Here is a 137636-nt window from a genome sequence, read left to right on the forward strand (position 1 = left end):
ACTAGGAACCATGAGGTTGCGGGTTCAATCCCTGGCCTTGCTCAGTGGGTTAAGGATCCAGCGCTGGCGTGAGCTGTGGTGTAGGTCACAGATTCGGCTTGGTTCCCGTGTTGCTGTGGCTCTAGAGTAGGCTGGCGGCTACAACTCCCATTCGACCCCTAGCCCGGGAACCTTCATATGCTGCGGGAGTGGCCCTAGAAGTGGCAAAAAGACAAAAAAATACATAAACAAAGAAAAAATAAAAAAATAAACTCAAAATGGCTTTAAGACTTGAATAGAAGATATGACACCATAAAACTTCTAGAAGAGATCACAGGCAAAACGTTCTCTGACGTAAGCTGTACCAATGTTTTCTTAGGTCAGTCTCCTAAGGCAATAAAAATAAGAGCAAAAATAAATAAATGGGACCGAATCAAACTTATAAACTTTTGTACAGCAAAGGAAACTATAAGCAAAATGAAAAGACAACCTACAGACTGGGAGAAAATATTTGCAAATGACTTGACAGACAAGGACTTAATTTCCAAAATGTACAAATAGCTTGGCATTCCTGTTGTGGCTCAGGAAGTTGTGAACCTGACATAGTGAGGATGTAGGTTTGACCCCTGGCCTCACCCAGTGGGTTAAGGATCTGGCATTGCTGCAAGCTGTGGCATAGTTCGCAGATGTGGCTAGGATCCACCGCTGCTGTGGCTGTGGCACAGGCCGGCAGCTGCAGCTCTGATTCAACCCCTAACCCAAGAACTTCCATATGCCAGGTGCAGCCAAAAAAGAAAAAACAAAAAAAACAAACAGCTGATGTGGCGTAGGCCAGCTGCTATAGCTCTGATTCAAGCCCTGGCCTGAGAACTTCCATATGCCGCACATGTGGTCCTAAAAAGCAAAACAAGCAAACAAACAAACAAACTAAATAGCTTATACAGCTCAAAACAACAACAAAAACCCAACAAAACAAAACAACCCAATCAAAAAATAGACAGAAGACCTGAATAGACTTTTCTCCAAAGAAGACATACAGATGGCCAAAAGGCATATGAAAAGGTGCTCAATATCACTAAATACCAGAGAACTACAAATCAAAACTATAATGAAGTACCACCTTATACCAGTCAGAATGGCTATCATTAAAAAGTCTACAAATAACAAATGATGGATGAAGAGAATTGTTACCACCGTGATTCTAACTGAGGCACACAGAATGGTGGTTTAGAGCACACAGAGGCTGCACCCAAGTTTATATGAAACTGTTTCTTACCAGACTCTAAAGCATGAGCTTAACACTATCCATGGGCAATGAGGTGCTAGTCAGAATTAGCTAAAAGTTGAAGGGGTGGACTTGAGTCTTTGACATGTCCAGGCCAACTTTTTTGGGGGGGGATCTGGTATATATGTTTTTATCTGTGGATGCAGATTTTGGGGACCCTTTATATAAAGGTGTGAAGAGAGGAGCTGGCTATAAGGCATGGGACAAGTTTTAAGGAAAAGCAGATGTTCTGTTATCCTGAAGATTTCAAGGACATTTATGAGCAGTAGTCATGCAGCACACTAGTTGGCAGGCAGCTGTATGGATGGTCATGGGATAGAGAGAAGAGTAAACAGCTTTGAATTTATTTTATTTTTTTAAAAATTTTGCTTTTTAGGGCCACACCAACAGCATATGGAGGTTCCCAGGCTAGGGGTTGAATCAGAGCTGTAGCTAGCTGCCCGCCTACACCACAGCCACTGCAACATGGGCTCCGAGCCGCATCTGGGACCTATTCCACAGCTCATAGCAATACTGGATCCAAGACCCACTGAGCGAGGCCAGGGATGGAACCCATATCCTCATGGATACCAGTCGGATTTGTTTCCCCTGCACCACAAATAGGAACTCCCACAGCTGTGAATTTTAACAAATATTTGTTTATAAACAACAACAAAATTCTGGAGAGGGTGTGGAGAAAAGAGAACCTTTCTCCACTGATGGTGGGAATGTAAATTGGTGTGGTGCAGCTACTATGGAAAATAGTATGGAGGTTCTCCAAAAAACTAAAAATAGAGTTGCCATATGATCCAGCAATCCCATACCTGGGCACACATCCAGACAAAATGATAATTCCCAAAAGATACACGCACTTCAGTGTTCATTGTAGTACTTCTCACAAGAGCCAAGACATGGAAACAACCTAAATGTCCATAGTCAGATGAATAGATTAGGATGATGTGGTATATATAAACCATGGAATACTACTCAGCCATAAAAACGAATGAAACAATACCATTTGCAGCAACATGGATGAACCTAGAGATTATCTTACTTAGTAAAGTAAGTCAGGAAGAGAAAGGCAAATATCATATGATATCACCTATATTTGGAATCTAAAATATGACATAAATAAACGTATCTACAAAACAGACTCATAGACATAGAGAACAGACTCGTGGTTGCTAATGGGGGTGGGGTGGGGGAGGGATGGATTGGGAGTCTGGGAGTAGCAGAAGCAAACTAATATATATAGAACGGACAGACAATAAGATGCTACTCTATAGCACAGGGAACTATATTCAATATCTTGTGATAAACCGTAATGGGAAAAGAATATATATATACACACACACACATATGCGTGTGTGTGTAACTGAATCATTTTGCCATACAGTAGAGGTTAACATAACATTGTAACTCAACTATACTTAGATAAAATAAATTAAAACAACACAAAACACAAAAATGTAACCTGAGTTTCCCTGGGTCTCAGTAGGCTAAGAGGATATGCAAATGGGGCCATCTTAAGGTATTAACCTAAATTTCAGCATCTCTTCCCAACCCCTGCAAAGTCCCCCTCTCTGCCTAAGTATTTCTGGGGATCTGAGGGAAGCCTCACATGCGCTCATAAAATCAGTCATCCAAGTAGACTGTTAACTCTCTCTCCATCTCTTGCTGAGCGTCACTCCCATTGAATTGGAGCCCTTAAGACGCCAGATCTGCAGGAGGCGTTTGACTATGCCCAGTGGGGAGAGGCCTTTCCTCTCTTTTGTGATCCACCTCCTTAGAGGGACATCCAAGCAATACCTGTGGCCTCAAGGTCTTGCAGAGCTTGTAAGACCACAGCTTCTGGGTTGACATTCAAGCTTCTTTTTGCCTGGGATGGAAAAGGAATGGTGACAAACAACATCCACTTACTCTTTTAGTCAACAAACATTTCCTGAACTCCTCTTCCACGCTAGTCACATGGTGAACAAGACAAATGTGGTCGCTGCAACCAAGGAGTTTACAGCCTGATGCAAGACCAAAACCCAAACCCAAACATACACACACCAAAAAAAGCACTTAAAATGTAATGTTCAGGACTTTGTTGTTATTGGTTCAAGTTCATTGCCCTTGGCTGCTGCTTCTGCTTGGGTGAGTTTTGTGCATGAAGCCTGTCAACTCTCAAGCAAATAGACGCTGACAGCCTGCCTCACCTAGTGCAGCACCACCCCTCCTCATCCCACAGCTACATTAATCTCCTGGGGCCCAGGGCAGGAGGTTAGCCCTTGGCGTGCTACAAGTGTCTGATTTTTTTTACACTCAGTGACAACAAAAGTAAAACACGAATGGTATCTCTCCAAGAGTTTTCTTCCTCCCCTATCCCACATCATGGTTCCAAACTCTCCATTCCCTGTAGCAAAACTGGACGGTTAAGGGACGGCCAGGCCACTGTGATAATTTCAAAATATAAGAGAAGACCAGCAATTTGCTAATCCTGGAGGAAGAGGGGTCAGTCCAGCACAGATGTGAGGAGGTGAGAAACACAGAGAAGGTGAAGGAAGGGAGATTGGGGGTGGGGGGGCGCAGGTTGAAGAAGGAGGTATGGGAGCTCCTGTCATGGCTCAGTGGAAACGAATCTGACTAGCATCCATGAGGATGCAGGTTCGATCCCTGGCCTTGCTCAGTGGGTTAAGGAGCCGGTGTTGTCCTGAGCTATGGTATAGGTTGTAGACTCGACTTGGATCTGGCCTTGCTGTGGCTGTGGCATAGGCCAGCAGCTACAGCTTTGATTCGACCCCTAGCCTGGGAACCTCTATATGCCATGGGTACAGCACTAAAGACAAAAAAAAAAAAAAAAAAAAAAAAGAAGGAGGTATGGGAGGAATCAAGGGCATCCTGGAAGCCCATTCTCTGCTGGTCTAGGGAACCAGAGAATGGAGAGAGAAAACCTAGGAATGAACTTGGAAACTAAAATTCTAAAATACACAAAAGCTAACACTGAGAAAGGCAGCCAGCAACACCAACACTCCAGAGACAGATTCATGCCAGATGAAATGAAAAGAATAGAACAAATGGAAGGAGACTTCAGCATCCTCAAAGAAATGATTGAACAAATGATGTTCATTTAAAAAAATAGCAATTAGGAAATAAAAACCAGCAGAATGGTATAATCACTAAACAATGGAAGAAAAACATAATTCAATAAATGATTTGGGAGAAATGGTCATTTAGGAAAGTTCATACATACAAAAAACATTTAATATACCACAAATCCAAATATTTTCTATTCTCTGAAAAGGAGACGATGTTCAAGACTGGCCAAAAGAAAAAGCTGGCCAACAAAAGAAAGGAGCACACTGATAAATTTAACCACAAAATTAAAAAAAATTATAGTTAATAGAAATAAATCAAACAGATATATCAGGAAAATATTAGTCATTTTGTAGCTAAGGGCACAAGCTCTGAATCCAGACTTTCTGGGTAGGACCTTGGACAAGTTAATTGACTTCTCTATGCTTCTGTTCCTTCCATAAAATAATAATGCACCTGCTTCCTGATGGATCAGGATTCACCAAGTTACTGAATTATTACATGTAAAGCTCTTATCGCATGCTAGAATAGTAACTAGCACATAGAAAGCACTTTATAGCATTTTCTAATTTACACTGTACCAGCTAAGAAATTCAGACACAAACAGTTCACAACAGAGGAACCAAACCTAACAATTTAGGGAAAAGTTCAGCCTCACTAATAATGAAAGAAACTTCAAAAGAATTTAATGTTGACCTTTCTAGCTGGTAAAGACTTTAAGATGACAATGGAGCATTCCTTCTCTAACCATTGAGGTTATTGTGTTGCTAAAAATCTCCTTGGATAAAAACGTTGTGCTTAGGGAACTTAGGGCTTTCTGCAAAGTTAGGGGTAGGAGAGATCAAAATCTCTAGGAAACCTATGTCCTTTTAGGTTTTATGCCACCTCACCAGTAGGATGGCTACTATCAAAACAGAAAACAGCAAGGGTTGGTGAGGATACGAAGCAACTAGAACCCTTGCACCCTGTTGGTGGGAATGGAAAACAGTGGAGCCACTACGGAAAACAGTGCAGTGGTTCCTTAGGAAAGTAAAAATAGGGGAGGTCTCTTTTGGCGCAGTGGGTTAAGGATCTGGTGGTGTCGCTGCAGCAGCTTAGGTTGCTGCTGTGGTGCAGGTTTTGATCCCTGGCCTTCTACATGCCGTGGGCTCGGCCAAAAAATAAAAATAAATGAAATACAAAATAGAATTACCATATGATCCAGCCATTCCGCTTCTGGGGATAGGCCCAAAATAATTGAAAGCAGAGTCTCAAAGAGCTGTTTGTACACCGATGTTCATAACAGCACTGGTCACAACAGCCAGAAGATGAAAGCACCCCAAGTGCCCACCAGTGACTGAATGAACAATCGGAACGTGGTCCATACATACAATGGAATATCACCAGCCTTAAAAGGAAAGGAAATTCTTTTTTTTTTTTTTGTCTTTTTGCTATTTCTTGGGTCGCTCCCACAGCGTATGGAGGTTCCCAGGCTAGGGGTTGAATTGGAGCTGTAGCCACTGGCCTACGCCAGAGCCACAGCAACACGGGATCCGAGCCGCGTATGCAACCTACACCACAGCTCACAGCAACGCCGGATCTTTAACCCACTGAGCAAGGGCAGGGACCGAACCCGCAACCTCATGGTTCCCAGTCGGATTCGTTAACCATTGCGCCACGAAGGGAACTCCAGGAAAGGAAATTCTAACACGTGCTACAACACGGATGAACCTTAAGGATATTATGCTACGTGAAATAAGACAGCCACCAAAGGGCAACTACTGTAAGATTCCCGACACACAACGTAGTCAAGTTCATGGAGAAAGGAGGACAGAGGTTGCCAGGGGCTGGGGGAAGTTGCTACTTCACGGGTACAGAGCCTCGGTCATGCAAGATGTACGATGGATGATGGAGACGGTTGGTGGTGATGACTGCACAGCAGCGTGACTGTACTTCACACAACTGGACTGTACAGTTAAAAATGGCAAAGATGATACATTTCATGTTATCTGTATTTTACCACTTTTTAAAAAAGATTTTAAGAGTTTTTGTTATTGTTGTTCTTTGGCCCTTGTTTCTTTGTTGTTGAGGTATAGTTGATTCATAATATCATGTTAGTTTCGGGTGTACAGCACAGGGTTCAGTTACTCGTTTTCAGCTTCTTTTCCTTTATGTGTTATTACAAATCATTGAGCATAGTTCCTTGTGCTGTATAGTAGGTCCTTGTTGGTAAGATTTTGTTTTACTTATTACTACTTAACAGCATTCCTTTATTTAAACATTATAAGGGCATTATGAGGGTCTTAAATATAAAAGAGAAATGTAAGAGGAATTATACACCTTGGACAAATCGAAAAAGTCCTCCTAGAAGAGATGGCAGTGTTCCATTGTGGAAAGAGTATATAGTCTTTGAAACGGTAATGTGTCTCAGGGAGATTTCGTTTTTTATCTTTTAAAATATTATTATTATTATTGTTATTATTTTTTGCTTTTTAAGAGCCACGGCTGCAGCATATGAAAGTTCCCAGGCTAGGGGTCAAATTGGAGCCACAGCTGCCAGCCGCAGCACTGCAGGATCCTTAACCCACTGAGCGAGGCCAGGGATCAAACCCACAACCTCATGGTTACTAGTCGGATTCATTTCCGCTCTAGCACAACGGGAGCTCCCTAAAATAGTCTTCATTTTTACTGAAGTAAACTCATGAAGGGATGATCAGTTGGACCAGAGTAACTGCCTCCTGAACAATGACTGTCCATTCACCCTCCCTTATTGGAGAGCAGCCTCCAAAGGCCTCCCTCTCCTGCAGCGGCAATGAGATGTTTGTAGATTAGTTCTAGTTTATCACCGCTACTGAGCCTATGAAGAAGGATTTTATTTGCATGGAGTTCTCCATCCAGACACTCAGCACCTTTCCAGTTATCAGTAGGAGTATGCAATGCGCTGCGATTCTGAAATGCGCTTATGAATCAGAGAAAAAGAAAGTGTGACACAGGCAGAACGTGCTCTCAAGGTCAAGGCAGGAGGAGCGGCTTGTGCACTGCCCTGGAACAGCCCAGGGTCCCAGCCCTGGGATTCTGACTCTCTGGAGGGGGTGTGGCCCAGGCCCCGGGGCGTGGGCAGGGCCAGGTGGGCTCTAAGGGGTTCCTGTGGAAGGGGTGGGATCAGGGAAGGGAGACTTGGCTTCTTCTTGGGCGCCTCCCACAAGCACCAGTTGGGCCATGGATGAGGGTTTCCATTTCCTGGCTTGGAAGGTCCTCCTTTCGCTGTGAAGTGGAAGAAGTAGACTGAACTGAAGTGGGATCCTCATTCCACGTCAAGGCAAGAACACGGCCCTTAAGTGTTCTCTCCAGAGTCATCTTCCTCTCCCCCTCCCCTCCCACTGGTCCTTCCAGCCTGGAGGTCTGTCTCCCCTCTGTCCCCACCTGCCCCTTGGCAGCTGTCTTCATTCAAGTGTTCATCACTGCTCCCGAAGACATGTCAACAGCCTCCCAACTGTTTTTCCAGACTCCAATCCTGATCCTCTCCAACCCACCCCGGCACTGCCTCTGTAGCATCTTGCACTGTGGATGAAGTGCCTGGCTTCATCGCAAGGGGGGGTTTGCTCTGCCTTATACACCATTTTATCAGATCACCAAGATCTGGCAACCACCAGCCAGCAACTGACATCTCTGCAGCGTGGTTCCCATTACCCTGCTTTCTCCTTTCTTCATCAAACCCTCAGTGTTTGCCTGTGTATAAGAGTGAGCCGGGATGTTATCCTGCAGCTTCTCCATTTTGACGTATTCCCCACAGTCAAGAGGGCTTTAGAGGGATCCTGCTTTGCGGGGACCTGGGGAGCCGTGGCTCTCTCCATACACTGGGGCATGGGGTGTTCCCTGGGGCCTCAGGCAAAGTGCCTCTCCTGGCATTTCCACCTTGTCCCTGTGGGGCTCACAACCAAACTTAGAAAGCTCCTCCAAGGCTGGAACTCTGCAGCGTTTACTGTTTACTCCCAACCCCTACACAGTATCTGGGATATTTATGGGATGAATGACTCCATCCATCCAAGATAAAGATTCGAAAAAGTCCTGTAAAATTCCCCAGGGTCGAAAGTGTACAGAAGCACAAAACAAGCACTGAATGTTTTCACTTTCCTCAGTTCCCTCTTGTCATAACCACTCTCACGCCACCTCCTCCCACCTCCTCAGCCTCAAAGACCCATAGCAGACTCTTGGGCACCCCGACCTCAGACTCCAAAGCCCACAAGAGCCAAGTCCTATCCAGATGTAACCAAAAGGGACAGACCCAGGAATCAATTGTGCTTGTCCTCAGCCTCACACAGGACACTCAGCACTTCTCTTCACAAATGGAACACATATTTTAGTCCAAAGATGTAATGTTAGCACGAATTCCTCATCGATCTCTTCATCCACTCAGAAATTCAGTGGCTCCATAGTGAGGAGTTTATAGCCAAGGGAAGTACATATTAGATGTACCCGCTTCTAGTTCCGACTCCCAGGGAGCTTTCTATACACCCACGGGAGGGGAAGAAAAATCCAGGAGGCCTATCTCAGGAATTTTAAGGTTAAAAAAGGGATTAGTCAAATTAGGAGGACGGGATTAATATATATACACTATTATATATAAAATAGATAACTAAAAAGGACCTACTGGAAACACAGGGAAATATACTTAATATTCTGAAATAACCCATATGGGAAAAAAGAATGGCTGTATGCAGATGTACAACTGATTCACTGCTCTGCACCTGAAACTAATACACCATTGCAAGTCAACTCCAAGAAAATTTTTTTAAAAAGAAGGAAAGGGATTTGTCTGTATCTTGATGGTGAGAAAACCATACCAAAATATTATCTGTCACTTAGAATAGACATAGCCCCAGGGCCTGGGCAGTGCATGTGTGGCAGGGTATGAGTGGTGCATCCCCGGAGACTCTGCACTGTTTGGATTTGGGTCTTGAAAACCTTCAGAACCAACCTTCTTCAGGGTTTTATGTGAAGCAGGAGAGTCTCCTCAGCCCCCCAAAATAAGCTAAAGAAGACGTGTTCTTGCCTCACTTGCTACAGGTGAGGAAAGGATCTTGTAAAGAAAACCCCAGTGAGACTCAGCCCCTTGCCTGCCTCTCACCCTGTCCGGAGCCCTCCCACTGCACACCTCTCCACTGTGCAGGCCAGAGACACCCAGCTGAAGCTCCTGCTCTGTTTGACAGTCATGCAGAATTTAATACCAGCCTGCAATTTCAGTTTCCTCTCCAGGAAAACCAGGTACATAAATTGTTGTTGTTGTTGTTATTATTATTACTATTATTATGGTTTTTTTAGGGCCACACCTGCGGCATATGGAGGTTCCCAGGCTAGGGGTTGAATCAGAGCTGTAGCTGCTGGCCTACACCACAGCCACAGCAACGCAGGATCTGGGCCATATCTTCGACCTACACCACAGCTCACGGCAACACCAGATCCTTAACCCACTGAGGGAGGCCAAGGATTGAACCAGCATCCTCATGGATACTAGCTGGGTTCATTACCACTAAGCCACAGTGGGAACTCCATTATTATTGTTTTCAACTGTTAGAATCTCAGATTTCCATTTTTCATTTGCTACTTTCTGATTGTTCTGTTTCTTGGAATACAGGAACTTGGTCTCTCTCTCTCTCTCTGTTAAGTGTCTACTGATGTGAAAACACTCTATGAAAAGGTTAAGAGAAGATGCTGTTTAATGGGATCATGTGATTCTTTATCAAGTGAGAAATTCTTCCACAAATTTGAAAAATCTCACTCTGTTTGCAAGTACAGTGTTCTGGAACTGATATTATAAAATCAGTTCTGTAACTTTAAAGGCTGGAGTTCCCACTGTAACACAGTGGGTTAAGGATCCAGCATGGCTGCAGCTACAGTATAGGTCACAGCTGTGGCTCGGATTCCATCCCTGGCCTGGGGAACTTCCATATGCTTTGGGTGGGACTGAAAAAGAAAGAATAAGAAGTAACTTAAAAGGCTGATTCCATGATGGGTAGGACAGATCTCTGCAGAAAAGTTTTTTTCCTCCACCTCCCAGTTCCAATTCCTTCTACTTAGCCCAGGGTTTTCATGGAGCACAGGCCTCCCTCCAGGTTGCAACCAGGCTGAGGCTGGAAGAAAGCCTCCAGAAGGTGACTAATACATTGCATCTGGCCCCTGGTTGTGGGACAGGTGAAGTCCCAATGCTATTTTCCAGAGACACGATGTGACCGTCAAGCCTCAGCTGATGGTCACCTGGTTATGAGGTGGTGGTGGACTATTTCTTGGATGATTGGAGAAACTCAGGCAGGGCAGAGGATGACATGGGTCACTTTGTTGGTATCACTATTGCTCTCGGGTTGGGGGCAGGTCATTATGAAGCCCTCGCCAGTGGGTTCCCTGGAGTCTAAGTGAGAGACACATGAGACGTCCCTTGGGCATTGCCCCTGCACCCCCACCATGAATGTGTCATGGATGGGAGTATATTTTCCATCATGACACTTAAGATTAGGCAATGAGGAGACTCAGGTTGTCACTCTTGGCATCCTCACTGGGTCTTGGTGGTCTATTTGGGAAGCACAATTGCAGAATTTAGCACTTGTGTGAGCCTCCTTTGAGTAAAACATTATCAGTCTTCTCCTACCTTGACCTCTGATAAACCCCCCCTGCCCCCAATGTGGTTCTGGATCCTAGTCAGGCATTAAGTGCCTGCTGTTTGTACTCAGGTTAGCTCTACCTATGGATGGAGAGCTGTGAAGTTCAAGGTGGAAGATCTGTAAGAGGAGCAGTTTTTGCTGCCCCTGTGATCCAGCAGGCAAGATAAGTTATCCATCCATCCATCCATCTCCTAGTTCTGGTTTCCTGGTAGGGGTATGATTTAGAATTAAAAGCACATAAAAAATAGCCTTATTACTGGCACCTCTGCTTCTAATTCCACTTTGCTTTCATTTCATTCTTTACAGAATTATGCAAATCTGATCATGTCCAGACTCAATTTTTTAAAAAGTATTTCCAGAACCTGCTGGATAAGATCTGAACCCCTTGACATGGCAGGCAAGTCCCTTCAAGAAAGTTTGTCCAGGAGTTCCCACCGTGGCTCAGCGGTAACGAACCAGACTAGGATCCATGAGAAAGCAGGTTTGATCCCTGGCCTCACTCAGTGGGTTAAGGATACGGTGTCGATGTGAGCTGTGGTGTAGGTCACAGATGTGGCTTGGATCCCATGTTGCTGTGGCTGTGGTGCAGGTCTGCAGCTATATCTCCAATTCGACCCCTAGCCTAGGAACTTCCATATGTCTCGGGTGCAGCCCTAAAAAAAAAAAAAGAAAGAAAGAAAGAAAGCCTGTCCCATAATTCCCTTGTGGCACAGTGTGTTAAGGATCTGGCGTTGTCACCGCTATGGCTCTGGTCGATGCTGTGGCACGAGTTTGATCCCTAGCCTGGGAACTTCTGCAAGTTTCGGGTGTAGCCAGAAAAAAAAAAAAAAAAAAAAAAAGCCTGTCCAATCTCAAGAAAGCCTTTTGTAGAGGACAGTATTGGTGCTAACAAATCAGCCATCCCTCCTTCCTTACTCTCAGCCTTTACAAATTTTATTTCTTTACTGTTTCAGTGCTGCCCTCCCATGTATTTAGAGAAGAGGTCCCTTCACAGTCCAAGGAGATATATTACTATGATTGTTCTAAGCCAGCCACACGACTTCCATACCTCTTGCCATGACGGATTTAGGATTAGGGCTCTGGGCTCAATGAGACATGGGGGTGGCATGGGAGGGAGTCAGCTGGGGCACTTCTGGGAAAAGCTTTCTGCCTCCTGACATGGTTGTTGAGAATGTGGTGTCTGTGGCTGAGGTGGCCAACTGAAGTCTAAGGGAATGAATGCCGACACACTGAGGATGGGAGAGCTGAAAGAGGGAAAGAAGCTGGTCCTGGATGACAACATAAAGCCACCAAATCAACTGGAAACCTTTCTTTCCGGGGAACTTTTTAACCCAGAACAGTTTTTGGTTTTGTTTGTTTAAGCCTTCTCTTTTTTTCTTTTTCTTTTTTTTTGGGGGGGGGTCTTTTGTCTTTTTAGGCCTGCACCCAAGGCACATGGAGGTTCCCAGGCTAGGGTTCGAATCGGAGCTTCACCACAGCCACAGCAACTTGGGATTTGAGCCGTGTCTGTGACATACACCACAGCTCACGGCAAAAATGCCGGATCCTTAACCCACTGAGCGAGGCCAGTGATGGAACCCGAATCCTCATGGATACTAGTCGGGTTCGTTAACCACTGAGCCATGATGGAACTGCTGATTAAGCCTCTTTTGATACTTGCAGCCACAAGCAGTCTCACTGATAAACCCACCCAACATGATTTACAATTCAAATTTTCTTTCTTTCTACCTAAAGCCTGTAGTGGTCTCTCTCACATCTCCAAGTTTTATACATCCTTACCTCAATTCTCAGTTCCATCACGTAAATTCTTTTTGGAGTTTTCCCCAGGTGCTGCCCTATGACCTCTTCACTTCATGACCCTTCTTCCCCTCCCTCAGTGTCAGTAGCCCAGAGGTCCTGGGCTCTCTCTTCCTTCCTTGCCCTGGATCTTGGGGGTGGGGGAGGCAGATTTTTGGACTTTAACAGGGATTTTTTTTTTTTTTTCTTTTTAAGGCTGCTCACGAGGCATATAGAAGTTCCCAGGCTAGGGGTTGAATTGGAGCTATAGCTGCCGGGCTATGCCACAGCCATAGCAATGCAGGATCCAAGCCGAGTCTGAGACCTACACCAAGCTCACAGCAAAATTGGATCCTTAACCCACTGAGCAAGGTCAGGGATGGAACCTGCATCCTCATGGATACTAGTCAGGCTTGTTACCACTGAGCCACAACAGGAACTTCCAAGGGCTAGAATTTAAGTAATGTATGGATCCTTTTGGAAGAAATACAATTCTTACAAACTTGACAAATTATTTTTATAACTTGTGTACAAACCATGTGTGCAAATACAGCTAATCATGAACTCCTTGTGCTTCAGTTCTTAAGCAGTCATAAGCCCAAAACAAAATAGCAACAAATACAAACAAAATAGAAAGACAGGAGTTCCTTTTCTGGCTCAGTGGAAACAAATCTGACTCGTATCCATGAGGATGCAGGTTTGATCCCTAGCCTTGCTCAGTGGGTTAAGGATCTGGCGTTTCTGTGGCTGTGGTGTAGACCAGTGGCTACAGCTCCAATTCAACCCCTAGCCTGGGAACCTCCATATTCTGAGAGTGCAGCCCTAATAAGACAATATATAAATAAAATTAATTTAAAAAATAGACAATTTAAACTAAAAGTATTTTGATATGATGAATAGGGTTTTTCTGAAGTGAAGTTGCTGCTGGCAACATGTATACATACTGCCTAACAGGTTCTTTGGAAATTGACACAATATTCCACTGTGTGCCTGGGATGACTCAGTTATCCCCCTACTTGTGTCTATTCAAATAACTAAGAAATTTTGTTAGCACATGTCCCCCCTGGACCTCACTTGGTACAAATGCAACCCACAATTAAAGAAGGGCTAACTTGACCATAAGTAGGTAAACATACAATACCAAGGCTCTAGATTAGTTACGTACTATCCAGAACATGCTTAAAATACTTTCCAAAAAATTACCAGTGAATGGAAAACATGGAATTTTTTTTTTTGTCTTTTGTCGTTTAAGGGCTGCACCTGTGGCATATGGAGGTTCCCAGGCTAGGGGTCGATTCAGAACTAGCTGTAGCTGCCAGCCTATACCACAGCCCCAGCAACACCAGATCCGAGCCGTGTCTGCGACCTACACCACAGCTCAAGGCAACGCCAGATCTTTAACCCACTGAGCAAGGCCAGGGATTGAACCTGGAACCTCATGGATCCTAGTCGGATTCGTTTCCACTGTGCCACAATAGGAACTCCTGAAAAAATGGAATTTAATAATTTCCACAGAGTATTCATGGGTCTGGATCCATGTTTGAGAAACATTAACCTAGCACTGACCTTGACTTCAGCGTAACCTTGAGCAAATTGTTTGCTACTGTTGGATCTCGGCACATTGTTCGTGCACAAACAAGAATAATTTAGGACATTAGTATTCTTGGGAGATGAAGGAAGTTAAACGAGTTAAGGACAACGTCCCCAAATCTTCAAGGACTATAAAGGAAAGGGTGAGGATTTATGACAGATTCCTAGAGTTGGAGAAACAATGATAGCTAAGACCCTCCAGTCCATCTTTGACTTTGGGGTCAAAAGAACTCGGGTTTGAATTTGTGATCTGCCAGTTGCTGTGTGTGTCTGTTACTTGACTTCTCTGGCCCTCAGTTTCTGCCCCTGTAAAAGTGGGTATATCTCAAAATGCCACATCACAGAGCTGTGGTAAGGGCCACATGAGGTGCTGAGGACAGAGCTTGGCACTTAGCAAGGCTCAGTAATCAGCAGCTCTTATCAGGAAGAGGCCAAGGATTGCTGAGAATGCCACAGGCTTTGCCAAAGGATGACAGAAAACAGAAAGTGAAGATTCCAAGATTCTGTCTATAAATAACAAGGTTTCTGCTAAGTGACTATCAGAATATTTCACTCTAATGAGTCCCGCAGCTACCCCAAGCTTCGCCAAGCTTCCACTCAGCCTTTCTCTTTTCTTCCTGCCTCTTTGCCCCTCCAGCACCCTTCTCCCAGCCTCCACACCCAGCCTCCAATCTCCTTCCCTCCAGGCTTTCACTTTCCCCAGTGATTACCGCAGCGTTGGTCACCTGTGCAGCCAGCGCCCCCCAGTGGCCCTCCTGTTCATTTCGGGGAATATGGCTGACAAAAGACTGATGAAAGGTGGGGTTTCCAAGGAGGGCAGGACTCAAGAGGCTCAAGCCTTTGCCTAGTCCAGACCCTAAGGGAGAGTTTCTGGAGCTCCCTCTCAGCCCCTTCACCTCGAAGAGTGAAGCAGAATCTTGAAGTCCTAAGTGGGAAGCAGCAACTTGTCAAAGATCTAAGGCAAGTTACAACCTCTCTGGGCCTGATTCCCTTTTTATGAAGAGCCCTGCCCCAGCTACCTCAGAGGCCCTGAGGAAACAACCAAATGATAGGCAAAAACCTGGGAGAATATCTAGCATGTCCACTGCTTTTCTGAAGGATCCCACCATTTCCTCAGGGTATTCCTGGCTGGGGGGCTGCAGGGGGAGTGGGGACCCCAGGTAGATATGGACAAGTTAAAGGTGGAATTAACTCCTCCCTCCCCCTCAGCCATGGCTGTGCACTGTGCATCCAACATGCTGCTGCCAGAAACCACTTTTAAATTAATACACATCTAATCATGCCATTTCCCAGCTCAAAAGTCCAAGGCCCTTCCTCTTCCCTTTCAGAGTAAACCAAACTATTAATGAGATCACCCCACCTCACTGTGCCTTTCTGGGGTTATTCTCCTGGACAGACTCTGTCCTCCAGTCATAGCTGCATTTCACATAATTGTGTTTACGTCTCCCTGCTATCATTCCCTCAGCTTCTTCAGCCAGGAATGGCCTTGCCTCAATTCTGCAAATCTTTGTTTGACTTATGGCTCAGTTCAAGCTCCAACTCTTTCATGATGCTATCCTTGCCCTTGCCTCCCCTCCGCCTCAGGAGGACCTGGCCTGCCTCTCTCTTAGGTTCCCAAGGCCCCTTCCAGCTCTGACTATAGCAGAGATCATGCTATCTTCTGTGATTTTATACATACATATACAGATATATAAACACATACAATACACATATGCATATTAATACCTACACACACACATGCAATGTATACATCTTGGCTCTCCCTCTAGACTGTAAATACTCAGAGGATGAGGATTGGATTGTGTTCCTCAGTGTATCCTTTATAGCTCTTACCATCAGAACCCTGTTCTGCACAAATCCTTCATAACCATGGAAAGAATTGGGAAGTGGAACTCGGGGACTTAAGTGACACATGAGAAAGCCACAGATGGAGATCATGCTAGTGGAGTTTGGATGGTCGCTTCCATCAATGGGGCCTGCATATCATCTCACATTATTATCCCAACAGACACCCAGGGCAGGTACTCTTATCTTCATCTTACTGATGAGGGGCCTGGACGCCACAGGGATGGTGATTGGCAGTTTCAATCCTAGCTTCTCAGAGGCAAAGCCTTGCTCTCTCTCCTCCCCTTTTAGTACTTTGCTTCCTCTCAGGTGAGGCCTTGTTACTGCTCCCTCCTGGCCCTACCCCTCTCCAAGCCTAATCAGCCTCCTTTGGCTTTGGGGAGAATATTTTCCAAATCAAGAACTGGATTACATTGTTCGATGATGGCATTGTACTTCAGAGATAACAGGTAAGAATATGTTTGAAATTGGGATTACTATTGAAAACTGAGGGTGCCTTTTGGCCTTGGGTACCAGCTATGCTTTGGTATGGCTGGGGGAGGGGTGGCATTAACCGCATAATACTCTGAGGGCAGCCAAGTGGGACGCTGGAATTCTAGTCCTCCCAGAGGGCAAACCCTGAAGGAGGAAGTAAATTGCTGGGGATTCAGGAAGGGGGCCTCCAAAGGACCACTGTTAACTTCCTCTCCCACCTTGTGTCTGTCTCTCCTGCCTGAATCTTCCCCTCAACAGGACCAAATGCCTGCTGCCTCAGCTCTCAGCCACCGCCGGCCGCTGCCGCTTTCTCCCTCGCTCCCTCCCTTCATCTCCCTTTGTCTGGGGTCTTTGTCTGTGGTCTACCCTTGGTTCAGTCCTCCGCCTTCCCTCCCTTTCTCCCCGGCCTGGCTGCTCCCTCCCTCTCTGCGGGGGCCGGGAGGCTCGGCCTGGGGAGCTGGCTGGGTTGCCATGGTCACGTCGTGGAAGCCAGCCGCAGCTGGCCCAGGCAGCTGCTCCGGGGCCCTCGATGGGCGGACAAAGCCAGGCAGCCTTGGCGGCCCCAGAGCTGGAACCCCAAAGGCCTGAGACTGGGGTGACTGGGACCCAGGAGAACCCTAAGCTGGAGGTGAGAGGGAGGAAGTCGGAGCTGAATGGGGAGGGCAGGAGTTAGGACTGGAGTTGGGTCCTCCCTTCACGGGGAGGGACCAGGTGGTCCAGGCTGGAGGTGTGGTGGGAGGAGAGGAGCGTGGATGGGCTGCCGCCGCGGAGAGGAAAGGAAGGATGGGGAGTAGAGAAGGCACTGAGGTGTGGCAGAGGAGGTGCAGGCTAGGATGTTCCCAAGGGGAGGTCTGGGGCCTCTGTGTCCTGCCATCCAGAAGCAGGTCTGCTTCAATCTTTGGAAATGGGGCCTCTGTCCCCCCACCCACCCGTCTGTCCCTCAGTTGCCCCTTCCCTTCTCTTCTCCCCAGGCCCTTCATTTCAATCCCTGTGCCCCTGTCTTCCTCTGGGTTTCATTCTAACCCCTTCTCTCCTTTGTCCCCTTGGCATGTGTCCCCCCCACCCTTTTCCTGTCTCCACTGCAGCTCACTCACTCCCCCAGCCCTTCTCCCCACACTGCAGGGCACCAACCTTTTGCTGTGCGCCCCTCTGTCGCCATCCTCCCTTTCCTCTCTGGTCCCCAGTTCCCCTCCGCTTCAGCTGCAGTTTTTGTCCCACCTGAGTTCCACGACCACAGGCCTATCTCCCTCCAGCCCCAGGCTGCCCACAGCTGAGCTCACTCTCACCTTTCTCCCTGTGCTGCACCATCTCTTACTCCTCCTCCCACTCCTGGGCCTCAGTTTTCCACGTGGACTTGGTGGCATCAGGCCTGACTCCTACCCACCGCCTTGTCCACCCTTTACCCCCCCCAAGTGGATTCCCACTCTCCCCAGCTGCTGACCCAGCCTGCTTGCCCCAGAGGCAGCTGTATCTCACAGGAAGGGGAGTGCAGCTTGTGTGGGGGCCCTTCTGGCTCATTGTCTCTCACTGGTCCCACTGGGCTTCCCCGTAGTGGCCAAGTGGTCGCAGGCCTGATACTGCTCTCCTCAATGTGCCTCTCCTCACATTTTTTCATCTGTTCCTCCTCCTCTCCTTCCTGGGCAGCAGGAAGCCATTGGCTTGAAGGGGAGGGAAGCCCAGAATGGGAAGACATGGACGGTGGGAAAGGTAGAGGGTCCTTTGGGGGCTCAGGAGGACGGGGAGGCTTCTGGAGTTGTGAGGGATTCAGGAGATGTGGGATGGGCTCTGGGGGCCATGGATGGGTGGGTTGATGGATACACTCCATCTTTGGTGCTACTCTGGGGGACTCTGGACGGCTGGTATTTCCCTCTCTGGCCCCTGAGAGTCTCGGCTCAGAGCCTCGCATTCCAGCCGGCTCCAGCCCCTTTCTGCTGTCACTTGATTCCGTTGGGCCCCAGCCCTGCATCCCTCACACTCCTCCAGCTCTAGGCTTGGAAGAGGTGGGCATCACCGACTAGGAATTTCTCCTGGGGGAGAAAAGGGAGCAAAGGTTTCAGGATTCTATGGTTTCTTCTATTCTCCACAGTGGACCCCTCTGTCTGGCACCGCCATGCCACCTGGACGGGGTCAGCGTGGGCCCGGGGTGTGGTATGTCCCACTGGGGTGTGAGGGGCTGCGGCTACTGCCGCTTCCCTGAGGGGTCAGGCTGCAGCTCAGCCAGGCCGCCTGCCCGGAGCTCCCCCGGAGGACAGCCCCTAGAAGGAGGGGCGGAGAGTCCGCCCAGGTGAGGTTACTTGGGAAACCCTGGCCCCACCCCCATCCTGGCTCCGCCCCGGGCCCTGCCTCTTCGGGCCCAGATTCCCAGCGATTGTCTCCGGAGGGGTAGGTGCAGCGGGGAACCCTGGGGGTTTGGTAGGAGGGAACGATGGGAAGAGGCAATTCTCAGAATGGCCCCGGGGCTGTTAGTGAGCCCCTTAGCAGTTATGGGGCCCTAGGGTTTGTGTGTTGACCCGCGGGTTGGAGTTCGTGCCCATACGTGCCTTGGCCTCTCCCAAGGGCCAGCCTCTTCCTGGTAGTGCTTTTGTGTACTAGTCTGGGACTAAGTGTTTTTTCTTGGGACTGTTGTCTGGGACTGCACGTAGGGTGAGTTTTTATCTATCTGCTGTGAGGTGCAAGGGGGCAGAGATCTGCAGTGGGGTGAGACCTTACCCTGTAGGTGACTGGCAGGTGTGAGGTGTGGAGAGAGGTGGTGGGGCCCAGGAAGGGCTGAGTGGGGTGGAATACCTCCTACCACAGCTCTTCTGTCCTGCTCACCTCACCCAGCAGCTCCCAGCTTGACTTGCAATCTCCCACTGGATTTCATTACTCAGTCTCTCCATCCATCTTCTCTGGGTCTCTGGTATGGTTCCTTTTTGGCTGTGTGTGATTTTCTCTTTGCCTCTCTATCCTCCTCCTCCCCACCACTCACCTTGTCCAAGCCTATCCTTGCCAGCAGTCGACCCTTCGACCCCACCAGGGCCAAGCTGGGCCCAGGGGAGGCCTGCCATGAGGAGGACTCCTGGGCTTCCAGCAGGGAGCCCAACAGAACCCCGGGGCCGAGAGTCTGGACCCCAGGGTCCTTGAGAGGGCTGGGGAGGGCTTTGTGGAGTTATGAGGAGCAACTGGAGGGTGCAAGTGGAGAGGAAGAGGCTGGGAGAAAGGGGGCTGGCCCTTAGGCTGGGTTGGAGTGTAGGGGACCAGAGACTCAGAGGGTGCCCCAGAGAAGCAAATTTTGCTTGGTAGTCGGTGTATAAAGAGTGGGTCTAGGAGGCCTGCTTGGACAGGTGAGGCCTGCTCCCTTCCCCCATTCAAACTCCTGCTGCTGGACCGGGCACCAGGCCTGTGGGAACCTGCTGCTTCCCTGTGCCCTGGGGCTGCTCCCCTTCACCTCCCTCTCCAGGAACTGAGCCCAGAAAAAAAACGGGAGTAGGGAGGGGGGCCATCCCCTCATGGGGCCAGGGAGTGTGGGAGGCCGGGAGCGGTCTGGGTCCGCAGCTTGTCCCTGGGGCCCCAGCTTCTCCAGTTCTTCTTTGTGGGTATCCTGGGAGTGGGCTGCGGGTGAGTGGAGGGGGATGGGCACGTAGCGCGGTTACCTGGGGGAGTCCCGGGCGCGCGGGGGAATGCGGGGTGGGCGGGGCGGGGCGGAGAGGAGCGCAGGGCCCCGGAGGGCGGTGCTGGGCGTGGGAGCAGCGGGGACATCTCGGCCCGGGAGGGGGAAGGGAGGGCAGAGGCTCGGGCGCGCGGCGAGCAGGCGGAGGGGGGAGCGGGGAAGGGGAGGCGGCGCCTGGGCCTGAGCCGCCCCAGCCCTGGCTCCTCTCCCCGGAACAGGCCCCCGACAGCTGCTCTCGGGAGCCGCCTCCCGACACCCGAGCCCCGCCGGCGCCTCCCGCTCCCGGCTCTTGGCTCCCTCCGCCTCCCCCTCCCCGCGCCCCGTCGCCGCCACCGAGGAGGCCCCACTCGGGGTCCAACGCTGGGGTCTGCCGCGAAGAGCGATGAGAGGTAGGGAGAGCGGCCGGAGGACCCCTGCGGGGCGGAGGGGCGAGGGCAGCAGCCTCAGGCTCGGGGACGCTAGGTGGCCGAAAAACGAGGGCCTGGCAGGGAGGCAGGATGTTCCCCGGGCTGGACTTGGTTGTCCAGCGCTCGGTATGTGTCTATTCACTTCCCCAAGGCTCTGGCTCACTGTCTGAAAATGAGGGGAACCCCTTGACCTCTGAGAAAGCGTATTCTAGCCTTGAGGAAGGACCCCCTTTACCCGGTATGGAGGAAATGAACCCTAGAAGACAGGTGCTCATATGTGTTCCCAATGAATCATCTCCTGACCTCCTGGAGAAGCGGGTCTGCCCTCCCACCTGGCCAGTCCCTGCAGGCATCTGCTAACTGTTACGTTTCCACCGGGGCAGCCTGGCCTCAGCCCAGCAGAAAGAGGACATGACGCCCTGATTTGCCATTGACAGCTGCTTACCCACGCTGGATGGTCAGTTGGTTCCAGCAGGAGTTACTGTCATTGCCCAGTGAGCGCCATCGTCAGTGTCCCTCCTCCACCACCTCCTCTCCAGTCTTCACTCACAGGTCCCCTGCTGGCTGGACATTTCAGCACCTCCATCCCAGCCAGAGTCTGGTGCTCAGACTCACTGTGGCCGAGGGCACACAGGTGTGTCCAGAATTGAGTGGTACAGTGGAGACAGGTGACAGCTGAGCATTTGGGAAAATAGAGAGATGGCTCTTCTTATTGTCACTCTAGGCCACCCAAGTTTCCTTCCTCTCCCTACTCTTTTGTCTTCCCTTTGGCTTGGTCACCTTGATTAATAGGGGATGGGCTCCGGTTCTCTCAGGATCCTGTGCCTGAGGACCTGAGTGTCTGTGTCTCACACTGTCCTCTGATCATAGGAGCATGTCTGTCATTTCATGTTCACAGGTGTCTGAAAATAGCTATTCACTAAGTGATGGGATTGAACTTGAAAGAATGCTGAGGTATGGATGGCGCTGATGTGTGTGTGAGTGCCTGTTTGCCCTGGCTGGGGGTCTGTCTATGTGTAATGGATTTAAGAGCATGTCACATGTAAATGTCTGTCTCTGAAAGCCTGTGAGGCAGGGTTGTGTGTATTTGCACGTGCACACAAACGTGTGTGTGTGTATGCCCAAATGCTACATCTAGCCCCAGTGTTTACAACTGGCTCTGGAAGTTCTTGTGTCTGACCATGAGTGCTGAGTGTGTGTGTGGGGGAGTGGGGTGTAGAGTGTGGGGATGTGTACAGAGCTGTGTGGGTGTCATCTGGGTTGGGGAGTGGGGGCAGGAGAAGCCCTTAAGAGCTTGTGGCAGAGTGTTCCAGCCCCTGGCTTGTAATTGGTTGCAGTGGAGCAGAGTTAGAGTAGGTCTTCTGGGCCTGTCGTTGGTGTTTCTGACCCAGTGGAGAGAAATGGGGTAACTTGGTGTCAGAAAACAGATTGCCCCAGACGTCTCTCTGTGCATTTCTCTGCTTGGCTCTGTGCCCTGTGCTTAGAAGCCTGCTCTGTTTACCTCTTGCTTTGTGTTTCTTGCCCTGTCTCCCCCTGCCTTCTATCCTCTGCCTGTCTTTGTATCTCTGCCCCGGGCTCCTCTTGCTCTGTCTGGCTCTGATGACTCATCTGGGATAGGCATGAAGGTTACTCAGGGGAACAAGGGCCCTGCTGTTCCCGGGAGAGGTGGGGGTGGAGAGCAGCACCCAGGAATCCCAGGCTGGCTGCCTGGGGCTCTGGCAGCCTGCTCCCCTGTGCCTGCTCGTGGACTTCCAAGGGACCAGACATGATGCTTCTGATTCCAGCTCTCCTTTGATACCCAGGTCCCCCCACAACTCAGTCAACCCCCTCAGCTGCTGCTTTGGAGCTGTGGGGTCTCAGCTGCCTCTTACATTCCTGCCCTGGAGCATTATGGGAGCAGCTGGAGGACAAAAGGATGGGGGAGTATCCCCCATACTCCTCCTACCTCCTGGGGTGACCTGGCTTCCCTGTCTTTAGGCCCGCCCTCATCTCCAAGGCAACTCAGCCTTTTCCTCAGCCTTGGGCTCTTTCTTCAGAAATTGGGAACTGGGGATAGCAGGGTCTTAGGAAGGGAAGGCATAGCAGGGAGAGGGGATGGGATGCTTTGGACCTGATGACAGAAGGGGTAAGGGAGTGAAGGGCGGCCCTAGGGGTCCCCAAGGATTCCAGGGCCTGGAGGACTCAGTGAAGACCTCTGTTGGGAAGAGGACTGGTCAGGATTGCTTTTCCTGAGGCTGGGGAGGGTAGATACCTAGGTTCATAAGAACTAGTCGTTGGGAGTTCCCGCCGTGGTGCAGTGGTTAACGAATCTGACTAGGAACCATGAGGTTGCGGGTTCGATCACTGACCTTGCTCAGTGGGTTAACGATCTGGCGTTGCCGTGAGCTGTGGTATAGGTTGCAGACGCAGCTCGGATCCCGAGTTGCTGTGGCTCTGGCGTAGGCCGGTGGCTACAGCTCCGATTAGACCCCTAGCCTGGGAACCTCCATATGCCGCGGGAGCGGCCCAAAGAAGTAGCAAAAAAAGAAAAAAAAAACAAAAAAAACTAGCCGTTGGAATGGTTTTGCGGGGAGGTGGGGCAGGGAGGGGCGGCAAGCTGCCTGGGCACCAGTGAAGATTCTCAAGCTTTAATAGGCACAGATAACCTGGAGATTGTGTTAAAATGCAGATTCTGATTCAGCAGGTCCAGGGTGGGACCTGAGATTCTGCATTTCTCCCAAGTGCCCAGGTGTTACTGAGGCTACTGGGTCATGAACCAGAAGGGCTATAGAGAACATTGAGATTGGAAGGTGCTGGGTTCCCCCACTTCTCTTAGAATTAAGTTCCTAGGTGGGGAGGGGACCAGAGTTCAGCTCAGTCTTTGGCACATGGGAAACAGTCTAAAAATATAGCTGATACTGTTATCAGTTGTCATTTCACTGCAATTATCCCGAAGCAGCCCATTCTATTTGTCTCTTGTTGGCTGTGACTCAGTTTCCCTGACTGCCCTTTAACTTACCCCCCCCAATACCCGTTATGTTCCCTGCAGAGATGCTGCCCCCACCCCCTTAGGCCCGAGGGAATAGGAGCTATGGGGCCAAGGGCCCTCTCATCTCTACTGCTACTGCTGCTGCTCTTGGTGGCAACGGGAGATGCTGACATGAAGGGACATTTTGACCCTGGTGAGGAGACTGGCTCTTGGGTCCCTGAGGGATGGGGCCTGGGAGACTGAGTCGGGAGCCATGACCCTCTGTATGCCTGTGTTCACCCAGCCAAGTGCCGCTATGCCTTGGGCATGCAGGACCGGACCATCCCGGATGGTGACATCTCTGCCTCCAGCTCCTGGTCAGACTCCACTGCGGCTCGCCACAGCAGGTATCTGGCATACCTGGGGCTGCCCCAGAGGGAGCACCTGGGGCCTCCACTCACCCTTCCAACTCTCTGCCCAAGCCAAGAGGCTTATGAGAGGGCCAATGCCAATAAAACCCCCACAGTACTGGGCGGGGGCAAGGGACTTTAAATACTGGAGACTGAGGCAGACCTCAGGCCAGATGTTCCCTGTGACCTCCTGCCTCCTCCCAGGCTGGAAAGCAGTGACGGAGATGGAGCATGGTGCCCTGCAGGGCCGGTGTTTCCCAAGGAGGAGGAATACCTGCAGGTGGACTTGCGGCGGCTGCACCTGGTGGCGCTGGTGGGCACCCAGGGGAGGCACGCGGGGGGCCTGGGCAAGGAATTCTCCCCCAGCTACCGGCTGCGTTATTCCCGAGACGGCCTCCGCTGGATGGACTGGAGGGACCGCTGGGGCCAGGAGGTAAGGCTGGCAGGGGCAGCGCCCAGGGAAGGCTGGCTCTGCTCTCCCCTCCAGCTGTACTGCCTATGCACTGATGACTCGTAATGTCTCCCCTCTCCAGCCCAGGCACCCCCCTGAGCTCCAGCTAGTGTTGCAGACCTGACCACTCTCCACCTAGATGTCTAATGGGCATCTCAAACTTCCATAAACTTCTCAAGCTGAACTTGAGTCCCATTCCCACCCTAAACCTGCTCCTCCCCCAGCATTCCCCAGCAAGTGGTACTGCCGTATGTCCAGTTGCTTAGGCCAAAGCTAAGATGATATCCTTGATTCCTTTTTTTCCTCTTACCTTCTACTTCCAAAGCATTATTTAGCGTAATTTAGCAAGGCCAGGCTGTTCTAGCTCCATGATGTTTCCTGAATCCAACCACTTCTTACCACTTCCACCTCTATGGCCCTAGGCTGGGTCCCCACCAGCTTAGATCAGTGCAACAGTCACCAAACTGTTCTCCCAGTTTCTTTCTTTCTTTCCTTTTTTTTTTTTTTTTTTTGGTCTTTTTAGGGCCAAACCCACAGCATATGGAACTTCCCAGGCTAGGGGATGAATTGGAGCTGTAGCTGCTAGCCTACACCATAGCCACAGCAACACGAGATCCAAGCCATATCTGCGACCTACACCACAGCTCACGGCAACGCTGGATTCTTAACCCGCTGAGCGAGGCCAAGGATTGAACCTGCATCTTCATGGATCCTAGTCGGGTTCGTTACCACTGAGCCACAATGGGAACTCCCTAGCTTCTTTCTCTCCTGAAGTTAAATCTCCACCTGGAGGCTATATCCAGGGTACTGGAGAAAATGCAAATCTGATGCCTCACACCTGGCTCACAGCCCTCTGCTGGCTTTCCTTGCTGCCAGAACAAAAGCTGAGCTCCTTCCTCAGTACAGAGGCTTAGCTTGTGTTGGCTCCTGTCCACTTCCCTTACTCCTCTCACTCTAACCGGAGCCATGCTGCTTTTCTCACTGTTCCTGGAATAAGCTAGGGCTCCAGACACTTTCACTTGCTGTTCTTGGTGCCTGGAAAGCTCCTCCCCTAGCTGTCCACAGGCGCTTCCTCTCTCCATTCAATTCTCCCCCAAGATGTCACCTCCTCAGGAAACCTTTTCTGACTCCCCACTTCCCGCTGCTCTGGCCCCACATGCTGCCTCTTGTTTCTCCTACCGGACTCTCAGTCCCACTGGAGGGACTAATGCTCACCACCGAAAATGTGCCTGCCTGGGCAGAGTGGGTGCTCAGCCAGCATCTGCTGAGTGAACAGAGGGATCAGGGTGAAGGAAGAGGGGAACCCAGAGCAGAGGTGCAGAGCCTAGAGGGACTGGGCAGAATCGAATCTGGGAACAGGGGAATGAATAGCTTAGAGACAAGTGGGTGGAGCCAGGCAAGGGGTAGGAGAGCTAATGCTGGAGGTCAGGACAGACCATCAGGCTGAGAGAGGAGTCAGAGGGCTTTGCTGCAGCCCTTTGGCATACAAATGCCTGCCTGTACCGCACAGCCCTGGGTACTCAGTGCCACCTTTCCTGCATCTCTTTGTGGCCTAGGGAGCAGCTAGGGGCTGGGAAGTTAGATCCTATTCGGAGCCCCCTCCACCCATCCACTTCCTGCATCCTGCTCCACAGGTGATCTTAGGTAATGAGGATCCTGGGGGAGTGGTGCTGAAGGACCTTGGACCCCCCATGGTGGCCCGAATGGTTCGCTTCTATCCCCGGGCGGACCGAGTCATGAGTGTCTGTCTGCGCGTGGAGCTCTATGGCTGCCTCTGGAAGGGTGAGTTGTTCAGACCCCTGAGGATCCCTTCCTGTCCTGGGGACTGGGAAGTGGGGACAGCAGGGAGGGGCGTTCAGGATCCTCCTTCTCCTGTTGGGAAGCTATCACTCTGAGTAACAAGGGGACTTGCCTCCTCTGTGCCAGCAGCCTACGGAGGGATATGAGAAAGGGGCCTGAAAGCCATTCAGGCCCAATGTAGGGGTGGGGGATGGAGGCTCCGTGCCCCTAACACCCCTCCTTCCCCTGCCCCAGATGGACTCCTGTCTTACACGGCCCCTGTGGGGCAGACGATGTACTTATCTGAGGCCGTGCACCTCAACGACTCCACCTATGATGGACACACCACGCACACCGTTGGCGGGTGAAAGAAGGGGCCCCACAGGACACGGAGCCTGGGATGGGAGGGTGGACGGAGTCGGGGGTGTTGGTTAGTAATCTGTGCAGTGAGAGGGAAGAACTGTGGAGAGGGATGGCTTAGGTGGGGCCTCAAAGGACAGGACCAGGATTGAGGGGCAGCAAGGCGACTGCTATCTCATATGACACTTGGTGCAAATTAGAAAAAGGCCTGCCTCTGCTAAGACACTTTTATCTGTTGGAAATTGTCACGATAAACACACACGCCATAGGTTGAGTGGTGCCCCTTGGAGGCAGTGCCTTTGCGCAGCATGTGACTGCAAGGTGCCCTGGACGGTCCTGGGTGGGGGAAACGGAGCTGCGTGAGGTTGGGCTGGGAGTGGGGTTGCCAGCCAGGCCACTGGCGCAGGGTTGTAGAGCACCCAGATGGGTGACACTTGCTTCTCTTCCAACCTCCTCTTCCTCTACTCCCTCCTCTCCAGGCTGCAGTATGGAGGTCTAGGCCAGCTGGCAGATGGTGTGGTGGGGCTAGATGACTTTAGGAAGAGCCAGGAGCTGCGGGTCTGGCCAGGCTATGACTACGTGGGATGGAGCAATCACAGCTTCCCCAGCGGCTATGTGGAGATGGAGTTTGAGTTTGACCGACTGAGGGCCTTCCAGGCCATGCAGGTTAGTTCGTCCAGCTCCCAGGGAGGGCTCTGAGACCCGGGTGGGTGCCCTGGGCTGCTGCCTGGACTCTCCTGGCCTTGACCTCGTGTCCCTCCTCCTTCCCCTCCAGGTCCACTGTAACAACATGCACACCTTGGGAGCTCGCCTGCCTGGTGGGGTTGAGTGTCGCTTCAAGCGGGGCCCTGCCATGGCCTGGGAGGGGGAACCTGTGCGCCACGCCCTAGGGGGCAGCCTGGGGGACCCCAGAGCCCGGGCTGTGTCGGTGCCCCTGGGCGGCCGTGTGGGCCGCTTTCTTCAGTGCCGCTTCCTCTTTGCTGGGCCGTGGTTACTCTTCAGTGAAATCTCCTTCATCTCTGGTAAGCCCCTGGTCTCTGGCCTGTTCCCAGCCTCTGGGACTACCAACCCGTAGTGCCCCCAAATATCCACTCCTGTCCGTCACTCAGGAGACTTTCCAAGCAGGGGTGCCCCAGATAACCTGAACCCTTCCCTCTTGCCCACCCATCTCGGTCTTTCCTTTATGAGCCTGTCACTCGTGACTGACATTGAGCAGAATGACAGTGAGGTTGTTAAAATACTGAAATATTTCATGCTGGTTGAGAAACAGTCTCTTCTCTAAGCCTCCTGAAACCCAGAGTCCCCACCCTGGGCTCTCCCCAGGGGTCCTGCCTCTCCCTATGATCCAGCAACTAAAAGGTAAACATCCACCATAGCCACAACCCACCAGGACCTTCCAGGATCCTGTTTCCACCACCCATTCTGGCTGGTTGGGACATATACTGAGTATCAGCCCTGCTCCTAGAATTCTCCTCACCGAGAATAATAGAATTCCCTCGGTCCCGTGTATGTGTATCCCTTTGGTTGTCTCTTCCTATGTGACTCCCTCTTCTCTTTTTTCTTCCTTCTCCTCAGATGTTGTGAATGACTCCTCCCTGGCTCTGGGGGGCACCTACCCACCAGCCCCCTGGTGGCCACCTGGCCCACCTCCCACCAACTTCAGCAGCTTGGGTGAGGCGCCCGAGGGCCCCCTCTGGCTGGGTGGGTCCTGCACCCCCAGTCTTCCCTGGCCCCCCATGGCTACGTAGGAAGCCTCCTGTGGTCCTGACCCTTTTGCCTCTGCCAGAGCTTGAGCCCAGGGGCCAGCAGCCCGTGGCCAAGGCTGAGGGAAGCCCAACTGCCATCCTCATCGGCTGCCTCGTGGCCATCATCCTGCTGCTGTTGCTCATCATCGCCCTCATGCTGTGGCGGCTGCACTGGCGCAGGCTCCTCAGCAAGGTGCGTGGTGTGGGGTGGGCACCCTGGGGCTGCTGGGGATGGGGCAGCTTGGGGAGGGCTGGGAAGGATGTGGGTATGGAGAGCGAGGCCCACCTGTGTGGGGACTCCTGCGTTAGTTAGGGTCCATAAGGGGCCACAGAGCACAGTCCGATGGGAATAATTAAAGGGGGGCTCAGTAAAGAGACCGTGTACAAAGGTGTGGGCAGGGTGTATGGAAATCATGAGGAGTGCGCTTCTACAGCCCTGGTCACCACAGAGCTGCTACCATCCCTGGCCTGCATGGTGAGAGGCAGGTACCGGAACCCAGGAGGAGCTAGGTATGTGAAGAGGGCCTGGGAGGGGCAGTGGACTCTGGTTCAGGGATGCAGCTCACCTGAGTCCATCCATCCCTCAGGGTGGGGCTGTGAGAATAAATACCTTGACCTCACTTCCTGCCTGCCCTCCCAACTCCTGCTGGGGGTCCTGTCTGGCCAACCCAGAGCCAGCCCATGAGGCAGTCCACGTCAGTCAAACTTTTGGGGCCAAAGCCAGGTGGGAAAAAGTAACAAGTGGAGCTAGAGGAGCAAGCGGGAGAAGTCCGGCAGAGCCCAAGCCCACATCTTTCAGGCAGGAGTCCAGTGGTGGTGGACTACTGCCTTCAGGTTGATAGTTATATAGACTGGTAGGATCTGGGTTGGAATCCCCTTGTGAGACATCAGGGAACTCACTTCAATGCTCTAGAGCCTGTGTTCCTTTACCTCTGAGATAGAGTTAAAAGTAGATGCAACTCTAGGACAGTTATGAGGACTGAAGGAGGGGACACAGGTACAGAAGTTAACGAAGAGCTGGGAGGTGTGTGCTAAGCAGTAGCTTACATCGCGTTTCCCATTCTCCACAACAAGGCCGAGCGTCGGGTATTGGAAGAGGAGCTGACGGTTCATCTCTCTGTCCCTGGGGACACCATCCTCATCAACAACCGCCCAGGCTCTCGAGAGCCACCCCCTTACCAGGAGCCTCGGCCGCGTGGGAATCCACCCCACTCTGCTCCCAGTGTCCCCAACAGCTCTGGTAAGACCCGCCATGTTCCAGTCCCACCACCTCCTTCCTCTGCCTGTCTTAGTGTATCCTTTCCCCTCTCCTTTCCCCTGCCTTTCTTTGCCTGTCTTCCTCATGTTCTTATTTCTGTGTCTCTGGTCGTGGCCCTCTATATTACTCCATGTCTCCACCATAAAATCTCAGGAATTTCCCACATAATCATGTCATCCCATCACAATCTCCAGTGGGCTCATCCTGTTTCTGTGCTCCCCACACATCCTTCTCTCTTCTCTGTTGTGCCCTCTCATTGTGTCTTCCTGGCTCGTCTCCTTTCTCCTAGACTCACCGTGTTCACTCCATCCATCTGTCCATTTTCTTATGTACATATATATCCATTCATCATTCATCTATACTCATCCATTTGTCCACCCATCATGTGTTTTCCCCTCCATCATCTATCCACGCAGTCATTATCCATCCATCTGTATCTATCCATTTGTCCATCCATCCATCCATTTTCCATTTATCCATCCAGCCATCCAACCATTCATAATCCACCATCACCTGCCTATCCGGTTATTCAGCACTTTCCAGATCCTCGTTTTATCCCTGCTGTTAGTACATCCATTCTCATCAGCTCCAGTCTTGCCCTGTTCTGTGTCTCCCTGTCTGTCTAGCCTTTGAGTCTCATCCCTTCCCCGTGTTTCCCCTCCTCCTTCTCCCGACAGCGTTGCTGCTCTCCAATCCAGCCTACCGTCTCCTTCTGGCCACTTACGCCCGCCCCCCTCGAGGCCCGGGCCCCCCCACACCCGCCTGGGCCAAACCCACCAACACCCAGGGTAAGCCCCTCTGCCCCAGGCTCTGCCAGACTCCCCACACTGGGGCAGGGAAAGCCCTCATACCTTGCACTCCCTCCTCTCCCTACTGTGGCCTCTTTTGCTCTCCTGAGCTCCTGAGGAAGCTCTTGTGCCCTTAGCTCTCCTCTGCTGCCGCTTGCTCCTTTTTAAGGCCTCCCCCTTGTGCTGCGGAGGAGAAAGCACCCTGGTTCTCGGCTCTGTCGCCCCTCCTCCTGTCCCACCGCATCTCTTTAGCTCTCCAGAGCCAGCGAGGAGGTTGCTGTGGTGGCTCCAGGCTCTTCTGTAACCCTCTCTTCACTCACCCCTCTCTCTAGAGCTGCAGGGAGGGCCTCTCCCCCATGTGTGTTCTCTCCGCTCATGCCCCTGCCCTTCCTGTCTGCTCCTCCTCTCCTCCATGTTGCCTTCTTATTGTCGCCCTGTCCCCAGGACTGAGGGGACAGCTCTGCTTCCTCTCCTGTCTGTAGACTCCTTGTTGTGCAGGCTGTGAGGAACTGTTCTCCTCCCCCTCTCTGCTCTGTGTGCTCCTGTCTCTGCCTGTCTTGGAGCTTGGTGTGTTGGGTCAGGGGGCGTTTGGGTAATAACCATGGCGGGGGGCGTGGGCAGAAGAGCTGTGTAAATGGGAGGGGCTGGACAAGGGTTTGGAAACAGAGGATGGCTAGGACCATCCTTCTTCTGATGGAGAGTTGAGGAATTCCACTTCCAGCCGAGACTTTCTTCATGGTCTTGGACTGTGCTGGGATCCTTAGAGAATAAGATTTTATGACATCAGCCATGTGCAAAGCTCTGGCTCCATGAAAGCTCTGTAATGCTCACTCTTGTCCCATGGCAGCGCCTCCTCTGTTTGAGGCTGCTGGGCGGAAAACCAAGAGGATGGAAGGTAGACCTGGCTTCTTGCCCACCTGGGAGACGGGGGCCTCTGGGAGGCAGGGGTGTGGAGAACTGTGTCTCTCAGGGGCTGTTCCTGATGCCTTGTCCTGTCTTCTTTCCCCCTCACCCCTCTAGCCTACAGTGGGGACTATATGGAGCCTGAGAAGCCGGGCGCCCCGCTTCTGCCCCCACCTCCCCAGAACAGCGTCCCCCATTATGCCGAGGCTGACATTGTCACCCTGCAGGGTGTCACGGGGGGCAACACCTATGCTGTGCCTGCACTGCCCCCAGGGGCAGCTGGGGATGGTCCCCCCAGAGTGGATTTCCCTCGGTCGAGGCTCCGTTTTAAGGAGAAGCTTGGCGAGGGCCAGTTTGGGGAGGTAAGTAGGATTCCCGCCTGGCTGTCAGTCGTGTCTGTCTCTACCTGGGGCTCTGACGCCATGCCCACACATCCCTCTTGGGCAGGAACCTGTCATCTGTGACTGTTATCCCAACTTACCCTGTCACCACAGTGAACCTTGTCACCCCCTAGCAAATCACCTTCTTTCTCCAGGTGCATCTGTGTGAGGTAGAGAGCCCTCAAGATCTGGTCAGTCTTGATTTCCCTCTCAGTGTGCGCAAGGGACAGCCCTTGCTGGTAGCTGTCAAGATTCTACGGCCAGATGCCACCAAGAATGCCAGGTGAGGACCGGGGTGGTGTCTGGAAGAAGGAAGGGGAGGCTGTAAAGAGCGGGGAGCGATCTAGAGAGACGCATGATGGAAACCAACAGAGGGGGAGTGTCTGGGGACTAGTGAGTCTGTGTGCACACGGGGGTGAGTGCTGGACCTCAGGGGCAGGAGGGAAGCCGCAGGTCTGCCGCTCGGCATCCCGCCACCTCTTCCCTGTTTCTCCAGGAATGATTTCCTGAAAGAGGTGAAGATCATGTCGAGGCTAAAGGACCCAAACATCATCCGGCTCCTGGGCGTGTGTGTGCAGGATGACCCTCTCTGCATGATTACGGATTACATGGAGAATGGCGACCTCAACCAGTTCCTCAGTGCCCACCAGCTAGAGGACAAGGCGGCGGAGGGGGCCGGGGATGGGGAGGCAGCCCAGGGGCCCACCATCAGGTACTCAAGGAGGGAAGGGGGACCACGGGGTGGGCAGGCAGGAAGAGGCCCCAGGAGGGGGGCTGGGATGAGCCACAAGTGGCCATGTTCATCTAGAACTCCAGGGGAAGGAAGCCCAAGGTGACAACAGTGAGGGTGGTGAGAGGACTTGGACATGTCGGGACTTCCCTGTGCCCTCTCACCTTGCTGCCCCTGAGTCCACGGTGCAGAGCATAACAAAGCAGCAGCTCTCTGGGGTTAGATGAGCTGAAGAAAGGTTGAGTGGGCACTTACCCACTGGCTCCAACTTGGGCTTTCCATTTTCACACCAGGAGGAGGGGTAACCTGGTCCTGGGGAGAGGGCTTGCCTTCATCTCCCAGGAATCTGTGAGGTGGGGACGAGTCTAGGGCTGCCCCAGTGACCTTCTGTTGTTGCTCCCATACTCAGCTATCCCATGCTGCTGCATGTGGCGGCCCAGATCGCCTCGGGCATGCGCTATCTGGCCACACTCAACTTTGTGCATCGGGACCTGGCCACAAGGAACTGTCTGGTCGGGGAAAATTTCACCATCAAAATTGCCGACTTTGGCATGAGCCGGAACCTCTATGCTGGGGATTATTACCGCGTGCAGGGCCGGGCGGTGCTGCCCATCCGGTGGATGGCCTGGGAGTGTATCCTCATGGTGAGAGGCCCTGCCACAGGCAGGCAGGGAGGGGAGGTTAGGGGAACACTAGCTGCCACTCAAAGCTCTGGGATCTCATTCAGTCACTTGCCTTCCCTGGACTGCATTTCCTCATCTCTAAAGTGAAGGTTTGGACCAATGCTCTATAAGGGAGGTCAAGGGACTGGAGAAAGCAGGGAGGTATGGTGTGATGGGAAAAGGTCTTACAAGAGTGAGTGTGAGAGATGGAGTCAGGGCAGCAGAGAGCAAGAGAGATAAGGAGGCTAGAAACAGAAGGCAATGAGTTGGGAGTCAGGACCAGAAAATGGGGGAAGGATGGGTAGAAACGGGAAGCGGTGAGGACTAGAGCCAGAGAAGAGCAGCAGGCTTAGTGGGAGAGGGCCAGCTAAGGAGAGTGGAGTGCCGTGGCTGGGAGGAAGGCGGGGGGTGGGTGATGCTGGGTTGGGGAGGGGGGAGTCTCTGTTGCCTGATGCCTTTCTCTGTCTCTGTTGCCTTATCCATGCACCAGGGGAAGTTCACGACCGCAAGTGATGTGTGGGCCTTTGGGGTGACCCTGTGGGAGGTGCTGATGCTCTGCAGGGCCCAGCCCTTTGGGCAGCTCACGGATGAGCAAGTGATCGAGAACGCGGGGGAGTTCTTCCGGGATCAGGGCCGGCAGGTCAGAGCAGAGAAGGGGGAAGATGAGGCCGGGGGTCCGGGAGGGCCAGAGCCTGTTATCTTGGGAACTAAAGAATATTTGCTCCCTGCCTTTCATCCACACTGCTACAATGTAGGTGTACCTGTCCCGGCCCCCAGCCTGCCCCCTGGGCCTGTATGAGCTGATGCTTCGGTGCTGGAGCCGGGAGCCTGAGCAGCGACCACCCTTTTCCCAGCTGCATCGGTTCCTGGCAGAAGATGCGCTCAACACAGTGTGAATCCCAACACCCAGCTGTCCCTCCCACAGGGAGGATTCAGGGGAGGCCAGCGGCACTAGACAAGAGGACCTAACAGCACCTCCACTCCATTCCCCTCCTGACTGCCCTTCACCTCTGGGAGAGGCAGTGTGGCTGCAGGTGGGCTGGGCCTGCCAGGGAGCCGACGCCCTCCCTTCCCCGGACATGCTCTCATGCCCACTTCCTGCTTCTTTCCTAGAAGCCCCTGCCGCCCACCCAGCTGGCCCTGTGGATGGGATCCTCTCTGACCTCCTCTAGCCATCCCTTGGGGGAGGGGAAGGGAAAATATAGGGCAGACACTGGACCTGGCCCACAGGAGCACCTGGGCCCCACTGGACAACACTGGTTCCTGGAGAAAAGGCTGTGGCCACCCCCACCCCCCACCCAGCCTCTCTGTCTCCGTCACACACTGGACCCCACTGGCTGAGAATTTGGGGAGTGAGGAGGACAAGAATGGGAGAAAGGGGTTCCCTTGTGCCTCCTCCTGGAACTGCCCTCAGCTTTGGCCTCTCTCTACTTCATCCTCTGAAAACACTGGACCTGGGGGTGATCCCTGACCCCCACCCCCCAGCCTCCCCACTTCCCACCTGCCGTGTTGTAGCTAGAACTTCTCTAAGCCTGTATGTTTATGTGGAATAAGTATCGGGATTAGGGGGAAAGACAGAGCAACAGCCTGTGGCCCTGGGGTTGGAAATCTCTATCATAGCCGCCACACTGGTTTTTCTATAATCACTTGGGGTTTGTACATTTTTTTGGGGGGAGAGACACAGATTTTTACACTAATATATGGATCTAGCTCAATGCTATTTTAATCCCCTGCACTAGGCAGGTAATAATAAAGGTTGAGTTTTCCACAGCCGTGAGTGATTTCTTTGGGTTTTGGTGAAATCTGCCTCCTGCACCCTCCCTAGCCCATTTCTTTTCTTTCTTCCCTTCTTTTTTCCTTCTTCTCCCCATTCCATTTCCTACTACGTGTTTTGTCTAGCAGAGTGTTCTGTTTCTGGACAAGCCAGGCCACCGCCTGTGGGGAACCCTGCAGGAGGCCTGGGGGAGCTTAACACTGTCTGACCCATGGACCCCTCTGGCAGTCAAGAGAGGTCTGTTGATTCCTCCTCACAATTATGCTTTAAAGCCCATTAAAAAGTTATTACATATGTAATCAAAGAAATCAATTGAGAAGGTTTAGCACAATGTTTTTTAAAATGATGATGTAGTAACAAATGTGCTTCTTTTAAATATGTATAATAACAAAACCTAGCAGCAGGTGCAATAATTATTGACATTTTTCAAATAGTGAGCAACAATGTTCTGAGATTTCTATAACTGTAGTAGGATAGGAAATAACTGTGATGTCTATTAGTGAGAAGTCACAGGTACTGCCAACAGTACTGGGGATTTTGCTCATGTTCCTACTTGGAGGAAATGCTAAATTTCACTTAGGGGTTACTGAAAAGAGGTGTAGTTTTTTTTTCTTGCGCAAGTTCTAGGAACTTCCTCCCTGCACCCCAGGGTCTGTATGTCCTAGGTGGAAAACTTCTTGATTAGCCTGGTCTGCTGTGCCAATAATAACCCAATAGGTGTGAATTGTTTGGGAACCAGAACCAAAAGCCTACTAGATCATCTCGGAAGCTTGGAAGGATGAGCCAAAACCACCAAGAGAACATTTAGCAAAGAGTTCAAATTTGGTTGGAAAGAAAAAAAAAAATCAGTTCCAAGTATTAGAAAAGGCAGACCCATTTTGATGGCAGTTAGTGGGAAATAAAGACCCTGGGTTATAGATCTGAGTCCTGCTCGAACCTACGTTAAGTCAGACCACTGACCCACAATTTAAGACAAGCACTGACAGGACAGGAGTTTAGTGGTTAGAACCCAGAATGGTAAGCAAAAGAAGCCACAGCAGCAAAGCAAGAACTCCCAAATCTCTGCACTCAGAGCTCTTAAGCTCTAGACCTATGCAACCACTTAAGAGTTCATTTGAATTTCAGTCTCAGCATGTTCAAACCCGCTGCTTCCCCATGCTTCTCTGACTCAGTGAACGGCAGTTCAGCTGCACAATCCAGAAACCTGGGGATCATCCTTGACACCCCTTTTCCCTACTCTCACCTCTCAGGTCCAGTCTATCACCAAGCTTTGTTGACTTTGCTTCCCAAATTTCCCTTAAATTCCTAAATTCTGTCTCCATTTTGCCTGGACCACTGCAGTAGTCTCCCAGGTTCTGTTCCTGGTCCTCTCTGGTTTGTTTTCACCCTATAGCCAGTGTGGTCTTGAAACACACAAATCTGACACCATTCCTTTATTTCACACCTTTGAATGGCTTCCCCATTGACCTTAGAATAAAGGACAAAATCTTCTTGGCCAAGTTTGCCCCCACCCCTGCTCCCTTTACTGCACCACTGATCTTTCCGTTCCTCCAATGGACTCAGTCCTTCCTGCCACATGGCCCTTGAAGCCTGCTGTTCCTCCATTTGGAACAGCCTTTGTCAACAAACTCCTGCTTGCAATCTTTCCTGACTTGCCTGACAGGTCAAATCCCTTCCTGATGCTCTCAGAGCACATGATTCTCTTCTTTGTAGCACTCACTATGATATGATTTACATGTTTTTTGTTTGCTTAGAGAATAACGATGATACTATTTACTGAGCACCCTCTATGAGTCAGGTACCATACTTATTACATATTTTATCTTATTTAACACAAGAAGTTATTGCTATTTCACAGAGAAGAAAACCTCTCTTAGGTTAGCATCCTGCCCAAGGCAGCAGAGCCAGGAAACAGAGAAGTGGGTGGAAAACAGGCCTTCAGCTCCTGGCTCTTTGTTCTTTCTCTCCAGAATGCTACATGAGGGGCGGAGGGGGGAGGGCTCTCCATTACCCATCGTAGGAAGATTTCAAGCACATGCTGGATAGCCCTATGTTAGGGAGCTTGTTCCACAATCTCAGCAATGAGAAGCCCAGACTGATTTTCTTCCTGAAGGTCAGTTCCAGGAACTCCGCCTGCACTCAGCCTGACATCGGACACCTTGCATCCCTTAGAGCAGGGCTAAGAGAACTCTGCGATCATGGAACTGGTCTACATCTTTACTGTCCAACAGAGCCACTAGCCACATGTGGCTATTCAGCATCTGAAATGGGACTATGCGACACAGGACCTGAATTTAAATTTTTATTTTACTTAATTTTTTCTTTTTCTTTTGATTTTAGGGCCGAACCCGTGGCATACGGAAGTTTCCAGGCTAGGGGTCAAATCGGAACTGTTGCTGCCAGTCTACACCATAGCCACAGCCATGTGGGATCTGAGTCTGCGACCTACACCACAGTTCAGGGCAATGCCGGAGTAAGGGCAGGGATTGAACCTGCAACCCCATGGATACTAGTCAGGTTTATTACCACTCAGCCCCAATGGGAACTCCTTAGTTAGTTTCCATTTAAATAGCCATAGGTGACTAACAGCTTCTGTTCTGGATAGTGTGGCCTTAGTTTTCCCTGCATTGTAGGGAACTGTGACTCTGCCTGCCCAGCTCCCCTTTGCTTGCTCTGGTTAAAACGAAGCATACGAAAATCATTATATAAAAAAGTAAAATAAAAAAGTAAAAAAAACCCCTGTAAACCAACTATAATAAAAAAATAAAAGTCATTATATATAAAAAAAATTAAAAATGAAGCATATAGCCTATTTCAGTTTTACATGCACACAAAAACTTTCTTTTTTTTTTTTTTTTTTGGCTGCACCTGGGGCATGTGGAAGTTCCCAGGGCAAGGACTGAATCTTTGCCACAGCAGCTACCCAAGTTACTGCAGTGACAATGCTGGATCCTTAAACTGCTGTGCCAGAAGAAAACTACAAAAGCTTCTTATTTACAAAGATAGAATTGCACTAGGTATGCCATTTTGTAATCTGCCTTTCTCCCCCCACGATAGGTGGTACATAGCTCAGGCCAGTATGCATACAGTGACTTCCTCTCCAAGTGTTGGCCAGTATTCTACATTGCAATGACCCACATTTTATCTAACCAACTCCCAGTCACGGACATTTGGACAGTTACCACATTGTTCTCATACTACAACAACAAACACACTTCAATAAACATCTTTGCATGTATATCTCCATACCCATGTGGGAGAATTTCAACATGCTATGTTCCGAATGGGGGAGTTGCTAGGTCAAAGGGAATCACATTAAAAGCACTGGTACACACCGTTAGAAAAATGTGCATCGTGGCACAGCAGAAGCGAATCTGACTAGGAACCACAAGGTTATGGGTCCGATCCGTGGCCTCACTCAGTGGGTTAAGGATCTGGCATTGCCATGAACTGTGGTGTAGGTCACAGATGCAGCTTGGATCTGGTGTTGCTGTGGCTCTGGCATAGGCTGGTGGCTACAGCTCCGATTCGACCCCTAGCCTGGGAACCTCCATATGCCACAGGTGTGGCCCTAAAAAGCAAAAATAAATAAATAAATAAAAAGCATGCCTATGTCACCCTTCCACAAAAGTATATGAGTATGGTTGTATGTGTGCATATACTGAGGCCAACATTGAAGCTGTCAGTCGTTCCTATTATTGGGTTCTTTTATTTTGTTTTGTTTTGTTTTTTGGTCTTTTTAGGCCCACACTGTGGCATATGCGACCTATACCACAGCTCAAGGCAATGCCAAATCCTTAATCTGCTGAGCAAAGCCAGGGATTGAACCCGCGTCCTCATGGATGCTAGTTGGGTTCACTAACCACTGAGCTACGACAGGAACTCCCCTTACTGTTATTTGTTAATTGGGTATTTTACTCTTTCTTTCTTTCTTTCTTTCATCTTTTTGCCTTTTCTTGGGCTGCTCTCGTGGCATATGGAGGTTCCCAGGCTAGGGGTCCAATTGGAGCTGTAGCTGCACCACAGCCACAGCAACGTGGGATCCGAGCCACGTCTGCAACCTACACCACAGCTCACGGCAATGCTGGATCCTTAACCCACTGAGCAAGGCCAGGGATCGAACCTGCAACCTCATGGTTCCTAGTCGGATTCGTTAACCACTGCGCCACGACGGGAACTCCTACTGTTTCTTTAATTTACTTTTCCTTAATTAAGAATGAAGTTGAGAGGTGCTGGGAAAACTGGACAGCCACATGGAAAAGAATGAAATTAGAACACTCCCTAACACCATACACAAAAATAAACTCAAAATGGATTAAAGGCCTAGATATAAGACCAGACACTCTCAAACTCCTAGAGGAAGACATAGGCCAAACACTCTCTGACATAAACGACATCAACATCGTCTCAGATCCACCTATCAGAGTATTGACAACAAAAACAAAAATAAACAAATGGGACCTAATCAAACTTCAAAGTTTCTGCACAGCAAAGGAAACCCTAAACAACACAAAAAGACAACCCACAGAATGGGAGAAAATCTTTGCAAGTGAATTGACTGACAAGGGACTAATCTCCAAAATTTATAAACAACTTCTGCAGCTCCATACCAAAAAAAAAACCACCCCATCCAAAAATGGGCAGAAGATCTAAACAGACAGTTCTCCAAAGAAGACATACAGATGGCCAAGAAACACATGAAAAGATGTTCAACATCACTCATTATTAGAGAGATGCAAATCAAAACCACTCTGAGGTACCACCTGACACCAGCCAGGATGGCCATCATCCAAAAGTCTACAAACAATAAGTGCTGGAGAGGGTGTGGAGACAAAGGAACCCTAGTACACTGTTGGTGGGATGTAAATTGGTGCAACCACTGTGGAAAGCAGTATGGAGATTCCTCAGAAAACTAAACATAGAACTACCATTTGATCCAGCAATCCCACTCCTGGGCATCTACCCAGAGAAAACCACGACTCGCAAAGACACATGTACTCCAGAGTTCATTGCAACACTATTTGCAATAGCCAAGACATGGAAACAACCTAAATGTCCATCGAAAGAGGAGTGGATCCAGAAGATGTGGTACATATACACAATGCAACATTACTCAGCCATTAAAAAGAATGAAATATCAGCTTTTTTTGCAACATGGATGGACCTAGAAACTATCATGCTAAGTGAAGTCAGCCATACAATGAGACACCAACATCAACTTTCACTGACATGTGGAATCTGAAAAAAGGACAGACTGAACTTTGAACAGATGCTGACTCACAGACATTGAAAAACTTATGGTCTCTGGAGGAGACAGTTTGGGGGTGGGAAATCAGATTGTTACAACCATTATACAACTACAGATGTGATAAATTCATTTGAGTAATAAAAAAAATAAATATAGGAGTTCCCGCCGTGGTGCAGTGGTTAACGAATCCGACTAGGAACCATGAGGTTGCAGGTTCGATCCCTGCCCTTGCTCAGTGGGTTAACGATCCGGCGTTGCCGTGAGCTGTGGTGTAGGTCGCAGATGCGGCTCGGATCCTGCGTTGCTGTGGCTCTGGCATAGACTGGCAGCTATAGCTCCGATTCGACCCCTAGCCTGGGAACCTCTATATGCCGCGAGAGCGGCCCACGAAACAGCAAAAAGACAAATAAATAAATAGATAAATAGATAAATATAAATAAATAAATAAGATGTGAAAAAAAAATGAAGTTGAGAAGTTGAGAGTTTCTTTATTTGGTTACATGGCACTTGTATTTCTTTTGCCTGTTATTAAATTTAATATTTCTATTGTGTTCTTTTTCTTACTGCTTTGTATTTTATCTATTTTACCAAACATTTCTTCCCAGACTGTAATTTGTTCAATCTTACTTAACATTTTGCCATAAAGAAGGTTTGTCAGTTTTGTGCCATTCTTTTGAGGATTTTACGGAACAACAAAACAAGCATGGGTAGGCTACAAAATATAAAGAAATCTTAGTTCTTACCGTTTTCATTCCTGGTAACTTGCAAATGTACCTCAAATCCCAGTTCAGGCAGTTTCTGGCTGTCTGATCATGGACAAATTTCTTAATCTCATTGAGTTTCTGTCTTCTAGTCTGGAAAGTGGGAATAATAAAACTTGTCTTAAAGGAATTTGGGGAGACTTACAGATCTGGCTCTGCTGAAGACGTTCCCTTCCCTTAACAAGCAGTAGTTTAATATATCAAATCAGACCAAACAATTGTTTGTTTTTTTAAACTGCATTTATTAGGATCTTCTAACTAAACGGGGGGGGGGGGGGGGCGGGGCGGGGAGGTGGATGGAAGCATGGAGGACGTGACAATTAAGATTTACTGAGTGTTTACTTGCCAAGGAAAGCACACCGGATGGAGTTAACTCCTAATTCGAGAAAATGCTCTGGAAAGTGCATTATTCCAGTTTTACGAGGAACAACTGAGCTCAAGGAACCCAGGTTTCTGCATCTCTGAACCTGAGCGCCTCACCACCCAGTGGTTTCCGCGCCTCCGATAGGAAGACCTCGGGGAACTTCTATTCTCAGGGTCCCCACATGATCTCGGGTTGGTTAGACTCGCCGTTAGCCGAGTGGGTGGAAAGCGATGCGGAACGAAACGGCCAGACCTCCGGAGCCCCCGGCTCTCTTACGTAAAAGCCAGCCTCTCTCCGCTTGGCTCCCCGCAGTGCCTTTGGGGAGTTGTAGTCGGACGCGCTTCAGCTGGCTCCCGGGCTGGGAAGGACAAGACTCCAATTCCCAGCATGCCCTGTGGCGGGCGAGTGCAGCGCCGGTTCTTCCCCTCCCTACCTCTCCACTCCTTTTCTGAATCCTCCACTCTGGACTTGCGTGGGTGAAATCCTTCGTCCCTCTCCCCATATTTTTCGCTCACTTTCCGCCATTCTTTCCCCTATTCCTGGGAGCTAATGCGAGACACTGGCTCCGATTAAGTGACGGCTTGAGACTCGGAGTGCACGAGGAGGGGGTCGACACTGAGTGGTAAGGGGGCTGGGAGAGAAGGGGTGGCCGAGGTATAAGAAGGAGAGAGTTGATGAGAGACGAGCACTGGGAAGAAAGTAGGGGACGAGTTAGGAGGAGATCATACGGTGTGAGTCAGGGTGAATGGAGTGAAGTAGTCTTAGGGACGGGAAGAGGAAAGAGGTGGAATTAGGTTTATGAGACCTGGAGGGGAAAGGTAATTATTGCCGTTCCCAGCACGAGGAGTGGGGTCAAGAAATAGATGGAGAGGATGGGCAGATTGAAGTTTATAGGCTGATCAGACCAGGAGAAGTAGAGGGGAGAGAGAACTGGGCTCAGAAAACTTTCTTTGCCTAGGTGTAGATAAGTCACTGAAATACAAAATATTTTTGCAAATATGGAACAACTGACAATTCTTTCACTTAGAAATTGGAGAAGACTTGAGTTGAGATCAGGAGTGCAGTGAGGAGGGAGGAAAGAAGAGGAGGGTGGTCAGGTTTGGGAGAAACAAGAGGAGATGAGTGACGTGAAAAAGGAAACTAGAAAAGATGAATTTTTGCAGGGGCCAGTGGATCTGGAATTGGAATGAGAAAGGTGAGGGGGTGACACTGGCATGGATTGCGGAGGTCCACTAACACTTGCATCTCTCAGGTGATGGAGAGCACCCCTTCAAGGGGTGGACTGAATCGAGTACACCTACAATGCAGGAATCTGCAGGAATTCTTAGGGGGCCTGAGCCCTGGGGTATTGGACCGATTGTATGGGCACCCTGCCACCTGTCTGGCTGTCTTCAGGTGAGGACCCCGTTCATGGCAGGGACCATAGTAGGGAAATGTAATGAGGCCTGCAGACTGCAATAAGTTATCATGGGTAGAAGCTTAGCTCTGGGGGGCTTGAAGACTAAAATATGTCAGGCCCAAACAGATGGAGATGTGGGGGCAGCAAGACTGGTAAAAGGGCCAGGGGTGAGATGAGACATTTGAGAGGCATTTGAGGGCAGGGCTGCAGATCTGAGGCAGTTTCTGATATTAACGTTTTCCCTCTGCCCCCTTATAGGGAGCTCCCATCTTTAGCTAAGAACTGGGTGATGCGGATGCTCTTTCTGGAGCAGCCTCTGCCACAAGCTGCCGTAGCCTTGTGGGTGAAGAAGGAATTCAGCAAGTGAGTCTCTGCTGCACTTTCAGCCAGATACAAATTTCTCAACAGCCAGGTTTCCCAAACTGCTGGAATGTATTCAAGGGAACACCACTAAACTTGTAATTAAACAAGTTTGGGAAACTACGCATACTCTCTTGGAGAGTTGTGATGTCTATAACAAGGTTCTGGTAACAAGGTGTCATCACCTTGTGATGTCTATAACAAGGTGCTGCAGTAAAGAAATTTGCCTTAAGAAGATACCAATTTCACTCTGTGAAACAGTGTTCCAAGGACCACCAGTTCAGAAAAGGCAGAAATGGTGGTCTTTATGGGCTTCCTTCCTTTTGTTCTCTGGACACTCCCCTCACCTCTCCTCTTCTGTTCCAGAGCCCAGGAGGAAAGCACGGGGCTGCTGAGCGGCCTCCGTATCTGGCACACCCAGCTGCTCCCTGGTGGCCTCCAGGGCCTCATCCTCAACCCCATCTTCCGCCAAAACCTCCGCATTGCCCTTCTGGGTGGGTATGTCACTTCCATCTTTTCCTAGGCCAGGCAGGGGAACTAGTGATTAAACTGCTCATTAAGCTACTTATTAAGAGGCCCTGGGGGACCTCTCTGGAACCTTGTGGGCTCCACCTTTGGGAGCTCCTTTAGGAATAAGTTGGACCAGACTTTGCTACGTGGTGTAGGATATGTCTCCCACTTGTGGCCCCTGGAGATGAGGGTAGAAAGAGGGAGGGGGGTGGTGGGCAGGGAACACAGGCAGGGTTCCTTACTCTTGGCCATACTGGCATAGGGGCAAGGCCTGGTCTGATGACACAAGTCAGCTGGGACCAGACAAGCATGCCCGGGATGTGCCCTCGCTTGACAAGTATGCTGAGGAGCGATGGGAGGTAAGGACTTGGGACTCTGTGTGTGTCTCTGCTTGTGCTCCCATCCCAGGGCCCTTAGAGGCATCTGTCTCTCTGGTCTCTTCTGTTCCTCAGGTGGTCCTGCACTTCATGGTGGGCTCCCCCAGTGCAGCCGTCAGCCAGGACTTGGCTCAGCTCCTCAGCCAGGCCGGGCTCATGAAGAGGTGAGGAAGCCAGAGGTACAACAGCTCTGTTTTGCCGTCTCCTCGAATCCCTGCTAACCTGAGTGTTTGGGTCGGATCAGGATTGGAGGGGGTTGGCTGCAAAAGGAGAGCTGCATAGAGCATGGCCAGAGGTAAACCAAGAAAAATGTGAGCGGACAAGTGGAATGGTGGCCTTTCTCAGCAAACCTCTGCCATGGTCCCTTTCTGTAGTGCTGAACCTGGAGAGCCGCCTTGCATTACCTCTGCCGGCTTCCAATTCCTGTTGCTGGACACCCCGGCCCAGCTCTGGTACTTTATGTTGCAGTACCTGCAGACAGCCCAGGTGAGGAGGTCAGGGGCTGCCTGCTGGCATGCTCTGCTTTTCCCAGGACCCACTGAGGGACTGCTGCCCGTAGACTCTGTTCCCCGGTTTTCTCTCATTTCCTCCCCACATCTGCCCGTTCCTCCTTAGAGTCGGGGCATGGACCTAGTGGAGATTCTCTCCTTCCTCTTCCAGCTCAGCTTCTCTACTCTGGGCAAGGTAAGCAGGGGGCTGGAGCTAGTAGAGGCTTGGGTGGGCAAGGTGAAGGGTAGAGAGATGGAAAAGGAAATGAGGTTAGGGGTCAATAGAGTGAAAGAGAAGAATGAACAAAGAGGAGTTCCCGTCGTGGCTCAGCAGTTAACAACCCAACTAGCATCCATGAGGATGCAGGTTCAATCCCTGACCTTGCTCAGTGGGTTAAGGATCCAGTGTTGCTGTGAGCCGTGGTGTAGGTTGCAGATGGGGCTCAGATCCCATGTTGCTGTGGCTGTGGTGTAGGCCAGCAGCTGCAGCTCTGATTGGACCCCTAGCCTGGGAACCTACATATGCCACACGTGCGACCCTAGAAAGACAAAAGCAAAAAACAAAAAAACGAAGAACACCAGGGATGGGAAAAGTGGGAAGGAGCATATGGGGTTGGGGAAGGGAGAATGGGCTGGGTTTTGGACCCCAGCCGGCTACCTCTCTTCCCCAGGATTACTCTGTGGAAGGTATGAGTGATTCTCTGTTGAACTTCCTGCAACATCTCCGTGAGTTGGGCCTTGTTTTCCAGAGGAAGGTATGAGCGCCCAGATACATGGCTTTTAGGGAAGAGGCAGGGTGGTATGTTGCCTTGGCCTTTCAAAAGGAACGGGGGTCTCCGAAGGCAGAAGCAGGGGACAGTTGCCAGGACAGAATACTGGGGTCCCTCGGGGGAGGGGGAGAGATGTTGGGAGCTGAAGTTCTGTGCATTGGGAGGGATCTGATGTATCTGGAGGAAGATGAAGGGCAGTGACCCTGAGAGAGGGCTTATTGCTTTTCTCTCCTCCTTTCCAGAGGAAGTCTCGGCGTTACTACCCTACGCGCCTGGCCATCAATCTCTCATCAGGTGTTTCTGGGGCTGGGGGCACTGTGCATCAGCCAGGTTTCATCGTTGTGGAAACCAATTACCGACTGTACGCCTACACGGGTGAGGCTGCACAGAGGACCCCTGGATAGCGGGCTGGCAGGAGGAGGGGAGGGGAGGGAATGCCAGTTTATTTTGATGTTTACTTGGTGGTTCAGAGCTCTCGGAGGCTTGAGGGAGTCTGGGTACGGAGGAGCCTCCTAATCCTCTCTTCCCATCTCCGGTCAGAGTCGGAGCTGCAGATCGCCCTTATTGCCCTTTTCTCTGAGATGCTCTATCGCTTCCCCAACATGGTGGTGGCACAGGTGACCCGGGAGAGTGTGCAGCAGGCCATTGCCAGTGGCATCACAGCCCAACAGGTACCCCACTTGGGGAAGACGGGGGTGGTAGACAGGTTGCATTTGGGCTATGGAGTATGCCACCTTATGGAAAGTTAGCATGGGGTCTGTTACAATAGGTGGTGGTGAGTAGTCTGTGTTTGAGCATTAGGCACGTGAGAAGTCAAGGCTCTTGATGTGGGACTAGGTAGACCCTCAAGGGGAAGACACGAGGAGGGAGAAGCTATATCTTGGGACTTGTGTTTCAGCATCCCTACTTCCTAGTTGCATAAATGGCATAGTTTCATTTCTATGAGCCTCAGTTTCCTCAACTGGAAAATGGAAATGACAGCTTTCACCTCATAGGGTTGTTGGGAGGATTCAGTGAAAGAGGTAAAACATTTGGCTCAGAGCCTGCCATGCAGTAAGAGTGCAAAAAATGATGTTGTAAAGAAAAAAAAATACTATGGAAAGGGCAAACGTGTCAGAAGAGTAGCAGACATCACCAGTGGGGACAGCAGCTTGGGACAACAGCTGAACTGGGACAGGTGGAAATGATGATAGGCATGTGCCTGTGAGTTTTTATGAGTGACAGCTTGGGTAGCTTTCCTGCCTTCCTAATTTTGAAGCCCTTGATCCCAATTCTTGTCTGTTTTCCTAGATCATCCATTTCCTAAGGACAAGGGCCCACCCAGTGATGCTTAAACAGGTATGAACAAGTACCAAGCTGCTGGAAGCTGACAGCCCTTGGCACCTCGTGATGAAGTGATGGAAAAGAGAAGGGGGGCATCCAGATCCGGGGAGAGAGGAGGGTTGGGATTGTCTGGTATTCCTGGGTTGTACAGCCATCCCTTCCCCCTGCAGACACCTGTGCTGCCTCCCACCATCACAGACCAGATTCGGTTGTGGGAGCTAGAAAGGGACAGACTCCGGTTCACTGAAGGTGAGTGTCTTCTGGTGGTTGATTCTAGGTCATTGGCCGGAGGAAGGACAATTCAGTCTTGATGAGCTGAAAAAGCTATTCACGCATTTTTCAGTGTTTACTGCATGGGTTTATTATGGGGTGAGTTGACAGCAGTAAATGAACTGCTTCAAATCGGTGCAATGTGGATTAGCTAGAAGAGGGAAATGGCGAAGGATAATTCATAGTAATTTACCTGGTTTGATAAGCATTAATGGGTTTTCTTATTGTATTATATTGACTTTCTGAATATGGCTGGATCACGCTAGAGTTAGGATGAGCCCTAGAACAGGCAAACAGGATTCCTTTGTAAATGCGGGGGGCAAGCCCAGGCCGCTGCCCTGAGGCAGCCCCAGACTCTGGGCCCCGCGCCTGACCTCATGCTCTCACCTCTCTCTCGTCGTCGCTCCTGACCTGCGGACCCCAGGCGTCCTCTATAACCAGTTCCTGTCACAAGTGGACTTTGAGCTGCTGCTGGCCCACGCGCGGGAGCTGGGCGTCCTAGTGTTCGAGAACTCGGCAAAGCGGCTCATGGTGGTGACCCCCGCGGGACACAGCGACGTCAAGCGCTTCTGGAAGCGGCAGAAGCACAGCTCTTGAGACTGCGGGACCGGGCGGGACAGTACTGTGACAGTACCGTGACGGGCGGGCCGCTTGGAGGCGGACGCCGCCTCAGAACTCAGGGGTATTTTTTATTCACACGTCAAGACTCTTCTTGTTTAATAAAATTGTGAAAATGAACCACGCGCCCCGGGGCGCTTAGCCGGGAGGCGTCTCTTCTCCGCGGAAAACGCGCTCTTCTCCTCTCCTCGTCAGCAGCCATTGGACTGGGAGGGGGAGGAGGTGGGGCCGAGGCCAGCGGCCGCGCCTGCGCCCGATCAGGGCCCCGCCTCCCTGCGCCGCGCGGCTTGCGGATCGCGTTCCGGCTTCGGGTTCTTCGGGGCCCCAGCCTCTGCAGCCCCTGCCGCGGGGCGCCCTGGGATAGCAGCCGGCCCACCCGGTGAGCGCGCGCGTAGGAGTGGGAAGCGCTGCGGGGCTGGGGCCCACGCGGTGACTGGCGGGAAGGCAGGGCAGTGAGCTGGGCCGGGGGCAGTGCGGACGGCCTCGTGGGAGGACAGAGTTCGCAGTGACCCTGGCGGGACTCCTTGCCGGCTCTTAGGAACGCCGATGTCTATCAACAACGCGAATCCCTGAATCCTTTCCCTGCCTCTGTCCGCATCTCTGTTTCCCCCACGTCGCAGATAAGCAGATTGAAGGCCTGAGACTGCGACCCTGTCCCAGAAGAGCCTTGATCTCTATGACTCCAGGACCCTGTCGACACCATGCACACTAGTCCTCATGGAGGAATGGGTTATGTGGGGTGGGGTTGATATTTAACAGACCAAGGAGACGGGAAGTAAGGAATAGGGTGTGACAGGAGGTGTGACCTTTTCTCACACCCATACCTTCTAATGTGCTCTGTCTGGAACAGATCCTGGCCCCTTTGCAAGCACTCCTGATGCCTCACTTGCCTCTGGCTTCCTTTCGACCATCGCTTAGGGGACTGAGGCCCTCACGGTGCTTCCCCAGATCCCATTCCCTTTCCACTCAGTCAGAGCCCCATGGATCACCCATCTCACGGAGGAACCGTGAAGCCAAACAGAAGCGCCTGCGAGAGAAGCAGGCGGCGCTGGAGGCTGGCATAGCAGCAAAGGGCAAGGTTAGGAGTCAGATAGCGTGTCCTTGGTTCTCTGAGGGGGCTTGGGAGGGAGCTAGAGGAGAGACTGGCTGGATTCCTTATGCCTGGGGTACACTGGAGTTGCAACCCCTTTTCTGGTCGCTTCTCTCCCCAGCCACCTGCAGAATCCACTAAGGCCTGGACTCCTAAGGAGATAGTGTTGTATGAAATCCCCACGGAACACGGTGAAAAGAAAGGTAATTAAGAAACTGGAAGGCTTCTTCCCTCACAATTTCATCGCCTCTTTGGTTTGCTGAAATGCAACCTGGGAACAAAATCCAGGAGTTAGTGGAGCTCTTCTCTGTCGCCATAGATGTCTCCCGGCCCCTGCCTCCTGCATACAGCCCTCGGTATGTTGAGGCTGCCTGGTACCCATGGTGGGTGCGAGAGGGCTTCTTCAAACCAGAGTATCAGGTTAGTACCCAGCAGGGAGGAGTGCTAAGTGGTCCACAGGGCGGAATGGCTCGTGAGGTCGGTGTCTCCACAATTGCTCTCTGTAGGTTTTTCCCTTCCTTATTAATTTGCTTATTTTTCCTGCATTTCTTTCTGCCTTGCAGACACCAGAGGGTGCTATTTCCCCAGGGAACATCCAGCCCTCTCTGACTTTTCTCCTTGCTTCTAGACCAGGCTGCCTCAGGCTACAGGGGAGACCTTTTCCATGTGTATCCCACCCCCTAACGTCACTGGCTCCCTGCACATCGGGCACGCCCTGACGGTGGCCATACAGGATGCCCTCGTGCGCTGGTGAGAGGGGAATGGGCTACTTGAGTTCTGGAGGGGAAGGAGAAAGTGTGCGAAGGATAAACAGGTAAGGCCAGGGATTCATGTGAGGTTATTTCTTTTGCAGGCACCGGATGCGTGGGGATCAGGTGCTGTGGGTCCCTGGCTCAGATCATGCAGGGATTGCTACTCAAGTATGTCTTTTGCCACTTTTCCCTTTTCTTGGGTGAAAGAGCTTTCTTCCCCCAAAGTGACCCGATTCTCTGCGCCCTCATCTTACTGTAGGCTGTGGTGGAGAAAAAGCTGTGGAAGGAACAAGGGCTGAGGAGACGTGAGCTGAGCCGAGAAGACTTCCTTAGGGAGGTGTGGAAGTGGAAGGAGGAGTGAGTATGGTGGGCGGGGCGGGAGGGGCCAATGCCACAGGTTTGGGTCCTGGCTTTCCAGCCCCTCTCCCCTAACGCGTAGGCGAGGCTCTTCTCATTCAGTCCTAACTTCCCATGGTGACGTAAGCTCTGGAGCCCCTGAGCATTTGGTGGGGTCTCCGAGCTTGGGGGGTGTGTGTGTGTGTGCGCGTGCTCGCGCGCACATTGTATACACTGAGAAGTATTTATGTATGTGCATGTATATATATGTGAATTTTTCTTCTCCCTTTATCCTGTTTTCCTGTGTTTAGATTTCATCGTCTCTCCTCTTCACTTATTCCCACTTCCCATCCACTTGAAATTACCCTCTTTTTTCCAGGTCTGTTATCACATGCCATTTTCTCTGTAAAGCTTCTTTGGGTTTCTCACAAATCAGCTGCTTCTTCCCCTGTTACCGCATAATTTTTATGCTTCTTTCATTGTCCTAGAAGGCCCCATTCTGGGTTTATCTGTCTCCATTGGCTTCGAGAGGCTAGATCAATGCCAAACTCACTCCAACACCTGGCATAAGTGGGGTTTCGCTGGGCTTGGTGTGTAGTTGGTGTTTGGGGCATGTTTGCTGACCAAAATCTCTCGGCATAGGAAGGGTGGAGAGATCTGTCAGCAGCTCCGCGTGCTGGGGGCCTCCCTGGACTGGGACCGAGAATGTTTTACCATGGATGCTGTGAGTGCCACAGTCCCTGTGGGTGTCAGGGAGGTGTTTAGAGATCTCTATAGGGAGGCGGGCTGCTGTGTGTGTTGGGGTGGGGAGGGTACCGCAGCTTGAGTGGGGCCATTGTGGACACTGATGTGGACACTCAGGTCATTCTAGGGCTCCTCAGTGGCTGTGACGGAAGCTTTTGTGCGGCTCTACAAGGCTGGGCTGTTGTACCGGAGCCGGCAGCTTGTCAACTGGTCTTGCGCCTTACGATCTGCCATCTCAGATATTGAGGTGAGGCAGAGAAAGAGAACTGGGTTTGTGAGGCAGGGGCAGAGCTTGGACTCTGGAGCCAGGTGGCCTGGATTCACATCTGAGTCCCACCACCTCCCAGCTGTGTGACTCCCGGCTGGCTGTTAGCCTCTGTCAGTCTCAGTGTCCTCAGTCTATGAATTAGGGGTGATGGAAATGCCTGTCTCATGGGGATGTTCTAAGAATTACATGATGACTCCTGGAAGGGGTTGGCACAATACCGGTGCGTGGTTTAAATACTTAGTAAATGTGGCTGCACAAGGATTAGGTGAGGAGAGAATTCTTATTGTGGCTCAGCGATAATGAACCCAACTAGAATCCATGAGGATGCGGGTTCGATCCCTGGCCTCGCTCAGTAGGTTAAGGATCTGGTGTTGCTATGAGCTGTGGTGTAGGTTGCAGCCACAGCTCAGATCCCTCGTTGCTGTGGCTGTGGTGTAGACTGGCAGCTGCAGCTCTGATTTGACCCTTAGACTGGGAACCTCCATAAGCCGCGGGTACAGCCCTAAGAAAGAAAAAAAAAAAAAAAAAGGAATTAGGTGAGGAGAGGAAGGTGACTCCCAAATCCTCTGAGTGGCTTCTGGGGGGTTGCAGGGAGGTGGAGAGCCAGGCGTGAGCCTTGCAGAAAGGCCGCTCTCTGACCCTGCTGCTTCCGTGTGTCTAGGTGGAGAGCCGGCCCCTGTCTGGCCGCACAGAGCTTCGGCTGCCTGGCTGCCCCACCCCCATATCTTTCGGCCTCCTCGTTTCTGTGGCCTTCCCCGTGGATGGAGAGCCTGGTGAGGGTAGTCCTGGGAAGGGTCACCTGCTTACCTCTGCTTCCCCTGTTTTCTCAAGGGTGTTGGGCTGATGGGAGGGAACCCACCGGCCCTTTTCCCACATGGTCTGGTGGGTGGGGCCTAAGGAACCCTGGTCCTGTGTGCCTCCTATGGGCGTTCACCCTGAGTGTCCTGGGCCATGTAAGGAAAGTACACATGATCGCTGCTGTCCAGGAGCATAGTTCCGTAGAAAGCTGCTACCCCCGAAAGAGGCAAAGGATCAGTTCTGGTGTGGTTTGAGCAGTAAGTGTTCCCAAGAGTTCAGAGAAGGAAAAGATAGTTTAGCTTGGATAGTCAGGAAGTTTCTGGTGGGTGGGGCTGGGGCTTCCCCTAAGAATGCACAGCATTTGTAATCAGGGCATCGAGAACCCCTATGTCCTCTGGGCCCCAAGCAAGGATTCTAGTTGCTTTCATTAAATCTCTACCCGTTTCTCCCATGCAAGCTATTGAGGAATTCCACAGCACCAGGCACCCTCTCAGGCCTCTGGTCATTAGCTTAGTGGAAACCCCAGGCTCCTATGGACATTGGTCCTAACTTCCTCTGCTTACTCCTAGGGGCCTGCTCTACTTTGGCCATCCCTGCCCCCTCCCTTTGCCAATTCTCCCAGCTTTAGCTATGTCGGGAGTTCAGACAAGGGCAAGGACCAGCTTTAAGTGCTTGATTTTTGTCTTCAGACGCAGAGGTTGTGGTAGGAACCACGAGGCCAGAGACACTGCCTGGAGACGTGGCCGTGGCCGTCCATCCTGACGACACCCGATACACAGTAATGCACAGCACACGCTGCCACCTGGCCTTCCTCCCCCACCGCTTTCTCTTCCCTTCGTTTACAAGGGCAGCTCTGCCTCTCTGCTTCCTCTTACTAAGATTTCCCTCATCTCAGTTCTCCAGTGGCTCTGAATCTCCTCCCTTCTCTTTCTGATGTTGCACTTCAGCTCAGAGGCTGACAGACTATGGCCCATGGGCCAGATCCACCCACTGCCTGTTTTTGTACAAGCCACACATGTTCCCTATGTATCATCAATTGTTAGATCAATTATCATCTAGCTCTGCCACGGGGGTGGAGTGGAGGTGTACAGAGACTGAATTTGCTTCTTGGTCCGCAGAGCTTAAAATGTTTACACTCTGGCCCTTTAAGAAAAAGTTTACTGGAAAAAAAAAAAAAAGAAAAGAAAAAGTTTACTGAGCCCTGCTCTGGCTCTTTACCTTTGGTTTTCACCTTCATATTCCCAGAGTTCTCCTGCCCAGCCCAAACCTTTCCATCCCCCCCACATGCCCGTCCTTGATCCCTCTCTTTTCTCTTCAGCATCTGCATGGGCGACAACTTCATCATCCCTTAACGGGGCAGCTTCTCCCCCTCATCACAGACTGCGCTGTTCAGCCACACCTGGGCACAGGTGAGCGGGGGCAGGGGAGGGAAGCGGGAAGAGGCAGAGCGGGAAGAGGCAGAGTAGTCGCAGTGGATAGTAGGGGATGAGAGCTTGATGACGATAATCTGGAAAAGCAAAAGCCACGTTCAGCGGTTCTGTTCCCCCAGGGGCAGTGAAGGTGACTCCAGCTCACAGCCCTGCTGATGCTGAACTGGGGGCCCGACATGGCTTGAGCCCCCTGAGTGTCATCGCAGAGGATGGGACCATGACCTCGCTCTGTGGGGACTGGCTGCAGGTGGTACCAGCTCAGTGATACCCCATCCTTGGGGACACCCTCTGCCTCATCTCCCCTCTCCCACGTTCTTGTTTTGCTAGCAGCCTTTAAGCTTTCCTTTTACTACTTTTCCCCAGGGTCTTCACCGATTTGTGGCCCGGGAAAAGATTGTATCAGCGCTGAGGGAGAGGGGCCTGTTCCGGGGCCTCCAGAACCACCCCATGGTGCTGCCCATTTGCAGGTAACCCCACTTTCAATCCTTTGCTAGGACCATCCCCACACGGCACTGGATGAAACTTAGGAGTGACCACGGGCTGGGCTGTGCACCTTTTCTCTAGAATATGAGCTCTCTGTCCATTTTATTTGCTGCTGTATCCTCAGTACTGAGGGCCTGGTTCATAGTCAGGTCCTGTATCCTTGGGGGAAGGGCACAGGGCTGGAGGAGTGCTGGACCCACCCCGTGTCCCTTTCAGCCGTTCCGGGGATGTGGTGGAATATCTCCTGAAGAGCCAGTGGTTTGTCCGCTGCCAGGAAATGGGGGAGCAAGCAGCTAAGGTGAGGTTGCAGTGTGAAGAAGGCCTGGGGCCTGCGCCTGGGGGTGGGGGCTCCCTGAGCAGTGGAATGAAGGAACAGGGCGGCTGGGGTCCTCCTGCCCCACAGACCTCTCTAGCTGTGCTCCTTGAAAGGAGAGCTGTGGGGATGGAAGCAGGTGCCCAGAAACGGCTGGCTTGTACCCTTACTCAAGCCCAGAATCTTCTCAGGAGGCTTGGGAGGTCCTTTCTGAATTTTAGAACCGCCTCAGAGGGCACGTGTCTCCTATCCGTAGCGGGTGTGGGGGTGCAGGCAGGAAAGCACCATCTAAAGGTCCTTTTCCTCCAGGCAGTGGTGTCGGGGGCCCTGGAGCTCAGTCCCTCCTTCCACCAGAAGAACTGGCAGCACTGGTTTTCCCATATTGGGTAAGGAGAGGGGGAGCCCCACGGAGGTGGGGAGGGGGCCCTCTAGCTATGCTAAGATCTTTCGCATGCTCTGGGCAGGGACTGGTGTGTCTCCCGGCAGCTGTGGTGGGGCCATCGGATTCCAGCCTACCTGGTTGTAGAGGAGCGTGCAAAGGTTGGTAGGAGGAAGTGAAAGGGAGGGAGGGCTGGGCGCGGCTGAGAAAGAGCCTTAGGGCAGGAGTCAGAGGACTTCGGCGCACCAGCTCCCTGCCTCTGCTGTGCTTCTGGTCTTGGTCATGTATTTATCTACTATGTGATCAGAGCTCCTGAGCTGGCGATTCTCCATCTCACCGCCAGAGGGCGCTGGCCACCCTCAGACCACCTGAGAACAGGAAACTCAGTGGTGTTTCACACCCGTCAGGTGCTGTTTCCTCACTCCTCCTACCCCTTACTTCTGCAGGGCAACACGGAGGACTGTTGGGTGGTCGGGCGGACAGAGGCCGAGGCCAGAGAAGTAGCTGCAGAACTGACAGGGAGACCAGGGGCCGAGCTGACCCTGGAGAGGGGTGGGTGCCTGAGCCATGGAGGGCAGGGGAGGGTGTCTGGGTGTTTGAGGGAGCAAGTACTGAGGTGGAGAAGGCAGGGTGGGGAAAGCTGGAAACGGGGCAGAGGGCCCAAACCCTGGTCTCTGTGGGTGGGGGTTGGGCTGGAAAGGTGGGCAGCAGTGGGCTGAGGTCCTGAAAGCTGAGGTTCCACTTGTTGCCATTCCCTCTTCTGTTTCCTAGACCCTGATGTCCTGGACACGTGGTTCTCCTCGGCTCTTTTCCCCTTTTCTGCCCTGGGGTGGCCCCAAGAGGTGAGGTGGGTCTCGAGGAAGAGAGCAAAGGTGGGATGATGAAGTGGACTCAAGCCCCTGTGGAGTCTGGAGAAGAGCCGGAGGCCCTAGGCTTCGGCTTCTCACTGCCTCTTTCTTTCCTCCTAGACCCCAGACCTGGCTCGTTTCTACCCCCTGTCACTTTTGGAAACTGGCAGTGACCTTCTATTATTCTGGGTGGGCCGTATGGTCATGCTGGGAACCCAGCTCACAGGGCAGCTCCCCTTCAGCAAGGTAATGGCCTTTGGTGCCCTGGCCCCTCCCTTTGACCACCCCCCCCCCCCGTCATCCGCAGACTTTGTCCTCCATTCTAACCCCCATGTGATGTTTTCTATGTTCCCAATTCCTTTATGCTGATTCACTTCCCAGCCTAAGCCCTAAAACCTGGAGGACGCCAAGGGGCCCTCCAAGGAGGGTGCTCCAGGCCCCCCCTCTGCTGACCCCTTCTGTGCCCCTAGGTGCTGCTTCACTCCATGGTTCGGGACAGGCAGGGCCGGAAGATGAGCAAGTCCCTGGGGAATGTGCTGGACCCACGGGACATCATTAATGGGGTGGAGCTGCAGGTCAGGGTGGGGTTTTGGGGAGAGAAGAAGGGAGCCAAGGGGGGTGCTAGCTGGGAGAGCTGGACCTGGGAGGGCCAGTTGGTGGGACCCTTGAAGGGACAGGGTCATCCTCCAAGGCCCGTGTATGACTCACCCCCTCCAGGTACTGCAGGAAAAACTGAGAGATGGGAACTTGGACCCTGCAGAGCTGGCGATCGCGGCTGCAGCACAAGTAAGTCACCAGTGTCTGACCCATCCCAGCCTTTAGCCTGTGGCCACCAGTTTCCTCTGCAGCCTAGCAGGCATCTGCCACCCCTTCTTCCTCTGGTTGCAGAAAAAGGACTTCCCTCATGGGATCCCTGAGTGTGGAACCGATGCCTTGAGATTCGCCCTGTGCTCCCATGGGGCCCTGGGTAAGCCCCGCAACAGTGGAGGTGGGGACAGGGCCAAGGACTCCCCACGCAGCTGCCACCAGTGTGCTCCCTCTTTTCTCTCCCTTCTAGGAGGCGACTTGCACCTTTCTGTTTCTGAGGTCCTGAGCTTCCGACATTTCTGCAACAAGATCTGGAATGCCCTGCGCTTTATCCTGAATGCCTTCGGGGAGAAATTCATACCCCAGCCCCTAGAGGAGGTAAGAGAAAGAAGAGCTGCTCGGAGCTGGGTAGTCCGATGTCTGAGGGTTGGAGGTGGCATCTGGAAGGAGGGAAAGGAGGCAGTGGAGCAGGAGTCGAGCTGTCCCACCCTGAAGCCCCTTCTGCCCACAGTTGTGCCCCACCTCCCCCATGGACGCCTGGATCCTGAGCTGCCTGGCCCGCACTGCCCAAGAGTGTGAGCGGGGCTTCCTCACCCGTGAGCTTGCGCTTGTCACCCACGCCCTGCACCACTTCTGGCTCCACAACCTCTGTGATGTCTACTTGGTGAGCGGGGCAGGGGACAGGGCCGAGGCGTGGCCTTCCCCCTGCAGCTCTGCTGACTGTCCCCCAGCAGAGAGCTTTGAACTGGGTTCCTAATTCTGCCCTTAGGACAAGAAGAGAGACAAGATGGGCACTGTTCCCTGTCTGTCACCCGGGGAGAGAGGAGGAGGAGGGGAGACTTCTAGAAAACTGAGTCTGATGGAGCAGGGTTGGGAGGCAGATGAAGACTTTTTCTGTCCCTGTAATTGCTGAGTTTGGCCCCTTGGGGGAGCTGGGAGCTGTGAACAGCCGGGGGAGGGATTCTCTCAAAGGGAGGGCTTGTTAACTGTGGGGTGTTTGGCTCCACCCGCAAAGCGGCTCTTTCAGGAGTTGAGGGGTTGGTGGTGAGATTTTTTTTTTCTTCTTTTTTTGTCTTTTTAGGGCCGCACCCGAGGCACATGGAAGTTCCCAGGCTATGGGTCGAATTGGAGCTTTAGCCGCTGGCCTATGCTATAGCCACAGCCACAGCAATGCAGGATCTGAGCCACGTCCACAATGGCAATGCGGGATCCTTAACCCACTGAGTGAGGCCAGGGACTGAACCTGCGTCCTCATGGATACTAGTCAGATTCGTTTCCACTGAGCTACAATGGGAATGTTATGGTGGTGAGATTTTTTTGCTTCTCGTCCCAGGTGATGCTGACATTGCTGGCTCAGTGCTCGTAGATTTCTGTCTAATTAAAAAATTTTTTTCTCTTTCTGATTAAAAAAACACCAAACAACAACCTCAATGTTGGGAGTTCCCCTTGTGGCTCAGAAGGTTTCAAACCTGACTAGTATCCATGAGGATGCCAGTTCGATCCCCGGCCTCACTCAGTGGGTTAAGGGTCTGGCATTGCTGTGAGCTGTGGTGTAGGTCACAGATGCAGCTCGGATCTGGCATTGCTGTGGATGTGACGTAGGCTGGCAGCTGCAGCTCTGATTTGACCCCTAGTGTGGGAACCTCCTTATGCTGTGGGTGCGGCCTTAAAAAGAAAAAAAAGACCTCAGTGCTTTTCCTTCTCAATTACACAAAGCTCCTTGACAGTTTTATTCCCCGCCCACCTCTGAGAGTCCCTGCCCTAGATTTCCTCTTGTCACATGCTCCAGACCACATCTGGGGACAGCTGATGGTCTGGAAGATTCTGAGAGCTCCTGTATTTGCCCACAGCACCCCTGCTCGTAGGGTGTCTGGAGGAAGGATGTGGCCATGGCTGTCCCCTGACCTGTTGGCTCCCTCCCTAGGAGGCTGTGAAGCCGGTGCTGTCCCACTCACCTCGTCCCCCAGGGCCACCTCAGGTCCTCTTCTCCTGTGCTGACGTTGGTCTCCGCCTCCTTGCCCCACTGATGCCCTTCCTGGCTGAAGAGCTGTGGCAGAGGCTGCCCCTGAGGCCTGGCAACACCACTGCCCCCAGCATCTGTGTTGCCCCCTACCCCAGTGCCCACAGCTTGGTGAGTCCCATGTCCACAGTGTCTTGGAGCGGGACGACTGGTGAAGGCTTGGGGAGCAGTCTTCTAGAAGGGCTTGCTGCCATGGGGTCAATGACGGTAGTGGTTCATGTTTTGCCGGGGAGTCTCTGGGAGGATGGATTGTTCCTGCAGAGCAGGGTTAACTCTAGGGGGCTGGGGGAAGTGTTAGCAAGCGGTTAAGAGCAGGACGCTGCTACCAGACTGACACCAGCTCCGTGACTGTGTCTCAGTTTCCTCCATCTTTAAACCGGGGATGGTGATAGTACATCCATGGCTGTGAGAGGGATGAGGTGTCGGTGGGGGGATATCCCAAAACCTTAGCGAAGTTTTAAGCTTTAATAATGTGAGGAGGGTAAATGCTAGAAACTCACACAAAATCATTTTCAAGGTTAACTAAATTTCCTTTTCACTTACTTGGTTTTGTGAGTTTTGAATACTTTTAAATTCAAACTGGTTTGGGCTTGGTTGTCATCTTCAATCAGAGTGATTTAAGAGATGTTAACCACTGATCCTCTAAGACCTTAGGAGATGCCGGGTTTTCGCCGGTTCCATTCCTCGAGGTGGTAAATTGCGAGTGTGGTGGGGAAGGCAGATGGTTGCTCTAAGGAGATGGGGGTGTGGTGACATTAGAACCGGGAGGGTTGAGATGAATTTCCCTGGTGCCCACTTACTGACTCTGGGTGCCCATCTCCAGGAGCACTGGCACCAGCCCGAGCTGGAGCGGCGCTTCTCCCGAGTCCAGGAGGCCGTGCAGGCGCTGAGGGCTCTCCGCGCCACCTACCAGCTCACCAAGGCCCGGCCCCGAGGTTAGGCCGGCCCTGGGCTCCTGAGTCCCTGCAGACAGGAGGGGCCTGTTGCGGGGAGGGGGAGCCAGGGGGGGCAGAGCCCAGAGCGGGAGGTGCAGGCTGCGAAGGGGCTCATGCCTTGACCCTCACAGTCTCCTTTCCTCTGCAGTGCTGCTGCAGACCTCAGAGCCGGGAGAGCAGGGCCTCTTTGAGGCCTTCCTGGGGCCGCTGAGCACCCTGGGCCACTGTGGGGCCGTGGACTTTCTGCCCCCAGGTGCAGCAGCCCCCTCCAGCTGGGCCCAGGCCTCTCTCAGTGACACGGCTCAGGTCTACATGGAGCTGCAGGTGACTAGGAGAGATTGGAGGGGGAGGGAAGAAAGGGGTTGAAAAGGATGTTGGGAGGAGGGCAAGGGGCGGGGTCCGCATAGGTGAGGTGGGATCCTAGAATGGGAGGGGGGAGGCAGTAGAGTGCTGGGTGGGGGCTGCAGCTGCTGAGCCTTCTCTCTGTTCTTCTGCAGGGCCTGGTGGACCCCCAGACCCACCTGCCGCGGCTAGCTGCCCGAAGACAGAAGTTGCAGAAGCAGCTTGACGGCCTCCTAGCCCGGACCCCATCAGAGGGGGAGGCAGAGAGTCAGAGTCAGCAGAGGGTGAGGCAGGGGGAGGCCACCCCGGATGCCGACACCCTGAGGGAGTGTGGGCTGGGGCTGGGGAGGTGGGCCCCATGCCTCCATCCTCCCCTGCTTCCCTCCTTTCCAGCTTTCTTCCCTCCAGCTGGAATTGTCAAAACTGGACAAGGCGGCTTCTCACCTCCGGCAGCTGATGGATGCGTCTCCCAGCCCTGGGGAGCTCTGAGCTCTAACTCACCTGGTGGCTTTCATCCTCCCACACCTGCCTCTGAGGACAGATCTGGCAGCTGTCAGGGTGCGATGGGGCCTCAGAGACTACGTGGTCTGGCCCCCTCGTTTTGTCAGTGAGGGAACAGACTGGCTTGGTCAGAGTGACTGGGTGTCCTCCACATGCTCCCCTTTTTGTCCCAGCCTCCCTCCTCTGCAGTACCACCTGGAAGTTTAGGAATGAGGACCCTCAGATAAAGTTAAATCCCAAATGTATCTGCTTGTGGTTCTTTTATCCCTCTTTCCTCCTGCGGTGACTCTCCTGCCTCTTGGTTGTTCCCTGAGGCTTTAGTCTGGGAAAGAGGAGGCTGTTGCTTAGCGCTGGGCTCTGGGCCACAGTGGGAGTGTGGGGCTTTCTAGTAGGGCCTGGGCACTGTGACCAGCTTCCACCTACTTCCTGGACTTACTGACAATGGCCTGACTTCGGCAGGCCCTGCCTCCTCCACTTCTCACAAAAATGCCAGCAGAGCTTCCCTGCTTCTTAGCCTTACCTCCAAGGGTGCTGGGAGGATCAGGCCTGCAGGCAGTGCTGGGGCATGAGTCCCCCTCGCTTCAGTGTGCCTTAAACCAGATCACCAGGGACACAGCACCCAGCCCTAGACAGAGGCGCACGCATGTGCAGATGCTTGCCTAGCCACCTCAGACACCTTGTCTCATTGCTGGAATTCTGGGGCCTGGTCCTTCCATACCCGAGTGACATTCTGAGAAGCTGCTGTGTGTGGCGGGCCTGCCATAGGCTGGGTCTTCTCTGGGGCCATTTAATCCTCCCAAGAAGCTCCCGAGGTGGATGTTTGCTACATCTTGGAGATAAACTTGCTCAGAAAATGAAAGTAACTAGTCCAAAATATCAACTGGGACTCAACTCAGTAAATGAGGTGCAGGTTCTTTCTGGCTGCTGTAACCAAGCTTCAAAGATAATAGTGGCTCATCTATAAAAACACTGGATCACTATATTGTACACCCGTAACTAATATTCTAAATCAACTATACTTCAATTAAAAAAGAAAAAATCAAATTTCTAAAATAAAACAGGTAATGCGTAGCTTAGACAAGATGGATTTTGCTGGACAGAAGCAGGATTCTGCAATAGAGCAGCTCTCACCCCTTTTATGTATTTATTTTTTGTCTGTACCTGAGGCGAATGAAGTTCCTGGGCCAGGGATCGAATCCGAGCCGCAGCTGCAATCTACGCCAGATAGTCAACCCACTGCCGCAGGCCAGGGATCAAACCCATGCCTCAGCAGCAACCCAAGCCACTTCAGAGACAACACCAGATGCTTAACCCACTGTGCCACAGCAGGAACTCCCCTCACCTTTTTATCTTACTTTCCTGACATTGTGATACACTCTTCCCAACCCCAGATCTAAGATCTGCTCTGGCTCCCACCACCATATCCACATCGCACCCTGCAAGGTTGGCAGCTTCCTTTTCCTCTTCCCTCAGTTCAACAAGTACTGCTTGAGCACCCAGTATATGCTAGGCCCTGTTCTGGCCCCTCGGGTTCATCAATGAGTAAAACAAAGATCTCCATCTCTATAGTACTTTCATTCTAGCAGGGAGAGTCAGAAATGATACGTGTAAATAAGTAAACTAGTGTGTCTGAAGGTCATAAATGCTAGGGGGAAAGGGGTAGGATAAGAGAAGGGGGCTTGGATGCATGCGTGGTGGGAAGAGGCAGGGCCAAACTCACTGTAAAGGTGAGATTTAAGCAAAGACTTGTGGGAGGTGAAGGAATCAGCCACGTGGATGTCTGGGAGGAGAGCGCTCCTTGCAGAGGGAAGAGCCAGAGGACAACACTAAGATGGGAGCACACCTGGAGAGCTCAGAGCAGCAAGCAGACAGGGGTGGGGGGGGGCGGAGTCTATAAGGGAAGAGGTAGGGTGGGGGTAGGGAGGGGTCAAGGTAATCAGCTAGAGCTGCACTGTCCAAAGTGGTAGCCACCTGACAATCCAAGTTAAATTAAACTAGGCATTCAGTTTCTCAGTCACAGTAGCCATGTGTGGCTAGTGGCTACTGTATTGGTCAATGCAGGTTATGAAATAAAACATTTCCATCATCATGAAAAGCTCTATTGGAAAGCGCTGGTCTAGGACCCTGTAGGTCTTTGTTTTTTATTTCTTTTGCTTTTTAGGGCTGCATCTGTGGCATATGGAGGTTCCCAGGCTAGAGGTCCAATCCAAGCTACAGCTGCCAGTCTGCACCACAGCCACAGCAATGCAACCTACACCACAGCTCATGGCAACTCTGGATCCTTAAGCCACTGAGCAAGGCCAGGGATGGAACCTGTATCCTCACAGATCCTAGTTGGGTTCATTAACCACTGAGCCATGAAGGGAACCTCCTCTAGGTCTTTGTAAGGTCTTTGTTTTCTTCCTCTGAAAGAAAGGAAAGGAAAGGAAGCTTCTTTCTTTCTAAGGATATTATCAAGAAGTTGCATAATTCCTTTCTACTTTCATCCCATTGGGTGGAACCTAATCACATGGCCATTCCTAGTTGCAAGGGAGGCTGGGAAGCATATCACAGTCAGCTCTAAATGTAAACAAGCTAATATTTATATGACTATCTCAGGAGATAACTGCAGGGAACAATTAGCATTTTCTGCCACCCTGAGGTCAGGTGATTCCCAAAGTATTCTTTTAACTGAGCTGCTGTCTTGAATCTGGGAAAAGAATTTTTTCAGAAAAGAATCTAGACATAACAGCCTGGTGATCCCAGGTCCTGAGATCCAAGAACCACATTAAGAACCAGTTAGCTGTCTGTTCCTCCAGCCATTTGGAGATCCAGACATTCGATCCCTCAATTTGTTTGGGTCTATTCACCTGACCATGGGTGTCCCCTGCCCACTGGTGCAGCCTAGGGGCCAGTCATGAAACACTGGGGCTCTTTGGGGCCCTCGGCTACCTCTCCTCTGGGCTCAAAGTCCCAGGACAGTTGTCAAGGAAACTTGAAGAGCTACGTTTGGTTATGCTGTCTCCTCTTCAGGGATATTCCATATTAACTGTTGCCTTCCCCTCCCTTCAAAGGAGTCAGTCTCTAATTTCACATGGTTGGGGGCAGGGTATGGTAGGACAGGTACTGCGGAGAACAGGAAGCAATCATGCTGATGTCATCAGGTCATGCCTGGGCTGCATGCTTACATTTTGAGATAGCCAGTAAGAAGTCAAAATGGTCTTGAGTGTGGAGTCAGATTAAGCACCTGCCTCAAGAGAAGCAGGAGAAGGAGGACCCTGGACCCCAAGGGGACTAGGACGTTTGCGCTGGGACCAGGTTTCCATCCTGATGACAATCCCCACCACCCAGGTCCACGTATCTGACAGGGACTGTGGCACGTGCCCCAGGCAGCCTATCCATGTAATCCCAGGAAGCAGGTACTACCATCCTCCCTATTTTGCAGGTAAAATAAAAAAAATGGAGGGTCTAAGAGAATAAGAAACTCCCCTAGGACTTAGGTGTGGGCCAGTGTGACTACACAGGTTCCCATAGTTACCAGTACAAGCTCTACCAGCACCCAGCCTCTTCTCCCACCACTTCTGCCAGGCTGGCCATCCTCCCACAAGCTGAACTCTTCATCTCTCACCCGAACTGCCTCCTTACCCCCACCTCCTACCCCGACTGACCCTTGTGGACCCCTGGGTCACCACCCACCTCCTGGGGGTGTTCTTGTTCTGTCCACACCCCTGTTTGAGGCTCCTGAGCTCCAGCTCCAAAGCGTAAGCAAAGAGACAGAACTAAAATTTTCCTTGAGCCAAGGGATTTGGCTGGTCTCAAACCTCCCCACTGCTAATGGACCTCAGGTGAGCAGCTTACCCTCTCTAAGCCTCAGTTTCCTCATCTGGAAAATCAGATAATGAGACTGATCATGCTGCCCTGGAGACTGGGGCATGCACTGACATGGGACAGCCCCGTGCCTGGAACAAAGCAGGAAATCAGTAAGTGTTCCTTTCCTTTATTCTCAAGTGTTCTAAAGAGCTCAACTTGAAGTGTGCGTTCACACGTGTGCGTGTGTGCATGCGTGTGTGTGTGTGTGTGTGTGTGTGTGTGTCCAAGCAGTTAGATCCCCAGATTCCTTCTAGGCCTTTGATGATGGTATTAGGAGAGGGAGCGTCCATCCCGGAAACCCTCTGCTTAACAAGCAAGAGTCAGAGACTTGGCCATCCGATTCCCCTTTGCTGCCAACCCTCTGCTCATGAAATTGCAAACTCATGTCATTGAATTCAGCATATTTACTACCACTCAGCAGTGTGAGAACATGCTGGAAGGCAAGGCCAATGCATTCCCTCTGCAGCCTGGGGACAGAAGGCCTGGCGGAGAGGGGCACAGGCTTTGACTGTTCTCAGACTCGGCAGGTGACGCGGTGTAGGGATCCTGCCTGATGCAGGGTGACGTTGGTCCCTGATGGAAGGTGGAGGAGGAGGCAGAGCTGAGGGAGAGACAGGGTTAGAGGGTGATGTGTACAGTGGCTCTCACCCACACCCCAAACCAACTCAGAAACACACTCCAAGTTCACAGGGCCCCATCCTTTCCCCTCCCGAAGGACTACCTTCTCAAGCAGTTCCAAGAAGCTGGAGTCATAGGAAGAATCTGCTAGAAAGGTTTCCTTCAGCTTCAGTCGCAAAGACATTCCCGGCCCTAGGAATCCAAAAGCACAGCTTAGGACCCAGCCACGGGGCCGGATCCCCCTCGGGCCCCACCCCCACCCGAATTCTTCCCCTCGCATGTCCTTCTGGACCCTCTGGAGGCAGGGACTCAGCCCTGACTCCTCAGGAGCTCAGGACTAAGCTGTCTCTCTCTCTTGCTCCCCTTCTGGGCCTCTTGTCATGAGGACTCAGGTGTCTCCCCCTCCAGGCCTCACCTGTTCCCTGTGAGCTGCCGAGGAGGGTCAGGAGGAGGACGAGGGGCAGCCCAGTTGCCATTGTGGCCACCTCGCTTCTTGCTTCTCAGATGGACAGGAGCGACGTCTGAAGCCCCTGGCCTCTCCTTACCTGGCCTGCCTTCTACTCCCCACTCAGCACAGGTGTGTGGGGGGAGATGGGGGAGAGGCTGGTTAACTGGATTTTCCAGTTCTTTCGATATGGCCTGGAGGACCCAGGAGAGTGCCATTCCACTGGGCTGTTGGGAAAACAGAGTGGTCCCCTTTGCTCAGTCCGGTGCCCCCACTGCCCCCATGTCTCACAGCATGAGGGGTGTGGGTGCCCGGTCCGCAGAGACGGAGGGTGAGGAGGCGTCCCTCATGCAGGTTCCTGGGCTCCACCCAAGCCTGGGCTTCTCATTGCTCTTTAGGGATTAATTATTAACTGCAATTAATTTCTATCATCTATGCCACGGAAGGGCTCAGGAATGTGGGCCCGAAAGGGAGGGGTGGATCACGCCAAGTTCTTCCCAAACCCAGCTGTCTGCTCCCCAAGTCACAGTGGCTTTCCGGGTGGGAAATCTGGCTCAGGGGGACCTTTTGTCTTTAAATATTTTGTTTTAGTTGCTCTAAAACATCCTAGCTACTTGGGTGAAGGCATGAGTTTCATCAAATATCCTCCCACCCCCTGCCTTGTGCACTCACCCGAAGGGGATCCCCTCAGCCAACACCCTTTCACCGGGCACTCAGGATGGCAAATGCAAGGGCAGATGTGGGGGGGGGGTTGGAGCCCATCTAGTTTACCTTCTTTCTGTAAAAACTAGGACACCAAGGCCCAGAGAAAGTAAATGACTTATTAAGTTCAGATAGCAAGTCAGCAGCGGAGCGACTGGAACCCATCCTGCATGATGTCAGACCCAGGGCTCAGCTCCAAGGATGGACACCCCAGTCACGTACCACGCCGGTTGTGAAAACCCTCTAGAACACAAAGGGACATGCCCTTCATCTTTTTATCTGCCTCCCTATGCATCCTCCCCTCAAGAAAACCAAAGGGCCCCTGCATAGAGGGATGGAGGCAGAGAGGGCACTGGGCAGAGTCACAGAAGAAAGGTGAAGGCAAGACCAGGGAAATGGAGCAGTGAAGGGAGAAACACGTATACCATAAATGTGAACCTGGTACAATCCAGGGGCTCTCAGACTTGCACTGGAGGCAGGAAGCCCTGAGCTGGAAAAGTCAATGGACGCAAAGATCAGCAGACCTGGGAGGAATGAGAGAGCCAGATGCTTTGGGGCGTCTGAGACCCTTTAAGAAGAGGGTGGGAGCATGCCTGCGTCTTTCCCTGCTGGGGCCCCTAACTTTCTATAAACTCATAGGCTGCTTGTGCAAGCACATTAGAAACACCATTTCCTTGAATGCCTATGATGGACCTTTGATGCACTACTGGCCCCAGTTTTGGGGTGAAGAAACGAAGACTTAGGTCACGTGACGTGCCCAGGTCTGTACAGCTGGCAAGTGGTGGATTCCAGCACAGTGGATTCTGAGCTGGGTTCTGAACTTGCACATTGACCTGTCCTTGAACAGGATGCTTGTCTTGCCTGGTGCCCCTCCTCTGCTGTCACCCTTCTCTGCCAAAGGAGTGGAAAGCTCTGTGGGCTGCAGCCATCTGGACAAGAGGCGGCTCAGGGGTTCACCCTCCCACCCTGCCCTAGGCTCTCCTAAGGGTCAAATGCTGTCCCTAGGTGGCAATGGTCTCCACCCCTACCCGGCTCCCAAATCCTGCTCCCAAGGGACCCATCTATCCCCACCCTCAAGGGCTGCACTTCTAGGAGCAAGAGGACAACCTTGGCATAGGACATCTTGGTCTCTTCCCTACAATGAAATTCTGGGCTGGGGACTGACTGGAGCCTTGGGGATAGATCCTGTATCTGGAAAGAGCCCGAGAGCCCAGCAGGGGAGTCCTCAGGCTCTTACTTGCTCCCCCTGCCCATGCTTCCTGGGATCAGGTTGGGACAAGTCAACCCCCTGGGACAGCTTGACGGCCTCTCCCTGGGGGAGATCCTGGTGTAGAGGGAGGCCCTGGCACACCTGGCTCTTCCTGGACTTATAATAGGGCATCTAATCCTTTAAAGAGCCAGGGAGCCCATCCTGGAAACACACATCAGCTGGCACCATGGATGCTGCCCTGGTGCTGTTCTTGGGCCTGCAGGCCTTGGCTGGCTACGGTGAGCTCAGGGCTCTGACCTGAGGCTTTGGGGCAAGATGTGGACTCTGGACCCAGGAAGATGGTCAACTCTTCTAACACCACCTTATCTTTCTTCTCACAGCTCAGCTGAACCCATCAGGAATCTCCAACACTATAGCTGAAGGCAGCCCCACCGCCTCTGCGGATGTCTCTGCAGGTCTCCCCACGGTCTCTGCAAGTCTCCCCACTGTCTCTGGTGATGTCTCTGTAGGTTTCCCCACCAACTCTGCTGGTCTCCCCCCCTGTCTCTGTAGGTCTCCCCACTGTCTCTGCTGGTGTCCCCACCCCCTTAGGGGATGTGTCTGCAGGTCTCTCCACCATCTCTGAGAGTTTTTCAACAGTTTCTTCAGCCTCTGGAGTTTTGCCCAGTAGTCCTCAGACTTTGGCTCCAACCCCTTCTGGCAGCACTTCAGGAGCAGTATCACCGTTGCCAGGTGATATTTCTGTTGCTTGATAATCTCTGAATGACTCTTTGGCTGGCCTGTAGCTCTGGGTGAGGGCTTCCTGTGCTCGGCCACGAGTGAGTCGTAAGTTCCCCAGAACCTCCCTGAAGCAGTGCCCAACCTTGGTGACTGTACAAAGACCCACTTTCTGCTTTTCAACTGCCAACTTTTTTTTTTTTTTTGTAGTTAGTGTCCTTTGTATCCTGCCAGAGACTTTTTTTTTTTTTTTTGCTACGTTGAAGTCATGAAAATATTCTCCTATGCATTTTTCTGGAAACTTTATTATTTTAGCTCCTAGATTTAAGCCTATGATGTATCTCAGATTAATTTCTCTGGAATAAGGCAGGGGTCAATGTTGCTTTTTTCCCCTTATGAATAACTGGTTGCCTCAGAATCAGTTATTTCAAAGAACTTCCCTCTCTCTACACCATTGAATTGTGGGAGCTCCTTTATTGAAAGTCAAGTGACCCTGTTTCTGGGCTCCTCTGTCCTGTGTGATCTTACTCCAGTGCCACTTAAGGTCGGCAGCTCTGCAGCAGGTCTTGGGATCTGGTAGTCTTAAGTCTTCCACTTGGTTTTTCTTTAAGATTGCCTTAGCTAGTCTCAGTCTTTTTTTTTTTTTTTCATTGACTCAGTTTGTCAATTTCTACCAAATACTTGCTAGGATGTCATTTGAGGGTCACTGGATGGAACTTCTGCTCTGCTCTGCTCTGCTCTTGTTCAGATCTCCAGCCGTTTCCCCCTCTGCCCTTCCAGGGGTTGTGTCTCCCCCAACACAGCCCCTGGAACTGCTTCTCCTGTGTCTGGGACTTCCACGCCAAGCGGGTCTGTTTCAGGAGGTTCCACATCCATCACTGCTGGAGCCGCCGCCACCTCCCCTGGCTGTTCTCAGCATCCCAACCAGTAAGGCGCTCTTGTCTCTGTTGGGTCCTGGAAAGAGATGTAGGGACAGGCATTAGTGCCTGCTTTCAGCTGTGCTTTGAGGATGTCTCCAATTCTTTTGTCTTTTTTACTTTTGGCTTTTCTAGGGCCACACCGGGGGCATATGAAGGTTCCTAGGCTAGGGGTCCAATCGGAGCTGTAGCCGCCGGCCTACGCCAGAGCCACAGCAACGCGGGATCCGAGCAGTGTCTGAAAGCTACACCACAGCTCATGGCAACGCCGGATCCTTGACCCACTGAGCGAGGCCAGGGATCAAACCCGCAACCTCATGGTTCCTAGTCGGATTCGTTAACCACTGAGCCACGATGGGAACTCCAATGTCTCCAGTTCTTAAAAGGGTCTCGGTGCCCCCTCAAGCCCCTGATCAGACCAATAGCTGGATGTCGTTACCTGATTGCTTCCTTAAAACGTTTTCAATTTCCTTTCTGGTGGCCAATTCTGTCTCTCCAGGGCAACAAGCATCCCCTCTAGAGATCCTGCCCTCCCTCCTCTCTCTGCCCCCCGCCCCCCATCCTAGTCTCCCTGCCCCCATCCTCCCAGGCAATCCGAGGGCAGGAAATGAGTGTAGGGAAAACAGGACACTTTAGTGACCAGAGTCAGGGTGGGGTGGTGGGGAGGATGGGGTCTCAGAAGAAGGAGAGGCTCACCTGGAGACCCTCCCAGTGCAGACATCGAAGGTGAGAGAAACTCGGACGAGAGAGCCTGTGCTATGGAGGAGGGTTCAGAAAAACAGACAGACATGGATGTCGGTGGAGTTTAGAGACCGACAGACATGCCCACGGGTGGGGAAGAGATGACTGGGGCTTGGATTGAAGCCCTTTAAAACCCCCTCCTTTGAGATTCTGTTCCTAAGATGACAAGACAGAACTCCATAGAGAAACGTGTTCTTCGAGTTGCACAGACATTAGAGTCACAGAAGGAAAGACAGAAAATCACAGAGGGCACTGGGGAGTCAGGGGGTTGGGGTCCCACCTGCCTTGGTCACTGTCCCTCTCTTTCCTCAGGCCTGAAGCCACAGGAGAAGGGCTCTGTCCCTGACTGGGCCATTGTGTTGATCACTCTCCTGTGGTGGCAGCAATTGTCAACCTACTGTATGGTATCAAGAAGGTGAGTGAAACGATGGTATGGATGTGTGGGTCCCTGAGGCCAGTGGAGCTGGGACCTGGTGCCCCAGAACTCTGAGAAGAACAGGGGTTTCATGGGAAAAGATGGCAGCTTGTCACACTTAGGGAGGGCCGAGGGGAAAAGGAATCCCAGTCTGGGTGGCTGAGAGGAAATGGTGACTGGGGAGAGATGGGGGTGTGAGGCCACTGAAAGAGAGACTGGCGAGCGCTGGAGGCTGGCCAGCTCACAGAGACACTAAATTCAGCTCTAGGAATGAAGAATCTACTCCATAAAGTTACATAACCTGGGTTTTAAATCCTGGCTCTGCTATCATAGCTGTGTGACCTTGTGCCAGTTACTTAACCTCTCTGTGTCCCAATTCCCCATTAATAATAATAACTAATACTTAAATAGGATTTTCTATGTGCCACGTGCTGTACACATTTTAGTTCACAGCAGCCCCGTGACATAGATAATATCACCCCTCATCCTGCCAATTAGGTCACCAAGGTATCCATCTCAAAGGGCTGTCGGAGGATAAAATGAGCTCATGCATGTAAAGCACTTACACACTTGGCACATAAGTGCTCAGTAAATTCATCTGGTTCATTACTATTATGTTTTTGCTGGAAGAGGAGCTCTGAGCACCTGAGTTGCTGAGGGAGGCAGTGGTCCCTGGGGAGAGCTGAGGGCTGGGCAGCGGGTTCCTGGGGCCCTCGGTTAACTCGTCCTATCCATTCCTCATCTCACAGGCCTGCCAGTTCCAGAAGGAAATGAGTGTGGGGTGTGGCTGTGGTTCTGTGACCCCTTATGGCTCCCACTCCGTGGCCACCTGCCAGCACTACTCCTTCATGTGAAGGCCCACCTTTGGCCCACCTTCCTCTTCTCCAGAATAGACTCACTCAAGTTCCCATTCACACTAGCTGGGACCACCTCCGGCGGCTGGATTCCCGGCTGTCCTCCACCGACGGTGTAAGGGGCAGTCCACTGTCAGTCACGGAGCAGGAGGCTGAGACTGCAGTCCCCGTCTTGCCACCAGCCTGCCTTCTGACACCCAATCTCTTTGACATGGTTTTCTCATCCATAGAAGGAAGGACCGGGGCTGGATGGTCTCCAAAGCTCTTCAGGCCTCACAGAATCTGAGTCCAGGCAGTTGGAACATCTGCCCTCACACTTTCTTCCCAGCCTCTTCTCCAAACATCAGAGAAGCTCCTTAGCTGAGAACACTGCTTGGCCCCCCGGGGGAACAGGATGGGGGTCCCCCCTTCACATTTCCTTCTCTATGGAGCTTCTGAACCTCTCAAGACCCCCAATTAACTCACCTCAGGACAGGTGAGGAACCCTGCTCTGTGACACTCCCTTGGACCAACTCCTGCTAAATAAAACAGCACCCTCTCCACTGGTTTCCCAGCCACTGTGTATTTGTCCCAGTGCACGGGGCTTTGCCATTGGGCAGGCACCAGTCAGTTCTGGTCTCTGCTCCTTATCAGATGTGTGACCTTGGGTAAGTCCCTCCCCTGAACCAAGGTTGTTCTCATCTATAACATGAGGCTGACATTGCCAACTTGTCGCTTATAAGAAGGAAGGGTGCTTAGCATATTGTTTGGTACCTGGAACAGCTCAGACATCAGCAGCTAGAAAGGCTGTTTTGTGACTGGCTCCCTGGGCTCTGGTTCAAACACAACCTCTGCTGACACAAAGAGCCTCCGCCTACTTCCAGGTCCCTCCAGTCCAGATGCCTGCGTCCTCTGGGGAAAGCTTCAGCTAAAAGAGTAGGGGGAATATTTATTTACACCACGAAAGCAGAGATTCTCAACCTCAGCACCACTGACCTGTTGGGGGGCAGAGTTCTTTGCTGTGGGGTATCCTATGAATGACAGGATGTTTAGCAGCATCTTTGGCCTCTACCCTCTAGATGACAGGAGTGATCCCTCCAAATTGTGACAAGAATGTCACCAGACATTGTGAAATGTCCCCTGGGGGGCAAAGTTGGCCCCCTCTGCTGAGAACCACTCTTCTAGAGGCCTAGGTCCCTGGAAGTAAGGGTGGGTGGCATACTGGTGGAAAGGGGGGTTGTCCAGATGCAGTGGCAGGGAGGACTCCCCATCCTGCAGGATGCACTGCCTGGAAGGCAGGCTGTCCAGTCCTGGGAACTCAGTCTTTGGCCTGATTCCATGGAGCCTCATTATCTCCCATTAATTGCATTAATGAGCAGTTGGCGTCTCCTCTTCTCACCCATTCCAGACCTGCCTAAGGCTTAGGGACCAGTCGTGCCAAGTACTGAGAGGTATTCGCATGTTTGGCCCTCTAGTCCTGCTGTGAGCCCCGCCGCCCCAGGCCCCAGCCTCCTGCCTCTAGGTCTGGTCCTCTCCACCTGGTCTGCTTGCTCCACTTTCCCCAGAGAGGCAGCAGCCAGCCCTGACTTCCACTCCATTCAGCCGAGTCAACACCACTGGTCGTCTCCTGTCCCAGACCTGCTCTGTGCCCGGCCCTGTCCCAGGTGCTGGGGATGCAGCAGGGATCATGGCAGAGACCTCACCATGTAACAGGGTGCTCACTGTCCAGTGGAGGAGACCCACGGTGAACAAATTGAGTGAGTGATGGGGCAGTGACTTAGACACCTGGACCCAAGGCTTTCTTTCTCCTTAGAGTCCTGGGTAGAGTATCCTTCCCTATCCAGCCCCAGCCACTGCCACTTGGGAGCCCAGTGGATGAATTTTGACAGTCTCTGGGCTAATGCTTGCTTCAGGCAGGGAGTGAAGAGAAAGGGGAGAGGGAAGCTCCAGGGAGCTCCTAGAAATGAGGTGTCCGCATTTCTGTTTAGGGGTGGCTGGGGGCTGGGAGGCAAGGAGATGGCTGCTGGGCCGAGGTGGGAGAGGAGGAGAGGGTAGAGTCAAGGCAGAGCCCTTGTCTGCTGAGCATCTCTGCCAAAGAGCCCGGGTTTGGTGCCTCTTGGTGGCCTGGACCTGCCAGTGTCCCTGGTGAGGGAGGTGGTGTCAGTCCCTGGGGCTCTGTATCTGCCTGGCCTCTTGTATCTGCCACTGCTCCCCCCTTCTTGTTGTGTCATCTCTGGATGCCTGGAAGCACCTGTCTCCGCAGCAGAGGGCCATGTGCAGGCTTCCCCCCTCTCTGCTCTTTCACCTGATACTCATGGACGGCTCCACCCAGGTCAGGAGCAACCATGTATGAGTAAGGGGTGTGGAGAGTTGGGCTGACGTGAGAGGTGGGATGGTGAATGTACAGCTGGAGAAGGACCAGAATTTGAATCTCCTCCCAGAACCCAGGCATCCAATTGACCCCCTCCCCATGTGGCCCCCGCCACAACTTGGCCCTAGAACCTGTCCTCTACTTTCCACCCACCCAGAACCCCGGATGCTGTCCACTCAACCCCCAACCCTTGGCTGGGGCTGGGGCTGGGGCCGGGGCGGGAGTCCGTCCCTCCCAGTTCCCTTTCCCTGCACCCAGATCCCACCCCTTCACGAGGCACCCACGTTCCTCACTCCATGACGAAGCAGCTCCTGTTATCAGGGCACCCCTGTGGATGGGGCGGTTCCATTTGTTTAAGATTTAGACCCGAGGAGCCCCAGCCCTCATGATGTCACACCAGGACCATATAAGCTGAGGGGACCCCAGCCCACGGCCTCCAGCAGCCGTCCAGCTCCGACATGGCCCAGCCGGCCCACTGCATCCGTTCCATCTTCAGCCTGCAGTGCTGCTTCCTCTTTCTTCTAGCTTCTTGGGAGGCAGGTGAGATGCCCTCAGAGGTAAAGGGGTCACCATCACACAGGGGACAGAAAACAGAGAGGGGATGTTTTCACAGGGCGCTGATGACCAACTGCAGAAATGAACAACAAGCGAATGTGAGGGGGAGGGGGTGGGTGCGGAGCCGCTGCTGGCCGTCGAGGGGCTACAGCGCTCAAGTCTGCTGGAGAAGAGGCATGTCGGAGATGAAATACAGCCTATGCGCTGCTCCTCAAGACATGGCCTGCAAGGCTGCCGCCGCCAGAGGGGGCTTCTTCTAGTTTGGATAAAGACTCTGTCTGGGCTGGCGTCCTGTGTGGGCAGCGGCAGGGACCTGACACTCCGTGAGCACCTGTGCGAGGAATTCGTAGGCGCTTGGGGTACCTGATCTCATTTCATGTCCTCAAATCCCATGAGGCGGTTAGTAATACCCCATTTTATAGCGAGGAGAGTGAAACACAGTGAGGTAAAGGGCTTGTCCAAAGTCATGACGGCAGGCAGGGGTTCCGCCACGTCACCCCCACTGTTACTCTCAGGGGTTGTGGGGTGCACGTCTTTCCTGAGAGCCCTGTTCTGTGCCAACCCGGGTTCCAGTCCTGACTCTGCCCCATGTAACTAGTTCGGGTCTGGGTAAAATGGGAAGCATGCCGCCTGGCCGACACCAAGAATTACTACGCTCCAGGCGTTTTTCTAGGCATTTCATCCATGTAACTTATTTAACCCTCATGGCAACTCGGTAAGGTGAGTACAGTTTTAGCCCTGTTTCACAGCTGGGAAACATCGCAAGGCTTTGGTAAGAAAGTGAATATGGAGAAGTTTGATGAGCAAAATAGACCCTACAAGATAAAGTGAAATCACTAAGTTCACTTTGTCAAGAGACAAGTTAAGAGACAGTTCTGTGACTGAACCCGGGGAGCAGAGATGCCTACTATGGGGCAGTTTGGAGGGGCCCAGGTGAACAGGAGGAGGGGTTCACAAGGTAGACCCTTGGCAAAAAGAGATTCAGAGAGACTCTCTGGATACTGCACATGGTCATCCATGGTAATGGTGCTGATGACCTCAAACCAGGGCCGGGAAAGTTGTGAGTCTGGAGGCTTCATGCAGCATTTGGGGCAGGGGAAGCAGCAGCTTCCCCTCCGGTACCCAGGATGATGTTAGAGGAAGTTTCTCCCTTCCTGATCTCAAGGTCGTGTTGGGGCCAGAGAGGACGGGGGCAGGTGGGCTGGGCAGAGGGTGGACAGAGGGGGCAGGGCCCAAGGAATCTCCAAGTCCTCTCTGTGGTCTCAGCAGTGCCTTGATATGACGCCCTCCCGCTCACCTCGAGGGTCTGGGGACAGAAGCACCAGAGCATCCTGAGCCGTCCACCCCCAGTCTCACCCCCCCTTCTCCCCACTCCCTGCCAGACTGCCTGTCCCACTGCCGTCTTCACTGCTCCTGCCAGCCGCTGCCCAGGAGGAGGAACCTGTAGGGGCAGAGGAGAATGGGTCCAAATTGACTCCACACACATTCACTTTGCCCCCCTCACATGAAGTTCTGAGGGAGATTTCGTCTAGGACACAGGACAGGCGCAGGGCAGACTTGAAATCAAAATTCCGAAGCAGGATACTCTGGGCTCCATGGGTGTGGTCTGGGAGATGGCCACAGTAAAGCCTGGCTGGCAGGGATGGAGGGGACAGGTGGGGAGGGCAAGAGCAGCTGGGTGCTCAGATCCTGCAGATAAGAACAGGGGTGGTGGGTGGGGAGGGCTTGAGGATGGGGTGAGGTTGGGATGGGGTGGGGATGGGGTCAGGGTGGATCTGGAGTATGAGTCAGGGCTGACATAAGACTGAGTAAGGCCAGGGTAGGGAGGGAAGTGACAAGTGGGGTAGATGGACACTTTTGGCCCAGAGTTCTTGGGGTCTGCCCTGCCGTTTATCCACAGGACCAGTCAACACCCTGATGCACTTAACTAGATCCTAGGACCCCAGAGTCTGCATCATGCAGCCACAGAACCACAGGTGCAGAATCTAGAATAACTCATCTCTGAGGAAGGCACAGATGAGGCTGCAGTCCTGGGGAGAATCTAAAAAGGACATTTTCCTACAGTAATTATTTGATTTAATTTCTATAACAATAATAATATATACTCATTCTAGAAGCTGGAAAATATAAAAAATTAGAAGGAAAAAGAAAAGCTCTTCCTAATACTCCTTAGTTGCCCAGGCAAACTTTTGAGTGTATTTCTCTCTAGGATTTTTTTTTTTTTTGTCTTTTTGCTATTTCTTGGGCCGCTTCCGTGGCATATGGAGATTCCCAGGCTAGGGGTCCAATCGGAGCTGTAGCCACTGGCCTACACCAGAGCCACAGCAACGCGGGATCTGAGCCGCGTCTGCAACCTACACCACAGCTCACAGCAACAGCCGGATCGTTAACCCACTGAGCAAGGGCAGGGACTGAACCCGCAACCTCATGGTTCCTAGTCGGATTCGTTAACCACTGCGCCACGACGGGAACTCCTCTCTCTAGCCTTTTTACTATGTCTGTGTTTTAGGTCACACATTGAGCTTAAACCAGTATAGACACTCTAATAAGCATTTATGCACATTAGTGCAAATGGAGTAAGCCATTTTTGAGAGGTGGGACTCCAAGAAATAGCAGAAATATCCTTTAGGATGAGGCTGCTCTCTCAGAACCACACAGCCTGAGTCATTTAAAAGGTCATTTAAGATGTCCATTTTCTTTTCAAACTAGTGAATGAAGCAGCTTGAACTTTTGGAATTGTGCATAGTTTTGATGTTGTGGGATTTGTTTATATCCTTTTAACCAGCATCCACCTCCAGTGTCTTCCGCTAAAGCCAGGTTTGCCTATACCTCAGTGACCCCAAAAGTTATTTTCAGGTCACTAATGTAGTTAGTTAAATGAATATCTCATGGTGAAAACTTACTAAGAAAATAAAATTGCTAACAAAGCTAGATCTACAGGGAAGAAGAGATGATCATTTCATCCTGGGGGTTTAGTCACTGACTTGATTCATGGCTCAGGACCGAGGAGTCTCTTATGTTTCTCCTCTAGATTTTATAATTGATGGTTCTGCAACTGTGTGATGTAGATCTGGAATTCTATAATCTAGTTATCTGAGTCTAGTTATTGACAGCGTGACTCCTATGAATAAATAATAATCACTATCCCCAAAGCTGGTGGGCTAGAAGCCTCCTTTCAACAATGTTTCATCTAAGGGGCTCAATTACTTAACATAACAGAAGTTACCCCTTAGTTTTCCAACCTTTGGAGGTCTCAATTATGTTTGATTTTCACTTAATGTACATAGTGAAAAGTTGTTAGCATGACTTCTGAAGTGTTTTCACCAGTCTTAAAATATTCTCTCATTCATCCATTCCACAAATATTTATAAAGGGACTCCTATGGACCAGACATTAGCGATGAAAAAAAACAAACAAACAAACACATAAAAACCCTTGCCACCGTGGGAAGTAAACTGCATTTATTGTACATTAGAAAGTGATGAGTGCTCTGTAGACAAAACATAGCAGGGGGAAGTGGCTCAGGATTGTGTGTGTGGGGGGCCTACTGTTTTGAAGAAGCTGTCAGAGTAGGCGCTGAGATGTATAGAGCAGGGGGCTGGGGACAAGGGAGACACCTGGGGCTGCTAGAGCCCAGAGGGCAGGGCCACAAGCTCAGGCTCCTTTTACTACCAGGAGAAGAACAGGTCAGAGTAAGTATGAGATTGTTTCAAAGACTACAATTTGGGTACAACAAACACTTTAAAGAGTCTTCTATGCTCCATGATGCTTTTAATCTTCACCCTAAACTGGTACGATTGATATCACTGTTATATACTGTTGAGGACATGGGGCTTCAGAGCATTTAAGTGGGCTGAACAAGGATGCAAACCCAGTGAGGGTCAGAGCCTGGACTCCGATCTTGTCCTCTGATTCTTTCAGGCCAGTGGAGTTTGCCACTCTGAGCTACTGCTCACTCATTTATTCACACCACGGATGCTTATTCATCCCTTATTCTGTTTAAAAGCACCTGGGATGTAGTGAAAAGCCTGACTTTGCCAATCACTTACCCTCTTTGGACTTCCTTTCCTCACCTATAAAATAGCAAGGTCATACACTCACAAGATTAAATAAACAAATACATGAATAGCATCCTTCAGGGGTTCCACAAATGTCAGTGTTCTTCCTTCCCCAAGGGCCTGGGCTGAAGTACAGGCTGTATGGCATGGTCTTGACCAGTAAGAGCCTGGGCCTGGGAGCCCAAAATGCGTATTATGGTTCTGGCTTAACCTCTGATTTGCTGAGTGTCCTTGGGGAGATTACTTCACCTCTCTGAACCTTGTTTCCTCATCTGTACAAAGGGGAGAATAACGAAGAACTCTCAATTGCAAAGGGTTGCTGTGAAAAGTAAACAAGTTAATACATGTCCTCCTTCCTAGGACCTGCCTGTCTCCCAGTAAGTGTTCTAGAAAGGCTGGCCATTGCTATGGCTGCGGGATTGTGTGCAAGTCACCATTTCTCCAAGAAACTCAGTTTCTTGGCCGTAAAAGAGATGCTGACAGCTTATAAGGTGACTTGTGGGCAGCGGGGAGATCAATCACCTTAGAAAACAACCCAGAAGAGACTGCCTGTGAGGCAGCTGGCCGAGTGCCCGGCTCAAAGAAGGCTCTTGTGGGTATTGCTGCCGAGAGAATCAGAGGACAACACCGCTGGTGAAGTGAGGGCCTGGCGGTTCAGCCCTCCTCCCTCTCCCCAGCCTCCAATCCCTCCAGGGACCTGGGCTTCCCATCTACCCTCACACCCTTCTCATCCCGTCTGTGTTTCTCTCAAGGATGGAGTTCCCCAACCTTCACCCTTCCTGTCGGGTGGGTTGCGGTTTCCTGTGACTGGGAGTATGTCCAGGTTCTGGTTGCCACCTTGAGCTAACAGAGCCTGAAAAGTTCAGTTATGTAACGACGCTATCTCTCCACTCTCCGTGCTCTCCTGGCTCTCACTCTCCCGGCTGCATATCAGAGTCATCTCCTCTGTCCCCATTGGTTGTTCTTCCCCGACTGAAGGCCCGTATCTGTTCACTAATAGGGGTGTTTTCCCTCACACCCTGTCCTTAAACACAGTCAGACCCTCCCAGAATCCAGCTGCCTCGTTCACACTTCCCAGGACCCTCACGTAGATATCTGTTGCTTTCAAAAGGGCCACCTTCATCTATCCCAGATGGCTTCAGGTGTCTGAAGAGGGGGAAGCTGGTGAGGAGCCATAATGGTTGAGCCATCTTCTCTGCTTCCCAGCATTCTGACCAAACTTTATCACCAAAGTCAAAGTTCCCCATCTTCCTCCTCTACCCATTCTCCATCCCTCTTCTTTCTTTCTTGCCTGCCTGCCTTCCTTCTTTTTCTTTCTTTCTCTTTCTTTCTTTCTCTTTTTTTCTTTTCTTCCTTCCTTCCTCCCTCCTTCCCTCCCTCCCTTCCTTTCCTTCTTTTCTTTTTTCTTTTTTCTTTCTTTCTTTTGTCTTTTTAGGGCTGCACCTGTGGCATATGGAAGTTCCCATATGCATATGCATATGATGCCAGTCAGATTCATTTCCAATGAGCCACAATGGGAACTCCCCTCTTCTTTTTTTAAGTTTTATTAACATATAGTTTATGTACAATGTTGTGATAATTTCTGCTATACAGCAAATTCGGTTATACATGTACACACGTGCATTTTCTTTCATATTCTTTTCCCATTATAGATCATCACAGAATATTAAGGAGTTATCATGGCTCAGTGGGTTAAGAACTTGACTAGTATCCATGAGGATGTGGGTTTGGTCCCTGGCCTCGCTCACTGGGTTAAAGGATCCAGCATTGCCGTGAGCTGTGGTGTTAGTTGCAGACGTGGCTCAGATCTGGTATTGCTTTGGCTGTGGCATGGGCCAGCACCTGCAGCTCCATTTCAGCCCCTAGCCTGGGAACTTCTGCATGCCACACCTGCAGCTCTAAGATAGATAGATAGATAGATAGATAGATAGATAGATAGATAGATAGAATATTGAGTAGAATTCTGTGTGCTATACAGCAGGCCCCTGTTGGCCAATCATTCCTTACATCTCAGTGTGCATATGCCAACCCCCACATCCCTCTTCTTATCCTCTTCTTATCCTCTTCTTATCCTCTTCTTATCCTCTCACTCATCACCTGGGTCTACTTCCTAATCCCTGTGGGAAGTTTTGCCAGAAGTCTTACCTCAGTCTCTCACACAGTTACATTTGGGATGGAGCTGGAATATTATGGAAAGGCTGAGATTCTGATATTTGTTTCCTTTCCTCTTAGCTCTGCCATGGAAAGGCAACTCCATTTCATAAGCATACAAACCCTAAAGCAGCACGTGCAGAGCAAAATGCCAGTTGATACCTCCTTTCAGAATCTTACACTGTGATATGCCTGACTGGGGGCAGATGTTGACAGGCACACAAACAACTGTAATGTCAAGCTGATGGTAGCAGGAAAGGCTTATTAACGAAAGATTTTTTAAGCACTGAGATGAAGCTGGAAAGATAAGGAATGATGCCCTTAAAAGCTTGAAAGATCTGAAATTGAGAACTGAAGAGTAGAGGTGGACAGGAGAGAGGTGGCATCCCTGCTGAAAACACAGCCTGAATAAAGGTCCAGGGACTGAAGGTGAAAACGAGGATTAGATAACCTAGTTGGTTTTTTTGTTTGTTTGTTTGTTTGTTTGTTTGTTTTGCTTCTTAGGGCTGCTCCCATGGCATGTGGAGGTTCCCAGGCTAGGGGTCAAAATGGAGCTATAGCTGCTGGCCTACGCCACAACCACAGCAATTCAGGATCCAAGCCGAGTCTGTGACCTACACCACAGTTCATGGCAACACTGGATCCTTAACCCACTGAGAGAGGCCAGTGACTGAACCTGCATCCTCATGGATGCTAGTCAGATTTGTTTCCACTGAGCACGACGGGAACTCCAAGATATCACAGTATTCTGAAGAGGCTGTCGGGAGAGATACATCTGGGGTAATAAAGGGACCCCTAGAGACGAGGTGAGAAGGGGAGCATGGAAGAACACAGAGGAAGTTTCTTATTTGCCTCTCCCTTCACAGGTGCTATCCCACTTCAAGAATTTCAGAAAACTGATGACTCTCCAACATCTGATCATTTGTTCCCTCTGACTCCAGGCCCTGTTCCTATTACTCCCTCTGACCACATTGCTCTTCATCCAGAACACAGTTCTCCAGACCTTCCTAAACCTACAGAAATCTATAAGCCAAAACACCAATATAATACTACACACCATTCTAAGCTGAATCACCAGGCTGTAGGTAACTCCAAAAGCTCTACAACACATCAAACAGCTCCTCTCATTTTTGAACAAAACCCCAGCCATCAAGAAAAAGACCTGATTATTCGGAATGAACGCAGTGTCAAAAATAATGACGCCAATAAAAAAGATGAGGACTTAGTGCCCAAGCTTTCAACCTCAGCACCCAAGAGACAGACGACTTGTCTCAAGAGCAAAGCAACCAGGTCATCAGTAAAAAGTAACCCAACTAAAACTACAACACCAAGCACCACCCCACAAGGAACCCCAGAAAAGATCACACAGAAGCCAGAAAAAACTACTGAACAAAAAACAAGTACAACATCAGATCAAGAGAGGACCATAGGAGCCTCTGCCAAGTCCACAGGTCATGGAGAAAAGACCACATCAGGCCATGAGAAGACACCTGGAGCCCCAGAAAAACCCACGGGACATGGAGGAAAGACCACATCATGCTCCAAGAAGACAACTGGAGCTCCAGAAAAGCCCACGGGACATAGAGAAAAGACCACATCTGGCCAGGAAAAGACAACTGGAGCCCCAGAAATGCCCACGGGACATGGAGGAAAGACCACATCTGGCCAGGAGAAGACACCTGGAGCCCCAGAAAAAGCCCACGGGACATGGAGGAAAGACCACATCTGGCCAGGAGAAGACACCTGGAGCCCCAGAAATGCCCACGGGACATGGAGGAAAGACCACATCTGGCCAGGAGAAGACACCTGGAGCCCCAGAAAAGCCCACGGGACATGGAGGAAAGACCACATCTGGCCAGGAGAAGACACCTGGAGCCCCAGAAAAACCCACGGGACATGGAGGAAAGACCCACATCTGGCCAGGAGAAGACACCTGGAGCCCCAGAAAAACCCACGGGACATGGAGGAAAGACCACATCTGGCCAGGAGAAGACACCTGGAGCCCCAGAAAAGCCCACGGGACATGGAGGAAAGACCACATCTGGCCAGGAGAAGATAACTGGAGCTCCAGAAAAGCCCACGGGACATAGAGAAAAGACCACATCTGGCCAGGAGAAGACAACTGGAGCCCCAGAAAAGCCCACGGGACATGGAGGAAAGACCACATCTGGCCAGGAGAAGACACCTGGAGCCCCAGAAAAGCCCACGGGACATGGAGGAAAGACCAACATCTGCCCCAGAAAAACCCATGGGAACATGGAGGAAAGACCACATCATGCTCCAAGAAGACAACTGGAGCTCCAGAAAAGCCCACGGGACATAGAGGAAAGACCACATCTGGCCAGGAGAAGACACCTGGAGCCCCAGAAAAGCCCACGGGACATGGAGGAAAGACCACATCTGGCCAGGAGAAGATAACTGGAGCCCCAGAAAAGCCCACGGGACATGGAGGAAAGACCACATCTGGCCAGGAGAAGATAACTGGAGCCCCAGAAAAGCCCACAGGACATGGAGGAAAGACCACACTGGGCCAGGAGAAGACAACTGGAGCCCCAGAAAAGCCCACGGGACATGGAGGAAAGACCACATCTGGCCAGGAGAAGACAACTGGAGCCCCAGAAAAACCCACGGGACATGGAGGAAAGACCACATCATGCTCCAAGAAGACAACTGGAGCTCCAGAAAAGCCCACGGGACATGGAGGAAAGACCACATCTGGCCAGGAGAAGACAACTGGAGCTCCAGAAATGCCCACGGGACATGGAGGAAAGACCACACCGGGCCACGAGAAGGAAACTGGAGCCCCAGAAAAGCCCACAGGACATGGAGGAAAGACCACATCTGGCCAGGAGAAGACAACTGGAGCCCCAGAAAAGCCCACAGGACATGAAGGAAAGACCACGTCAACCTACAAGAAGACAAGTGACTCACAAGGAGGTCTCTATTCAGGAGAGACGGGAGAAAATGATTCCTTCCCTGCATGGGCCATAGTTGTCGTGGTCCTGATGATTGTGATTCTCCTCCTGGTGTTTCTTGGCCTGATTGTCTTGGTAAGGGACAGTGATGCCCCAGGGGAGTGAACCCATAGGATAGGGGGTTGAGGAAATGTTATGGATCAGGACTAGAATGAATAACGAGTCTAGGAAAAGAGGCATGGTGTGGAGGGAGGTTAATAGAGGGACCGCAGTGGCGGAAACTATGGAGGAAGAAAACAGATGTATTGGACATGAAAAGTAGAATTAAGAAGCAAGCAGTGGTTGAGAAAAAAGGGTATAAAGTAGGGGAAATTTGGGGGTTGGAGACAGACTCTGAGGTGTGAGAAGAAGGACTATTAGGATAAGGAAAATAAGACAGAGGAGGAAACTGGGGATGAGGTCTGGGACTCAGTGTACTGGATCTGGGACTGAAATAAGGATCGGGCTTTGGATGGAATCTTGGGAAAGGAGTGAGCCAAAGGTCCGGGGTTAGGGAGAATAGAATCAAAGGGCCTGAGACACGGGTGTGAGGAAAGCTAATGTCATGGCAGTGGTACTCATTTTTCCTTTCTCCTCCTAATCATAGGTCTCCTACTTGGTTCGAACACGGCGTGCACTGGTCCGGAGAACTGAGGACCATGACCAAGAGGATGATGGGGGCCCCAATTCCTACCCAGTCTACTTGATGGAGCAGCAGAATCTTGGCATGGGCCAGATCCCTTCTCAAAGATGATCTTTCAGAAATTGCCTAGCCCCAGTTCTTCCATGCCCTACCCCTTTCCTGGATGGAAAATTAGACCCACAATTCCTATTTTCTGGACTCCAGGAAGGGCAAAGCACTGATGGCTAACACATTAACCCTTCAACTGCTGTGTTCTTACTGAAACAGGTCAATGGATGAAGTGATAAGCAAAAAAGATATGCACTGGCGTATAGAAAAGAAAGAATGAATAATACAAGGAAGTATTCTCTGTAGAAGATGATGCTCTGAAAATGAAACCATGTTTGATGGATGTACGGGGTAGGGATCAATACAGGACTCTGACCTGTGTGAGGGGAAGCACAGTGAAGGGAAGTTTGGGAGACAACACCTCCGTAACCTCCCTGTGAGTCAGGGTCATGGGCAGGGGAGATGGGAGATGCAAAACAGAGACTCTGGGTTTCAAGACCAGCCTATATTATTTCCATCTACCATTACTTAGAGTTTGTGTGTAAAAAGGCTTATCTCTGAGTTCCCAGGGCCCTTGACCTTTTTTTAAATGAAAAAATAGGATCTGAGAAGAAAAAAGAATTTATTACTTCTCCAACCTCTCCATTCCCTGGAAAATTCCAGAAAAGATCATAACTATCTCTTACCCAGATGGGCTCTTCCCTCTTCCTCTCGAATCCCTTAGTTTTTCTAAATGTCTTCAGTGTTCCGTCTTTTGGTTTGGCTTGCTGGGTTGTGGGTGGATATGCTGTGAGGGGTTTCTGTTTGGCCTGCAGTCTCATCCACAGATCTTCACCCCAGACCTTCCCAATGGTATTCCCCACTCGTTATTTATTTTCCTATCTCTTCTCCCAAAGCCCCCAAGTCTTGGCTTTTCCTATAAGCATCATCTACTGCACCTATCCTCTTTCCTCACACCTACACCCCAGATTCTGGTTTTTCTCCTCAAGGACATTTCACCTGTATGTTTTCTGGATTTTCTCTCCAATTATTTAAAGCCCTTTCACCTATTACTGATTGGGCAGAAGGGGGAAGGGAGAATTAGTTGATGACATAGCTTCTCTCTATCTACTGATCTTTTAATAATAAAAGATTTATAAAGTAAGGCATCATAGGGAGTTCCCTCGTAGCTTAGTGGTTAAGGATCTGGCATTGTCACTGATGCAGCTCAGGTTTGATCCCTGGCCAGGGAAATTTTGCATGCTGCAGGCATGGCAGAAAGAAAGAAAGAGAGAAAGAGAGAAAGAGAGAAAGAGAGAAAGAGAGAAAGAGAGAAAGAGAGAAAGAGAGAAAGAGAGAAAGATAAATAAAGAAAGAAGAAAGAAAGAAAGAAAGAAAGAAAGAAAGAAGAAAGAAAGAAAGAAAGAAAGAAGGACGTTAGGAAGGGGAGGAAGGGAGTAAGTTGCGTAATAATAATTAAAGAAGGTACCATAATCACTGCACTGTCAATTGGGAAAAAGTCCTGTCTGGTGTTCCTGGCTCTGAGTGTGACCTTACAGATGACCTTGGGCAGGAGTGGCTGGAGGACAGGAATTCCTTGGAGGATGGAGGAAGAGAAGGCTGAATTTCCATTGTTCCTAAAATGGCTCACTCTTGGATTTCGAGAAGAGCCAGCCAGTGTTCATGCTGGGCTCATTTACATGGTGACAAAATGAGGAGACAATGTGTTAATTAATAAACAAGTATTTCTAAGCACCTATTATATATTCTGTTGAGAATTACAAGGAAGTATAAGACATAGCTCTCATCCAAGACACAAATACAGGAAAATTAAAATTAAATAATTCAATAAGAGTTTTCACAAGGCAGTATCACACAGAATCAAACAAGACTCTAATGAATTAAGCCCAATATTTAGGGGCATCTGCCACATCTCATATTTGTGTTGGGACACCAGCCCTCCTCTGAAACCATTCTGTGCCCAAATGTCAGTCCCAGCAGAACTGCTGCCCATCATTCCGCAGACTCGGCTCTCTGTCTTACCAGAGGAGGATGGCATCGCTGTCTTCACTGACCAGAAAGTCCCTCCAACCTTAACTCCCTCCATCTGAGATCAAATAGCAGGGCCACAGGCAGCTTTTTGCCATTCTTTGTGTCCTGGCTTGTGAGAAGCTGGAAGCCCATCATGAATAATAACCCTAATCTGGACACTCATGGCATTGAATTATCTGCCAGGACCTGGCTCTCGGCTGGGAGGGCCCTCAGGCCTGAGGGTCTCTCTGAATCTCCCACCAGAGACCTTCTCTGCTGAGGGCAGAATTGGAGTGTGAGTCCCAGAAAGGAGGCATGTCAGGTGCCAGAGGGAGCCCACACTTAGCTCCCTGGAGGGAGCCTTGAGGTGGAGAGGGCCACCTGGGTTCTGGAAGAGCCCTTGAGTGCCAGAGAAAAAAAAGAGGAGGCTGCTAGGTTTTTGGTCATTGGAGCAGGTGGTGACAGTTTGTGGCATCTGCCAGGACAAGAGGGTCACTCGCCCTGAGAAGAAAGCAGATACCCCCTAACCCAAGCCTCTAACCATTGAATTTCCCTAGCCAGGACCCTAATTAAAAAATCAAAACAAAATAAAGCAAAACATGAAAGCCAAGGCACCAAAACAGAGCACTGGGGTCAAAAGGTGTTTGGGGGAGTGAGGGGGGTTCTTCGTCGCCCCAAAGCAAACAGGACCCTGGATTGTCTCCCTTCCCACTTCTCTGTCCCAGGCTAATGGTCACTTTACAATTTAGGGAGAGAGCCTTTAACAAGCTCTGGGGTTGGGCCCTTATTAGGACAAATCACTTAATGACTGAGTGGCAAGGAGGGAATCCATCCCCCTCAAAGGCTTATTGCCACCAAGGCTCCGCCCATGTCCCCTGAGGGTGGGGGGTGGGGGAGAGATGACCTCCCTGGCAGCAAGTGCGAAGACCCCTAGGGCTGGCCTGGACAGGGCAGCAGGGGATCCTCAGGGTTTCCCAGTCGGTGGCCCTCCTTCCCTGGAGGCTTCGCTTGGCCGGTGGCTCCTGAATCTGGCTCCCTCGCAGAGGGACTAATGGCCCACCCTCAGCCTGAATCCCACCCAGCTGTCTGGCAGAGGGAGACCATTTGCTGCTAGCCAGGCTGCAAGCCTGTCTGTGGATGGCATCAGGTTCTCCCCAGCCCCTCAAGGAGCGCCTCACCTAGGCTCCAGCACGATGCCTTCCTCCTGCCCCCGAGCCCCTCTGATGGGGGGAAGGCGGGGGCAGGGGAGCAGTCTCAGGCGAGTCCCCCTGTCCTGGCCTCCACCAAGGTTTCTGAGACCACCACGGCCTGGAAATAACATATGTCCCCCATGGCCTCCACCACTGGCTCTGGAACCACAGTAACATCCGAGACCACCATGGCCTGCACCACCAACTTTGAGACCATAAGAGCCGTCAACACTGCCTCTGACACCACTACAGTCTCCACAAAAACTTCTGTGTCAGTTGCTGAGTCTGTGCTGCCACAGCTACCACCAGGCCTCCTAAGACCACCACAGCCTCTGTGCCCACCCGTCTTCACCAGTGAAATCAGCACAGGATTTGAGACCACCATAGCTTCTACCACAGCCTCAGGAGCTACTGCAGAGTCTGTGCCCACCTCGGCCTGAAACTGCTGTGGCCTTCTCCACAGCCTTTGAAAGCACCGTATCCCCTAACAAAACATCCGTGTCCACCACATTCTCTGAAACCACCACAGCCTCCGCCACAGACATTGGTGCCTGCATCGTTTCTACCACAGCCTCTGAGACCCCCACGGCCTCCACGTCTGTGTCTGGGCCCATAAGAGCCTCACCTACCGCCTCTGAGAGCACTGCAGTGTCTACGTCCACCTCACGCCCTGAGACCATCACAGCCTCCATGGCCAGATCTGAGACCAGCACGGCCTCCACCCCTGCCTCCTCATTAGCCTCTCAGCTCACCGCAGATTTGTCCACTTTTTCTGTGCCCGCTATGAACAGCACCACACCTTCTGAAACACACTCTCAACCACTGCCTCTAAGAGCACCACAGGCCCCCTCTTAGCATCTGTCTCCTCCACTGAAGCTTCCACCGCACCTTCTGACTATCCTCAGAGGTCACGACAGCCTTCGCTTTGGCCTCATCACCCTTCTTGGCCTCTGGCTCTGCCCTGGGGCCCCTGTAGTCTCTACGAGTATCCCTGGACCTTTCATGGCCTCTGCCACCACCTTGGTATCCACCAAGGTCACCGTCTTTTCTACTGAGTCCATCACCAACACAGCTGAATCAGGTACAAACCACTGCATTTTCTCTAAGCACATTTAACTCCAGGAACAACCACCGCCATTTTGCCTATTTCTGTAATGTCTGCTCCAGACTCTAGTCAAGCCAACACACCTGTTAGATGTAATTCTGTCCCCTCTTCTTGAACCCTACCTATTCTATCCTGGCCTCATCTCCTTTTGCTTAGTGTTCATCATGTCCATTCCAATCAGAAACATGTCTACAAATATCTCCCCACCCACACAAATTAATTATATCCCATCACTTCTGCCTATAGCAAACCCACCTCAACTCTACTGACAACCATCCCAGTTTGCCAGATGTTCTCATTTCTGTGCCAAGTATTATAAACTCTATTCTATCCACCACCAGTGCCACCACCTCTTCATCTTCACTATATTGACCCCTGGTCCAGGGGTTGCAAACAATACTTCACAAGCTAAGTCTTGCCTGCTATCTATTTTTCTAAATAAAATGTTATCAGAACACAGTCACACCAGAGTTCCTCCGTGTCTCTGCAGGTTAAGGGTCCAGCATTGTCACTGCTTTGGCTCTGGTTATAGCTGAGGTGCTGGTTTGATCCCTGACCCTGGAACTTCCTCATGCCCTGGGCAAGGCCAAAAACAAAGAACACAGTCACACCTATTTGTTTACATCTATAGCTACTTTGCATAATTGTGACAGAGACTGTGACCAAATAGCTTAAAAATTTCCTGCCTGGCCCTTTACAGGAAAAGTTTGCCAACCCTTGTTCTAGTCTAAGACTAAAACTATTTTTTCATACTTTAGAACTTGCTCTGAATAAAACCACTTCTGCATTTGCCATCAGTACTCATGTTGGATCTGATTCTAGCCACTCTGTTCTGAGCTGCTCTCTGCTAGTCCAGTAACTGACATGTGTTCTTGTATCATGTAGCCACTTCTGATCTAAGCATGACCATTGCTGCTGACACCTCCATGTCCACTGCCTCTTCTCTATCAGGTCCTCCCACCTTGACTAAGTCCCCCATCTCCTGTCCCTGGGGCAGGCTCTTCCATGTGGGGCAGGGTCTTCCACATCTGTTCTGAGCACACAGCTTGACTTGTTGATTATGTTTGCTTATGTCACCTCTGCTCCAAGTCACGACTGCTGCCTCATCCATGGATAAATCTGATGCTGTCATTTCCTCCAGCACCATCCTTATACCCAGGGACTAAATCACAAAAGCCCACCCTCTTCTCTGTGGGTGGCCACTTCCATAACTGAATAGATCTCCCACTTGTGCATCTATCATGGTCACATTCCCTTAATCTTCTGCCTCCACCGTAGAGCATACATTCTATCTCCTCTTTCTAAGATACTCACCTCTATTCTGGAGACCATGTCCTCAGGCAACTCACTTCCTACCATTTCTTCTCCCATCACAAAACCTCTCCTCAAACCACCAGCACCACGAGTATGTTAGACTCAAGGCCTCTGCTCTAAGTACACCTACATCCCCTTTAATTGCCTCCACTACAAAGGCATCACATTGTGTGACCTATTTCCTAGGCACCAGGACCCCTGGAACCAGACCAATTACCCTCATCTCTGTCACCTCGGCTCCTGGAAGGGAACTCGCATCCTCTGCCACCAGCAGTACCCTCCCTGGGATAGCTCCAAATGCCTCCGGTCTGGGCATATCCATTATTGGAGCATCATTTACTACCTCAGTCCCAGGTACCAGATCCACCAGAGCAGGACCTACTTATGAGCCAACCACCGCTCCTGGAACCAGCAGCTTCCCTCAAACACCAGCCCAGTCACCACAGGCACAAACACAGTTAGCGTGAGCCACACGCCAACACACGCGATTAAACCAAGTGGATGTCTGCAGCCCTGGGGCATCATCCTCATCGCTCTGGCTGCAGTCGTGATTGGCGCTGGACTGTTAGTAGGACTGAGCTTTGCCCTGTGAGTTAGTGTGCACGAAGATGGGGGAAGCCCATCTAGAAGATGGGTCATGAGTGGGAACGGGAATAGGACCACTAAGATATTCAGAATGAGGGAGCAGAGTGTGGATTCACACAGATCCTAACACATTAGAGCAGCAGGAGCAAACCTGCGTCTCAAATCCCATTTATCGGCTTGTTGCACCAAGGGAACCTGTACACCAGAGGGACCCAGGAGCTTCTATAATGATTCTAAGGAGAAGAATCATTAAAGAATTGAGGGAACCATGGCGTTTGGATGAAAGTTAAATGAAGCAGAGTTTTAGTAAGCTCAGAACAAAGCAGGGCTGTGTGTGCAAGGATTCACAGCAGCTGGGCCTGGTTTCCTTGGAAACTACAAAGTTATAAGAGACATGGAATGCTGTATTCAGAAACTGTTACCTGCCCCTGGGTAAGAAATCCAGGGTGCTTCTTTGTGTCAAAGTCACTGAGATTCTCCAAACAAGGATGGAATATTTCCTTCTCACTGACATAACTTCAAACCGCAAATGTGCAATAGTTTGATTTTACAGAACTAAATTTTTCATTGGCTAAATCATTGGAGGTGAGTAAGTCACTCAAAGAAAGGGGCTGATTTTTTGTGGGTGTGTGGGTTCATTTGCTGGGGGTGGGGGAGCTTTTTTGGCCATGTTGAGGCGTGCGGAAGTTCCTGGGCCAGGGATTGAGCCTGCGCCACAGCAGTGACAACACTAGATCCTTAACCTCTAGGCCACCAGGGAACTCCCGAAAGGGGCTGTTTTGACACTTTTTAGCTGTGGCACATCCCTGGGAAAAAATATTCTTTCTAGTGAACTTTGCAGCTGGCTTTGTCCATGTTGTTTTCCCAGCCTGGTGACGGCAGGGTAGATTGCTATTTTCTGAACCTGATTTTTACTTTCTCACATGGCCTAATACAAAGACCCTTAGAGAGAGCAAGACAGAAAATATAAATGATAGATTATAGAGTGAGAAGTAGAAGAAAAGAGAAGAAAGGCAAAGTGGGGGCCCAAGAGACGGAAGTATATGGGTCCACGTGGTGTGGACAGAGGTGGGGATAAGGGAAAGCACAGCTTTTATAAAACAGCTGGAATTATAGCCCTAGAAAGTGTTGAACATTCAGGCCCCCAGTAGATTTTCCGCTATGATAGATATTACCACATGCCAGTTTCTGAGGGGAGAGCAGGGGGCTCTTTTTTCCTTTTTTTTTTTTTTTTTTTTTCCGGTCTTTTTGTCTCTTTAGGGCTGCACGCGTGGCATATGGAGGTTCCCAGGCTAGGGGTCCAGTCGGAGGTGTAGCTGTCGGCCTAAGCCACAGCCACAGCAACACCAGATCTGAGCTGCATCTGTGACCTACATCACAGCTTATGGCAACGCCAGATCCTTAACCCACTGAGTGAGACCAGGCATCGAACCCGCATCCTTATGGATACTAGTGAGGTTCATTAACCTCTGGGCCACTTCAGGAACTCCTCCTTTTCCCTCTTTTTATGATTTGATCCAAATGAAAAGAAATTCACTTTGGTAAGTACCTCTTAGCACAGTTCATATAGGCTGGAAATTTCAAAATACTTGACTATATACTAAGGGAAGATAACAAGAAAATATTTTCAGCAAGGATAGAAGCCCCAGAAATGCTTACCCTGGTGTAGGGGAGGATCTTGATCCTCTGAGAGCTGATTTACTTTGGGGCCCAGGGCTCCCTGTAGTTCTCTTGGTCGGAGTGTGTGTGGGGGGAAGCGGTCTGTAACACCCCCAACCAGCAGCAGACTGCGTTTGTGCACTCCCTTCTCCGTCCTGGTTTTAATCTTCTATTCTAATATATCTTTCTTGTTCTGTTTTTTATAAATATATTTATACATCCCCACTGTGGCAAATGTATTCCTCTAAGTGGTCTTCAGCATGGGTAGGATGAGCCAGAGTAAACACACAGCGAATCAATGAAAATTTCACACACCAGCCACAAAGGGCTGGCATAAATTTATAATCAACTTACTTCAGTTTCTAATTTCAGATCCCCTCGTCCCTCCCTATGGCGCAAGCAAAATGTGACTCACCAGCCACGAACAATCTTCTAATTGTTTAAGATAAAGAGGTAGTAATAATAACTAGCATTTTATTAACTGGTCACTAGGTGTGAGGTCCGGGGCTAAAAGCGCAAGAAAGCAACTGTTTCTCCTTAACTCTGCTCAGCCACCTTTGGGGCTTGCACTCTTATCAGCCCGGTTTATAGACCAGGATACTGAAGTTACAGACCGAAGTAACCTGCTAAAGATCACAAGGCGAGGTGGTGACAGAGCCAGGGCTCTAGTCCAAGTCTGCTTCACAGGAGTGCCTATGCGCCTAGCCAGTGGGTTTAAAGCTGGTTCCCAAAGCTTTAGGTCTTTATGGGCCTTCCTTTATCTTTAAAAAAATAAAATAACAAAAAACAGCAACAACAAAAAAACCCAAATCTGAAGCATAACTTACAAGAAGTGGACAGATCTAAAGTGTACAACTTGATAAATTTAAAAATGCATACACATCTGAAGAACCACCACCCAGTTCACAATATTGAACATTTCTATCACCTGAGCAGTTTCCTGGGTGTCCCCTCCCTGTCAATACCTGCCCAATGAAAGGTAACTATGTTCTGACCTCTATTTTATGCACTTTTATAAGCTTCTCGTTTTTACCTATCCTCGTAGACAGGCAACTTTCTTGGCTAATACAATGAAAGACTCCCTATTTCCGTGAGACTTTACTCATGTACAGTACAGCATGTGGATTTACCAAGGTACAGAGCGATGATCACAGCATTCACACAGAGAATACGCAAGTGCAATGATTAGGAGGGCTGTTTCCTCAGAGAAGTGAATAAATAAATAAATGAGAGGAAGAGACAGACCAATGCAAAGAATGGATGAAAAGTGAAAATTTGTGATTTTTGACAACCCAAGTTTTAATTATCCAAAATAAAAGGATTTAACTCTAATAATATATATGTTTTTCTCTTTTAGAAGGGCTTTTCTTTTCTCCTGATAAACAGAAGCATTTATAACATCCATTACTGCGGAATTGGCCTTGGTCTGGACCTGGACTCAGGATTGGGCTCTGAAATGTTCCGTGGCCTAGAAAATAAACTGGTTCATGGAGAAGCATATGGCTTTGGACATGGAGTAGGCCATGGAGTGCAGCACGAATTAAGCCACAGCCAAGGGGGTGGTTATAGCATGAATCACATCAGGAGTCCTAGACATGGAAGAGGCCATAACAAGGGCCTTGAAATTGACCAAAGAAGAAGCTGCCAAGAAAGACATGGAGGAGAGGGGGAGTGTGGACATAGGCTGGATAATGAAGGGCACTCTGGACAAGAAAACAAAATGCAGAAGGAGATTGCGGAGGAGAGGGAGGTGACCATAAAATGGGTCAAGGTGGGCTTCCAAAAGGTCTTCAGGGAACTGGCCATAGAAATGGTCATGAGCAAGGTTAAGAGAAGAACCAGAAAAGACAGAGATCATAGAGGGTTTGACCAACAGCACAGCCAGAAAACCAGTGTGTCTGGAGGAGACCTGCAGCCGCATCAGGTTTGGACATAAGCTCAAGTAAAGATACTCCCTGAGCTTAAGCATAGTTCAGAACCTCTTAGGGAGTCATAGTGACCAACTTCAGAACAATTTCTCTTCTCTTTCCTAATGCACAAGTAATAACATGTGCCCTTTTCTCTTTGGAATTTTTTATTTCCTCAGAATGCAGTGTGATGGGTAGACAGAAGGAAGATATTACAGCTTAAAAAACACAACTCATAGTATTTGTCGTAGCAAGATGACTTGTGCCAAGCAGGCCTTTAAATACACCATCATTTATTTCTCAGAATAATGCAATAAGAACTTAAATTTCTGGCTCTTTAATGGGTTAGGTGCCTTGACTTAAAATACACTGGAAAAAATTAAATGGTGAACTAAATATTCTTCTTAAATGTATCGATGACTCATCAGGAAAATAAGGAATGCTAAAGGTAAAGACTGAATTAAGGTAGGAACCCAAGGAGATGAGGGGGAATACTCAAGCCAACTTTTGCCAAACCAGTGAACTTAAGCTTCAAATAGCACAGGTTCAGTCAGACAAGCCCAGGTGAGGACTCTCCTAGCAGACCTTGGCATAAATCTGAAAATTTCTGGGAGAATGTAAACTAAAAACAAACCCATTCCTCCTCTATTTCTAGGAAATACAAACAAAACTGCCTGTGCCTAAACTTGGTGCAGGGGAAGGGAGGATGGGGAAGCACCTTTCTAGAAATAACTTGGAACCACAATACTTTCCATGATTTGCAGCCCCAAATCATGCAATCTAGGTAGTTAAAAGGACCTCAAGTCTCTAATTTAATTCAAAAGAATCTTCAAACGGTATTGCCTGCTTATGCTTGGCAAAAACATATGAATTCTCTGTGGGAGAACAGAACATTGTCTCAGATTCAAAGGTCTTATACAGATAACAACCCAAGAAAAATAAATTTATAGTCATAAATCTCAATTCACAAATGAGGTTTCAGGTGTGAAAGCCAGCAAGAAACAAAACAAAACAGAATAGACAGCAGGATCAGATCCACAAAAAACTATAGATATTGTCATAGCTTTATGATTGTCTACTCATATCCACTCTCCATTTTTAATAACAGAATTGTCAAGTTTTAGCTGAGCACATGTCCATCCAGCAAGAGACTATATTTCCCAGTCTCTCTTGCAGCTTAGAGTAGCTGTGTGACTATGTTCTTACAGTAAGTAAGCAGATGGCAATAATCTCTCTTGAAGTCAAAAAATAAGATAGAATTCAGAGTTCCCATTGTGGCTCAGAGGAAATGACTCTAACTAGTATCCACAAGGATGCAGATTTGACCCCTGGCCTCACTCAGTGGGTTAAGGATCCAGTATTGCCGTGAGCTGTGGTGTAGGCTGGCATATACAGCTCTGATTCGACCCCTAGCCTGGGCGCCTCCACATGCTGCAGGTGAGGCCCTTAAAAAAAAAAAAAAAAAAGATAGAAATAGCATACTTAATAATGTTAGGATATGAGTGGAAGGAGGTAATAAGAACAAAAGGGTTCCAAGGTCCTTGTATTGTTTTGAAAATGAGTAGCAATGTTAATTACATTTAGACTGACAAACATGCATGTAAATTTTTTTGGATAACTCTAAAAGGTAAAGTCTGGTTTGAATTCAGGACCTCTACATCCAAATAATTCTAGGGGCAAGAAAAGATTTCTTTCTTGGAGTGTTACTGGCTTTACAGCCACCGAATAGGATCGCTAGGAATCCAGGACCCTCACACATTAACCTCACGAACTGCTCATTGAAGCCTCTGGGAAGATCTGCATCTAAGCCTTCCCCAACATGCCCCGTCCCTCCTGACCCTCAGGCTCACTTATCCCAGGCTCCTTCATGTCTCTCGCACCTCCTGCTTGCCAGCTTCTTTCCAGCAGGTCTTACATGTCGGGGATGCCTGCTCACCAGTAAATAAACTACCTGAGATGTTGCCTCTTCCGCAAAGCTTCTCCTCTTCAGGGAGTGGAGACAGCTGACTTTGCTCAGACAGACTGTGTACTGAACCTCCCACCAATCCCACCCTCTTCACCTTGGCTGCAAGAGGTCTTCCCCATGAGTTCCCCAAACCCTCCACTCATTTGGGTCTATTCCATCATGCTCATTTAGTTGACTGGGTGTCCTTTCTGCTGCTATATCTGTGTCCAGACCCAACCCAGGTTCCTTTAGGACTTGGACTATGTATCTCCTTCCCTCAATTGAAGTCTCCTAGTGTGGTGCCTGTTGTATACCCTACGGAGCGATGCCTCATTAAGGCTGATGAAAAGGAGCAGCTGAAGGATCCCAGGGAGGAAAAGCTCCTATGAATTCCTCTGAAAACAAACAAAAGAATCAGAAGGGGGCCTTATACCACCCCTTCACCTGCTATGAGTGTGACAGGTGGCTTGTTTCCTGCATATTCAACACTCTTCCCCACCTCAGCCCCCATGCCCCAGAGGCCCCAAAGATGGCTACACTGCCCATGGATCTCTCTCTCCCTGTTCAGTCAATATGCATGGCTGAGTGTCTACTGCATACTCAGCAATGTACTGTCTGCTTTTTCTGCCCATATCCCAGGAGTCAGATCCCTAGTTGCTGCTCTCTTCGAAGCTTTTTGTTTGGTTGGTTTTGGGGGGTTTTTTTAGGGCCACATCTGTGGTATATGGATGTTTCCGGGCTGGGGGTGAAATCAGAGCTGCGGCTGCTGGTCTCCACCCAAGCCACAGCAACACAGGATTCAAGCTGCGTCTGCAACCTACACTGTAGCTTGTGGCAATGCCAGATGCCCAAGCCACTGAACAAGGCCGGGGATTGAATCCGAATTCTCATGGACACTAGTCGGATTCATTTCCACTGAGCCACTATGGGAATTCCTAAAGTCTTATATTTTTCTTTGACTCAGAGCTATGGGGTCCTGCCCCCTCAGCTCAGTCTGTTAGGGTTTTTTCAGGTGCACAAGGCTTCCTGAGCAGGAAACAAGGTCTTGAACTGGAACAGGTTTCTGACCCCATTTCTGCCTCAAGGGTGGGTCCCTTCCACTCTGACAACCTTGATCTCCTTAACCCGTCCTACTTCCTGCTCAAACCCGGCTCAGTGCCCTGCCTAGAGTGATCATGTCATTCTCCTTTCTCACCTTCCTCTTGACCCCCAGTCTATTCCTTCTTAGGCTCAGTATTGTTTTTTGTTGCTGCTCACAGTTGGCAGAAGAACAAGCCAACTTCCCAACCCCTCCCCAACCTTGGTGAAGCTATAAAGGCCCCTGCAGCTATTCCATGATAACACAAGAGGCAACAACATCGCATGGAGGAAGCTTAAGGAGCCCAGGTGTCCAGTCTGCGACCTCCAAGCTCAAGATTCTTTCCAAGAACATATACTTAGGATACCCAACCTCCTGGAAGCTCCAGCCTTTATCTCTTCACCCTGAACTCTCCTTTCTCAAGAATACTGTTCTTTGCCTTCTAGGTCTTGGCCACATCTGGAATCCAAGCATCTTGTTTTTCAGCTACAAAGACGCAGATTAAGATGCAGAAAAGAAACATTCCCTTTATGTATTGGTTACTGTTGCATCTCCTACTTTTAGGATATGGTGAGTGCTTTTCTTTTAAAGTGGGTAGTCTGAGAACTTTTAAGGGGTTGTGGGAGATGATTACCACTGCTAGCAATAGCTCTGGTTCTCCTCCATAGAGTGAGGGTTATCATTTTACTCCAATCACTTCAGTCTAATAAGGTATCACCTGAGAGACAGTCAGAGCACAGTGGTTAAAACTGTGGACTCCAGTGTTCAATTGCCTACACTTGAATTATTCATTGCTCCATCTGTTGCCTGTGCATTTTGGGTGACTCAACTTCTCTGTGCCTCAGTTTCTGCATCCATAAAATAGAAATAACCTGTATGATATGGCTGGGGTTTTCAGGATTAAGAACAAGAAGAGTTAATGATTATTTTAAAATATCACTCTTCGGAGTTCCCATTGTAGCACAGTGGTTAACGAATCCGACTAGGAACCATGAGGTTGTGGGTTCGGTCCCTGCCCTTGCTCAGTGGGTTAATGATCCGGTGTTGCAGTGAGCTGTGGTGTAGGTTGTAGACGGGGCTCGGATCGTGCGTTGCTGTGGCTCTGGCGTAGGCCGGTGGCTACAGCTCCGATTCGACCCCTAGCCTAGCCTGGGAACCTCCACATGCCGCAGAAGCGGCCCAAAGAAATAGCAAAAAAAAAAAAAAAAAGGACAAAAAAATACAAAAAAAAATCACTCTTAAATATTCTAAAATTTTAATTTTTCTCCTGTCCTTAACCCTGGCTCCACAATCAGCCTGAGTCAGCCTCAGACGAAGGAAAAAAGGATTCAAGAGTCAAAACTAACTCCCACTTGTCTTAACACATCTGACACTCTATTAAACACTTCTTGGGCTGTCTCCTATTGTTCACTTAGAATTCATCATTTTTGTTTTTTTGTTTTTTGTTTTGGTCTTTTTGCTTTTTCTAGGGCCGCTCCCTTGGTATATGGAGATTCCCAGGTTAGGGACCTAATCAGAGCCATAGCCACTGGTCTACTCCAGAGCCACAGCAACGCGGGGTCCAAGCCGTGTCTGCAAACTACACCACAGCTCACGGCAACACTGGATCCCTAACCCACTGAGCAAGCCCAGGGATCGAACCTGCAACCTCATGGTTCCTAGTCGGATTCGTTAACCACTGCACCACGACGGGAACTCCAGAATTCATCATTTTTGAATCAAAATTAGCCCTCACATAATTTTGACTCATCCAGTCTGCTCTCCAAAACTTCTCAGATCAAATCCAATCCCTCCTTCATGTCACCCCTATTCTTGTTTATCTCAGTTTCTTATTTAGTTTTACTCATGATTTTGACTTAACTTCAATTTGTGCCCCATTGCAGAGGGGGGGGGTTCCCCAAATAGGGCTTGACTTTAATCCTATGTTAGTTCGAATAAGCCTGAGGGGAAAACACACATGCGTGGGGTGAGGTGATAGGCATTCGTGTCCCAGTTAAAGGAAAATGAATGACAAGTGAGATAAATTCTGTTCATCTGGAGTGATTGAGTGTCTTTGTCCTTTAAGGTAGTGAGGGGCAAAAAAGGGCACAACCTTAACTCCAGCTGAGCCTTCAAGAAGGAGGAAATGCCTCCTTATATCTATTGATCTTGATTTGCAGCCTGAAATTCTGGGAGGTCTTTTACATTTAAACTACATATAACTTATTCTTCTCCAGCCTTTGCCTTATGATCAGGAGCCTCTGGAACTTTAATGCATATATAATTACCCAAATACCTAGTCCCATCTCAATTTTTTTTTTTTTTTGTCTTTTTAGGGCCACACCCAACTTCCAGTGTGGTCATGGCCAACCCTAGATCCATGGCAATCTCCACTGAGACTAGCACAGCCTTCAATACTGCATCCAGCACAGCCTCCAGCACTGGATCCAACATGACCCCCAGTGGGTCCAGCATGACTTCCAACACTGCACCCAGCGTGACCCCCAGTGGTTCCAGTATAACCTCCAACACTGGATCCAGCTCGACCTCTGGAGGATCTAGCACAGCCTTCAGCACTGGATCCAGCATGACTTCCAACGCTGCATCCAGCGTGACCCCCAGTGGTTCCAGTATAACCTCCAACACTGGATCCAGCTCGACCTCTGGAGGATCTAGCACAGCCTTCAGCACTGGATCCAGCATGACTTCCAACGCTGCATCCAGCGTGACCCCCAGTGGTTCCAGTATAACCTCCAACACTGGATCCAGCTCGACCTCTGGAGGATCTAGCACAGCCTTCAGCACTGGATCCAGCATGACTTCCAACGCTGCATCCAGCGTGACCCCCAGTGGTTCCAGTATAACCTCCAACACTGGATCCAGCTCGACCTCTGGAGGATCTAGCACAGCCTTCAGCACTGGATCCAGCATGACTTCCAATGCTGCATCCAGCGTGACCCCCAGTGGTTCCAGTATAACCTCCAACACTGGATCCAGCTCGACCTCTGGAGGATCTAGCACAGCCTTCAGCACTGGATCCAGCATGACTTCCAACGCTGCATCCAGTGTGACCCCCAGTGGTTCCAGTATAACCTCCAACACTGGATCCAGCTCGACCTCTGGAGGATCTAGCACAGCCTTCAGCACTGGATCCAGCATGACTTCCAACGCTGCATCCAGCGTGACCCCCAGTGGTTCCAGTATAACCTCCAACACTGGATCCAGCTCGACCTCTGGAGGATCTAGCACAGCCTTCAGCACTGGATCCAGCATGACTTCCAACGCTGCATCCAGCGTGACCCCCAGTGGTTCCAGTATAACCTCCAACACTGGATCCAGCTCGACCTCTGGAGGATCTAGCACAGCCTTCAGCACTGGATCCAGCATGACTTCCAATGCTGCATCCAGCGTGACCCCCAGTGGTTCCAGCACAACTTCCAACAGTGGACCCAGCATGAGCCCTGGAGGGACTATTACACCTGTCAACACTGGAACCAGCACAATCTCTGGTGAGACCAGCACACCTGCCAATACTGGTTCTAGTATGACCTCCAAAGAGGCCAGCACAGCCTCCAGTATTGGGTACAGCCTGACCTCTGGCGGGTCCAGCACAGCCTTCAGCACTGGACCCAGCAGGACCCCCAGTGGTTCCAGCACAATCTCCAACAGTGGACCCAGCATGAGCCCTGGAGGGACTATTACACCTGTCAACACTGGAACCAGCACAATCTCTGATGAGACCAGCACACCTGCCAATACTGGTTCCAGTATAACCTCCAATGAGACAAGTACAACCTCCAGTACTGGATCCAGTACAACCTCCAGTGGGACTAGCACAGCTGGATCCACTGCAACCACAGGATACTCTGGTATACCCTTTTCAACTGGAACACACACAACTTCCAACAGAACCAGCACAAGTGCTAGTACTCCAGTGAGTGAAGTGAAGCCCAGTGGGTCCCTGAAGCCATGGGAAATCTTCCTCATCACTCTGGTCTCGGTTGTAGTGGCTGTGGGCTTCTTTGTTGGGATCTTCTTCTGTGTGGTGAGTGCCTAATATATAGGAAAATGCCTGGGGGAAGGAGTAGCAGGAACATAAGGAAAGGGGGTATGAATAGTAGGGTCACCAAGTTAGGGGTGAGTAGGGAGGAGAGGACGATCAGGAGAAAGTTACTAAAGAGAAACAGCAAGTTAGAACCAGCAGTGCCAATCAACGTGCAGAGGAAACTATTGACTTGTGAGAAAGCAGGGGGCTAAAGAAGAAATAAAAGCTGGAGGAAGGACTACTGAGTGTGGAAGATGATTTAAAGGGGAAGAAGATTCAAGAAGGATCTATGGTGAAGGCTTGGGAAAGGAAGAGGGGGATACAATTCTGAAAAGATTCTCCCTTCTTTTTCTAGAGAAAGTCTCTGTCCCTGAGAAATGACTTTAACACCGTTGTCTACCACCCCCATGGCCCCAACCTTGGCCTAGGCCCTGGAGGGAATCACGGAGTCCATCACAGGCCTGGGTGGAGCCCTAACTGGTTCTGGAGGGGACCAACATCCTCAGTAGCCATGGAGATGAGAGGGGGCTACAACAGGCCCTGAAAGCCACATTCCTCACAGAGGAAACCATCCTGGGGGACCAGAGATCTCAGTGTCCTGTCATTCGTCCTCAGGGACCCCTCCCAGATTTGTTTGGGTCTCTGCCAGTCCTGGGGAAGATATTTCCTCCCTCCCTCTTGCTTTTGCCAGATCCTGGAAAGACAAGAATGTTAGTCATTTACCTATGAAATAAACACTATACAAAACACTAATGCAAACTATATCACAGAGAGAATCTGTGTGTGCACACAAGTGGTGTCTGCAGTGCTGAGCTGAGTTTCCCAGTTGTATGAGAGAACCCCATGCCGGAATCCACCTGGCATTCAGCATCTCCAGTAAAATCCAGAGGCATCGTTCTTATCTGTCCCATTTTCCCAATCTTCCTTGTCCCAAGCAGGAACCCCAGGTCCCCACAACTCACTCAGACTGACAAGAGAATTGAATTGGGAGACACAAGATGCGAGGGTGTGTCCAGGACCCTGTGGGCTCATGGATTAGGCCCGTGGTACACAGAGACCACGTCATAACACATGCAGAACCCACAGCATGTCAGGTGGAGGTGTGCTGTGGGCAGGGTGTGGTCACTCAGAGCTCCAGTTTCCAGGGCGTTTACATTTGCTCCAGACCTGGGCTACTTGTCAGAATAAAAGTGCTGGTTAAAACTCTTCTTTCTCAGAGGGCTGCCTTTGGAATCAGAAAGTGCTTTCTGTTTTAGCAAGGGAAAGACTTTCTGGCCTGCAAAGAGCTCACCTTTCAAGAGGCTCATGGCAGAGACAATAGGAGTAAAGCATGAGATTCTCATGAATTCCCCTCCCAGAAGGGCTGCACATGCCCCTTTCGTGGTCCAGGATAGAAGGTTACCTAATCCTATAGGTCCTGGAGGATAGAGGACTGTGTTGCTCCAAATCTGTGGGCAGCGAAAGGGCTCCTACCTGGGACAGAGCCCTCAGGGGATAGTTAGCAGTTTGTTGATGGGTTCACCCCAACTCACAGCAGTGGAAACTGCTCTGCTTTTCCACTACTCATTGGGTTTCTCAAGTGTCACTAAACCAGATAATTGATCTTCATCAGTGAGGCCATGCAGGCCCATCATCGCCATCTTCATCATCTTACCTAAAAGGATCCAGCAACCAGGAGAAGCTGAGGAGTTCCCATTGTGGCACAATATCTGTGAGGATACAAGTTTGATCCCTGACCTTGCTCAGAGGGTTAAGGTTCCAGTGTTGCCACAAGCTGTGGCAAAGGTCGCAGATGTGGCTTGGATCTGGTGTTGCCATGGCTGTGGTATAGGCCGGAAGCTGCAGCTCCAATTCAATCCCTAGGCTGGGAACTTCCATATGTGACTGGTGCAGCCCTAAAAAGAAACACACACACACACAATACAAAAGGAGAAGCTGAGCTGAACCACCTAGAAAGTTGCCTTCCACTGGTGTGAAATGGGAAAAGCATAATGTGAAAATAAACTAGATCAGGCAAGGGAGTCCATTTAGATAATTTAAAATCGTAAAACATGCATTTTTCAAGTCTAAACTAGACAAATTCAAAGAGGCTGGTTGAGAATAAAATTGGTAATGTGGCAGATCAAGTAGGGAAAGTAGCTCAATTAGACAAGACAAATCGGAGATGACAATCACTGAGAAAATGGAAGACATTTGGAGGATAGATTCAGGAGGACTAAGGCTCAAACAAAGAAAAAAGGAAGAGAGGAATGAGAAGAAGTAAAAGAAGAATAAAGAAGGAGATTAGAGTCTTCAGATTGAAAGGATTCATCAACTATGATTCTGTAAATATGCTAAAACCCACTGACATCTATTTTAAACAGGTGAGCTATACAGTATATATATATATATATATATATATATATATCAATAAAGCTGTAAAAATATTATTACTTGGCAGGCATATCATGCAAATAAAAATTTTGATTCCAAAGATAAACAGTAAATGACTCAAAGCAATGGGCACTTCAAGACAGAAGGAGATAAAAAGGGAGGAAACCGTGGTGAGCAATTCAGCTTGTGGTTAATTCACATGGTTACACTGTGAACCTCTCACTGTCCCCAGCAACTGGAGCGTGTATGTGGAGTTAAGAAGCATCATTACCTAACTTTCATCATGGGATCCGCTTACATGTTTTAACCCGAGAGCCCCAGGTCACCAAGCATGTTTGATCCAAACAGAAGTCTAGGAACCAGACAGGGTTGAGTGCTCTGCACTGTTGATTTAGCACAATGACCTTTTTTTTTTGGCCGTGCCTGCAGCATGTGGAAGTCCCCCAGCCAAGGACTGAACCTGCACCATAGCAATGACAACACTGGATCCTTATCTGCAGCATGTGGAAGTTCCCAGGCTATGGATCAAACTGAAGCTTCAGCGGCTGGCCTGCACCACAGCCACAGCAACACAGGGTCCAAGCCTTGACTGTGACCTACACCACAGCTCATGGCAACTCCAAATCCATAACCCACTGAGTGGGGCCAGGGATCAAACCTGCATCCTCGTGGATACTAGCTGGATTCTTAGCCCACTGAGCCACAACTGGAACTCCCCCAAGAAAACTTTTTAAACAGTATTAATCAGGTGTGGGGTCTTACAGGAATCATTTTCCAGATCTTTAACTTTGATATATATATGGACTTTGCCTAAAACTAATCTGAGAAGATCCGTGTTGTCAGAGCCTCAGCTATTTATACTTTTCTAGCTCCCCTTCTAAAGGGACCCACCTTTTTCTTTCCAGGTCCTATGTAATTATGCTGCGTTTTCCTAGGGTGTAGAAAATTCCAGGGTGTAAATAAGGAGATAACTCAAAATCCCTTCTAATTTAGGCATCATATACCCAGAGTAGGGCTTCATGTTTTCCTTTGTCTCCCATAAACTCCTTTTAGAGGCTAAATGAAGTGTAACAAACAGAATCTTGGTACATGTGAAGATGTTGGTTATTCAGATATATTATAGGGGGAGGTAGCAGGAGTAATAAAAATTTCTGCTTAACAATCTCTTCTCTTCCATACCCTGTCAAAGAATGCACCCCTTCAGAGGAAGGGAGCATCTCTTGAAAGCAGAGTAAACACAGCATCAGTAGGAAATAATAAGGGTGGCGGTGCCTTATTTAATCTATAGATGAAAAACTCTATGTCAATCCACCTTATTTGTCTGTCTGCCTATTTCAGAATATTAGAGATTTGTAAAAAAATTTTCTGGGAAATAGCAACTTCCTATGAAGCACACTTCCCTGGCTTGTACGCCAGTCTCTGTGAGGAGAAAAAGTGTCTCATTCAAGAGTTTCTTGGAGTTCCAGTCATGGCGCAGGGTTAATGAATCTGACTAGGAACAATGAGGTTGTGGGTTCAATCCCTGGCCTTGCTCAGCGGGTTGAGTATCCAGCGTTGCCATGAGCTGTGGTGTAGGTCGCAGATGCGGCTCAGATCCCGAGTTGCTGTGGCTCTGGCATAGGCCAGCGGCTACAGCTCCAATTAGACCCCTAGCCTGGGAACCTCCATATGCCTTGGGTGCGGCCCTAGAAAAGGCAAAAAATAAAAATAAAAAAAATTTAAAAAAAGAGTTTCTTGGTCTAGATCATAGCTGAATATTTTGCATGATTTTCAAGGAGAAAGGTGTTCTAAATTCCGCATTTACTTCCAACTGACTAATGTTACATCTTAAGATGAAAGGAAGATTGAGAGGCTATACAGCATGTCCACTAAGAGCACAGATTCCAGAACTAGAATTTCTGTTTTCAAATTTCAGCTCAGCATGACCTCAAGCGAATTCCTTCACTCTCCTAGGTCTCAGTTTGCTCATTTGTAAAAATGAGGGTGATAACAGTACCCACTTCATGAGGTTACTATGAAGCCCTTAGAATAGCCTTGCATTTGGTAGCACTCTATAAATCTGGATGTTATGTTTTATATTGGGTAGGTTCATGTTTCATATTTTCTTGAAAATACAGAAAAACCCTGCAGAGTTGGAGGAGGGGAGAAAAAACACTGCATGGGAAAAACATCTTCATTTACTTTTCACCAAAAGATTATTGAGGGCTGAGAAATTTAACACTTAGAGTCTTACAAATCACAGGAAAATTTTTCTTGCTTTTATAAACATATCTTTTGGCGCAGAGAAGCATGGTAGGGAGATTAATAAAAATATTACAAGCAGGAGTTCCCTTTGGGGCTCAGCACTTAACGAAACTGACCAGTATCCATGAAGATTCAGATTTGATCCCTGGCTTCAGTGGGTTAAGGATCCGGCATTGCCATGGGCTGTGGTGTAGGTCACAGATGTGGCTCGGATCTGGCACTGCTTCGGCTGTGGTATAGGTGGGCAGCTGTAGCTCCAATCTGACCCCTAGCCTGGGAACTTCCATATGCCGCGAGTGCGGCCCTAAAAAAAAGCCTATATATGTATTACAAGCAAAAAACATTAACGTAAGATAACATGAGGAAAGAAATATCAAGGCAGAATAATGGGGGTAGAAACCAGAGAGGATGTACGACATAAGAACAGTCAGCCTGTGAAGTGCAGAGGTTTGCAGCGCTCAGCCAGGGCTCACGGGCTCCAATATTCAGCATTGTCACAGCATGGAGGCTGAGAGACCTCCCCCTCACCCCAGTCCTGGACTGAATTCTGCATTCAGAGTTTCACCTGAACTTCCTCGCATATTCCAATGAATTTTCTTTTTGTTCTGAATTTTTAAGTTTTTATTCATTTTTTGTTAAACAGTGTCAAAGAAGGCAGGGCATAAATGATGAAGACCACACCAACCATAAATTGTTACTTTTACACTCTAAAATGTCCTCCATTTGTAGGGCTCCGCATACAGACTCACATCTACTAGTTTTCTCCTAAACATGCAAGCATGCTCTTATTCAAGACCAAGAGATAAAAAGCAGTAATAATGGCAGCTAATACTAATTAAGTGCTTACAGTGTGCCAGGTACTATGTGAGCATTTTACATGTGCTGTTTCATTTTATTCCCCAACAATCTTATGGGAAAAGCATTATTATTATTTTCATTTCACATACAGCGACACACTTCGTACATAAGGACATCGTTCATATTTCATACAAGGAGACATTAGGGGTTAACAAACTTACTGAAGGGCACACAACAGAATCAGAACTCAATCCGGGATCTTTTCATTTTAAGAATCCATGCTTTTAACCGAAAGGCTACATGTTGGATTCAAAACTGTGGCTCACCCAGTGAAGTTATTTCTGGTCTCACAAACACACATTCCCTTAGTAATACAATGACTGATTCCTATTCTTTGGTGGCAGCCCATCCCCTAAACATTGGGATGTTGGTTTATTTTCACTTTGCAAATTCCACTGTATTATGTTGGTACAGCATAGTAAGTGAGGATATAGGCATAGCAAGGTTATTAGTTTATTCAATTTCTGCTTATTTTGATGGTTTGTCAGAGACAGAAATGAAGAATAACACAAGGATATGGAGAGAGACACAGAGAAGTAAAAAAGATTAGGAAGAGATTTTTTTTTTAATGGGTTCTCCTAAAAAGTGAAAAGTCTGTTTCCTTCGCTGTGCACAAGTTTTTAAGTTTAATTAAGTCCCATTTGTTACTTTTTGCTTTTATTTCCATGACTCTAGGAGACAGATCAAAAAAAAAAAATACTGCTGCAATTTATGTCAAAGAGTATTCTGCCTATGTTTTCCTCTAGGAGTTTTACAGTGTCTGGTCTTACACTTATATCTTTAATACATTTTTGAGTTTATTGTTGTATATGGTGTTAAAGAATGTTCTAATTTCATTCCTTTACATGTCACTGTCCAGTTTACCCAGCATCATTTATCGAAGAGACTGTCTTTCCTCCATTGTATATTCTTTGCCTCCTTTATGGGGAATAGATTAATTCCCCTAAGTGCGTGGGTTTATTTCTGGGCTTTCTATCCCATTCCACTGACCCATATTTCTGTTTTTGTGCCAGTGCCAACACTGTTTTGGTTATTATAGCTTTGTAGTATAGTCTGAAGTCAGGGAGTGTGGTTCCTCCAGCTCCATTCTTCTTTCCCAAGATTGTTTTGGCTATTTAGGGTCTTTTGTGTTTCCATAGAAATTTAAAAAAATTTCGTTCCAATTCTGTGAAAAACATCACTGATAATTTCATAAGGATTGCACTGAATTTGTAGATTGCCTTGGGCAGTATGATCATTTTAACAATATTGAGTCTTCCAGTCAAAGAACATGGTATATCTTTCCATCTGTTTGTGTTGTCTTCAATTTATCAGCATCTTATAATTTTTGGAGTACATGTATTTCACCTCCTTAGGTAGGTTTATTCCTAGGTATTTTATTTATTTTGATGCAATGGTAAATGAAACTGTTGTCTTAATTTCTCTTTCTGATATTTCATTGTTAGTGTATAGAAATGCAACAGACTTCTGTATATTAATTTAGTATCCAGCAACTTTCCTAAATTCACTGATGAGCTCTAGCAGTATTTTTAGGATTTTCTATGTATAGCATCATGTCATTTGCAAACAGTGACAGTTTTACTTCTTTTCCAATTTGGATTAATTACTTTTATTTCTTTTTCTTCTCTGATTGCTGAGGCTGGAAATTCCAAGACTATGTTGAATAAAAGTGGCAAGAGTAGGCATCCTTGCCTTGTTCGTGATCTTATAGAAAATGCTTTCAGCTTTTCACTGTTGAGTATGATATTAGCTGTTGGTTTGTCATATAAGGTCTTTATTATGTTGAGGTTGGTTCTCTCTATGCCCACTTTCTTAAGGGTTTTTATCATAAATGGATGTTGAATTTTATCAAAATCTTTTTCTGTATCTATAAGATCATATGGTTTTTATTCTTCAATTTATTTATTTATGTTTGTCTTTTTAGGGCTGCACCCAAAGCATATACAGGTTCCCAGGCTAAGGATTGAGTCTGAGCTGTAGCCACGGCCTATACCACAGCCACAGCAATGCAAGATCTGAGCCTCATCTGTGACCTATACCACAGCTCAAGGCCACATCAGATCCTTAACCAACTGAGAGGGGCCAGGGATCGAAACTGCATCCTCATGGATGCTAGTCAGATTTGTTTCCGCTGAGCCACAATGAGAACTCCTATTCTTCAATTTGTTAATGTGATGTATTACACTGACTGATTGGCAGACACCAAAAAAAAAACTTGTATCCCTGGAATAAATTCCACTCAATCATGGTGTATTATCCTTTTAATGTATTGCTGGAGTCAGTTTGCTGGTATTTTGTTGAGGATTTTTGCATCTATGTTCATCAGTGATACTGACTGTAATTTTCTTTTTTGTGATAGCTTTGGTTTCAGTATCATAGAATGAGTTTGGAAGTGTTTCTTCTGCAGTTTTTTAGAAATGTTTCAGAAGGATAGATGTTAACTCTTTTCTAAATGTTTGGTAGAATTCACCTGTGAAGGCACCTGGTTCTGGATTTTTACTTATTGGTAGTTTTTAAATCACTGATTCAGTTTTAGTATTGGTAATTGATCTGCACATATTTTCTAGTTCTTCCTAGTTGAGTCTTGGGAGGCTGTACCTTCCTAAGAATTTGTCCATTTCTTCTAGGTTGCCCATTTTATTGGCACACAGTATAGCAGTATTTTATGATCCTTTGTATTTCTGTGATGTTGGTTGTAACTTTTTTTAAATGGCCACATCCACCACATACAGAAGTTCCCAGGATAGGGGTCAAATCTGAGCTGTAGCTGCTGGCCTATGCCACAGCCACAGCAATGTGGGATCTGAGCTGAGTCTGCAACCTACACAACAGCTCACAGCAATGCTGGATCCTTAACCCACTGACTAGGCCAGGAATCAAATCCGCATGCTCATGGATGCTAGTCGGGTCCATTAACCCCTGAGCCATGATGGGAACTCCTCTATTGTTTTTTAAGTCTTTATTAAACTTAGGAGTTTTTGCACAGCAAAGAAAATCATCCACAAAACTAAAAGAAAACCTACAGGCTGGGAAAAAATATTTGCAAATGATGGGACTTATAAGAGATTAATTTCCAAAATATATAAACAGCTCAGATATAGTTTAAAAACAAAAAACCAACAACCCAATCAAAAAGTGAGCAGAAGACCTAAATAGACATTCCTCCAAAGAATACCTACAAGTGGACAATAGGCACATGTAAAGATGCTCAACATAGCTAGTTATTAGAGAAATGCAAATAGAAACTATAATGAGGTATCACTTCACACAGTCAGAATGGCTATCATTAAATAATCTACAAACAATAAATGCTGAAGAGGGTGTAGAGAAGAACGAACCCTCTACACTGTTGGTGGGAATATAAATTAGCGCAGCCACTGTAGAGAACAGTATGGAGGCTCCTTAAAAAACTAAAAATAGGAGTTCCCGCTGTGGCACAACAGGATCGGCTGAGTCTTGGGAACAATGGGATGCAGGTTGGATCCCTGGCCCAGCACAGTGGGTTGGGGATCCAGCGTTGCCATACCTGTGGCTTGGATCTGATCCCTGACCCAGAAATTCCATATGCTGCGGGGTAGCCAAAAAACAAAAAACAAACAAAAATAACAATAAAAAACACAACTAAAAATAGAGTTACCATATGATCCAGCAATCCCACTCCTGGACATATGTTTGAAGAAAACTCTGATTTGGAAAGATACATACACCCCTATGTTCATAGCAGCATTATTTACAATCATTTTAAATGAAGTAAATCAAAGACAAATGTTATATGATATCCCTTACATGTGGAATTTAACAAAATGATGCAAATGAACTTATTTACAAAATAGACTCACAGACATTAAAAAAAAACACAAGTAAACTTATGGTTACCAATGTGGATAGCAGGCTGGGGAGGGAGATAAATTTGGCATTTGGGATTAACATATACACACTACTAGACATAAAAATAGGTGAACAACAAGGATCTGTGACTATAGTTCACAGAGAACTATACTCAGTATCTTTTAATAACCTATAATGGAAAAGAATCTGAAAAAGAATATAAATGTATAATAAATCACTTTGCTATATACTTGAAATGAAAATAACATTGTGAATTAACTGCACTTCATCAAATTTAAAATTCCTCAAAGCAGGAACAATTTGGAAAAGGATAAACCATTCATTTTTATACCTCTGACCTTTCAATATATATCTTCTACAATATATCACTTTTGCTTCGCTTACTGTTATTGATTTTAATTTCAGTTTTAGTAAAATAAACACCTTGAAAAAAGTGAAATTCTGTGATTTTATTCAACAAGATGAATTGTGAAATAGGAGAGAAGGATTAATCCCTTAAAATTTCTGCATTTTCCTCTTTTAGAGAGATACTCTTCTGCCTCTGAAAAACACATTACACCTATGACCTCAGCCTGGGTGCATTTCTGCAGCCTTAACAATAAATTAAGCTACAGAGGGGCCTCTGGCCTTGGCCATGAAGGAAGCTACAATGTGGGCCATGAATTGAGCCACAGTCATAAGGGTGATGGTGGAGATGAGTCGTCAAAGTGTCTGCTGAGGAGGCCATGATGGAAACCACGGGCCTGGGGCCATGAAAGAAACCAAACAAGAAGCTGCACTAGTGAAAATCACAGGGCAGGCCTTAGAGTTGGTCATAAAGAGGGTGTGGCCATAGACTCTGGAAAATGGGAGACATTCTAAGGGAGGAAGCCTTGGTTGAGGAGACAATCACTCAGGAGAAGACAAAGAACTGTGAGGGAGGAGAGTCAAGAGGGGAGACCAGACTGTTCCCACAGAATGGCCATAGGTTATGGCCTTGGTCAAGGACAGAACCAAGGAAAGCCTCTCCCTGTCTGACCAACAAGGTTAAGGCTCAAGCAGTGTTGTTTTGGAAGAGACTCACAGCCTCATCAATGATGTCAAGTAAATGCATTCCCCGGGCTTTCTCCATAACTCAGAATCCTGGGATTGAGGAGGGTGCTTGAAGTGGGGGTGGGGATGGGCACAGTGACTACTCTGATGGCAGCTGCTTTCCCGTCTTTCCTCTACCCAGGTTATCTCAGTGCCCTCCAGGGCTTGACTTTGTCTCTCTCTCTCTCCTTTTTTTTGCCTTTTTTAGGGATGCACCTGTGGCATATGGAGGTTCCCAGGCTAGGGGTCGAATCAGAACTGCAGTTGCCAGCCTACACCACAGCCACAGCAACGCCAGATCCTTAACCCACTGGATCTGAGCCTCATCTGCGACCTATACCACAGTTCACGGCCACGCCAGATCCTTAACCCACTGAGCTAGGCCTGGGATTGAACCTGCACCCTCATGGATACTAGTTGGGTTTGTAACCCGTTGAGCCACAGAAGAAACTCCCGCAGCCCATTTTCTTCCTGCTTTTAGAACTCAGTCATTCACAGCTCTTTCATATCTTAGGATATATGCGCCAAAATAAAAATTTATTTATTTACTGGAGTACAAAATGCAATGAATATTCTTTCACCCAAACATCTTAAGAATCTGAAATGGGAGTTCCTGCTTCGGCTCATGGGTAATGAACATGACTAGTATCCATGAGGATATGGGTTCGATCCCCGGCCTTGCTCAGTGGGTTAAGGATCCAGTGTTGTCATGAACTATGGTGTAGGTCACAGATGTGGCTGAGATCTGGCATCGCTGTGGCTGTGGTGTAGGCCAGCAGCTGCAGATCTGATTGGACCCCTAGCCTGGGAATTTCCACATGCTGCAGGCATGGCCCTAAAAAGATTTAAAAAAAAAAAAGAAATGAAATGGTTGCTCTGTCAGGAAGCCTCCATGGCTGGAAGGGTGGAATCAGCTTGTTTTGATTACACATAGTATCAAATTAAAACTCCCAGTCTATCCCCAACTTTTTGCCATGAACTGTGGATGAAGGAACCGCCAATCCCCTTAGTCCATTACTGTCTTTGTTTTATCCTCCTCTTTCAGCTGTCATTCATTTCTGCTGGCCTCATCTAGTGTCTAAACAAGGTTGCACTGTAAGCCCTCAGTCTCCTGGCAAACTGGCAGTGTCCTAAGGGTAGGAACTTCTTTGATCATTCAGCTTGTCCTTGTCTGGCACACAGCACTGATGAGAAGAACCAGCTTAAGCCCCTGAGGGTGGATAAGTTGTTATGAATTCTTCAAAGACAAAAGAGGGACACTTCCACCAAGGATGACAGGAGGCAGGAACATTCCTCTCCAGTTGTCATTACTCTCCTAAGGTCCCATCCAGTGTGCCTGTTAGGGAATGTTTAACAACCAGTTTTCTGTGGTGCAGATGCTCTCACTGCTACCAATGTGACGTCACTAAACATGGATTTGGGAAGAGGTGTGCAATGCACAATTATGTACTGTCCCCACCAGACAGATAAAATAAACGTATACAACTTCATGAACATACATAACGGTAAAATGATTAGGAAGTGATGAGTTTTGAGTATTTTTATAACCCTTCAATTTATTTATTATTTTTAATTTTTATTTTTTAGGGCCATACCCCCAGGATATGGAATTTCCCAGGCTAGGGGTTCAATCAGAGCAGCAGGTGCCAGCCTACACCACAGCCACAGCAACACCAGATCTGAGCCACATCTGAGACCTACACCACAGCTTGCTGTAACACCCAATCCTTAACCCACTGAGCAAGGCCAGGGATTGAACCTTCATTCTCGTGGATACTAGTTGTGTTTGTTACTGCTGAGCCACAATGGGAACACGGATGTTCTGAGTATTTTTAACCTTTATTTTTAATACAATTTAGTTCATTGTAAGCTAATATAATTTTGTAATGATGGCTGTGTCGTTGGAGTTCCCGTCATGGCGCAGCAGAAACGAATCGGCCTAGGAACCATGAGGTTGTGGGTTCAATCCCTGGCCTCGCTCAGTGGGTTAAGGATCTGGTGTTGCTGTGAGCTGTGGTGTAGGTCACAGATGGCTCAGATCCTGCATTGCTATGGCTTTGGTGTGGGCGGCCAGCTACAGCTCTGATTTAACCCCTAACCTGGGAACCTCCATATGCTGTAGGTGTGGCCCTAAAAAGAAAAAAAAAAAAAACAAAAGCAGTATTGCAAAAAAAAAAACCCTGAAAGTTTCACAATTTTGGGTCTTTGCAAACACTGATACAGTGTACCCTGGTGCTAGCTCCTCAACAGACCAAGCCCCAGAGATCCCAGAGTTTCTCCTTCCCCCTCATTCTCGTGCCTACCCCATGCTGACCAATGCCCAGAGGTCTGGTCCTCGGTTCCCCCCCTTTCACAATGAATCTCACTTTATGTGTCTTTCTCACTAAATTCTGTTCATCAAGGTTTCCTTCTCACACGCCCTGCCCCCACCCAGCATCCCAGGCACTCAGAACAGCTCTTCCAGGAAACAAGGTCTTGAGCTAGAACAGGTTTTTAGCCCCATCTCTGCCTCAGAGGGTGGGTCCCCTTGACTTTGACAACTTGATCCCCTGGAAATGTCCTACTTCCTGCTCCTCCCCAGGCCCTGCCTAGTGGGACCACGTCATTCTCTATTCTCATGGACCTCTATACCCCTCCTCTCTGAGTTCAGGTATTCTGGTACCTGCCCACAGCTGGGAGAACAACAGGCCACATGTCCAGTCCTTGCCCAGCCCAGATTATGCTATAAAGACCTTTTTTGAAAGAGAAAGAAAGAAGTGACATTCTGTGGAGACATCCAGCCTCCCCAGTCTGTAGCCCCAGGTCCCCACACTGGTGTTTTTCTTCAGGTTGAGGACCTATTCTTGGAGACCCAAGCTCCCAGCACTCCAGCCACAGACCTTCACCTTGAGACTTCCTTCTCAAGACCCTCAGGTTTTTTCTTCCCTTTTAGGCCTAATCACATCGGGGACTCGAGGCCTCCCTTCCAGGCTTGGCAGGCAGAGTATCTCAAGATGAAGAGAAAGACATTTTCCCTTGCATGCTGGCTGCTGTTTCATCTTCTACTACTTTTAGGAAACGGTGAGTGATTTTTGTTTAAAAGAAGATAATACTGAAGTCTGAGTAGAGTTTGGGGAAAATGTTGATCAGTCCTGGGATGTGCATTCTTGCCTGTTAGCTCTCATTCTCATCAAAGAAGGACCATTATTTCGTTCTATTCTCTTCACTCCAACCCAGCATGTTCTCCATTCTGTTCCCAGTAACAACTCTTCTGCCCAGAAGTCTGGCCTATTTTCTCTGTAATAAATCAATCCCAAATAGAGATGCATTAGAGTTGGAAGGGATTTTTTTTTAATGGCCACACCCATGGTATATGGAAGTTCCCAGGCTAGAGATTGAATCTGAGCTGCAGCTGCAAGCTACATCACAGCTGCAGCAACACTGGGTCCTTTAACCCACTGTGCTGGGCCGGGGATCAAACATCCGCAGTGACCTGAGCTGGTGCAGTCAGATTCTTAACCCACTGCACCACAGCAGGAACTCTGAGAATTGGAAGGGATCTTATTTTTTAATTTTTTTTTTCTTTTTTGGCCACCCCATGGCACATGGAGTTCCTGGGCCAGGGATCAGATCAGACCTGAAGTTGTGACCTACCCCACAGCTGCAGCAATGCTGGATCCTTTAACCCACTGTGCAGGGCCAAGGAGTGAACCTGAATCCTACTGCTGCAGAGACGCTGATGATCCAATTCCACCACAGCGGGAACTCAAGAAGGGACCTTAAAGTTAATCTCTAACGACCCACAGTAGGCAGGGCGCCATTTCCAACATCTCTGACAGCAGTCTTTTTTTTTTTTTTTTTGGCTTTTTGCCATTTTTGGGGCTGCTCCCGCGGCATATGGAGGTGCCCAGGTTAGGGGTCGAATCAGAGCTGTAGCCACTGGCCTATCCCAGAGCCACAGCAATGCGGGATCCAAGCTGGGTCTGCGACCTACCCCACAGCTCATGACAACGCCGGATCCTTAACCTACTGAGCAAGGCCAAGAATGGAACCCGAAACCTCATGGTCCCTCGTTGGATTCGTTAACACTGAGCCACGACGTGAAGTCCTTCTGACAGCAGTCTTCTAGCTTCTAATTAAACTCATCCGGGGACATGCTGTTCCACACTTGCACAGCTTTAATTCCTTCTAGAATTTTACCCACCATGAATGTGACTCATTTGTTTTATGCCCCAGAACAAAACAAAACAGATCTACTCCCTCTCTACAGGCCAGTTTCTCCTCTCAATTTCTCACTTAGTTTCTCTCTTGATTCTGACCCTAACCCTAACCAGAGGCATTAACAAGAAGGTTTTGGGCTCTTCTCCTAAATCTAAATTTGCAATCTTGGAGCTCCTGATGTGGCAAAACAGGATCGGCCGCATATTGGGAGCACTGGGACACGGGTTTGATCCCCAGCCTGGCACTGTAAGTTAAGGATCAGGCATTGCCACAGCTGTGGCTTAGGTCGAAACTGCGGCTTGGATCTGATACCTGGCCCAGGAACTCTACATGCCGTGTGGAGGCCAAAAATGAAAAAGAAAAATTGTAATCTTTATGTTAGTCCAGATAATACTAAAAAAGGAATGGGTAAGGGGAAGAAAACTTACATTATATTCCAGAAGAAAAGGGCCATAGATGAGATGAGGGTATCTAGGCATCTGGGAGGCCCAAGAGTTTGGCTGTTATTGGGATGGAAAATCAGAACAGGGTAGGAAATAGGCATGAGACAGAGGGAAAAGCGTGGGCCTCACCTAATTTCTAACTCACTAACCAAGGAGGTTGGGTGCCTTCTCAGAATTCTGGGAGATCTTATCCGTTCAAGCTACATGTGTCTTTCTGACAGGCCGGTGCCAAGGCCACGTGGGGTCCCTTACCTGGTGGCTCCCAAACTTTCGTGTACATAAGAATTACCAAGAAGTGGTAAAAATGCACGTTATTTCCCTTCCCAAATGGATTCCCCTTAATTATTTCTCCTTTAGAAGAAGGATTCCTTCCTGTTTGGAGAGTAGCTTGATACGTAGGCATGGGCCCTGCAACTATCTCTTTTACGTTCTTTATCTGGAGAGTATCACGAATGGTTAGAGAAGGAATATCACCTGTGACCTCAGGTCATGTGACCTAGGATGTCGCCTAGTATATGGTTTAAGGGCTGGCTCTTGCGTCAGGCTGCCTTGCTTTAAATCTCTGTCCCATGACCTGCCAGCTGTCTAACCTTGGACCAGCTGCTTAACTTCTCTAAATCTCGATGTTCCTATCCATAAAATGGGTAATAACGGTTCCTATCTCATGGAGGTATTGTGAGTATTCAAAGTGCTAATTCATACGTGGCACTTAGTACAGTGCCTGGAACTTAGCGAGCAGTCAATAAATGACAGCAATTGCTATTGTTGGAGTAGTAATAGCAGTTGCAGAGCCAAACAAAATTTCCAATGGAACTAACCAGCTATCCTTTCTCATTTAGCTGTAACTTCTAATGCTAACACTACAGCCACCACCCTTGGACAAACCACATCACCCAGGGGAACTAACGCAACAGCTATAACCTCCAGTGGGAACATCACGACCACCTCCCTCGGACCAACCACACCGTCCAGGGGAACTAACGCAACAGCTATAACCTCCAGTGGGAACATCACGACCACCTCCCTCGGACCAACCACACCGTCCAGGGGAACTAACGCAACAGCTATAACCTCCAGTGGGAACATCACGACCACCTCCCTCGGACCAACCACACCGTCCAGGGGAACTAACGCAACAGCTATAACCTCCAGTGGGAACATCACGACCACCTCCCTCGGACCAACCACACCGTCCAGGGAAACTAACACAACAGCTATAACCTCCAGCGTCACCAGCACAAGTACTGCCCCTCCAAGGAAAGAGGAGAACCTTAGCGGACAACTGAGACCATGGGAAGTTGTTCTGGTCACTCTGGCCTCGGTTGCAATGGCTGTGATTCTCGTCACCGGGTTTCTCTTCCATTTCGTGAGTGCCTGATTATAGGGAACCCTTTTTCTAGGGGAAAGAGAGGAGGGAGGTGAAGAAGGAGCTGGAGTAGAGAGAGCAGGGTCACTGTGGGAGTAATAGGGATGAGAAATCAGAAAAAGACACAGAGAAAGCAGGTCAGAGCCAGCAAGCCAGAAGGTCAAAAAGCCAAAACATATTCAGAGAAAACTGATGAGGGGACGTTCCGGGGGGAGGTCGGGGGGAGGCGAAGGAAGTGATGAGGACGGGAGAGCTGGCAAGAAGGGAACGCCTGGGACTGGAGAGCACTGGAAGAGGGGACAAAACTCTGAAAACTATTCAGCCTTTTGTTTTCTAGAGAAACTCTCCAGGCCTCAGAAACCTCTTCGATGTTGATCTCTTACCAACTGCATGGCCAAGCCCCTACGGGACCAGGGCAACTGCAACCGACTTCAGAGGAGACCCTTCTTCCGTAGTCATGGAGCTGACTGGGAGGCGGGAACAGCTCTGAGCTCCCTGAAGGCAGACGCATCACCAATGCGTGGGGGTGGGGGGCTGACCTGGGGGAGCCTGAGTATTCCTCCTGTCCGAAGGACTGTCCCTCCCAGCTCCATTTCAGCCTCTGACTGTCCTCCTTCCCACTTGGTTTTTCCAGACCGAAAAAAGGAGGCTGTAGCTGTGAACGAATTATTAAATAAACCATTCTGATATATGTGGAACCAGACTCTCTAGGTGTATTTATGTATTACGGTGAACAGAGGTTCTTTATACCCTAAAGACCCCTCTTCTCTTTCTTCTCCCAGCTCTCAAATCCCCAGAGTGAAACCCAGACTTTATATGTGTCTCATTTTCTTCCCCATTCTGTCCTCATTCCCCGGAGGCCTCTGGGCTGATGGAAGGATGGAATCAGGGAAGATGGAGAAGGAGAGTGCTACACATCACAGGCTTGTGTTGTATAAGGGGAAAAAAGTCTCTGTGCCAGTCTGCAGCACAAGGGGGGCGGGGAGCAACCGCGCAGGTTGTGAAGTAGAGAAGGTCTTGCTCATGGGGCTTGGCCACCTTCCCTGTGTCCCTGGCTGCTCAGGTCTGCTCTGGGCTTGGGCTCTTTACTATTACTGGGAAGACAGGTGTGAGTCACCACCTTTCTCGCCTGTGGGCTCCCAGCCCCAGGAACGGTCCTGGGCAGGGAGAACATGCTCCCAGTTTCTACAAGGGCGGGCCCAGCCTGTGCTGCCAGAAGCCAGGTTCTCAGCAGTCCCTGCAAAACCAGGTCTCAGAACAGGGACATAAACCCATGTGTCAGGGCTGTGCTCTTGCTGAAAGCCACGGCCTTGTCAAGGGTTTTGGTGCAACTTGCTCATACACGCACCCACTGACCCTTCCTTGTGAATGAATCACAATGAATCACACACCCTTGTTTCATCAGCTCAGCCCTTGTCATGGTTCTCATAGTCTGGACCTTTGCCAGAGCCTTCTTAATAGGACCAAGGCTGTTTATATACATTTTGCAATATTATTAACAAAACAGTTTTAAACAGCTGTATAGAAACCAAATGCAAAGAACCTACTTATGATTCCATTGTATGAAATTCAAGAACAGAACTAATCTGGGAGTTCCCATCATGGCTGAGTAGTAATGAACCCAACTAGTACCCATGAGGATTTGGGTTTGATCCCTGGCCTCTCTCGGTGGGTTAAGGATCCAGTGTTGCCATGAGCTGTGTGGTGTAGGTCGCAGACACAGCTCAGATCCCACATTGCTGTGGCTGTGGCTGTGGCGTAGGCCAGCAGCTGCCAGCCTGGGAACCTCAATATGCCATGGGTGCGGTCCTAAAAAAAAAAAAAAAGGAAAAAAGAAAAGAAAAGAAGAGAACTAATCTACAGTGACAGAGCAGATCACTGATTTTCCACAGGTGAGAATTTTTAGAAGGGGGAACTTTCTGGATGATAAAATGTTTTATATCTTGGCTGGGCTATTGGTTACACAAGTAAATACATCTATCAAAACTCATCTAATGGAATAATTAAAATCTGTGCATTTCACTGTTTGTAAGTTAATTCCAGGGAAAAAATTTAGTTATATATAATAGAATTTTTAAAGTCATAAATAGTCTCCACAGCAAAAAAGCCAACAACCCAACTGAAAAATGGGCAAAGGACCTGAACAGACATTTCTCCAAGGCCAACAAGCACTTGAAACAATGCTCAACATCACTGATTATTAGAGAAATGCAAATCAAAATTACCATGAGATACCACCTCACACCAGTCAGAATGGCCATCTTTAATAAGTCCACAAATAACAAATGCTGGAGGTGGTGTGGAGAAAAGGGAACCCTCCTACACTGTTGGTGGGAATGTAAGCTGGTACAACCACTAAGATACCTCCATACAAACGTATGGAGGTATCTTAGAAAACTATACATAGAACTATCACATAACCCGCAATCTCACTCTTGGGCATATATCCGGACAAAATTCTACTTAAAAAAGAAACATGCACCCGCATGTTCACTGCAGCTCTATTCACAACAGTCAGGACGTGGAATCAACACAAAAGTCCACTGATAGATGATTGGATCAGGAAGATGTGGTATATATACACAATGGAATACTACTTATCCATAAAAAAGAACAAAATAATGCCATTTGCAGCAACATGGATGGAACTAGACTCTCATCCTGAGTGAAGTAAGTCAGAAAGAGAAAGACAAATACCATATGATATCACTTATATCTGGAATCTAATATATGGCACAAAGGAAACTTGCCACAGAAAAGAAGATCAGGGACTTGCAGAATAGACTTGTGGTTGCCAAGGGGGAGAGGGAGGGACTGGGAGGGACTGGGAGCTTGGGGTAAATAGACGCAGAATGTTGCCTTCGGGATGGGTTAGCAATGGGATCCTGCTGTGTAGCACTGGGAACTCTGTCTAGTCAATTATGATGGAACATGCAATGTGAGAAAATAAATAAATAAATAAATAAGATCATACATATTAAAAAATATAAAGCTATAAATAGTTTTATTATTCTTTTTTTTTTTTTGCTTTTTAGGGCCGCACTTGCGACATGAGGTTCCCAGACTAGGGGTTGAATCAGAGCTACAGCTGCTGGCCTACACCATAGCCACAGCAATGCCAGATTGGAGCTGCATCTGCAACCTACACCACAGCTCATGGCAACACCAGATCCCTAACCCACTGATTGAGGCCAGGGATTGAGCCCCCATGCTCATGGATACTAGTCGGATTCATTACCTCTGAGCCACAGTGGGAACTCCCTAGCTTTATTCTTGAAGGCAGTAACTAGTCTATTGGTTATCTCCCCTTCAGCTTTTAATAGTCCCAATCCTTTACTTAAAATAATGGAGTTCCCATCATCCCATCAAGCACTACAAATTAAAGTGCCCTAGGAGGAAACATATAACTTGACCAAGGGAAGGAAAGGCTGACTCATGTAGAAAATGGCTTTGACTCTCAGACTGTAAAGAGTTAGCAGGCATTTACAAGGTGGAGAATAGGAAATGCCAGGCAAATGAAAACCTGTGCAGGATGAGGTGTGACATGGCCAGGAAGGGTCAAAATAGTTGTAGGACTGGATGGGACAGTACAGGGAGATGTGGCTGGAAGGCGGACTGTGTGGCCTTGAATGCCACACCAAGAATGTGAGAGCCCATCCTGCAACAACAGGAAACCAAGTGAACTTCTTTTCTGTCTTTTTAGGGCTGTTCCATCAGCATATGGAGGTTCCCAGGCTAGGAGTCAAATTGGAGCTGCAGCTGCTGGCCTACACCACAGCCACAGCAACGTGGGATCCGAGCCACGTCTGTGACCTACACCACAGCTTATGGCAACGCCAGATCCTTAACCCACTGAGCAAGGCCAGGTTTCAAACCTGTGTCCTCAAAGATGCTAGTCAAATTAGTATTTTAAGATGTTGCAAGACAAAATTTTTTTTTCCAGAGGAGAATACTCTGATTACCTGAATGAGCAGAAAATAGAGGCTGGAATCCTGCAAAGGTTGTAATCCAGAGACTGTTGTAATGTCTCAGTAAACAAACACAAACAAACAAATCCAAGACCACAAAAACATGGAAATGGGAATCAAGAAGAAAAGTGGATTTCAAGAGGTTTTCCCCTAGCAGTTAAAAAAGGTCCCCATTGCCAGAATCCATGGTGACTTTTATTAATAGTCCTATTTTAAAGACGTCCTCGTCTAACAGCCCTAGGAAATTTTCTTAAAATTAATTCATCAAATGACTATTTGTTTTAATTTTCTTATTTCTTTTAAATAATAATTACTACATCTCCCTCCAGCTGCAGCTAGAGACTGGGAACAGGCAGAGGGGAGACTGGGAGTATTTTCTTGATTAAGACATGTTTTATGGTCAATAACATACTTATGAAAAGTATACTTATTTATAAAATTTTTCATATAAAAGACTCTATTCAAGAACATGTTAAGAAAAAACAATTTATTCTTTTTTTTTTTTTTTGGCTGCACCTGTGGCATGTGGAAGTTCTCAGGCCATGGATCAAAGGCAAACCACAGCTGAAACCTGAGCTGCTGCAAAGACAACACCAGATCCTTAAGCCACTGTGCCATGGTGGAAACTCCAAGAAAAATAATTTATTCTTGATTGATGAATATTTAAACATATTCTCTATAAATAATATATAAATTATAGCAAAAACAATAAGGCTGAAAACTATATAATGCCATTCATATGACATGTTAGAAATAATAAAATTACAGGGACTAAAACCCTATCTGTTTTGTCAGGATCTGGGAGTCAGAGGAAGGACTGACTATAAAGTGACAGCATGTGGGGCTTTACGGGTTGGTGAAATGATTCGGTGTGGTGAGTACATGATTTCTCAAAATCCACAGAAATGCACACTTCAGATAGTAAATTTTACTGTATGGAAATTTAGCAAATCAACCAGGATGGAGCGAGGGTGAGATGGAATGCAGACTCTGACAAAAGAATCACATAATCACTCAGAAGACTTAGAAAGAAGATGCAGATCTAAGCAACCTTGAAAAACAGTGGTTTGACTCTAAGGCTAAAGACAGCACTGCACAAACACAGTAGTTTAGTTGGTAAATTTGTTTCTCACATGGGCATAGATTAGCAATTCTGAAAGCACTATGTGTTTATTAGGAGTGAACAAGTAAGCGGAAATACTGCAGATACTGAGAGCCATATCAGAAAAAGAGGCTGTAAGTACAGAAAGGGGACAGATTTCCCTGTGATCCAGCTGGCTAAGGATCTTGTATTGTCATTGCAGTGGCTCCTTGGGTCACTGTTGTGACATGGGTTCATCCCTGGCCCAGGAACTTCCACATGTCTTAGGTGCGGCCAAAAAACAAAATAAAACAAAAAACAAATAAGGCAGGAATTACTGTTGTGGCTCAGTGGGTTACCAACCCAACTAGGGTCCCTGAGGATTCGGGTTCAATTCCTGGCCTCACTCAGCGGGTTAAGGATCTGGCATTACTGTGAGCTGTGGTGTAGGTCGCAGACTCAGCTTGGATCCCTGAGTTGCTGTGGCTGCAGCGTAGGCTGGCAGCTGCAGCTCCAACCCCTAGCCTGGGAACTTCCAAATGCTGCAGGTGCTGCCCTGAAAAGCAAAAACAAAAACAAATAAGGCAAGAGGAAAGGCTAGAGTGCTAGAATGAACTGTGTTGCTGGATTGGAGTTGGAAATATCAACATGTCCTAATGCTTGTGTTTCATGTAAATACGGACAGATAATTACAGAAATAAATACAGCAATTTTTTTTTGCTAGTATGTGTTTATGCATTAATTAGTACACATACACATATTTCCCAGCTCAAACTTCCATCAGAGATAAGAAGTAGTGACACCTCATTAGCAGTGAACACATCTGGTGCCCAGATCTTGGTTTCTAAATGCTATTCTCTTAAAAAAAGAACCAGAGCTACATGAAGAAATTATAGTTTCCAGGGCCTAGGCAAAGAAAATCCAAAATGAGCATGGAGCATCTTGTGATGCCAAAGTGGAAGAAAGTACTTTTAAAAAAGGATTGGGGAAGGAGTTCCCATCAGCAGAAATGACTCTGACTAGCATCCATGAGGACACAGGTTTGATACTTGGCCTTGCTCAATGGGTTAAGGAACTGGCATTTGCCATGAACTGTGGCGTAGGTCACAGATGCAACTGTATTGCTGTGGCTGTGGTGTAGGCCAGTGGCTACAGCTCCAATTTGACCCCTAGCCTGGGAACCTCCATATGCCACAGGCACAGGCCCCCCCCCCAAAAAAAAGGATGGGGAATATTAAAAAGGCACTGGAACCAATCTGAAAGAGTTCTCAACAGCCAAAGTTTAAGCAACAAAACAGTGACAGTGACAGTATTGTATTACAACACTCAGAACATAATAAATATAATTCCATACTGATATAAACAACTGAATAAATAAATTGGGGAGCTCACACAACTTTAATTCCAACTAATAAATACAGAAGGAAGGACAAACTCACAATAATAATTACTGTAGGCAAGATGCACCAATAGTGGCCCAAATTAAGGAGTGAGAGTTTAAGCAAAAATAGGGTATTTGCAGTCTCAATTATCCCCCCAAATATTTAGTAATTACAAAGGGATACAGAGTAACTTTATAGTGGAGAATTCTTTCAGACACCACTTAAGTGACTAATGAAGGTTAGCATCAGGAGTAATAAGGCACATTGACAGCAGGAGCTCCCTGATGAGGTGCACCGAGAGGGGCACATCTTCTTTGCAGTATCCTTCCCGACAAACCATGACCATGATTTAATCATTAAATAAAATTAATGATAAGAAAACAAACAAACCAACATTCCATAAAATGTTGATATTCTTCAAAAGTGTCAACATCTGGGCGTTCCCATCGTGGCTCCGTGGAAACGAATTTGACTAGCATTCATGAAGATGCCGGTTCGATTCCTGGCCTCAGTCAGTGGGTTAAGGATCTGGCATTGCCGTGACACAGCTCAGATCTGGTGTTGCTCTGGCTGTGGTGTAGGCCAACAGGTGCAGCTCTGATTCTACCCCTCCCCTGAGAATTTCCATATGCTGCAGGTGCAGCCCTAAAAAGGACAAAAAAAAGTCTCAACACCATGAAAGACAAAGACAGAGGAACTGTTACAGACTGGAGGAGACCTGTGAGTAAATACAATGTGGAATCCTGGATTATATCCTGGAATAGAAAAAGGACATCAATGGAAAAACACATGAAATCTTTATAAATTCTGTAGCTTAGTGAATAGTGCTGTACCAATGTTAACTTCTTAGTTTCTGTAATTGCATAAATTACATAATTTCTCTGTACTATCTTTGCAACTCTCCTATAATCTAAAATTATCTCAAAATAAAAAGTTTTAAAATAAAACAAAAAAGCCTCAAAGATCTGAGGCTACAGAAAAAAGGTGAATTTTACTATATGCAAATTGTACCTCTTGACTTAAAAAAAATAACATCTTTTCCTTATGACAGTCCTTTAAAATATATTCATTGGTTATATGAAATACATAGGAATTCTCTTTTTGGTTGTGCCTGCAGCATGCAAAATTTCCCGGGCTGTGCATCGAACCCAATCCACAGTGGTGACAATGCCAGACCCTTAACCCACTGACCCACCAGAGAACTCCAAAATATATATGAATTCCTTTTTTTAATCTTTTTTTTTTAGGGCCGCACCCAAGGCATATGGAAATTCCCAGGCTAAGGGTCAAATCAGAGCTGTAGCCACCAGCCTACGCCACAACCACACCAATGCCTGATCTGAGCCGTGTCTTTGACCTACACCACAGCTCACAGCAATGTCAGATCCTTAACCCACTGACTGAGGATTAACCCACTAACCTGTGTCCTCATGGATACTAGTTGGCTTCGTTACCACCGAGCCACAATGAAACTCCTATATATGAATTCTTAATATATCTAAACAATATTCTTCTTGAAAATATTTAATTCATTCAAACAAAATTAGTAGTTGAAATAACCAGTTAAGTTTTGTAAACCATCCATTCAATAAGTTGACTTTCACAGAATCAGCTGCAATCTGAGAAGGGACCAGTGCCCAAGCCCTTCTATAATTCCTGAGTTCCTCTTCTATTTAAGAAAACACTGGAGGAGCTCCCTGGTGGCCTAGTGGTTGTCACAGCTGTGGTTCAGGTTCCCTAGCCTGGGAACTTCTGCATGCTGCGGGTGCATCCAAAAAAAAAAAAAAAAAAGGAGGATACTGGCAAAGAAAGAAGCCCCACAAATGGCAGGAAATTTCCCACCCCTGAACGAAAACAAGCCTCAATAATGTTCTGGACGCTAAAGGAGGCAGGGATGGAAGTCAGAAAAGGGAGAAGTACGGGTCCTCTTATTCCAACCTCTCCTGATGAGACCTTTGAACTAATTTCTCTAGTAATTGAGGAAATCTTGGTGGGGGTGAGGGCACTGGAGTAGTAGGAGCAAGGAGGTGACTCTGCAGGTGGGAGAGGAACCACTGAAAAGGATTTGGGTGGATGCCTGGAGAAGGGAGAGGTTTTGAAGACAGAGAGGTTGGGTGTTTCTGCCCCCCTCATCGACGCTCCTCCTTTCGGTTAAGTACCAAGGTGCTCCATGCCCTCTGTCACCTCGTCCTTCTCACTCCACGACTATCCCCCAGGCAGGCTGAAGAGACTCTCCTTGTCACCGCCGCCAGACCACTCCCACTTCCGGAAAAGGAAGTCCAAGCCCCTTCTCAGCTCTGACACGCTGAGGCGGGGACGGCTTTCCTCCTGCACTCGCGGCAGCCCTCTCTGCCCTGCCGCTCCTCTGCATGAGATTCCTCTTCCCTGACTGACAGAAAGTACAGGAGCAGGCAGTTCCTCCCCAAAAGAAGGAAGGAAGACCCAGGCGTCCTGGATTCCCCTGGGAGCAGCACACATAAACCCCAGACACGTTGTGCTTAAGAAGGAAAGCTAGAAGTGGAGAAAAAGGCAACCGGCTTCTAGCCCATGTGGAGTCTCTTGAGATGAAAAAAGAAAATGCACTGCCACATCCCTTCTCCTGCTGCTGCGGTATTTGGAAGTGGGTGAATGAACAATGTTTGGAGAGAAAGGTGCAAGGGTTCCCCAATCTGGAGAGGAGGGATCAGGATCCCTGGGAAAGGACCCTCTCAGGACACAGGCAGGGACAGACTGTGGAGGTGAGGAATAGCTGAGAGCCCCTTGTGAAGCTCTGGACACTGCACCTGCCCCAGCTCCTCATCATAGGGAATTAGCTTTCCAGGGTCCAGTTTGTTCTCTTTCTCACATCCTCTTTTAAGGAAATTCTCTGCTTTTGATTATTTAGTTTAGTTTCTGTTACCTTCCATGAGAAGTGAAAGATCTGAGCCCTATTTGAGGAATTTGGGGAATCAGCAGCAGGTAGGGAACTGCTTTGGGCAAAGGAAACCCAAACTCCAAAATTTACACCATGTGACGCAGGCTGCATTTATTCATAAGAGCAAATACTCTCCCACAGTGTTTCCTGGTGGCCTAGCAGGTTAAGGATGTGGCATTGTTACCACTGCGGCGCAAGTTTGATCCCTGGCCCGGGAATGTCCACATACCATGAACTCAGCACAAAAAAAGAATAAATACTGCCAGTCCTGATGCCCTTCAGGGAGAGTGGTGAGAGGTGGAGAAGATTCACGTCTTCTTTCTACTTATACCCAGTTCACTGCTGCTGTCAACCCCAACGAGATCATACCCACAGCCCCTTATAATGCCTCCTATCCTCAGACCACCTCGAATATCACTTGCCTTCAATTTTGCTGCTTTAGCCCCAGATCTGGCCCAGGAGCTGCTTCAGGCTAAATCATCTATACCCAGCCATGATCTGAATCCAATCTCCAAGAAGAATTGTGGCTCCTGCCTCACTTGTTTATGGAGATCCAGGCATAACTGAATGAGAGGCAGCACGTGCAAACATGGAGTCAGAATACTGGACTGCTGAAAACACTTACTTTTCCATGGAAAAAGACCAGAACCGTACAGCACAGAAACAAAGGTTGGGTGAGAAGACCTTCTAAGGACATGGCTTAGCTCTGGATACTCCATACTGTAATGCATGTTGTGGAATATGTTTTGTCAGAATGAAATCTAAAATATCAGATGATCCTTTTCTTTCAATACTTTTTTTTTTGTCTTTTCTAGGGCCGCACCTGCGGCATATGGAGGTTCCCAGGCTAGGGGTCGAATTGGAGCTGTAGCCGCTGGCCTACGCCAGAGCCACAGCCATGCAGGATCCGAGCCGTGTCTGCAACCTACACCACAGCTCATGGTAACGCTGGATCCTTAACCCACTGAGCAAAGCCAGAGATCGAACCCGCAACCTCATGGTTCCTAGTCAGATTCGTTAACCACTGAGCCACGACAGGAACTCCTAAAATATCACATGATCCCTAACTCAAATAAATCCAAACACAACAATGAACTATATCCAGTCTCCTGGGGATAGGCCATGCTGGAAAAGAGTATTTAAAAAGAGTGTGTGTGTGTGTGTATCTGAGTCACTTTGCCATACGGCAGAAATTGGCACAACATTGTGATAAATCAACTATACTTTACCTTAAATTTTTTTCAGTACATCCAAACACATTATATGCGGAGACGTGTCATTTAAAAGGGGGAGACACTTATGAAAAATAAGCAGAGCAGATGATTGTGGGCCATCAGTGATCCACATTAAAAGAGACTTTTTTTGAGTAGGAACGAGCCAAAATTTTTCCACTGAAGACACAGTGACCAGCCCTGAAGACTCAGAGATAAGAAAACACTCTATCGATGACATGGAGAGCCTGGAGCACCATGTCACTGATCCTGGTCCAGGCACAACTGAGGTCTACACCACAGCAGAGGTAGGGACTCCTGAGGACTATGGCACTGCACACCCAGAGACCACTGGGAGCCCTTTCACTGCAGATGCAAGGACTCCCAAGGACAATACAATCACAGACCTGGGACCACAGAAGACTACACCACCACAGACCCCAGGACCACAGAGGACGACACCACCATAGAACTGGGGACCACAGAGGACGACACAATCACAGATCCGGGGGACCACAGAGGATGACACCACTAAACATCCAGACAATCAACCAGAGGGAACAGACTCAGTACCAACAGTGAAACTGGGCTCCTGACACCAATCAGAACCATCCTTATTTCCCTGGCTGCCACCGATGTCACTGCTGCACTCTTTGTTGGATTTGGCTTCCTTTTGGTGGGTATTTGGACCCCAAAATGTGGGGGACATTATGGGAATGAGGCATCCAAGGAGGATGAGGTAGGCAAGTGGGGCTGAGACATGAGAAACCGTCAGAGGTGAGGAAACCCACACAGAGAGCTTTGCAGAGAGACAGAGATGGACAGAAAGAAAAGGAGCAAGGCAGGAATAAACCTTGAGGGCAGAACTAAGGGAGAGAGGAAGGTTTAAGAGACAGAGGGAGGAAGAAAGAAGGAGGGAAGGGGAAGAGAGTATGGAGAGAGATAAAGCTGACGGAAAGAGGACCATAAAAACGCATGTAGTAAGACATGGTGAGAGCTGGAGCAAGACCTAAATAGTTTAGGTAAAGATACATGTAAAAATTTGGAAATTTTCATAAGAAGATGAGAAGTTGGGGGTAACAGAGGAGAAAATAGAAACATTTTGGATGTCCACTCATGTCAAAAATTATATTATTTTGGAGTTCCCACTGTGGCACAGTGGATTAAGAATCCAAATCCAGCGGCTTGGGTTGCTGGGGAGGCACAAATTCAATTCCCAGCTTCCATATGCCTCAGGGGTGGCCATAAAAAGACAAAGAAAAGGAGGAGTTCCTGTCATGGCTCAGCAGAAAGTAACCCAACAAGTATCCATGAGGACACAGGTTCGATCCCTGGCCTTGCTCAGTGGGTTAAGGATCGGCTTTGCTGGGAGCTGTGGTGTAGGTCACAGACTCAGCTCGGATCTGGTGTTGCTCTGGCTGTGGTATGGTTTATGGCTCTGATTAGGCCCCTAGCCTGGGAACCACCATATGCCATGGGTGTAGCCCTAAAAAGACAAAAAAAAAAAAAAGAAGAAGAAGAAGAAAAGAAAATAAATTATGTTATTTTGTATTAATTACTACCCTGACATCCTGCAAAAGATTTTTTAAAACCAGATTTGGGTAGGTTTTTTTTTTTTTTTTGGTCTTTTTGCTATTTCTTTGGCCGCTCCTGCGGCATATGGAGGTTCCCAGGCTAGGGGTCGAATCGGAGCTGTAGCTGCCGGCCTACACCAGAGCCGCAGCAACGTGGGATCCGATCCACGTCTGCAACCTACACCACAGCTCACAGCAACGCCGGATCGTTAACCCACTGAGCAAGGGCAGGGACCGAACCCGCAACCTCATGGTTCCTAGTCGGATTCGTTAACCACTGCGCCACGATGGGAACTCCTGGGTAGGTTTTTATGAGCAAGTGATAGCTCTTGAAGGGAGCTCTAGGTACTTTTCCAAGTGCTTTTCTATCTCCAAGGCACATTGTTGTTTCTACAAAAGGAGGTAAAGGACCTTGTACCAGCCCTGTGACTTCTTCTTGCTGACTTTTGGTCTAAAATCCAAGCCTACAACTTCTGGCCTCTGCTGGACGGGGAAGGGCGGGTCCTTTGGGGCCACCCTGACCTAAGGATGAAGTGCATGAAGGAATCTCAGCAGGGGGTGACGCAGTGATCAGCCAGCTCATACAGGTCATTAAACCTCATTCATTCCTGTTGGTCACCGATGCCACTGTGCAATGACCTCAGCCTCAAGAGGCAAACCCTCATGAAGGATCAGTTTGTAAGTGTGATTAAGCCCAATGTAATGCTTTCTTCAGTTGAGGTGTCAAAGTTTATTTCCACCAAAAGCCCACCATGAAACTAGGGCATTGTGAAGGGTGGCTGCCAAAAGGCAGGTGGGAATGAAAGCCTCCACAGGTACTTGACACACTCATGAGTCACGTTCACTACTCATCAGTAGAGGGAGTCCCTTCTTCGCTGTAATCATAAATAAGTGGCTTTTTTGATCATGCGGGTCACAATGAAAAGGCATCTTGCTCCAGGGTGGTAGAGCATTTGCCCCCTCCAAACCAGGCCTCTAAGTGCCAGCACTGAGTGGTCACTAGCAGAGGCTCCTTCTAAACCTCTTTCAGTCTCTTATAGAGACTGAAAACAAGAGATGATTCAAAAAGCTCAGAATAAAGGAAGTGAGGGGAAAGTCTATATTCCCAAACTTGCTAAATTTCTAACTTTTAAACATTTGGCCAAAAAAAGTTTAAAAAATAAGAATTATCTATATTTCCATTCCCCCCCACCCCCCACAATACCATTTATCAAAATAGTTTTATTTTCCCTACATGACTTCAACGTTTTTGGAAATTGTGTATCTTTACTGGTATCCAAGAAAATGATAAACAGGAAGGAGTCAGAGAGATGAGCTAGACAGAGCTTGATAAATCACAAACCACCAGGATTAAAAGGGGAACAAGTCTTCAAACCAAACCACTTTCTTTCTCCCCAGAAAAAATGTTTCCTGCATCCATTAAATCCATCCACCAGAGGAGTTCCTGTCGTGGAACAGTGGAATCGAATCAGACTCGGAACCATAAGGTTGCGGGTTTGATCCCTGGCCTCGCTCAGTGGGTTAAGGATCAGGCGTTGCCGTGAGCTGTGGTGTAGGCTGCAAACTCGGCTCAGATCTGGCATTGCTGTGGCTGTGGTGTAGGCTGGGGCCTACAGCTCTGATTAGACCCCTAGCCTGGGAACCTCCATATGCCATGGGTGCAACCCTAAAAAGCAAAATAAATAAATTAATAAATTAATTAAATAAATAAAATCCATCCACCAGAGTTATTCATAATCCCCATGCCATGTGTTGGAGAGCCCCATGAAGAGGATCCCAGTCGAGGCTACATCTAGTTCTAGAGCAAACCAGTCTCCTCTCAGTCTCTATGGCACCATGAAGTGTGATATGTGGCCTCAGGCCTCCACTCCCCTCCCCCAGTCTGGAGCCCTGGAATGACCAGATGAGGAAGGTCACTGGCCCCGGGGATAGGCATGTTAGGGACACTCAGAAGAATGCCCCTCTGCTCTGAGTATCACCTAATTCTGTCTGGCCATGGTTACATCTTCAGGAAAGCTGCCTTTACCTATTTACCAAGTTTAGTCATAAAAAGTATTTGGCATAGACACACACACTCAAATATAAGAGATATTCATTAAGTCTTATCAAAGAAATAAAGCAAATGTTTGTCTCTTTATAAGTCACTTATCAAAATGCATGCATTTAACAAATGTTATCAAGGACCAAGTATGGGTCAAACATTCCATGCATTTCTGTCTGTTCATCTCAGTTCATCTACCTGCAGGATACATACAGCTTTCTGTTCTCTCAAGAGCACTACACCCAAGCCCTCCCAACAATCAGGCCAAAAGGCCATGTCTACAGGATGCAACCAACTGCTCATTCATCAAACATGTATTGAGCACCAGCTGGCCTACTGGAATACTCAATCTTAGTTCTTTTCGCTGCTTCCAAAGATCCCAGGGTTGTCTATAAGAGAGCAGCATAAGGATACACAGGATTAGGGAAACTCTTAAACTGGCCCACACTAATTACCCCAGGACATCCATGTCCCTTTGGGTCAGCAGTCCTGCCAAAAGCGCAGGAGCTTTGCTGAGCCTCCCTCATCTCACCATGTAGCCTCCATATCCAGAATGTGGCCACCTCTGCAAGGTACTGCTGGGAAGAAGAGCGTGCTTTCTGCCTTTGAGGACCCACAGAGAGATGCATGGCCAGAGACGCGTGGTGTCTGGACAGTACTGAAAGTAAGACAAGGTGAAGAAGCTGCAGAAATATCCCAAAGAAAAAAAGTGAAGTCTTAAAGAATAAGGGAAATAGAAGTTCCTGTTATGGCTCGGTGGGTTAAGAACCCAACATAGACATGGTGTACATGAGGATGCGGGTTTGCTCCCTGGCCTCGCTCAGTGGGTTAAGGATCCAGCGTTGGGGCAAGCTTTGGCATAGGTCAAAGATGCGTCTGGGATCCACTGTTGCTGTGGTATGATGTAGGCCAGCAGCTGTAGCTGCTGTAGATTTGACCCCTAGCCCAGGAACCGCCATATGCCATAGGTGCAGCTATTAAAAGAAAAAAAAAAGAAGGGAAATCCCTCCCTGACCACTCCTGCAGCCTTGAACTACAAGATTTGGTAGTTGGCTTCCAAGTCATATACTTGTACTCATTATGACACCTGTCATTTAGGTGTTACATGCACACCATCTCATTAGCGATTGTACACAGCTTATTCCAGCGTGTCAATCCAACCCCAGTCAGCTAACCTTCCTTTTTTCTTTATAAAATCCAGTGTTTAGAGAAGGTCTTTAGGTATTGTTGAAGAGCAGTACAAAATCCAGGTGAACCCAACTGGCACATGCTCTTGCCATGTTGCCCAGATCAAGGAAACCAAGTAGGCACACCCCTTAAAGAATGGAGCCTGAGCAGGATTTATGCCCATGCGGGTGTGTCACGCCTCACAAAAATATCTGAGAACGCACATTCTGGTCTAGTCTCCCATCCTTACAAACAAGAATGTTTGGTGAACTTGTCCAGCAATAGTGATTCAACATTCTTCTTACTGAAGGTATTGTTTGATACCTTAATACCACATAGTTATTTTTCTAACCTAGTCATGACCTTTCCTATGATTTATCTAAAACCCATAACTTTAGTTTCTATATACCATCATATTTATTTCCTTCATGGAGCTGATCACAAGCTGAAATTTTGTTTTTATTTGTTCACTGTCTGTCTCCTTCCATTAGAGTGTCAGTTCCTTGAGAATAAGGGTCTGGAGGGCAATACATGAAACAAGAGTTGGCATTCAATAATCAGTGTGCCTCATTGATCCTAAGATGTGCCATTCCCCCCATTACAGGTTTTGTTGGTTTGTTTGTTTGTTTGTTTGCTTTTTAGGGCTGCACTCGCTGCATATGGAGGTTCCCAGGCTAAGGGTCAAATCGGAGCTGTAGCTGCTGGCCTACACCACAGCCTCAGCAATGCAGAATCTGAGCCACACCTGGGACCTACACCACAGCCCATGGCAATGCCTGATTCTTAACCCACTGAGCAAGAGACCAGGGATTGAACCTTCATCCTCATGGATGCCAGTCAGATCTGTTAACTGTTGAGCCATGAGAGGAACTACATTACAGTTTTAAATGGAGTCTAAATGGCTATCATCAAAAAGGACACAAATAATAAATGTCGGCAAGGATGTAGAGAAAAGTAAACCCTCCCATATTGTTGGTGGGACTGTAAATTAGTGCAGCCACTGTGGAAAAGAGTATGGATGTTTCTCAAAAAACTAAAAATAGAACTACCATATGACCCAGTAATCCTAGGAATATATCAGAAAGAAACAAAAATGTTAATCTGAAAAGATACACACACCCCATTGTTCATGGGAGTACTATTCACAATTGCCAAGATATGGAAGGAATCTAAGAGCCCATCAGCATATAAACGGACAAAGATATAGCATCTGTATACAATGGAATACTACTCATCCATAAAAAAGAATGAAACTTTGTTGTTCGTGACAGCATGGATAGACTTGGAGGGTGTTACACTAAGTAAAATAAGTCAGACAAAGACAAATACTGTGATATCACTTATATGCAAAATCTAAAATCTTATATAACAAACCAATAAATACAACAAAAAAGAAGCAGATGCAGACATAGAGAACAAACTCGTGGTTACCAGGGGAGAGAAAGAAGCTGGAAGGGGCAAAACAGGGGTAGAGGATTTATAGGTACAACCTACTATGTATAAAATAAATAAGCTATAAGGATATACGGCACAACATGGGGGAATAGAGCCAATATTTTATAATAACTAGAAATGGAATACAATCTTTAAAAACTGTGAATCATTGTGTTGTACACTTGAAACATATAATATTGTGCATCAACTACACCTCAATTTTTTTAAAAAAGAGTAGTTAATTTCCCCTTTAAAAATTTCAGTTAGGGAGTTGCCATTGTGGCACAGCAGAAATGAATCTGACTAGTATCCATGAGGATGCAGGTTCGATCCCTGGCCTTGCTCAGTGGGTCAGTGCTCCGATGCTGCCCTGAGCTGTGGTGTAGGTTGAAGACAAGGCTCGGATCCTGCATTGCTATGGCTGTGATGTAGGCCAGCAGCTGTAGCTCCAATTCGACCCCTAGCCTGGGAACCTCCACATGCTGCGAGTGCAGCCCTGAAAGGCAAAAAAAAAAAGATTTTGAAGTGTAATAACAGACGAATGTTGGATCTAAAAGTACGAAAAATCTCCACCAAAGTTTAATGAAGTAAAAAATACGATGTTCTACTTCTAAACAAACCAGTAAGGTAATAGCCAGTTTTTCTTCTAAAAAAATATTAAGGGAAACTATGATTGTGTTATTGTTGTATTGAACAAACAACACTTTTCCAACTTATACAGTCACGAACAAGCACCTGAAACTGAAATTACAAACTCTATATCCCCTCCCCCCTTTTATTTTTATTTTTTTTTTGTCTTTTTAGGGCCACACCCGCAGCACACAGACTAGGGGTCAAATTGGAGCTGTAGCTGCACGCCTACACCACAGCCACAACAACAAGGGATCCGAGCCAGGTCTGCGATGTACACCACAACTCAGGGCAACACCGGATCCTTAACCCGGTGATCGAGGCCAGGGATTGAACCTGCGTTCTCATGGATGCTAGTCAGATTCGTTTCCGCTGAGCCACGATGGGAATTCCCCCTCTCCCTTTAAGAACAACTTCAGAACACTTAGCAGAGTATCTTTCTCATTTTTACTACATGTTTGGGGATATGTGTGTATGTGTGTGTGTGCATGTTCACGTATACTCAAAATTTTAAGTCATTTAAAATTGAAATTTCAGTTTGACATTAAAATAAAACACTAGACAGAGGGGAGGAGCAAAATGGCAGAGGAGTAAGAGGTCGCGCTCAACTTCTCCCACAAACACATCAAAAAAACACATCTACATGTAAAACGATTCGCACAGAACATCAACTGAATGCTAGCAGAAGAACTTAAGCTTCCAAAAAGGGCAAGAAACTCTTGATGTAACTGGGTAGAACAAAAGAAAAAAAGAGAAAGAAAAGGAATCAGGACGGGACTAGCATTCCTGAGACGAGCAGTGAATGAGAAAAGGAACCCACACCCTGGGAAGCCACTTAACCCACTGGGAGATCAGCCGAGACAGAGGGACCTCAAAGTGCAGCAGCTGGACTGAGGAGGGCAAAGCAGAGAGAGAGCCACAGATCATCTGAACCACCAACCAGGACACCACAGCCTGAGATGCCCGGGCGGGGCCTGGATGCTTAGACTCGGGCTCCTGAGGTCAGTCCGGTGGAGAGGACTGGGGCTGGCTGTGTGGGGACAGCCTGAGGGGCTACGGAACAGTGCGCCAGGGGCGGGGAATGGATCAGTGTGCGACGGGCTGGGAAGTGGAGCACAACGGCAGAGGAAACCTGGGAGAAGTTCCAGGCCTGCAGGAGAGGTAGGACGCCACCTTTGAGTAGGGGAGAGGAGGAGGGGCGGACGCCAAAGGAATCTCCCTGCACATGCGCATGCCCGCAGGCTCTCAGAGGGCGGGGCAGTTCTGGCGCAGGCCACGGGGGCAGGAGCGTCGTTGAGAAACCTCTTGCTCCTTTAGGGGAGATTGGGCACGCCTTGTGCAGGCTACTGGTGGCCAGGCACCTCTTGTGTGGGCTAAGGGCGACGTGGTGCCTCTTGCATGAACTACAGGCAGTAGGGACGGACCACAGTGGTCGTCTTGGAGGCCAGAGGGAGGCGTGGCTTGCCACCACTGGGGGCCTGAGTGGGCTCCAACTGCGGCCCCAGTCACCTCAGGGGTTGGCAAAAATATAAAAAAGAAGGCACTGCAACCAAGTACCATATGCCGTTGCTCTCACTCCCCTGGGAACATACCCGCCCTGCAGCTGCCACTGCCAAATGCTCTGGGCAGCACCCAAGCACTTGGTCACTGTCCTTTTCCAAGACCCTACAACTAGGGGCAGCTGGTGCAGCACCTCCTATGTGGGCTAAGTGGGACAATGTTTCTCACGTGATCTGCAGATGGTGGGAGCAAACCGCTGCAGATATCTCTGACTCCAGAGGTGGGTACAGCCCACTGCCCCTGGGGATACCTGATCAAAAATCACTTGCAGCCCCAACCACCTCAGAGGGCACACAGAGAAGGACATTGTGATGGAACACCACCTGTTGTTGCTCTCGCTCCCCTGGGAACACACCGGCCCTGCTGCTGCCACTGCCAAACACTCTGGGCAGTGCCCAGACGCTTGATCACTGTCACTTCCCAGAAACCTGCAATTAGGAGCAGCTTGTGCAGCACCTCCTGTGGGGGCTAAGCAGGATGAGGTGCTTCTTGCATGGTCTACAGGAGAGGGGGGCAAACCACCAGTTATCTCTGGCTCCAGAGGTGGGAGCAGCCCGCCACCACTAGAGGTCCATGAACAGCCACCACTTGCAGCCCCTTTCACCTCAAGGGCACCAGAGAGGAGGGCATTGTGACCAAACACCACCTGTTGGTGCTCTCACAGCCCGGGGAACACACCAGCCCTGCTGATGCCACTGCTGAATGCTCCGGGTAGTACCCACACGCCTGATCTGTTACTTCCCAGGATCCTGCAACTAGGAGCAGCCTGTGCAGCACCTCCTATGTGGGCTAAGTGAGACGGGGTGCTTCATGCATGGTCTACAGGTGGCGGGGGCAAACCACTGCAGTTATCACTAACTCCAGAGGCGGTCGTGGCCCGCTACCATTAGGGGTCCCTGAACAGGCACCACCTTCGTTTCCAATCACCTCAGAGGAGGGCACTGCAATCGAACACAAGCTGTTGTTGCTCTTACTCCCTTGGGAACTCACACACCCAGCTGCTGCTACTGCCAAATGCTCCGAACACTTTGTAGATCTGCCTAGAGCTCATTACCACTTCCCAGGGCCCTGCAACTAGGAGTAGCCTGTGCCACTTTCCTGCAGGTCCTTGCTGCTGTTGAGAGCCCAACGACAAGGCACTGACTGCTGGCCCCACCCGTTGCCTCCTTCTCCCTGAAAACACACTGAGCATCTTGGGGATAACAGCCTGCTCACACCGAAGAAAGAGACAGCAAATATTCAAACTCCCACACCAAAAATAAATAGTAAACCCCCCAAAATACAAAGGGGTGCTAGAAGTAGCCTTACAAGACTACAGTTTGGCTTCCCTAAATTCACAGAAAAAGAAATACATAAGCAAGATGAAGAAGCTCAGAACCCATTCCCAGTTAATGGAACAGGAGAATTCTCCTAAGGCAGTCAACAATGAAACAGACCTCTGCAGTCTGACAGACTTTGAGTTCAAAAAGGAGATAGTGAAAATACTGAAGGAATTAAGGCTGAATATCAAAGAATTAAGAGCAGATATAAACAGTAATGCAGATTCCTTTAGAAAGGAACTAGAAAATATAAGGAGGAACCAAGAAAAGTTAGAAAATTCATTTGCAGAGAGGCAAACTGAGCTAAAGTCACTAAAGAGAAGAGTGAATAATGCAGAGGAATGAATTAGTGACTTGGAAGATGGAATAATGTAAATCACCCAATCAGGACAGCAGGCAGAAAACCAAATAAAATAAAACACTAGAAAGGAGGGGTCTGCAAATAAATAAATAAATACAATTAATTACTTAATCAAATGGAGTCTAAATGGAAATGTGTCTTCCCACTGGTAGCATGATGTGGTTTAGTTGGCACCACTTTCTTAGTAGGACATAAGTAATGGTGCATCTTGAACTCAGTGTCATCTTAGATTTGATTAAATACACATATTTTGGAATAAATGAATGAATAAATGAATGCTTTCTTCTGATGCTATTTCTTTGATTTGGTCTTATTTAGAAGTACAAAGAAATTAAAATTCCTTTATTAAGAGTCCAGTATGTGTTGGGAATTCTTTTGAGAGCAGGGGCATTAGACTAACAGAAGTGAATGCATAATTCTTGCCCTCAAGGACAAGAAAATCAACAATGTAATACAGTGTAAAGTGCTATTATTTAAAATATCCAAGACATGGAAGCAACCTAAATGTCCATCAACAGAGGAATGGATCAAGAAGATGTGGTACATATATACAATGGAATATTACTCAGCCATAAAAAAGAATGAAATAATGCCATTTGCAACAACATGGACAGACCTAGAAATTATCACACTAAGTAAATCAGGCAGAGAAAGATAAATATCATGAGGTCATTAATGTATGGAATCTAATAAAAAATAATACAAAAGAACATATTCACAAAACAGAAACAGACTTAGAGATTTTTTAAACAAAACTTACGGTTACCAAAGGTGAAATGTTGCAGGGAGGGATAAATTGGGAGTTTGGGATTGACATATACACACCCACTATATACAGAACGGATGAGTAACAGGACCTACTGTGTAGCACAGGGAAATCTACTCAATACTCTAGTGACCTGTATGGGAAAGGAATGTGAAAAAGAATGGGTATATGTACATGTATAAATGGTTCACTTTGCTGTACACCTGAAATTAACACAACACTGTAAGTCAGCTATACTCCAATGAAATTTTTTTTGTCTTTTTTTCAGAGCCGCACCAAGGCACATGGAGGTTCCCAGGTTAGGGGTCCAATCGGAAATGCAGCTGCTGGCCTATGCCACAGCCACAGCAACTTAGGATCTG

General features: G+C 48.9%; 6 protein-coding genes and 1 long non-coding RNA gene across 21 annotated transcripts; 6 read left to right on the top strand and 1 right to left on the bottom strand.

Moving 5' to 3' along the window:
• Positions 1-17109: 17109 nt before the first annotated feature.
• DDR1 (discoidin domain receptor tyrosine kinase 1) lies at positions 17110-34880 on the top strand. Of its 10 annotated transcripts, none has more exons than XM_047795168.1 (20): positions 17213-17269; positions 20509-20679; positions 21135-21331; positions 23726-23858; positions 23949-24051; positions 24259-24487; positions 26140-26287; positions 26540-26648; positions 27124-27310; positions 27420-27666; positions 28220-28315; positions 28431-28582; positions 29464-29629; positions 30325-30435; positions 31456-31700; positions 31874-32001; positions 32215-32430; positions 32858-33092; positions 33601-33750; positions 33866-34880. In XM_047795168.1, the coding sequence occupies exons 2-20, from the start codon at positions 20673-20675 to the stop codon at positions 34004-34006; spliced, it is 3000 nt and encodes a 999-aa protein (XP_047651124.1). In that variant the 5' UTR covers positions 17213-17269; positions 20509-20672; the 3' UTR covers positions 34007-34880. The 10 variants fall into 10 exon arrangements, with proteins under 10 accessions (XP_047651125.1, XP_047651126.1, XP_047651124.1 ...); XM_047795167.1 differs by lacking the exon at positions 17213-17269 and adding an exon at positions 18970-19023; XM_047795169.1 differs by lacking the exons at positions 20509-20679; positions 21135-21331 and having other exon boundaries at positions 17110-17269.
• Positions 34881-41652: 6772 nt separating this feature from the next.
• Positions 41653-47492, top strand: GTF2H4 (general transcription factor IIH subunit 4). Of its 2 annotated transcripts, XM_047795290.1 has the most exons (14): positions 41654-41879; positions 42510-42652; positions 42915-43019; positions 43383-43514; positions 43789-43885; positions 43979-44067; positions 44278-44389; positions 44519-44587; positions 45063-45146; positions 45404-45536; positions 45702-45832; positions 46452-46499; positions 46655-46733; positions 47179-47492. In XM_047795290.1, the coding sequence occupies exons 2-14, from the start codon at positions 42513-42515 to the stop codon at positions 47349-47351; spliced, it is 1392 nt and encodes a 463-aa protein (XP_047651246.1). In that variant the 5' UTR covers positions 41654-41879; positions 42510-42512; the 3' UTR covers positions 47352-47492. The 2 variants fall into 2 exon arrangements, with proteins under 2 accessions (XP_047651247.1, XP_047651246.1); XM_047795291.1 differs by lacking the exon at positions 42510-42652 and having other exon boundaries at positions 41653-41879.
• A 118-nt stretch (positions 47493-47610) lies between these two features.
• On the top strand, positions 47611-59663 carry VARS2 (valyl-tRNA synthetase 2, mitochondrial). 4 transcript variants are annotated; one of them, XM_047795286.1, is made up of 30 exons: positions 47611-47751; positions 48223-48450; positions 48584-48665; positions 48782-48882; positions 49091-49212; positions 49316-49382; positions 49474-49571; positions 50193-50274; positions 50422-50541; positions 51224-51335; positions 52050-52138; positions 52679-52769; positions 52910-53037; positions 53154-53257; positions 53490-53571; positions 53896-53972; positions 54051-54126; positions 54412-54517; positions 54737-54807; positions 54934-55059; positions 55284-55388; positions 55531-55599; positions 55702-55780; positions 55871-55998; positions 56132-56284; positions 57545-57751; positions 58464-58575; positions 58724-58899; positions 59073-59201; positions 59311-59663. In XM_047795286.1, the coding sequence occupies exons 2-30, from the start codon at positions 48250-48252 to the stop codon at positions 59404-59406; spliced, it is 3189 nt and encodes a 1062-aa protein (XP_047651242.1). In that variant the 5' UTR covers positions 47611-47751; positions 48223-48249; the 3' UTR covers positions 59407-59663. The 4 variants fall into 4 exon arrangements, with proteins under 4 accessions (XP_047651242.1, XP_047651243.1, XP_047651244.1 ...); XM_047795287.1 differs by having other exon boundaries at positions 49474-49551; positions 50197-50274; XM_047795288.1 differs by lacking the exons at positions 47611-47751; positions 48223-48450; positions 48584-48665; ... (1 more) ...; positions 49091-49212; positions 49316-49382 and having other exon boundaries at positions 49535-49551.
• A 3993-nt stretch (positions 59664-63656) lies between these two features.
• Positions 63657-64706, bottom strand: SFTA2 (surfactant associated 2). The gene is made up of 3 exons (XM_047796040.1): positions 64301-64706; positions 63989-64077; positions 63657-63868 (listed from the first exon to the last, which is right to left on the bottom strand). Exons 1-3 carry the CDS (start codon positions 64359-64361, stop codon positions 63782-63784), a joined length of 237 nt encoding a protein of 78 aa, XP_047651996.1. The 5' UTR covers positions 64362-64706; the 3' UTR covers positions 63657-63781.
• Positions 64707-95685: 30979 nt separating this feature from the next.
• MUC21 (mucin 21, cell surface associated) lies at positions 95686-100224 on the top strand. The gene is made up of 3 exons (XM_047795716.1): positions 95686-96008; positions 97754-99462; positions 99818-100224. Exons 1-3 carry the CDS (start codon positions 95945-95947, stop codon positions 100004-100006), a joined length of 1962 nt encoding a protein of 653 aa, XP_047651672.1. The 5' UTR covers positions 95686-95944; the 3' UTR covers positions 100007-100224.
• A 12294-nt stretch (positions 100225-112518) lies between these two features.
• Positions 112519-116564, top strand: LOC125135593 (uncharacterized). 2 transcript variants are annotated; one of them, XR_007137003.1, is made up of 3 exons: positions 112519-112917; positions 115340-115866; positions 116189-116564. It is a non-coding gene; the product is annotated as an uncharacterized LOC125135593 (long non-coding RNA). The 2 variants fall into 2 exon arrangements; XR_007137002.1 differs by having other exon boundaries at positions 116204-116564.
• Positions 116565-124824: 8260 nt separating this feature from the next.
• On the top strand, positions 124825-127057 carry LOC125136586 (protein PBMUCL2-like). Its single transcript, XM_047797441.1, is given in 4 exon segments — positions 124825-124960; positions 124963-125016; positions 126582-126812; positions 126815-127057. Coding segments are annotated over 4 exon segments (447 nt in total). The 5' UTR covers positions 124825-124932; the 3' UTR covers positions 126949-127057.
• Positions 127058-137636: the final 10579 nt, after the last annotated feature.

The sequence above is a fragment of the Phacochoerus africanus genome, chromosome 9 (genome assembly GCF_016906955.1).
Source record: "Phacochoerus africanus isolate WHEZ1 chromosome 9, ROS_Pafr_v1, whole genome shotgun sequence".
Taxonomy (NCBI): domain Eukaryota; kingdom Metazoa; phylum Chordata; class Mammalia; order Artiodactyla; family Suidae; genus Phacochoerus; species Phacochoerus africanus.

Excerpts from the sequence above, each read along its gene's own strand:
- DDR1 (XM_047795168.1), top strand. Across the intron at positions 31,701-31,873 it reads GCGAGGGCCAGTTTGGGGAG|GTGCATCTGTGTGAGGTAGA; the intron begins GTAAGTAGGATT and ends TTCTTTCTCCAG. Across the intron at positions 33,751-33,865 it reads TCCGGGATCAGGGCCGGCAG|GTGTACCTGTCCCGGCCCCC; the intron begins GTCAGAGCAGAG and ends GCTACAATGTAG.
- VARS2 (XM_047795286.1), top strand. The coding sequence starts at position 48,250 with ATGCCTCACTTGCCTCTGGCTTCCTTTCGACCATCGCTTAGGGGACTG. Across the intron at positions 49,383-49,473 it reads ATGCAGGGATTGCTACTCAA|GCTGTGGTGGAGAAAAAGCT; the intron begins GTATGTCTTTTG and ends ATCTTACTGTAG. Across the intron at positions 55,600-55,701 it reads CGATCGCGGCTGCAGCACAA|AAAAAGGACTTCCCTCATGG; the intron begins GTAAGTCACCAG and ends CTCTGGTTGCAG.
- GTF2H4 (XM_047795290.1), top strand. The coding sequence starts at position 42,513 with ATGGAGAGCACCCCTTCAAGGGGTGGACTGAATCGAGTACACCTACAA. Across the intron at positions 44,390-44,518 it reads AGTACCTGCAGACAGCCCAG|AGTCGGGGCATGGACCTAGT; the intron begins GTGAGGAGGTCA and ends GTTCCTCCTTAG. Across the intron at positions 46,500-46,654 it reads ACCCAGTGATGCTTAAACAG|ACACCTGTGCTGCCTCCCAC; the intron begins GTATGAACAAGT and ends TTCCCCCTGCAG.
- MUC21 (XM_047795716.1), top strand. The coding sequence starts at position 95,945 with ATGCAGAAAAGAAACATTCCCTTTATGTATTGGTTACTGTTGCATCTC. Across the intron at positions 96,009-97,753 it reads TCTCCTACTTTTAGGATATG|GGCCACACCCAACTTCCAGT; the intron begins GTGAGTGCTTTT and ends TTGTCTTTTTAG. Across the intron at positions 99,463-99,817 it reads TTGGGATCTTCTTCTGTGTG|AGAAAGTCTCTGTCCCTGAG; the intron begins GTGAGTGCCTAA and ends TTCTTTTTCTAG.
- SFTA2 (XM_047796040.1), bottom strand. The coding sequence starts at position 64,361 with ATGGCAACTGGGCTGCCCCTCGTCCTCCTCCTGACCCTCCTCGGCAGC. Across the intron at positions 64,078-64,300 it reads CGGCAGCTCACAGGGAACAG|GGCCGGGAATGTCTTTGCGA; the intron begins GTGAGGCCTGGA and ends TTGGATTCCTAG. Across the intron at positions 63,869-63,988 it reads TCTTGGAACTGCTTGAGAAG|CTCTGCCTCCTCCTCCACCT; the intron begins GTAGTCCTTCGG and ends TCTCTCCCTCAG.